A 144,179-nucleotide genomic window follows, 5' to 3' on the forward strand; every position below is an offset into this window, starting at 1 on the left:
CGAGCGCCAAGGGTTAACTGTCATTTACATATGACTGACACCATTTTCTTTTACTAGATTTCGGCGTTAATTAATTCGTTTTTAATTCGGTGGTAGGTAGACTAAAGATAAATTCTGTTAAGACCCAGGGTAGACCCAATCACTGTGTCTATATTAATTATACTTATTTTCAAAGCATAATGGATATTAAAAGAGAGATATTAAATTTCTTCATTAAAATCAGCAATCATATATATCTCTTTTTAAATATTGCTTCAAGTGTAATTAATATAGGCACAGTAATTGGTACCCCCCTTGAGCCCCTAACCATACAATGTACAAGAAAGTTAAAATGGCAGTGACTATAAAATTTGACTTAGTTACGGGTTCAAATGAAACATTGATTAGATTTCCTGAAACTTGAACATGTTAAATGAACGATTTTTTAAATATAAATAGAATTACGTTAGATTTTTGTTTTTATAGCTTGTTGGAGATTGAACTTGGAGGATTTATCGATGCGAATTATAATACGTGCAGTAATGATACTGTATCGATACGAATGAGAATGGACGATTCCACTCTTGGCAATCTGGTCGATAAAAGTTTTACGACGGAAAATTACCGGCAACGATTTCCGCTTGTACATTATACAAATGAACGTGCGTTCTCCGCTTTCCACGGAACGATCAGTATAGCATAGACAACATTGTTTATAACCAAATTACAGAGATAGTAAATTCGAAAATCTTCACGTTCTTATTGTCAGCCCCGCTATGCTTAAGGCGCTGTGCAAAATGAAGAAATTCTAATTCTACAAATTGCAACCGTGCACAGTGACGATTTTTAGTGGAATAAACTGTCGCGTAATGATAATGATCAGCGCGTATGATTGCCGCGAGGAAGTGTAAGGACGATCCCGGCAGACTATTATCATTCCAGGACGGGAATGCCGATTTTTCAAACGATCCCGCGATCTACTCTCCAACACATTGTAGCGGCGATCTACGGACGTGACAAACAGAGGGACTCGATCACTAACACCGGGGGATATCGGTCTTTTCCAAGAATCGAAACCGCGGTCGAAGTTGCGTGCCGATCGAGATATCGAATTTCCGGAATTAGAAGCATCAAGTCGAGTATGCTCGCGGGAGCCGAACACCCGTTTCGTTTGATCGAATGCTCGAACGCCTAAACGAACGCCCTGATTCGCCCGATACCGATCCCGCGATAATCGTTTCAGAAAATGCGAATCAGTTATGAGCAGCGGCGATTAGTTTTAACTGCGAAAAACGCGGATACCGTAACTCGTTGACCGTGTCCGTATGTTTGTCGGTATTCGTCATTTTTAGATCGGTTAATGATATATCACGATGATATTATATACTTACTTTTTGCATTTATGACATTGCATTAATGTCGATCTTCTTTCAGTTCTGCTAAAACGATTGAACGAGGAAACACATTTTCGTTTAATTTCTGTACCTTACAATTACACTGATCTTTGTGCAAAATGAAAATTATCGATTGCAAGAAACGAGGGGCGAATAGAAATGTATCTTTTGGTATAATTTTACTGAATCGATAAAAATTCTTATACTCTTTTAGTCCTTCCACTGTTCACAGTTCCAGCTACTCGTTTTGTGTCACGAATGCATAAAATCCGCAGTCTGATTAGATTGAAATTATCACATGGATGGACTGGAAGGATTCCAGTGCGAATCTTAATAATCTAAGGAAGCAGGATACCCATTACAATGTTGAAATGATAAATAACAATTTCAATCACGTGCGACTTTATCACTATCTCACAGTTCTTTGGATCAGAAGCGTACGAACGTATTTTACTTTGCATTCAACAGTATCTCATTGAACGTTTTATATTGTTCGTGGATCAAGAGTAACAGTTATTCTAAAATGCTCTACGCTAAAGATCACTGATAAAAAGTTGATTATTATCGAAACTCAAGGTAATAACATTATATAAATACATTATAATCCTTATTTGTAACCAATACGATTTTAGTCGACGAAATACTTGTTATTCCATGACTTTTTTCTGTTCGGTTACAACAGTTATGGCCACCCTGATATTTTTCAGCCGCTGTAAGTAGAAGAGGACTGCTAGTCAGCCAAAAGGGAACCGCATAGATCAACATAGAAATTCATTGAAGGAACGAGTAACGATTACCAGGAAGAGAAATTAATGCGAGATAACGTACAAGTGTCAGCCCGTCGCGGACAAAGGGCCGAAGAAACCAAGTTAACGAGAAACCGTGGTGCTCCTCGCGTTTCGCACAATCGAAACGGAGGGGGGGAAAAAAGACGTCAAGTTCGAAAGGACGAGGAGCAGGCGCCTCCCCCGTCGGCTTTCTTCCCGTTCTTTCACCGTCGAGAAATTGATTCGTCTTTCGGAGGGTGATTCTGTTTGCCAGGGGGGGAGTAGGGAGCAGGGAGAAGGGAGCGGAAGGACGACGGGGCGAAGGTTGATTACCGAATAAAAGGAGCGAGTCGGAAGCAGAGAGGAGGCCTTTGACGTGAAGTGGATGCTGAAGAGAGGCCCACGGACGCCGTCGGTGGTTTGTCCACGTGCCGCCGTTTCTGTCGCTGCTCCTTGCACCCTTCGTGTGCCAGTAATACAGGTTGCCGTTTGATTTCGACGCGTTTCCGCTCTGTTATCGTTTAAGCCGGCGTGCATGTCCGTGACAAGGGAAAAGGGCCTCTCCTTCGTTCCCTTGTTCAGCTCCGAGTAATCGTTTAACGATCGCCGCCGTGACACGGCACGCAGCGCCTAATCACGTTAAGGGCCTGTCAACAGATAAGTGATTTTCGGCGATTTTTTTCTCTCGAACACCGTGAGACTTTGTTGGAAAAATGTTTTTGCGTTTGGAAGGACACATTTCAGAGAGCACCTCACAATTTTTCTGCTTCAAGATACAGTGCCTACTCGATAATTGTCCAAAGTGACAATTATCAAAGTGACAACTATCGGCTAGAAGTTCTAGAGATCTCTCGCGAGGTATATCCCGCAGTGGAGACAGTTCTAGGACAATTATAGGCTGGATATTCGGGACATTTATCGAGTAGAGACTGTACTTATTGATTACAGAGTTATGGCTTCGCCTTTTAGGCCCTGCTAAAAGATTTTGTGAATTTTCATCCTGTTCGAATGGTCTTTGTGAATTTTCTCCTGAAAAACCGTAAGATTCAATAAAAAGATACTCTCGTGTTTGAAATAGTATATTTTGGAGCAGTACATCAAAATTTTGTTTGTTTCAAAATATTTATTAGTTGCAGAGTTATGCCCCCGTTGTAAGATATTTTGTAAATGTTGTAAGATACTCTCGTGTTTGAAATAGTATATTTTGTTTGTTTCAAAATATTTATTAGTTGCAGAGTTATGCCCCCGTTGTAAGATATTTTGTAAATGTTCATCCTGTTAGTACCTTTCGGAATTTGTTTCTGAAAAGCCTTAAACTTGATACTTGGGACCAATCTGAATGCAGATTTGGCTAATATTTGCGAGCACACTTGATGTCATTGGGGCCGAGCACTTCCGTTTGGAGGACTCGAATGAAAACTTCTTTTTAATGTCGAACAGCATTTAACTTGCTTCGTGGGGGGAGTCGGTTCGCGTGGAAAGTTTTATTACGACGAGTCTCAAGGATGTTCTGTTTATCGAGGAAGAAAATATTTCATGATGCCGGCTGTTGACACGAGGAGAGGTATTAAAGCGCAAGGAAGGGAGCGCTAGGTTCTCCAGTTAGGCGAACGGCTCTGGTATATCAACCCCTGCTTCCGTCCCTTTTTCATACGAACTTTATTGTACGCCGTGGTTTGATGAAGAGCGAGGGGGTACTCCTGCTTTCATATTTTTGGAGTCATATTTCATTTATAATCTCATCGCTCCATGTCGATGAATAATACATTCGCAATATTAAAAGAAAAAAAAAAGAAAGAAAAACGAGGGAGAGGGAGAGAGAGAGAGAGAGAGAGAGAGAGAGAGAGAGAGAGAGAAATAAACATCGATCAAGCAAGGTGAACAGTGCTCCTGCGCGATAAATCACGGCATGATCGACAGCCAGTCATCGTGTAATTCCGATGGTGGTTCGACTTTATGGTAGGAGTGTAAAATGACGCGAAATTACCAGGAGTCCGGGCGTTAGCGGGAGTAATTTCCTCGTAAACGTCGGAATGAAATAGTTACACTTGGCCGAGCGGCCAAACTCAGCCCCGGGAACAGGTAAATACACCTAATTTCGCGCGTTCTCCATTCAGGAGAACCGGAGACGAACGCTGCTGGCCGTAATTTACGAGCCGAGTTCACGGCTCTAAGCTCGGAGGCGTTGAAACGGAAAACGCACGGTTTTTCGGTGCTTCGTTTAACCAGCTCAAGCATGATCCCCAGCGTCAATGACCAAGATCATCGAGTCACGGTGCCTGTGCAAGAACATAGGTACAACGAGCACCAAAAACTGACTGCCTTCAGAAAATCCACTGTGAACAATTGAAATCAGTGTCCGCGGAAACATTTAATTGGAACTTGTAAAAATTATAAACCATCTCAATTGGTTCTTGAATCTGAACCCTTCGGAGATGTATGTCTAATCTACACATGTAAAGTTACAAACATAATTTAATTATGCACACGATCGGTAAATTTTGTTCGTTTTTCCCTTTATTTAAGACGTTGATGCACAATTTAGTTCTGTGACGAAAATATTCGTTTAAAACAATCCTCGTCCACGAGGGTTTAAAGAAAGATTCTTCTTTTTTCTGAAAATTTTTCGGTAAAAGTACACTTGTCATGCGAAAAATATAATGATATAAATTCGATGTACTTTATTGGGTTTTTGATTTTGTTCAGTGTCTAGTGAAATGGTTGTTTTTAAACAAATATCTTTTCGCTTACAGTTTTCATGTATCCAGGACAAATATATGGAACAAAATATACACACGTCCATTTTGATACGCTCTTAGTATCAATATTTGACGTGTACTTCGTTATGTCTACAGTCATCCATTTTCAGAGGGTGGAAATATTGCCTACGGTGAGGGATGGAGACCATTTTTGTGATCAAATACATCGGAAACTGTCGTAGCAAAACAATTTCTAGTACAATATTAAACGCCTTCGAATAGAGAATTTATACAGGGTGTTCAAAATTGTGGCACGAAAACTTTAATCATTTCCGGACCTATGTTAATATAACTTTTTTCAGTCTATTCCTAAAATTTTGCCCACCATTTACGAAACACCCTGTATATCCAGATGTCACTCGACAACTAATTTCTTGATAACAACGGAACAATTACTGGGTGTATAAATTATTATAATGTGAAAAATATATTTATGTGATAAAGTGGTGGTTACAGCGTTGCCGAATGTATGTACGTTTTCGATCTGTAAACGTGAATCTTTCGTAACAGAAGAAAAAATATTGATCGAGTTTTTAACATGCCAGAAACCAATCCCAGAGGTTCTTACAAAATCAGTGTAATTTAATTAATGAATCCGCAACTAGACATTTTTTCTATTATAGGGCATTATAGGGGATACTGTCTTAACCCTTTTGAATTCTAAAGATCCTAATAAATTTCGGTTTATCTGGATATGTCACAATAAAAATGAATTTCTAAACCCAGTCAAAAATCACTGTTATATGTCATATGTCACTGACGTGACACATGACAGTCATATGTGACTGACGCGGCAGTTAACGTGTTAACATTTTTCGCTACCGATTTTGAATCCCGTATAAATAACGGATTGTTGCAGCAATGGACAGTTGCACATAATATCACCGACATAAATTGAACTTTCTGGCGCGAAGCTATTCCGGTACCTAATTCGTGACGTAGCAAGAAATATTAAAACAGGGGGGTCGATTTGTCCCCCGAGAAAGGGTTAAAAGCGGAGCGAAGTTTTATCAGTGGTACCGAATGGAGTGCGATCGGACACTTAGCCAGCTCAAAGGCTTCCGTTCGGCGGAGCCTAATTTCCAGGAGCGTGCGTTGCGTAATTTCTTGAATGGTCATACAAATCGAGCGAATCGAGCCGCGTGAATGCGCCTTTGCAACTGAAACGCTTTCATCCCTTCCCCCGTCGGCGTCGAATACGTTCCAGCCGGATGACCGTCGAGCCACCGCACAGACAGATACCGATCGATGGAATTAATGAGTATACCCGCGCAATTAACGCGTGACGGGTGTCCCCGTGCCGGGGCTTCCCCTAAAATCCTGACGAGGCACCGTTCGGGAAAAACTCGGCCGAGCCGCGACCGTTCTTTCTCCTGTTCCCTTGACGATTTTTGCCGATTGAATACCGCCCGGCCTGACGTCACCTTATTCTCCTCGCACATGTCACGGGGCCGGCCCACCCCCGCGCTTATTCGGGGAAGTCCTTTTGTGATCGAGTCGCTCACGGATTAATCGGGATCAATGAGCTGATGAGACAGCTGCGAGCTAAATGGGATCCGTCGTCGCGCTTTGCGGATCAGCCCGTGGATTTTCGGACGCGTGTACGTGCCAGTTGCCATCGACGAGAATACGACGAGAATTTTCCTGGGAATTAACGGCACCCGGGGCCATCGCAGATGGTCCAAACGAAATTTTCGCGCGGGGGACAGGGGACGGCAACCGGGATGGTCTGATTGTGCGGGCGGATTTACGTGACACGACTTTTGTTCGAGTCTTGATCGATCTGTTGCTCTGCGAACGATGGGAATCCCGCAGCCACAGCTCGGCTCCTCCTGCGACGAAACTATAAAACACACAATAAAAGATAACATAATACCCACATGATATAATACCCACCACGTATCCGCGCATACACAAAACACTTTTGTGACGAACAGACTGCTGATCTTTATCCAGTTATCGGTAAGTGTAGTTTAAAAACGTTAGAAACATTAAAAGAATATAATTATATTCAATCTATTAACCCCTTGCAGTACGATTTATTTTACGGTTTCAGTGATTGAAACTTTTTTTGTAATTCGGAATTTTCTACAAAATGGAGAAAATTTATATTGATTGTATATCTATATGTTCTTCGGTGGCTGCACATTAACAGCGCTAAAATAGAATTTGATTTCGGTTTAAAGGAAATTAATAACGTATATATTTATTGGACTCTGTTCAGAATCTTCATCACGAGTATGACACGATGTTGTAGGGCAAGGGGTTAAACATATCGAGAAAGGAAATAAACTTGTATTACAGTTTGTTATAATTAGGCTGCGGATTTTATTCATTCGTGACAAAAATGGGTGGGCGTATTTTGAATCAGTGAGAACAGAAAAATTTTCAAATGCTGTCACATTATTTCTAACCTAGTAAGCATATTAAGAAAGAAAATAAATTTTGTATTTCTCTCCAGTCTGTTGCGATTCAGATAGAACATTTTCATTTTGCATAAAGACCCGCAGTCGTCTAGTGATAATTCAGGTGGAACATTTTCGTTTTGCATGAAGACCCACTAGCGATGAATAATCCCATCGCAAAGAATATTTTTCCTAGTATTGGTTATAGAGCCATTGACTAAGTAATGGGATGAGAGGCCACCCTGCAGAATTTTTTTCCTTATTTCATCCCCCGAACATCCCCTTATAAAAACCAATAAAGACACAGCAATAACAGTGTAGACGCAAGCGACGATGAACGTTCCTATTCGAATAACTAACGAGCACAGTAGTCTCCGGTAGTTATTTTTTTTTCCTTTTCCAGCGTGCCATAAATCGGCAAAAATTTCGTACAGTGTTATTGTCACCGGAAATTCGAGGCCAGACTCCGCGGACCCTCTTGTTCACCCTCGCGAACACATGACACGCGAGAGCCACCCCTTGAAATCGACGGCTCAGGTTGAGATTAAAGTCGTTTTTCATTTCGAGGGTGTTGTTTTGGCTGGTGACACTTCAGAAATGGGAGACGTCATCGGGGGAGCGAGAGGCGTAGGAAAAGTCGAGGGTCGATTTTCCAATTACGCTGGCAATTAGGATACGGAATTTTGACTGGCCGCGCGACCATTAATCCCACTCGGCCAAAAAGGATCCATTTATTTCACCCTGTACTTTACCGTTCTCTTATAATCCACCCCTTTCGCGAGTCGAGTATTTTCGTCCAGTTTTGTTCAATTTAGAGCAGTTCGTCCGATGTTGTAAGAATTTTAAGAAACATTTTGAAATGCATACCGATTTATCACGCTATTTTAACGCTCGTACGTTTCTCAGAAATAGTCGCATAAAATATCGATGATTCTCCCATTTTTGCTGTGCCCTTTAAATGAACAAAGTACGTTTCATTTATAGCGTCGCGTTTTAAAATCACAACAGAAAGAGATCGATCATTTTACAGAGTATGTAATCCTAGTGGTAAATTTTCACCCTGACGAACGTGTGAGGGTTGAAAAATTATAATAGAAGGGTGACATTTTATGTATTATATTTTTCATAAATCATCCTGATTTCATTATGTACAAACGATTTTAAACATTTTTAATACATCGGTGTCTAGCACCTGTAAAAAGTGTTTCATAGGACACTTCTATACTACATAATGACAATTCATATTGTAAATAACCTTAATTTAGTAGAAAATATGAAACATTAGACAAAAATTTAACTTATAATACAGGCGTATACATAATAACATAATGGCTTTATTAAATTTTGTGTTTGTACAGATTCTTTCGTAAATTCGAACATCTGTTTCCAAAAAATTGTCATTAAAAATCATTAGCGACCCTTTCAGTCAAGATAGCCAAGCCTATTTACTGACATTTCCTGAAACGACACACAGGGTGTCCCAAAAATGTTATATTTCGTCGAAAAGGATGATACCTGAGGTCATTTGAAATAACTTTTTCCTTTACGAAAATGTCCTCCGCGGCTCCGTTACTAAGTTATTAACTAAAAACACGGACCAATCGGAGCGCGGCAACAGTAGGTCCCGGCTGAGCGTGGCGTCACCATTGGCCGAGCCGGAATCCGTCTGCTGCAGCCGCGCTCCGATTGGTCCACGTCTTTCGCTAATAACTCCTCAACGGAGCATCGGAGAACATTTTCGCAAAGGAAAAAGTTATTCGAAATGACCTTGGGAATCAGCCTTCTTCAGGAAATAAAACTTTTTTGGGACGCTCTGTCATCGGACAAATTCTGTCATCGTTTTAAAATCACCTGCAGGGAGACCCGTGTCCTTCACAATGATTGAAATTTTCACGCTCTATCGTCGTAATAAAATCCCGGGCCAGTAATGAAATTTACGGGGTCGGCACGAGAGGACACGCGTAATCCTGTGACAGACACAAAAAGGAATCCAAGCGAAACGGCCGCCGCTGTCCCCTGATTAATGCCGATTTTATGGAATTACATTTTCCCGGAGCAGAATATTTGAAAGGAAGGCTTCCCGCGATGCTGTGTGTTAAGAGCATTCTGCGTACACACAGAGAGCGAGAGAGAGCGAGAGAGAGAGAGAGAGAGAGATAGAGAGAGAGGGAGGGAGAGAGCTCCGGATGCTTGGGCTTTAAAAGCATCATCGTCCCATACTCTCCGGCCAGCCCTAGCAACGCTATTGATTTCCTTCGTCCCCCTTGCGAGAACTATCTCGCAGAATTTACCCTCTTTCGTGGAAAAGCGTCCCGAAAGTCCATGAAACTCCGTCACGTCAGGGGACAAGACATTTGCTGCGTCTCACGAGCCGCCGTGACCGGAAGAGCCCCACGCAGATTGAAAAAATAAATGGAGCCGAGGAATTGAAACGTGCGACAAGATGTTACACCGGGTTTCGAACGGCTCGAGTTACTCTACGGTCGACCGAGACGTCGAATTTATCTATTAACCCTCGGCCGACGGACCTTCTCTTACATCTGTACGATTCACGGCGCTTAGGGCCTTTCGCAGATTCATTATTAATTTTTTTAACACGGAAACGCTATCCTGGGGGCCCTCGTGACCCCAAAATTTCTGTGCACTTAGATCAGCACGATAATTGCAAATATTAAATTTCTCCAACTTCGGTAGAACATTTGGATCAGTTATCATCATCTTTAATCATTCGCTTAAAAGTATTTTAGAAAAATTTTGGGATCTTAGAAAGTTCCCATTATACTGATCAAATATTTGAATATACTAAGTATGAAAATTTTTCGGAGATACCTACCCCCATTACTCTTTCTGTTACACCTAAAAGTTATTCGTTGAAATTAAAACTAATGTGAGTAGATGTTTACGCAATTTGCAATTTTGTCAGGTGTATTTTGAGAAAGTCGAGTCAAATAGAATTTTATTTTCAGCGGTAGTGGCCTTTGGGAAATAAATAAAAATTGCACTAAATTCTGTGAAATATCTTGAAAATTTCCAGCAGCCATAAATGCAGAAAGATCCGCAGCCTACTAACGAGCATTCGCTAAAAGTGATTAGCGCGTGTTACCTTATAAAAATTGTATTATAATTCGTGTCTGGAGTGAGCAGAGTTCGCGTATGATGAATTGTCCCATAGAATTTACCAATTAACCCTATACACAATTGACGGTAATTCGGATCGTTGTTTCCGCCGAAAGGAAATTTTCAGAGAGCCGAAAGCATTGTTGTTCGACACTGAGAAATTGTTTTTCTTTCGTGTAAGAATAATTCATGATGCGCTTCTTTCGAATGCGGTTACATTGTATCTGGCATATCTCGAGGTACTAAACACCAGGTTTGTACCCGGAAGCTTACAATCGCGTACACGTACCTTGATTAACGAACACTCCCCAATCTCGGACGCATTGAATAGCGCTTTCCCAACGATAGTACCTTTCATAGTGTATTACCGGCAGTATGTTAATCGATTTCCGCGACACGGCTTTCAGAAGCACTCGACATTCAGTGAAGTTGCGCGACAAATTACGGGTCCTCCGTTCGCAGGAAATTGTTTTAATATCATTATCACAGAGTTACGATATTTGTTCTATTAAATTTGCTAGTGAGCAGTCCAATGTTTGAAACATGTTTGAAAAATGTTTAGCTCAATTTAGGCAATTGTTCATCAATCTTTTCGCACATAATTTTAATAATTTCTCACATAATTTTAACGAATAATTTTTAGCTCAATTTAGGCAATTGTTCATCAATCTTTTCACACATAATTTTAATCGTTCGTCTCGATCGAGCTTCTCTTAGTTAAACAACTTTCAATTAGATTTAATCGCCAGCTGAGTAATAATGAAATGAAATTATCGTAGTAAGAGTAATAGAATATGTTGGAGAATAATATAAAGTATAATGAAGAAGAAAATTATTTGTAAGATTAAAGACACTGGGCTCGAAAGGTCATTGCAACTGCTCATTGACACAGATAATAAAGATACTGTTACATCTGTGAACGATCACATTTGAATAAGGCAATCGTAGCACCTTGCTTTTCCCCGTTACCTTTACAAGTTCCTATTCAATGTAAAAAGAAGTTAATGAAAATTACAATACGTTTGCGTGGCTCTTCCCAGATTCATTAATACCTCTCTGATTAATACCGGCTGATCCTTCATTTGAATATGGCAGTTTACGGTAATGACTGAATACAGTTATTAATTGCCATTATTAGATCACCGTTTTTAAATTAATTGCTACCGGCAAGTGAGAAAGTTCTCAGAATTTAGCGGTGTTATTGATGTAATCAGCCAAGCGATTAGGTAGCCGAGCGTTCAAACAAACATTCTATGAAAAGCGGCAAAGAGATCCAGAAAAATCCCGAGAAGCCTAGTCTTGAGTAAACTGTGGTATTTGTAGATCGCCGGCGCACTGTGATCCAGATCGAGGAATTAGGCTGCTTATTTGATAAAAAAGCAACTTGCTCGTATCGATGTTTATCGAATGTACGTTGCTTCTTATATGTCTATGACGATGATTAATGAAAATACTAGTAATTCTACGTCGCATAAAAATTATAACATTCTCAAAATATCCTTTGTTAATTGACGATATTACTCTTCAGTCCAGCTTCCTGTTCTCAGAATAAGGACATTTCCTGTCACTAATCTGTGTCTGTAATCAAACGAGGTATATTTATCCTCGAACTGGAAATACCGCATACTATTGAATATCTCAAAATAAACACGCGACATTGCACAATCATTTGTCAGAACGATAATGCAATAATAAAATCAAAACCAATACCTGGTGTTCCCTTTTAACAACAATCCCCGTAACGTTGTAGTAATAATGCAAATCAAGTCTTTCAACCATTTCCCAGCGTATTAACAAAAATGACACTGTTAATGATAAAAAGCAATATTCATCAGTAAGAGTGATCATTTTCAATAAGAATATTAATATTATCTTATTTGAATCTTGTCGAACACAGCGTATATTCGGACAAGTTAGTAACACTATCCTTCAACCAGATAAATGCCATCGAAAAGCAACAATTTAAGAGTTATTTATAGATTGCGGATTTTTATGCAAAATAAAATTGGATGCATCAACTGCCAGACATAGGAACCTGTTTGGATTCCTGTTTGGAATTCATTTCTCCCTTTACCGGTTTCATGAAATCATGAGAAACGTGTAAACATTCTTAAATGATTTAATCTTTCCACCGTTTAAAAACGTACCTGCCGATCTCTACCATAAATGCATAAAATCCGCAGTCTGGTTATTTCTGAGGAAGTTATGTATTCCCACACAAGAGTGCTTTCAATAAAAATTTATGTCCTCGCAGCAATCAAGTTACTGCAGCTAAAACACCATTAAAAAAAAAAAGATTCAGAAGGCACTAAAAACTCGCGAAACAGCTTCCATAATTTCTTTTTCTAAAAAGTAGTTATCCTAAGTTGTTTATGCTTTCATCAAGATCTTAAGTGCCTTTATCCGAAAATGGAGAATCTATTATAACACTGCGACTTCTTCGGGGGTAATCGAAAATTCAGTTGATTACCGAGCGCGCAGCACCGAACAATAAATATTCCGCCGATCGTTCGGTGTCGACGAGATTTCGGATCGATAATATTCTCGGGCAACATAGTGAGCGACGTTCGGTCGCGGGGAATGCTGTTCGCAGACGCGTGAAACGTCGCGTCGCGTCGCAAGGTCGGTCGTCAACTCGCCGTGATCGCCGCCATGTCGGTGCACTTGGCGCGAAAAGTGGCGTGCTGGAGTGGTGCACTTGCACTTGTTTAAGTTGCATTCACGGTTGCTTAATGCGCCACCCACGCGTTTCGGTTAAATCACTCCTCGGGCCGCGTTACGTCACAGCTTTACGGGGGATTGCACTGCTAAACCTCGAGATCCCAGCGACCAGACGAGCTCTTAAACGCCTCTGTTTCCGGATTTTACCTTGGCTGACACATGCACCTACACGCGAGACACCTGCACCCTGCTGGAGAAAATAATACTGCTGGTTACACTATTTTTAATTGTTCCGTAATCAATCTATCCTGTCAGGACGTTGAACCGTCCTCCGACTCTTTAGAATTCGTTTAAACTAAGTCTCCTATTCATTCTTTAACTCCCTGCGGATTGAGTGCATTCACAACAAAAATAGGAAGGTGAAAAACGAAACACTATCAATGTCAAAAGATTTTAAAAAATTCGAAAATTGTTCCGTAATCAATCTATCCTGTCAGGACGTTGAACCGTTCTCTGACTCTTTAGAATTCGTCTAAACTATGTCTCCTATTCATTCTCCAAGTCCCTGCGGATTGACTGCATTCGCAACAAAAATAGGAAGGTGAAAAATGAAACAGTAACAATGTCAAAAGATTTTCAAAAATTCGAAAATAAAAAAAACCATCTCCTGTTCCTTGCCATCGATGCACAGCATTTCTATTTCGCGTAAATATCCGCAGTCTATTTATGTGAACAACCAAAATGTTCTATGATACTCAATGATCCACTTTATAGTTTCACTGCATATATGTATGCCTCGAATGTAAATTAATCAGTGTTCATAAAAAAAAAAGTAAATAATTTTGCTGTTTGTCAGCCGAAATGTTTAAAGAGCTATAAGAACAAATTGAAACTGGATACCCAGGGATTCTGCCTGATTATTGATATAAAATCTAAAGCGCTAGAGACGGTACATAACCTAAAAAATCTGCTATACACTCGATTATTCCGACTCGCTTCTGTCGTAACAATGAGACCTAGAGACGCCATAAACTTTCTCGAAAAAAGAAATCATCAAAACGATCGTGTGCTGTCCGTTCGAACGAACCTCAGAGACGCCCAGCGACTTCCGGTCGCCGGCGAAAGTCCCTCGGCCATCGTTCCACGGCGGAATCGTTCGTCCAAGGGTAAAGTCAAGCGAGTCCACGCGATCCGGTCCGAAAGTCGTCCGGTAAAACCGATCGATCGTGAACTTGCCGCAAGGCTGAGGTCATCGAAGGCCCGGCCTTGACCTGCGGAAGAGTCACGTAACGATGGACTTGGCCGCGAAAGAGGAAGAAGGAAGCGGCGTCGACGACCTCGACGAAGGCAGCAACGATGGGGAGAAAGTGTAACCGATCCCAAGAGCTCGAAATCGAAAGTAATTTCCTCCATCCCGCTCTTTCTCCTTTCTCCGTTCCGTGAGAAGGAGAGGCCGACGACGAACGATTCTTTCTCCCGTGCACGGTCTGCGGATCCAGGTCAAGTTCACCGAGTCTTGTCCAAGACCTCTCTTTCTAGCCTGTCTCCTCTCCTCTGATCTCTCGTTTTCCCTCCGGATCATTTTCCGCGAAACGATCTCCGGCCGCGAGGAGGCGTCCTCCTCAGGATCAGAGTTCCTAGTTTCTCTCCCGGGTTTCTGGGCTGGATTAGATCTGAACCAGATTTTTCACTAGATCCTGAGAAATTTCAAACTTCCCGAGAGCCTTAGCAGTGAGAACTGTCAAGGCTCTAGGGTGTAAACCGTGTCCTGGGGGATTTATTTACTCTCTCCCCGATTTTTTAATTATTCAGCTGACCAATTGGATCTCCGGTCGCAAGGAGGCGTCCTCCTCAGGATCAGGATTCCTAGTTTCTTTCCCGGGTTTCTGGACTGGGTTAGATCTGAACTAGATTTTTCACTAGATCCTGCCAGATTTCAAGCTCTCAAGCTTAACAGTGAGAACTGTCAAGGCTCTGGGGTGCAAACCGTGTCCTGGGGGATTTATTTACTCTCTCCCCGATTTTCTAATTATTCAGCTGACCAATTAAACATGTTCTTCGATTAATAAATAAGCGCGAGTAATAAAGTGAGGAATAAAGTGAGCGTGGGTGATAAGGTGAGTAATAAATATAGCTCGCATCAGTATTCGACCCCGCGGTGTAGCTAGGACACGACCCACACCCGAAAGCCCTAACAGTGAGATTCTTCCTCCACGGTGCTGAAGGTCAAGTTCACTGTCTTCTCTCTTCCCAGCTTGCGTTCTCTGGTCTCTCGTTTTCCCCGGTTGTTTGCCTGGGTTTTTCCTGGGGGCGTCGCGACGATTTCGCCGGTCGAGCAGTCGCGTGATTATGTCAGTGTGAACGGCAATGCGAGCAAACGAACAGGCCAGGTAAGAGTTACGTCGGCTCGCCGCGGTTCGCTGAACCGAATTCTCTTCTCCCCGCCCCATCTGCCCGGCGAACTAAACCGAACCAAGGTGAACCCAGGTGGAAACGACGTCTCGAATATCCGCAGGACACCGGCCCAGAAGAGATCCTACGCGACGTTGCTTTACGGCCGCAGGTACGAACCTCTTCTTCGCCAAGAACCACCAGCACCACCACCAACGGCCGATGGACTTGCTCGCGTCGCGAATATATTAGAAGACCTGCACGCAGCCTCCTCCTTTCGGATGTGCGTGGCCGCGACGCGTGGAATCGAGAAGATGGAGGTGTCAAGTGGCTTCCCCCGGGATCGTGAAAGCCGATTCATACAGGACGAGATTAACGATGAAATCGAAGCCGTCGAACCGGCGCGGCGCGGCGCGGCGTGCCGGCTACGCCTTGACATTTCGAAACGGGAATTTTCTGATTCGAAATCGTTTTTCTTCGGAAGATGATTCATCCGCCGCTACTTGGAATCGCGATGATTTGCGTGATTTTTAATGTAGAACGATAGCGAGAATTGTTTTCGTGTCGGCGATCTCGATTTGTTTGTTACCTGGTACGGAGATTACTGTTTAACAATGCTGCCTCTGATTTGCGTGATTCATTGTAGGACCATAAGCGAGAATTGTTTTTGCGTTGACGATACTGCTCTTGATTAGTTTGCGTGGTGCCATATGCAATCATAATCTCATTATTCGATTAACGTGTCGACTGTCGAATAACGATTTATCGCCACTGGCTGAAATTGCGAAGTGTGATTGTTCTAATCTATAGATTTCGAAGAATGTTAGATATGCAATTTGAATTTTTTGCGCTCGGAGACTCGTTTTGAGTCACGGTGTCAGCCCGTGTCAGGTGTGACCCTGATTTTATGAAAGAAAAATTTTAGATCGTGTAGATATCATGTTCCTCCTTTTTGGTATTAGAATTGTTAACAAGTCTGTTTGACCCCTTAGAGATTGCACTTCGAGTTTCTCGTGCAGCAGAATGCTTGTCAGTTAACCGATTCGATTTCTACAATATGTCGTTAGTGGCTTAAGTGAAAACTAATTTCAGTAATTTAATCCCCTTTTGTAGTGATAACGACAGTTCTATATTCACGAAGGCAGCCTAGATAACAGAATTCTATATTCATGAAGACGAGAAATATAGAATTTTGTAGAACTAAAGTACCATTAAACGTTACACAGGCATTCAGAATGCATAAATTATTTTAAACCTTCGGTATTTAAGATAGAGTATTCAGTATTTATAATTTAAAATATAAACGCACGTATCCAAGAAGTAGCCGTTGAAAGAGGTTTTGTGGTATTTCCAGGGAAATGTACAAAATTGTTAAAGAAAATCTAGTGAATGGGTGCCTTAATGAACTCATACAAGGATTTTCACAAAGAATAAACATGAAGTATTAATATTATAAAATGGTCATTGATTACTAGATATATCATACAAGCTAGCAAAAATGTCGAAGAAGCTCGACGGGAAATAATTAACCTAAAAATCGGATTTTTCTCAAATTATTGAGTCGTAACACAAATTCGCTCGGTTACGTTCAATGTATACAAAAATACAATATAAAATCGTCGACTATAAGCAGTTTTTATTCACTCACGCCCAATAAAATTGCCCAGCTCTCCCCTCGATAACGGTAAATTAAAATAGAAAGTACATTGAAACTAGCAAATTTGCGTATACGGCCATTTTCCTATCGCTGAAACGAAGGAGAAATGGTCCCAAATTCTCGGAACTCGAAAATTTCGCGGTATTCTAGAAAAGTCCCGCCAGCCATGTAGCGAAGGTTAAAACTAGGAAGCAAACAAGCAAATTCCCCTAACAGAGATCGATCCATCGGCGGTGGAAGGTTCGAGGAATGGACCCTGACCGGTGACATTCCAAGAAACCCCGAGCTCGTTTCGATCCGCCTGGAGATCCGATCCATGGAATCGGCGTGTCCCGCCGCGCGTCCATCGACGCGATAGTGAGTCAGCGAATTAGGCGACCAACGGCATTTCCCAATCCCGCGGACAAGCATCTCGAGCTGCCGGATAGACCTTAACATAATTTCGACATTGTCCCGGGGCAATGGTGTAGGACACGCCGCGAATGAATCATGCTCGAGAACGTGTACCTGGAGGCTACCCTGCGCAATGCACTTTCGTCTAAACGAGACGGACACCAGGATCCGAGGTTTCAACATCTAAAATTCGCGTTAACCCCTTGCACTGTAAAATTCTCGACGATAAATTCTAAGCGCCGAGATCGAACACGCTGCTCGTGCGGAGACGCCGTATATTCGCAAAAGAAATATCGATCGCATGTAGCGAGCAAGAATCTCCACAATTTCTTTCTCCTACACAATATTCCCCCGATTCGGAGTTAATCGTTTTTCTCGCAAAGAATTCTGTAAGGACAAAGAAGTTCTGATCACTGTAACCGTCGCGAGGGGTATCGAAGTCACCAGGGAGGATCGACCGAGGATCTCGGTGCCCGATCGGGACCGGTCGCGAACAGCTCGAGGTGTCCAGGATCCAGCGAGCCCGCTCTGAAAACGGATGCGCACGCACCGACGTACGGAGCGCGAATGCGCGCCTCCTGCTCGCTAGGGCCTCTCTCGGGGCTCCGGGGGTCTGCGGCGCACCGTCGATTGCGCATCGGATCGGTTGCTCTCGCACCGGCTCTCCACGGTGACTCTTCCTCGTCCTGATCCGAAGCGACCCTCGAACAACTCTCCGGACCGATATGCAACAACGGCAAAACCGAACGAATCCTCTTCGGAACGTATCGAACCGGAATACCTAAGACGCGTCCTACAAATTCCCGTCTGGGATTCCGGCGACGAAACAGTCCCGCAAAAATCAAACAAAAATAAGAACGGAACGAAGAAGAAGAAGAAGCCCGAGAGAGTCCTGCGGAGGGCCCGGTGGTTGAATTACCCGAGTTGTTAGCAGAGAGAAAGAGAGAGAGAGAGAGAGAAAGAGAGGGAGATGGAAAAGGGAGAAGAAACGCGCGGAAGGGAGGGAACAGGGGAGAGACAGAGAAGGGAGAAGGGCGCAGGGGAGGGGAAGAAGATGAGCGTAAGAGAGAGAGAGGGGGGAGAGAGGATGACAGGAGAGGAAGAGAGCATGGTCCGGCGTAGCCGGCGGGCACACATCGGCTCCTCTCCCTCGCCAATCGGCGCGCGCGGCGTGGGGCGGGTTTGAGGTAGGGGGCCGCACGACGCACAGCGGTGGTGGCGGTGGCGTGCTGCGGCGGCGGCGGCGGCGGTGGCGGCGGCGCGGCTGCCAAGGTATTTAAGGTACCGTGAACCGGCGGCGCACGAGTAGTTCACTTCTGTTCGGTGCGGTGTCGCGGTGAATTTTCAGGGGACGGGATCGAAAGAGAGACACAGCAAAGAAGGGACTCCGGGATACATACATATATATATACCGAACGGACGAGTAACGCACGCACACACGCTCTGAACCTCGCACCACCTATGAGGGTGCGAGAGAGGAGCCGGACAGACTAAACGAAAGATCGTTTTCGGTGCGCCGTGTCTCCGCCGATCTCGATCGCGACACTGTTTCTCGAAGTGTGAGACCGGAGAACGGATTCGCGACACGGGTGTCCGTTATCGGTATTTCCTCTTTTTTTTTCTTTTTCTGCCGTTTTGAAATATATATATATATACATATATATATATATATATCTCTCTCGACCGCGACCGATCGTGTGTAACCCGGCCGGAGAACACGTCGTTGGAGAAGAGAGAGGATCATCAGGGTCGTCCGTCGTCGACGACCGTCCTGGATAGGTAAGTCCTATAACCAAAAACAAAACAAAAAAAAACCGAAACCAAGTGAGGATACTCCGCTATGAACCCGGTGAATTCTTGAAAACGAGGGTGGACTAGTGACGCGCACGCACGTACGTACGCACGCACGCACGCACGCACGCACGCAAGCACCGCACGCACGCAGTCACGTATACTGGTGATACCAAGTGATCAAGATCAGTGATTCTGTTGCACGGTGCACGTTGCTGCCGCTCTTCTTCTTCCTCTGTTGCGGCTCCGCGCCGTTAGTCCCCGTGGATTTTATGGACTGTGATTATGTATGTGCCTCGCCGCGGGATATACACCTCGATCTGAAAAAGTGTTCTCTCATCGGAACTATGTGCAAGTAGAGAGAAAGAGAGAGAGAGAGAGAGAGAGAGACAGAGAGAGGAGATCTTTACGGATCCGTCGGTTAAACCCGCGTGCCATGTAGCCGTTCCCTCGGACTTACACCTGTTACGCGCGGTACTACCTCTTCGAGGCTTCGACCACGAAATGAAACGCGTTCAGTGGATCGCGAAGAACCTCGGGCGCTCCGTCTCGAACGCGGCGAGTATCGTTAGCTCGTCGGTCACGCGAACATGGACCCGGTCGGTCGGTCGGGCCCCGAGAAACCGAGTCAAAGAGGAGAGGGCCCGGGCCTAAATAATTCAAGGCGGCGTACAATAGGTATGCGTGTCGACTTGCGGCCCGCGAAGGCTAGTCGGCCGCCGCGGCACGAACGCTTCGTACAATTAAGAGACAGTGTCTGAATACCAACGAGAAAACTATCGGTAACGACCGTGTATTCGGAAATTGTTCGAAGAATAGGACCCGGTCGACTTCGTGGAGGGGGACACAAAAATTGTTCGGGAGTCTGGTGGATTATGCGAGGCGCTCGATCCCCCCTCGATCGTTCCAAACAAAAGGCGAACAGCCGAAATTGTATCGATTTTCCCGTGACTGGCCCCCCTGAGCCGGAATATAAAGCAGGGTCCACCGCGGCGGGACGCGCGCACGCCGACATAATGAGTCAGAAAGGCATTCCGAGGCACCGGGGAATAATGGATCGTTCCCGTGAGCGACCCGGGCCCCACGGAGAACACGGAGAAATGTGAGCCCACGGGGCCCGTTGTTGTTCGACCCCCTTTGTGTCCCGCAAGAACCCGCGAACCGTTCCTCCTCCGTCACGGGGACGGCTGACGCGCGGCGCCCGATCGAGCGTCGAACTCCCGCGGTGAATCGAATTCTTTCGCCGGGCCGAAACGACCATCGAACGATCGTGATCCATCCGGGGTGATGTTCGTCGCTCGGTCGTTCCCTTCGTCGCGCCGAGTCGCGGAGAGCCGCGGAGAGAACAGAATAGGAGAGGGAGAACGAATTTGTCACGGTCGAAGTACCGTGGAGAAGTCGCGATTGCATTACGATCTATGATCACGACGTCGGGACGAGCGTGTGTGCGGGAATCACCCTCGCCAGGAAACGCCGCGCTTTTCTAATCAACGGTGCGCCAGCACACCTACGGGCCCTCGCAGTCGCCACGACCAATTAATTATGCGACCGCTAATTATCCCGGCGAACCCGGTGTTTCTATTTCACGCGGCAAGGAATGCTCGCGAGGAGTCGATAACCCTGTCGGAACTCTTGCCGAGTGGCAGAAACCTGGCGCTCTCGTCGAGCTCTCGGAGATCGCTGGAGAATAGAGTGACCCACCTTCTTGATCATCGGAAGGGAAATTTTTGTCAATCGAACTTTCGAACTCGATCGTTTATCCAATTACGGGGATTTCCCTTCTGGTGATCCCTAAACGGGGGAGAAAGGGTTTCTCAAAGTTGCGGAGCTAGAGTTGAGCCAAGCAATTGATTCTTCAGGGGGGCAGCCGGTACTAACTATTGCACTAAATATTGTAGTAGTATTGACAATCGAACTCGGATCGTTTATCCAATTACGGAGATTTCCCTTCTGGTGATCCCTAAACGGGGGAGAAAGGGTTTCTCAAAGTTGCGGAGCTAGACTTGAGCCGAGCAATTGACTCTTCAGGGAGGTAGCCGGTACCAACTATTGTACTAAATATTGTAGTAGTATTGTCAATCGAACTCGGATCGTTTATCCAATTACGGAGATTTCCCTTCTGGTGGTCCCTAAACGGGGGAGAAAGGGTTTCTCAAAGTTGCGGAGCTAGAGTTGAGCCAAGCAATTGGCTCTTCAAGGGGGGTAGCCGGTACTAACTATTGTACTAAATATTGTAGTAGTATTGTTAATCGAACTTTCGAACTCGGATCGTTTATCCAATTAGGAAGATTTCTCTTCTGATGATCCCTAAACGGGGGAGAAAGGGTTTCTCAAAGTTGCGGAGCTAGAGTTGAGCCAAGCAATTGACTCTTCTTCAAGGGGGGGTAGCTAACTCTATCTACAGAAAGATGTATAGCAACCGTATTGTAGCGGTATTCTGATCTACGAGGCTTCGGAAATTGAGTTTGAAGAAAATGGCACTCGAGTCCTACAGCTCCGGGCACCGGCGGCTAGAAATCGGGTTCGAAGGTTCGCAGACACGATTCGCTCAAGGACATTCATTCTCGATTTGCTACGTAGAATTATCCGGGCGGCGCGGCGGTGTGTAATAAGCTTCGGTACGGTTTCGCGCGCCCTTTAGTCGCCGGTTGGCAGCGTGGAATGGTTTATCATTGGCAAGAAAACGTCTCGAAACGAGACGGGCTCTCTGCTCCGCGGCGGTTACCACCGGGCACCCATTTGCATGCGTGTTTCCTTCATCCTTGCGCACACAATACTTGCTGATTACCCGGCTTCTTGCATACGGTTCACCCGGCTAATTGCTAATTACTAAACGCTAATTACCGAGACCGTCTTCTGGCCGTGTGCTCCGACGGACAACACACACCGGGGGAGAAGGCTCTCCTCGGTGGCTCGTTAGACGCGCGGCGACGAAAATGAAATAAAGTAATGGAGTGTAAGTAAGAAGCGGAGACCCGCGAGCAATCACCGTGGAGAATCGATCCGACGCTCGATCGCGATCCATCGAGGAAGAAAGGGGACAGATTTTTACATAACCTCCACCGCTTTCGTTCGAACCGACGCGAGACACTCGAAAATCAAATACATACTTGAAAATAAGAAAAGCAAATGTGCAAACAGCAGCTCGCTGTCGTGCAAGCTTCTTTTCGAAAGAGACATTCGATCCTTTCAACTTCTTATTTTAACTGCTATAGTCTCGTCTCAGTGCGTGATTGACTATGAAAACTATTCTTGCCCAAGTACCTTCGTACGAGAGGATGCTATTAAAAATTCTTACATGGAATACAATTGCGTGCAGATCCGCAGTCTGCAAGCTTCTTTTCGAAAAAGACATTCGAAATGAACTTCGAATTTGAACTTCTTATTTTAGCTGCATCGACACGTCTCTGTGCACGGTTGACTATGAAAAATATTGTTGCCCAAGTTCATACGAATGGATACAATTAAAAATCCCTACATGGAATGCAATTCCGTATAGATGTCTACATTTCATAAAAATTAGTTGAGTTTCACATCACAGTGAGGGAAGAGTGTGCAATCATCGTAATACGATCTGTGGACATATTCGAACACGTAGGGATCTTCATAAACGTCTTCATCTTCGGAAGTACATCACGGATTTGATGCACTCAAGAAAGAATTTTTTAAATTATTTAGGGAAGAAGGACATTTCTAGGGCTTCTGTGCTTGCTTTGCAACAGGCGCAGACAATTTTATTTTTGCATAATGCTATAATAACGCTGCTGAAAGTGCACCGGAACTTGTTTAAAAATTGCTGTAAAGGCATATCGTGGTGAAAAACGATTCTAGAACACGTTCTTTGAATGTTTGAATCGAAAGTAGAACTTCTCCGCCATTACCGTCGGCTAATTGTATTTTTCGTCGGTCGATGAAATTTTTGTTGGAGCAAAGGGTTATCGCGGGTAGTTAGTTCGATTCCGCGAGGCCTGAAAACGGTGTCGCAGAACTTGTTGGCACGACACGCGATCGGCAATGGCGTGCAGGGGATTCCCCGCCGCGGATCTGCTCGTTCCTGCAAAAGTTGCTCGGCGAGCAAACGATGCATGCAGGAGCCGGCCGATTAGCGTCGACGATTTCGTGAATCAAGCGACCAAAAATATAAACCGGCGCCGCATTATCGCAGTGAAAGTATACTACAGGCCGCGAGGGGGATCTCGTTGGGCAAGAAATTATTCGTCGTCGTGGTGTTACAAATATGTATGTGCGTGTCCGCGGCTCTCCGCGTTCGGTTCCTTCGCTCGGCCGACCGTTTTGGATCACGTAGGCTCGCACGAAACGGTAAAAACCGAGAGATGACACGAATTCGAGTCGCGTGACCGCCTCTTTCTTCTTCGGCCCTAAACGGACCGACTTCGACGTCGCCGCCGTCGTGTCGAAAACACCTTGATCGTTTCCCGAAATTCCCCTTGTTTGTCTCATTTTTTAAAAAAATTCCCTGCAATTTGGATGTTCGACAGGTTTGAATGACAGGACGATTATGCTCTGCTCGATTCTGTTGCGAATTCTTTCGGGTGATTCTCCTGTTTGGTGTTCCCGAGTTCATTCAGAGATTTGTGAATCTTGTTCGCCGAAGTTGTGGCAGAAGTTCACAGCGGGACTCCGAGTTCTGGAATTCGTTATTAATCTTTGTTTAATGGGAGGGATTAATCTGGTGCGGTTCGCTCGGTCGCGTATCTGTCTTCGTCAGCGATAACGTCACGCCATCTTGCCGACGAGTTTTGAATACCTTCACGGAAGGACTCCAGTTTTATCGCGTTATTTGGATTCCCAGATCCGGAATCTCTGACAGAGATTTATGGATTTAATATATCCCACGTTCCATTTATTTCGTCTTTATCCCAGCGTTTCAGCCGGACATTCAAATTATGCGAGACGATAATGGAGTTCATACCGAACGAAGGCCAGTACTTACGTTGCGGAGATATTTTCGTAACGATATTCATAGACATTTTGTGCACTCTTAGCATAGATAATTCTTCGAAATTCCGTATAGGTAATAGTTCAGTGCACAGGGCTTGTTAGTTTATTTGACCAGTAAAATCCTTAACACCAAACCTACCAAGCGTTAACGGTATCCGGGTAAATATTGTCTTATAAAATTTATAGTACCTTATAGTAATTTTCAATATATTAAACGCTCGGGCAAGGAAATTCCACTATTTTCCATAAATGAATTTTTGTGGTTTCAGTAATTGTAAAATATAATACCGATAATTTTGACCGTGGTAGGTTCGGCGTTGAAGTCGTCAGCATTCCAGTTTACGCGGACTGCTTCGCAAAATTTGCATTTGCATGAATTCTATTGAGCATCAAGTTAGTCGAATAGTGCTAAATGTTGAATAGAATTTTCGTCGGAGCGTAGAATCCGAAGCGCGGCGATCATTGTGTCAGAAGGTGTCAACGAACGTGACCCGTTACACCTGTGTCGCGGTACGAAGGTGTACCCTTTTGAGCGTCGAACTATTTAAAACCCGTCGTGTATCAAAAGAGAGGGCTCTCGTTCCATCGACGTGCCACATAACGTTTCAAAAAGGAAGACTTCCTCGTCGGACACCGGCCCGGCCGCTATTGGAAAACAGCTATTAAAAATATCGAGCACGGAGTCTCGGCCCACCGACCCGTGAAATTCAGTATTCACCGTATACCGGGGAAGCTCGAAAAAAGCCAATCAATTATTCATTCCCGGTAAACGTTGACGGTCGACAATTCCAATGATCCTGACGGATTTCCCCTTGCGCTTCGGCGAATTCGCCGTCATTAGAAACGAGCATTTCTTCCCGGTCGTCTATATATTCTGATCCACTCCGTCCGCCATGTTGGATACAGTCCATTATTCAAAAGCAGCGAAACAAGTTAGCTAAAAGGAACCGTTCAACTATGATAACTCCAAATGAAAAATTTCCTTCAATCAAGCACAATCATCAAGGCCTATACCGTACTTTTAATAATAGTGAAATAGTTTTTATAATAAATGAAATAGTTTTAATAACAGTACAATTATTTAGGTTGATGAGCTGCATGACAGAATATTATTTTAGCAGTTTCTTAAAATACTGAAAACATTTTCCTGAGATTAGATTATGCATCGTAACTAGATTTTTATGCCGAAGAAGTTGTGAAACATGAAACGGTGTGAATAATTGGAAAAATCTAATAACACTGTTGCGTTGTTTCCAACGTATCAAGGTCATTGAGGGATTAAATTAAGTTTTAATTTAATTACTGCTTCCCACAATCGACGCAGAGTATTTTCAATTCGCATGTCTAATCGTACCGTTAAATAACGAACACAATGAACAATATGCACTGATATTTTATTATGTACATAATTAAATTCAGGAATTATATACGTACTTTTGATGATGTCGATATGGAGACAAATTTGACTACAGTTATTATTTAGTTTAAGAAAATTATAGAAACGATATGATACACTGGGGATTGTAGGCGTTTATAACAAAAGTAGTTAGACATAAAACAGTAACATTAGAGCATCCTAATATTCGTTTCAGTTTATTAAAACTATTAAGAGATAAAGTAGATTTGTGTCCAGCAGAAAATTTGCATTTCTCTTAATAATTTCAGTACAGTTCTTATTTAGTTGAATACAATTGTAGAAAAGGTATGATAGACTGAGGATTTTTGGCATTTATAACAAAAATGGTTGGATATAAAGCAGTAACAATAATATTTGCTTTAGTTTATTAAAATTATTGAGAGACGAGGTAGATTTGTATCTAACAGAAAATTTGCATTTCTCTTAATAATTTTAATGCAGTTCTCATTTACTTTAATACAATTCTAGAAAACGTATGATAGACTGGGCATTTTAGGCGTTTACAACAAAAATTAGATATAAAGCAGTAACAATAATGCTCGTTTAAGTTGATTAAAACGATTGAGAGACGAAGTAGATTAGTATCGAGCAGAAAATTTGCATTCCGCATGAAAATCTAGATGCGTCCGGTGCCGTCTAAGAATAGGACATAGACAGACGGCTGAATGATTGAATGGTACAATGATTTTTCCATCACGTAGCCCATCAACGGAAATCTAGCGTCGCGCACGGCTCCCGTGGGAAGATGTTCGGCCGCCAATCAACGTGTTAAATATTGATAAAAGCTTGCGTGACAGCTTAAGGTGGCATTTGCTATACAAGATGGCACCCGAATAGAATACCAATCGTTCGAAACTGGTTGCCTAGGCACCGGGGCGGTGCGATTCGCACGGAGTTTGCGGTACCGTCGCGATAACGTTTCTAATATTCCGGACACGGCGTTCCTCTGCGCCGAGTGCTAATTCAACGTCACTGGTCTCGGTGGCGACACGAACGCCGAATCTCCGAAATACAATTCGTCCACGTTCCTCCCACGATTATCTCGGAATTCGGATACGATTCGCGGGACGTGAATGAACGAGAACCGTACGTACAGAATTCGAAGAGTCCGGTCGTTGACTCGCTCGAAGGATGAACGCCGGAATAGAAACGTTCGATAATCTCGTCGTGGAGCCAAGCGCCACGAGTCGTCACGAAAAACGAAAGAATATCGATTTTACGTCCGGTTTTGCGCCGGATCACTCCGAGCGTGCCGGTGCAACTTCGAGGAACCAGTTCGATTGTAATCGTCGACGCGTGTCAGAGATTCTCATTGGAAATTACTGCCGACGTCCCAGTTGTTTGTTCGATCGCGAAATTATTTAATAGAGCGGCCACTGCATCCGAGTTTATTCTCGGTGACAGTTTTCATTTTTAAGCAGGTTGTAACTCACTTGTCCGGAAAGGCGTGGTCAGCGGTCAAAGTATTTTCGTACCATTTAAATCTCACGTATTTGTTCCCTTCATTTTCTTGGACAATTTAGTTGCAACATTTAATAATCAGATTCCCAACATTGGAGCTGTCTGGGGTACTTCGTGTCCTTAACACTAGGTTTACGGGGCATTAAAAGTAAGAGGAATGTGTCTATCCAAGTTTTTAGCCATTTTTTAAATAATATATGCCTAAGGAACTAAGTTTCTTGAGTAATTCCACATAGATGGATCTTCTCAAACACAATAATCGTAAATTAAAAATATTAGAATCCGTCATTTTGACGGGTCCCGTAAACCTAGTGTTAAGGTACCTGAAATTACCATTTTTAGTAGAATGGTACTTTAATGGTACTTTGGAAAATAGCGAGAATTTTTTTTTTTTAAATGGTACCATAACCCGGATGCACTTAGAAACGTTTCAAACTGGAATGTAACATAATTCAACAGTCAGTAAAAATAAAATTCAAATGATTAGAAATATAAATAAATGATTAGAATTGAATGGTTGAAGAAGAAGAGTTTTCAGAAAATTAGTCAGAGTTTGAACTTCCCGATTTTATATCGACTATGTATTGTTCGTATACTCGAAGGCGCGTTTTGATGAAGTGAGTGACGGTGGGGATATTGTTTTAAATAAACGCGGAGGGTTTTGAGGATGGACACGCGACGGTCGTCGAGGAACACACGCGGCACGGTTTTACAAGAGAGCCTCGGTTGCGTACGGTCCGAAGTCCGAACGGGTTTCGAACGGTTTCTGTCCGGGCGATTGAAATACCACGAATGGGTTTACCTTGTGATACTTCGTATTCCTTACGTGGCTGCCCGTGCCCCGATGTCGAATGGCGGTTTATGAGCTCTGCACGGTAACCAGTCGTGTTCTCGATAAAAATCGGCTACTCTGCCCGGCCGAGATCGGAGGGAATTTCAATGCGCGCACGAATCTCCACGGAGCAACGAGCTTTGGACTCGTCGCACGTATTGCACGAGCGCACGAACGGGTTCCAGAACGTTAATCGACCGACTCGATTTCGTTCGCATTACGATCGTCATCTATGTATTCATTAACAAACCCCTACGCGCTCGCAAAAAAATCTTTTTCCTTACCGAACGCCTACCCTTTGTGCTCCGAAAACACCTTTACGGGTTACACGGTACCTTGTCGATTCAGATTCGGCAGAGTTTGAAACACATAATTGTTCATATGTTATTAATAGACTGCGAAACTTAATGCAAAATTGTTCGCATTAATTATTGGACACAGGAGCCAAATATGAATTTAGTCCTCTCTTTTGTGGTTTTAATAAGTTGTGAAAAATGTGTTGACATTGTCCAATGTTTTTAATCTTTCTGCTGTTTCAAATTACATACATTTTTGTCATAAATGCATAAAATCCGCAGTCTAGTTATTAATAAAAATGGGCAACCACAATTTAAAGCAGTGGACAGATTAACCCTTTGCAGTCCGGTGGTGACTCTGAATCGCCACTAAAAATTTTTGTGGCATTATTTCGAAGAAATTACGTATTACACAATATTTGTTGCACTACAAAATTTGTATTTAATAGTGTACTAAACATTTAAATATTATACGTGGAAATCGGATCAGTTTCGTATGAATAACAATACTCTGAGACGGAAGAAAAATTTTAGAATTAAAATAGCGCCGAGTGCAAAGGGTCAAAGAGATTTAAGGACGTCAGCGTATTGGTTTCGGCTTGGTATAGTAATTAAAAGAAGAAAGAAATATTTTTGCTCCTGTGTCTTGCAATCGATGCAAACATTTTTTACTTTGCACAAAGATCCGCAGTCTAGTTATTAGTAGACCGCGGATTTTACGTATTTCTGACAAAAATGCGTGGAGGTAATTTTAAAGAAAGATTGGAAGATCGAAATTCGAAATCCAAAGAAAAATGAATAAAAATTGATTTTTAGTATTTTTGCTGGACCGCGTTACCATGTTGGAACAGTTTCCCGGCAGGAAAACCGCGATTATTATTCAGCAACATTCACAAAATGTTGTTCCTCCGAATTGTGCGGTCCTCGCTGAATCAGCTGGCTGATTCATCGGGTCCCGAAGGCGAACAAAGTCGAGAAAGGAAAGAAAGAAAAGCAAAGCACGCGACAAAGAGGACCCTTCGCGGACGAATAACAATAAGCGGGCACGGGGGACACGATTCTCGTGTAATTCGGTCAGAGCACTGGTGACCTGAAATATTTTCGGGGCCCGGTCCCGGAAGGAACGAAATTAAAGGTGTAATCCAGTCTACGGTGGTTTAGTGAACCTGCACTATTGGCCTAGTTCCCTCTAATAATGTAGGCATACCTGTCGCTCGACGGAATTGTCAGTGACAACCGGTCGGTCGGTGACCTATTCGTCTCTCTTTTCTCTCTCTCTCCCTCTCTCTCTCTCTCTCTCTCTCTCTCTCTCTCTCTCTCTCTGTCTCGATTCTCTCCTTCTCTGTTTCCTCGTCTCTCGGACATTCTTTCTGCGTCCAGCGGACAAAGAAAGGCGGGTCGTGCACGCGACGTTCGCCGTTTATTCACCGAAATAATCCGGTAACCGGTAACAGGTTGCCGTTTTATTAAGCCGTGTAATGGCCCCCGTCGTTCCCTCTTATAACACCGTCGCTATTCGGTAACTCTGCGAAAGCGCCAATAATCGGTCAAACGCGGAAACCGTATTCGGCAGAATTAATAATCTTTATGCAATATCTTTTTGCGAAATGAAAATTCTCCGTGCCGATTCTAAGAAATTGGAAATTTATTCGGTCCGACTAACAATTTTGAAAAGAATATTACCGTGTTCTAATGTTCGTGTGTCATCTACCCATTTTTGTTATAACCGCATAAAATCTGCAGCTAATCTGCATTAATTTTGCCGAAGCTCTGTCAGACTGCGAATTTTGGACTTTTATGAGAAAAATGGACAGCTGAAATGCGAAACATTAGATTAGGACACTATTTTACGACTTCAAATTTTCGTGTTCTTTTACCTCAAACTTCAGTTCTTTTTGCATAGAGATTGGCCGTTTAATTATCATATTTAACTGTGCAGAAGGTAATGGAAATTCTCTTCTACTCGGTACCATTTTATAGCGCATTTCAAGTATCGGATACTTGCCGAACCTTCCGATTAAGAAATTAATTTCGATCGAACTCGATCACTTTTCGCAATTGTTGCAGTAAATTTTGCTTTACATACAGGTCTCATTATCATGCTTAACTATGCACAAGGTGACCAAGTTAAGCTCTGTTATACTCGGCGCCATTTAACTGCGTCGAGTATTGGTGACATTTTCAATTTATGTATAGGACTGGCAGATTGAATAAAATTTTCTGTAACTTTTGTCTGCCTCGATTTATATAGATAATGTTTTTACACGAGGTGAAGTCATGCTTGGCGCCATTTTACAGCATCTTTCATACAGCATCTTACAGAAAGAATGAAATGACGACTTTTTTTCATACTTTACACGACTTCTATGCCCCTGCATATTTCGAAATTTAGAGCAATAAATTGTTTTTATCTTCCATGGACACTTGACAGGGATTTCAAAATGGCACTGTATTACGAGGCGTTAAAACGCAACACCGTCGCACGAAACAATTTAGGAATTAAAAATTTCTCTTATCAGTCAGGATTTCCATAGTCTTGGCATAACGTAAATTGTTATAGTAACGCGGAACAATAAATTGAATGTTCTCGATGCGCGCCGCCAAAGAAACGCTTCGAACGTGAATGTTGTTCGAATCTATGGTTGAATGACTCTCGAAGTTAAGAATTCCCGAAGCTATTTCGGCTGCTCCCGATCCAGATATCGCCTCCCGGAGGATCGAGGCGTTCCGCTAGGACGAGCGCGATTCAATTCCCGGCGAATCCTTCCATATTCGGCGTATCCTCGACCGCGGCCGCGCGGTTATTTATTATAGTTAGCAATAAAAGAATCGGCTGGCGCGCAGGGTGTTCCGGGGAAGCTGGTACCGTAACAGCCGGCGGAATTAAGTACAATAGCGCGTAACATTATACAGCGAATTAAAGGCGATCAGATCAACCGGGAGCCGTTCGTTCGTTCGTACTGTTCTTCGAGCTCATCGTGGGCACGCTCGAGGCCGTACGGTGTTCGGTTAATGAGAAATGAGATCGTGATTCGGACCTCGTGACTTTTTTCGCGGACACGCGAAACTGCTTGACGCAACAGCGATTCGGGGATTTCTCGTGACGTCAGTCGAGGTCGAACGCCGATTTAACGGAATATTAAGGAAGCTTCGGCGCGTACCTTCGGCACAAAAAGTTGACATAACTGTACGTCTGGACGATAACAGTTTTTGGCCATGCTGTTGCTTCGGCTGTACAGCGAACGACCAATAAATTGCTGAAATGTGCGTGTCGCTTAAACGTTTAACTGCACAGCCTTTTCCATCAATATTTCTCGTACATTTACCGCTGATTTACTGCCGCATAAAATGTGCATATATCAGCTGTTTCGAAAATTCGACTAAATTCAATCTTTTTATTCGCATAAAGTAGCACAGTAATTTTTATTGTTCTGTTTGGTGGCAAAGAGAATTAACGCTAAACGTACCGAGCTATAAGCGTAACAGTTGCCTTATTAAAATGACAAGATTTAATTTATTTAGACATAGCAATGCGTGCTCTACTAAAGATATTTATTGAATCGTTGCTCGTGAAAGCATCTTTGTAATTTCGAAAATTGTCAAATAAAAAATCTAGAACCGGTCATTTGACCGGTGGTGGTACGTTTAGTGTTGAAGCTAGAAACAAGGTAGAATCAAGTTTCAGCAAACGTTCTTCAGGTACATATGTAATTGTTTCGATGTCGTGCGATGAGTTGCGAAAATCGGTGAACACGCGGTAAATTTCGAATATAACTAAGAATTTAAACGTTCCACGAAAATATTTTTCAATTTTAAAGATGCAATACGACGCCACTTGCGGAGCAGTAGATCCAGGAATTTCAAAATTCTGCAAATAACACTTTGGGAGGCGTACCATTAACCCCTTGCCCTACAATATCGAGTCAGACTCATGATGAAGATTCTGAACAGAGTTTAATAAATATGTATGTTATTGATTTCCTTTGAACCGAAATAAAATTCGATTTTGTCGTAGTTGATATGTATCCTTTGGAGAAAACATAGGCACACGATAAATATAAACTATCTTTCCTTTTCCCATGAAATTCCGAACGATGAAGAGTTTCTAATCATTACAATCACAAAGTGAATAGTAGTGCAAGGGGTTCAGGATCGTGTTAACCCTTAGCACTCGAATGGTGACTCTGAAGCACCACTAGAAATTGTTGTGGCATCATCTCAACGAAATTACAAAAAATATCACAAGATATTTGTCACATTACAAAATTTGTATTTAATAGATCACTAAACATTTAAATATTATATATGGAAATCGGATCAGTTTCGTACGAATAAAATGAAAATATTCTAAGACGGAAGAGAAAAATTTAGTTTTACAATGAAAATAGCGCCGAGTGCAAAGGGTTAAATAACAGGACATTTCTTTTATTTCGCCGAAGGTGTGTCGCCGGTTAATGAATTCGTTCGACAAACGGCTCTCGGATTTTCTGGAAAAGGGGGCATGGCATAGTGCGCCCGGTAGTCCTGATAGTCCTGTCGCTCTTCCTGTTATCGCGTCCGGGAATTGCCGAAGGAGAGCCCGTGGCCGGCTAACGGGGCGTCATTTTAATTCCGACCGATTGCACAATTTATGGTTAATTCCTGGCGAAGGTGGATCGCCGTTTACACCGATTTACGAACTGGTCGAACAAGGGGAGGGGAGGGGGGGGGGAGTAGCACGATACGATATCGTGCGGCCGTGGCAGATACAAATTCCGGGCGAATTGATGGAACTTTACCGTTGATGAAACGCACGCGAGACCGGCCTGTTTTAATCTCGAACGCACGAGAATAAGGAGCGTGTAACATCTACGGGCACAGATATAGACGCGATCTCAGGCCCGCGAACTAATCTCGAATGGTAATCGGCCCCCTCGTAACGGTAAATTTTCTAACCGGTGCTTAGTTTCTGCTTTAACGCCATTAGACGATCTCGAGGAACGATCCTCCAGAGTGTAGCCCCCCTCCCTCTCTCTCTCTCTCTCTCTCTCTCTCTCTCTCTCTCTCTCTCTCTCTCTCTCGGTGTGGCGCGTTCGAATTACGCCTATACAGTGTGTTCAAAAGAAGCACTCAATATTTATACGGTATATAGGATACACTGTACTGAGTAAAAAAGCTTTAGTAAACATAGGACGAAAGGTCAACCGTTTCTGAGATATAGACATTTTTGCTTGCTAATTTCATGATTCATTTACTACTGGCCTTTTCGTACAGGGTGTAAAAGAACCATTCAATATTTCTAGGCTATATAGAACACACCGTGCTGAGTAAAAAAGCCCGAGTAAACATAGTTGAAAAGGTCAACCGTTTCTGAGATATGAATATTATTATATATATAATTTAATTGTTTAATGTTGCTTCAACATCAAAGGTCATTAGCAACACGGTACATTTTCTTACAATATATTATACATATTTGTATCCTTTGTTTGCTAGCATTATGATGAACCTACTTCCATCGCATGCGATGCTTACTTCGGTGTTTGCAAACCGCGTTCTGAATGTGTCAGGAATCAGTCGGTTCTGTAGCGGAAGATCATAACAGGTGGAAAATTTTCTATAAATATCAAAAAGCCAGTAGTGAATGAATCATGATCAAACAAAAATGTCTGTATCTCAGAAACGGTTGACCTTTCGACCTACGTTTACTAAAGCTTTTTTCCTCGGTACAGTGTATCCTATATACCATATAAATATTGAATGCTTTATTGGAACACCCTGTAGATCTTCCGCGGTGTTTTCTTACACGGAACAATTATACTCGGAACCATCGATACAATGGAATGCGAATGTAATAGAAAATGGTAAACAGTTCGCGGCGAACCGGTCGAACCGTTCAAAGACAGGTTGGTTTATTTTGTCGGCGGAGTTCCACGGTTCGCCGGAAAACAGAGCGGAACCGTTGACACATAGGAAATCCCTGCGATCATTGGTACATGCCCGTGGATCTTGGTACCCGCGCCTGACCATACCCTACCCATCACTTCCTACGATTGTTGTCGGGATTCTCTCACGATTATTCGCGCGAGAGAATCGAGGAATAAAATCGCCGAGCTAATTGAAAATTATGTAACGGCCGCGCGGCGCACGGTCGCCCGATCACGTTCCATTTTCTATAAATCCAATCGAGTCGCTCGACGGGATAAATATCCCGTGATCGCGACGGCCATTGTTGCATTTCATTCGCTTGCCTTGCCAGTCGCTGCCTCTGGAACCCATCTTCCTCGCTTCGAGAGAGGTCGATCAAGGTGAACTCAACCATAAGTCGAGGATTTCGAGAAATTATTTGCTGTGCGCAACAATGCTGTGCTCGGAGAATTTTGTCCTCCGTGCGGAGACGACTCGGAAGCTAATCAGTGGACTGTAGATCATTATAGCAAGTAAAGATTTTCTATATTAATCGCAGGAAGCAGGAGCCAAAATATACGTATGTAATGTATTCAACGAAATAGGTGTGTTGAGTAATTTTCCACGATTGCATCTCTGCGGTTTTAATTATTGCGAATTAATAAATTCACTGGAACTTTTCACTGGAATTTTTAATTTAGAGTTTTTTGGATATAGCAGTAGATTCAACCTGATTTACAAATCGTAGTTGACCAGTATCACTTATAATACCGTTTGTCAGGGCCGGCGTCAATTTTTGCGGGCCCGGGTTCAACAATTCTGCGGACCAGAAAAAAAAGCTGTTACTAATAATAGTGATACACAATAATTTAGTACATATTATATAGAATGGTGGAGGACTATTATGTAATTTTTCTGGCCTTTTTCGTTGCAAAGTCTTCAATTACGTCATCAAAATTCAGTGTAAGTTGTATCCTGTTAGTGTTGTTCAAGATACATAGCTGAACTAGATTTGAAAATGAAGTTTATAATCAATCAATACTGTTAATAACACTGGTTATTTTTCTGCTATTGATAGACACATATAATCTACCAATAAATGTCGTCGAGTCTCAGAAAATTACAAATCTCCACTGTGGCCAAATGATTGGCTTCTGAGTTCTTCAACTGTACTAGAATAGATTAGAAAATTTGTTAAACTCGAGATGACTAATAAAGGAATCAAGACAGGAGATATTTATGCTCTTCGCGACACGAGGACTTTCGTCAAAGGTACTGCTCCACTTTCGTCTCTATTTATAACGATTACCCGAAGTTCCGCGTGTATATTGCCTAATGATTGCGCAAAGATCATTCGATTATTCGTACGGCCGCCATAAGTTGATACAGTTAGAGATGAAGCAATACACACAGATCCAACTTTCGCTGTCACCGGGCACGCCCACGAATCCCTCGAGTTTCGCAAGTCGTCGAATAAGGTGGATCCCGACCCGGCAACCGATCGATCCGGAATCGATACATGTATCGAGAGATCGCGTAGGACTAGGGGCGAAACGTTCGTCCTACGTGGTCCGGTCGTGATGGAAATCGGTTCCTGGGCAGCGCGAGTTATTATTAGTCGTACGACCTTGGCTCGAGGACCTCTTCCAGATCGCCATCGTCGTCACGGACTCTCGATCCACGATTCTACGAAAGTGTCGCCCGGTGCTCGTGCGCTGCAGCCTGTGCTCGCACACACGGGCGATAATGTATCCAGCTTCGGGTCCGGATCATTCGTCTTCGACCAAGGGGATGATCTCGGTGTGTACCAGTTTCATCTCCTCTCCTCCGGCTCTCTCCTCTTCATCGTTCAACTGGTGGTCACCTCTCGACTCTTCCCCCCCCCTCCACCCCCCGAAGGCTCTCGCTCATCTCGAAAAAGAAAAAGGGACTGTCGCTTAACGAGCGCGACGAAGGTACGATCGTTAATCGTCCGCCGGTTCGTACACATTGTATATACGCAAAAGTCGCTCGACCATGAAGAATCAACTCTGGAAGTGGTGGTACTATCTATCCATCCTGATGCGCCACGACCCGTCGCGTATTCCGAGATTAATAACGTCGAACCGACCTCTCTTTCGTTCGTTCTTCTTCGTCGCCCGGAGGCCTGTCCTCTGTTCTTCAGGGTCCTCCTATCTTCTCGTTCTTCGGAGAAATCTGGAAAAATTCGCTTAGAGCGCTATGTGCGAAAGGAATGGGACGGCCCGGGAGGGGAAGATAACGAGAGAGGAGAAGGAGAAGGAAGCGTCGGGGCTGCTGGAAACACGGTCTTACCTTGATGAAGACCATTTGCGGAGGCTTGTAATAAGATAGTAACAGACGGTGCTGCTCCACCTCGCTCGTTTCCAGCCGGGTCCACGAGAGAAGTTTCCTTTTCCCCCGACGTTCGATCCGACCAGACTGGTTCTCCCCTTTTCCATCGAGATCCTCCCTTCGCGGGCTTCCCCGTCGTCGTCGTTTTACCTTCGTTTCACCTTGCCGGGCCACGCGTTTCCTTACTTTTCCGAGATCGACGCCGGCCGACTGTCGTTTACTGTATTAAGGCGACGCGACGCACGGTCTCCCAGGGATATCGAGATGAAACTTCGGGTCTCGCAGATTGCTAGGGTTTCGATTCGCTTAGGGTCCGTGGGAAACCGTAAAATTTCATTTCCTCCGAACGACTACAGGGGGTTAACCGGAGGCCCAGGGTGCGCTGCCGAAAGTGGTTCGATTCGCAAGCTGTAGCTTAATTGTTTGATTAATGTTTGATTTCGTATACGGCAACGTTCAAGTAAACGATCGGAACGTCATATTGAATAGAGACTGATTGTTTTCCAAGCAATTTTCAACGCTCCCCAGCGCAAAGTACCCTATAAAACGCATACAATAAAGATTTATGATCTCCGGCGTCAATGGCACATAAACCGTGACCCGTTCAACAGTTACCAATCGTGACTCAGATATTAACCCCGAAAAGTGACTTGGCTGACTTGGTGTCCGATTCCTTTCCTGAACGATAGTAGCTGCTTGACCTGTCCGTTAGGATCAGCCTGTACAGAGGTCAAAGAACGAACTTATAGATCCTGAAGTTATAGACACTTATAGGCCAAGTGTCCGCCAACCATCTCGCATCGACAGCACACCGCCGTAAAGCTTAATTACTATTGCGACGGGACTATCCTGCGACATTCATATCGATTTTCCAACGCGAGACACCAGATCCATTCAAATCTTGCATAGATTATGCCAACAATTTAAGGATCAGACGTTACTAATGTGGTGATCACTTGGGAGCTGATTGACCAGTCCTTTGAACCCTTTAAAAAATCCACTGGGCGGATTTTTTGCATTTATGACGAAATTGGGTAGCTGCGATTTAAAAGAGAAGAACGACCAACAGAATTTGGGAATACATTATTTTCAACTCCTCAGGATGATTAAAAAAAAAGAAAGGCCTTTCTATTTAACACCTGCCTCGAATTCTCGATATATGTCATCAGCATGGGTCTTGGCGTCGTGTTATGTTTATACTCCTCGACCTTGGAGGCCTCTCGAGCTCCGTGGGCCCTCGCGGGGTATACCTCGCGGTAGTGGGGATAATTCCGCGACGTTTATCATCCAGGCCTTGGCGACATATATCAAAAAATGACTGTATATAGAAAATTTTTATTTTGCACATAGATTCGCTGACTCGAATAGACATTGTAACAAAGAGACCATAGTGATTTGATTTTTAACTCGGTATGTTTGAGAAAATCCCACTGGGAAATAAAATTAGGGAAAAAGTCCTGCTCGCATTCGCCCCCCGTGAAAGTATGTGAAACTTGGACAATTTCAGAGTAAAGTGGGTTGCTCGGGTCCAGGCAGTGAGCGTCCGGCGATTGTCTCAGGGCCGTAAAAGTTAATTACGATTGCGCTGGTGGCCGGCATAGCGCGATCGAGAGAGGGTTGACCGTGCGGGGGACGATACCATTTATAAGGTATCGATTACCAGCGGCGATTGTCTAACGACGCGTCGGTTTCGTGAGTGTCCTTACCGGCGATTATCATCCTTTCAAGGCTGGCGTGTCGGGAGCGTCGACAGGTTTTGTCGTCGCATGAACCTGTCCCGAAGGTGGGCCCCAATGGGCGGCAGAAGTCGATGGAGATCGTATCTGGTTGTTACACGGGGTAAGACAACCGCGCTGGGGTCCGTATACGTTCGCCTGGATACGGTCCCCACGTTCGTGGTTCGCAAAGCTCGCATCCGGTTCACCGTCGCCACATTATTTCCCGTGAGCCTTGTCCTCGGGGGCCAAGGAGTCGATCTTTACCGGTCCACCACCTCGACGAGTAACCTTTTGCTGCCCCCGTGGCTTCTGCTTCTTACCTTCTTACCTGTGAGAGGTAACACACACCCACACACACACACACTGGGGGTGGGGGTGGGGGGAGACACACGAAGGGGGACACGAGGGTGGCCCTGCACCTGGGCCACGGGGACAACAGTGTCCCGCTGTGTGGCTCGTGCACGAGCCGACCTTTCTTCTGCTTTTCTTTATAGTCCACTAACACCTCCGGTTGCCTCCTTCGGATACACCGACCGACATTATTCGGATCGTGAGCCTAACCGCCACGGTATGCCATTTCAACGGCTCTCTGTCCCTCTATCTCTCTCTCTCTCTCTCTCTCCATCCCCCCACTATTCTTTCTCATTCTCCCTCTCCGGGACCCAGTAACAATGAGATGCTGATAACGCTACTCTTTTTTCAAGGATTCCCCGGAGAGGCCCGTGTGAAGATATTAAAAAGATTCTTTATTGAGTTCGTGGGAACCTTTCGGGTCAGTAGAATAGATCCTGGTTATACTGTTATTTCCGCTACCGTGACTGGAAATGTTCAGTTTTGCGAATCTCTAAGACGTAACTGTACCTTCGTCTTGTCGGAGCACGAATGCTTACGTGCTTCGGAAAAATCGGAATCGGGAAAGATTTTTCTTGATCTGCGAGAAATTAAACATTTCGAACAACGTACTTCTGGACGAGTGCCGCTTTGTGAGAAATCAATTTCCGTTCGTCCACTGAAGCGAAATCATATTCGAGCACGTTAGCTGACATGTCAGTAACAGGTGACGCATCATTAGTCAAGATTAGAGGTTCACTTTTGTTGTGACACATGAGAATAAATTGAATTTGTCACGCTGGTCACGTGTAAGTGACACGTATTAGACCGGGATTACTAGTTCGTTTTTTTGTTTAATATATTCAATTTTATTAGCGTGTGTATAATGTAAAAGGGTTGAACCAGCATCCACTGTGATTAATTCCAACACTCTAGTTTTGGTTGTCACAGTGAATTCTCGATATATGTCAATAATACGGGTCTTGCCAGGGTCATGTATCGTCCAGGAGACATTTCCGAGCCGCTGTTATGTTTACCGAGGCCTTTCGAGCTTTGTGGGGATAATTCCGGGACGTTTATTCTCGAGGCCTTGGCGACATATACAGAGAAATCACTGTACACATTTACTACGATTTTGTGGGAGCTTCTGGTGTTGATATTGGACACTACGTGTTCAATAGGTATTCAAATTTTGATATGAATATTTGTTGCTATTATTCATGCAGTTTTTAACACTTTCCTGCATAAAAATTACTGCATGTACAAGAAAAAGGAATTTTAAGTACGTTACTTTTTAACACGTCGACTGCCATGGTACTTTTCAGAATTCCGGTGTAAAAATTCAATTTAATTTAATCATCATCGCCAAAGACTGTTCATATTATAGCAAGTAAACATACTACGGGATAACTCGTAGTTAGCAACTTGGTAAAAAGTCTATGAATTTTCTTCGAAAAGATTCCTAAAAATCACGCCTTCTAGCAAACCTAGTAAAATCTATTCAACATCTCCGTACATACTCGATTTGAAAAAATCAAAAATATCGTAAAGGTACATTGCCAAATTGGTTTTGAAAATCCTCGACTTTTCGGTTTCGCTGTTTCATTGACTCGTCCAAGTTCCACCCACGTTCACCGCGTCGCATTGAAAGCGTAGGTGGTACCGTCCATGGACGTATATCAAAATATTTACTTCTTATGAAATTCAATTAGGAATATCCCGTCGGATCGTTCGACCAACCGGACGTACGAATATTGATCATCAAGCTCGCCGCTTATTTATAGGGGGCCACCGGAACAACGATGTCTCGCCAGTTCGTGCATTCTCGTTTTCTTTGCGTCGTGTCGCCGATACCCCACAAGCCCACAGTGCTCTATCGCAGTGAAAATTATTCAAACTAGCCGGTATGCTCGGGTATTAATCATCTAGGATACCTGTCGCGTTCTTTCTCGAGACACCTGGTCCAGCAGGATAATGGTCCTCTTAGGTCTCACCTCTTTTGTCAGACTCATTCACGGTCGAAATGTCCGGCCAGTCCATTCTGATATATTGTTGGGATAGCAACAATATATTTCTTTATTATCACGCTGTCAGGATTAGGAGCATAGGTGACAAATTAACGTGTCAACGTTTAAACCGCGAGCCGCTTCTCTGTATGAAACGATACTTTTCAAAAATCCTTCTCCGAGTGAAGTGGCGCAGAAAGAACTCTTTGGAAAAGATACCAGGGCAATTCTTCATTAAATTGTGCTTTAAATTAATAAATTATTTTCCATTTATTATTCCATTATTTGGAGAAGTACATATTACCACAGGGAGAGATCAAGGATTTTACAGTGTCTAAAGCAGAGAATAAATGAATTTTTCAACTGGGGATCGGAACTATAATAATTCCATACCAAAAGAAAAATTCCATAATAAACTTTTCATGGTAAGATCAAGAGAATCTCGCTACTGTAAGAATAAGTAGATGGATTTTAAGACGGTGAGAGATTAAAAGAATTTAAACCGATAGTCTGTTCGATAGTTGTCCAAAGCGTGGGTCTGGCCACGGACATATATCGGCCAGGAGAAATTATTCTTTGATCCACGCGACCTCACACTCCTCGGCGACCGAGGTCACATAACTCTTAAAAAATGTTTCAGACAAAATTTACTTGTTTTTTCCTGTAGAATCTAAATATGTAACATTTTATAGGGGGTTCTATTTAAAACTATAAAGGTACCCCGGCCCCCTTTAAAGGGAAAGGGGGCGCCACTTCAGATTTATGTAATTAGAAAGGCCCTTCAGATCCATGCAATTTAACATCACCAAGAACTTTAAAATCGATGGCATAGTTTTCGAGATATTGAGCTGTTAAGAGTCACGTGGGCCACCCTGTATAGAATAAACACTGTACCCGAGGTAACCAACTATCGTTCCAGTATTTTCCAGCCATTTAGGGGTGTTTTCTTGAAATCGTTAAATATAGGAGACTGTTCGGCTCCCGTTTCTCGATACAGAAAATGTTTATTTAGCATAACGCAGTGAATCCAAAAAATCAAGTTAGACAGGGGAACGGTGGTGGTATGCTGATTCCCGCTGAACGGATTCGAACGGAGGAACATTTATGTAAAATGATTCCGGAGTTATTCGAGGAGGCAGGCGACGCGTACAGGGACAATAATGGTCCTGAGGGTTCCGATGACGGCGAAACTCGACGAGTCACGTTCGATTCCGCGAAATCTCATGTACATTCGTCGTAGCTACTTCCCAGGAGCGCAAGCTCTTCCAGCTATCGTCCGATACTTCCTTGTACTGGTTTCCTAGTCGGGATGTCGCGTCGATCTGAAAACCTTGTACAAGAAGACTGGCCATCGTGACTCGCTAAGGGATCGGGCACGTTACTTCGGTAAAGCTCGACACAGGTGCGCATAGCCTGTTCCAGGGAGGACAGGATCACCGTTTCTTTAACTCCACGTCTCTCCCTCTCCCTCTCTCTCTCTCTCTTTCTTTCTCGTCCTCTCGGTATATCCAGTCATTAAGGTTCCTTCACCCCGACCTTACGGGGAATCGCCAAGACGAAGGTGACGGGTTGTTCGAACGCGCGCGACTCGATCAACTGCCCCCGTCATTTCCTGATTCGTCACCGGGTGACACCATGCAGCCGGGGAATACGGTAGCACGTTCGATCATCCTTCCGGAGACTTGCTACGAAAACTTCATCGCACCCGAACCTCGAATTCTCAATCGCTCCGTTAGCCAGCGCCGGTAGACGAAATTCTTTGCCGAGATTTGATTCGTCGAAATTGACCAATCCCTTCGAGGACACCGGCACGTCATTTCAGTCTCCTGTCATGCGTTGCCTTTTTTAACGGGCTAGCAATTATTTCATTTTCGACTGCTCGATAGATGATTACCTAACCTTCGGAGGATACAGTGAATTCACGATACTTGTCTCGGGTCTTGCCAGCGTCTTGTATCGTCCAGGAGACATAACCGTGTTATGTTTAAGCTCCCGATGTATAGAGACATTTATAGAGTATATATAGAGAAATATATAAAGAAACCACTGTGTACGTAGTGGCCAGGGACAAACTTGGGAATTTTGTTTAACCCATTTGCATCGTTAGCGTATACATGCGCTCAACTTTGTCGGTCACTATCGTTATTCGTTAGCTAAAACATAGAAATGTTGTTGGAGATGAAAGTAGTAATTCTGATTTTGTCTCGTAATGCTGAAACATGAAGTTCTTTCACTTGTAGTCATTCTTGTACTTAACCCTTTTAGTACCGAGCGAAAGTTTGACGAATTTGCCAAGTTTTGTGGAAAAAAGCTCATAACAACCAAACTAAAAATGATATTTACAAAATTCAATTTCAAGAATTCTTTCAATTCTTTCGCAACGAAATTAGATTATTTATAACGTTTTAGAAATTTATTTTGAGACAGAGTTTTCTCGCAATGCGAATAGTAAGACGCCATCGGATACTCGACGATATATCGTCGTTGGCACTAAAAGGGTTAAATATAATGAAAGAAAAAGTTTGGTGATAAAGGACTTCTAGGACATACTGCACCCGAGAAAATGTAATATACATATAGAATAAATCTGTATTTGTGATACGAAAAATTTCTATGGTAAAAGTATTCTAGTTTTCGATGGAAAAATGCTCATAGAGTACAGCCGATTACCAAGAGATAAAATTTCTAGAAAAATTAAATTTCTATTCGTCCGAGAAGAGATCTGGTTGAGATTTCCGAGCGATGAGATCATTCGGATCTTTGCAACCTCATCCCTCCGATTTTTCCCCGTGGTGACGGTGCGCGTTCCAACAAAAGTCGAGGCACGAAGCTTGAAAAGGATTTTTTTCGTGTTTCCCACGCTGAAGGGAACCCCGACCAATCCGGCCGGCTGTTTACCCTCAACATTGTCCCGCTAAGTGGCACTGGTGCCTTGAACTTCGTGGTTCGAAGACGGTCATCGGCCACGAAACGCCGCGCCCAAAGCAAACTCGGTATTTCAAGCTTTCCGTGTAAACGTACGGCAAACACACTGCGGGGCCGATGCAGTAACTTCGAGGGTTTCCCGATGTGCAAACAGGACGAAGAACGAACCGAAGTCAGTCCGCTCCTTCCACCGACCAGGCTGAACCGCGCGAACGCCATGCTTCCATTATCATTCTAATTACTCCCTGTTTGTACACGCGATGCCTACCGTTCCCGTGTTTGCGTCAAATTCTGGCCTGTTGCTCGATACACTCGACCGTGATTAGCGACCAATCATGCCAGTGCGATCATTTCTGCTCTGAATCACGTCGTTTTTCCAAAAAAAGTCCCCGCTTGTCGTCATAAGTCTTCAGCATGTTCTATTGAGGGCGATCGCCTGATGAAGAAACAATTGATCTGCCAGCACCCCTGTTAGCCTTATTCACAAAAATATGCGTAGAGCACTAATGGTTGAAGTTGTTATGCTTGATCTTCCAAAAATATGAAAACAGTCCCAGCACGTTCTATAGAGGGCGATCGCTTGATCAAGAAACAATTGATCTGTCAGCACCCATGTTAGCCCTATCAACAAAAATATGCATAGAACACTAACGGTTGAAGTTATTATGCTTGATCTTCCAAAAATATGAAAACAGTCCCAGCACGTTCTATAGAGGGCGATCGCTTGGTCAAGAAACAATTGATCTGCCTGCACCCCTGTTAGCCCTATCAACAAAAATATGCATAGAACACTAATGATTGAAGTTATTATGTTATTATCTTCAAAAAATATGAAAAAAGTCCCACTACTTCGCTCTCGATGGTTTAACCTTCAAGCTGCAAGGACGTTGGTGTCGGCTGTCGAAAAATTTGAAAAATTCCGCTGGGGATCGAGATTGGAGAAGGAAAATCGCTCGGCTATTCGTGTTCTCGATGCGTTCATCTTCCCGTGCTGCCTTGCTGCACGCCCAACCTCGGAAAAGGCGTTAAGAGGCCCTCGAGACTCGACCGTAATCCACCTCGACCAATCGACATTCCGGAATCGCAGGATGCTACGCATTCCTGATGTATAACTCTCGGTGAGCTAGCTGGCTGGAGTTTGTCATCCTCTTAGGCTAGCAGCCACCGGCGTCCATCTTTGTCGTTGCCTCAGGGTACATTGATTTAACAACGAATAAAATCCGCAACGAATCCGAACCCGAAACGAAGTTGAATCGTTCCCTGAATGTTCGATTTGTTAAAAGAAACGCGGTTGTAGAACACCGTACACCGTAGTTTGTCGCTATCAATTTTCTTAGCTCCGTTGGGCATTACAACGAGTTTGGTTAACTATGATGTTACTTTCCGGTGGACGTTCTTCTTATCGGAGCTGGAATAGGGGTTCGATAACTCGTTTCTTCTACTTGATAGAAGTTGTACAAGTTTTGAGACAGTCGCCACGCCATTGACCTAAGTGGCCATTTACACGGGCAGCGCTCTAAACTGTTCAAGGAGACCGGTAATGGAGGACATCGACTGTCATTCCCGACTGTATCGTCTCCGATAGATCATCCCCGCTAGCATAGTGCCTTATTTCGGCCTCCTAATCAGTAGTCACTCTTCCTGATGGTACTCGAACGAGCATCATATCTTCATATAAAACGAAAATGGTATAATATTTCTAAATCGAATGGTTTCGGAAAATGGTACATAAATAGCAACAACGCTTAAGACGACCGGCTACTGGTTTTAGACGGTTCACTGCCGGAACGATTTGGATAAGGATCGATTGGGGGACGCGTCTGTTACCATTTTGTTTGTTCGAGCGCGATGGCGCGGCGAGACACGAAACGGACGGTCCGCGATTGACCAAGAAAGAGTTCTCGGAACGTTGAGCGCTCGCCCCCGGAGGAATGTCAGTCTGCGTCTGGGGCCATTTCTTTCGACCGTCCCGGCGCGGCGGCGCTCTAAAGACGTGCCATTAGGCCGCGGCGAGATGCGAGCCGGCATCTTCGACGCGGTTTAAAGGACGAGGAACGCGGATACCGCTAGTTTGCATAATAATTAATCACCGGTGCTCCCCGTAACGGACAATATCCGGCGCTCCTTAGATCGTAACTGACCACATGTGCCAATAATAACGCGCGCCGCGGCGAAAGAAGGGAAAAAGAAGGAAGCGCTGCGCGATAACGGAAGCCGGCTTCGGTTGAGAAAGAAAGAGAGACAGAGAGAGAAAGAGAGAGAGAGAGAGAGAGAGGGTATAGTGGTTCTGTAGGATCGCGAGCCGATGCGCTATAAAGCGGTCGAAGATAAATGATCGAGAAATAATCAGACGTACTTTCGCCGGTGCTGTTTCAGGAAGCAATTACGGGCTGTTTTATTTCGCCCCGGCGATCCGGGGCTGAATAGTTTCCCCGTTTATGCTCGGAGGGGTGGTGCCCCGTCGAAGGAAGTTGAGAAACATCCCAGCGGAAACGTAAAATATTACGTCATGTGGAAGGCGCATTAGCCTGTCCCGGCGACGTTACCTCTCTTCTTTACGTCCGATGAGCGCAAGGAAGAGCTTAAGCAGCCGTTATAAATCCGAACGTCGATGCCGTCGCGGCGCGGCGCGTCGCGGCGGGGGTAATGACACGGAATGGGCGGTGAATCCTCCACGCTCGAGATTCCTGAGAAATTTCGCGCTCGCTTTTCGCAGAGACCCCGATAAGCCAACCGTTGTCGCCCGTAAAACCAGTTCTTTTCCCTTTTCCCAAGACGCTGGGAAAAAGCCATTCTTCCAAAGCATAGCCTTCTACCCGCCGTAAAGGAACCCATCGAACCGCTAATACACTCCGAGCTCTTTCTACCTTGTAATACTCATCCCTCAGATTCCGAACTAGCTCTGGAAATTTTGCGGAAAGATTCCTCTACCCGGCTCTGATCGCTCTATTAACCATTAGACCGCGAACCTTTATTGTTCTCGATCAACAAACAGAAACCAAACGGGAAGATCTGTCTCTCTTTAATAATCTTAACAGATTGAAAATAGTGACTTCTTCTATTCTTTTAATCTTCCCACTACATTGATTTTTCAATATATGTCGCGAAGGCCTGGATGACAAACGTCGCGGAATTATCCCCACTACCGCGGAGTATACCCCGTGAGGGGCCACGTAGCTCGAGAAGCCTCGGACGCTGAGGAGTGTAAACATAACGCGGGGTATGTCTCCTGTACGATAATTGTCATCTGGCAAGACCCGTGTTGTTGACACGTATCGAGAATTCATTGCACTACAAAGATACAGTGTTTACTCGATATGTGTCCACAACACGGGTCTACCCAGGGACTTATATCGAAAAGGCTCGAGGTTCTAGAGGCTTCAGACGCCGAGGACTTTAAACATAACACGGGGTATGTCTCCTGGACGATAATTGTCATCTGGCAAGACCCGTGTTGTCTATCGAGAATTCACTGTATTTTGAATTTGATTGGCCGAAGTTTGTCTCAACAGCAAAATTCTATATTGATAATACTAGACGGTACTTTTCCAGGAATTTTTCGGCAAATTTATTCCTCCGGGTAGGTATATATTATAGGAAGAAAATGGCTGAGGTCAGACACGCGTTATTTTCACAAAATAAAATAGTCAATTTTAGTGTTCCGTAAGCTTAGTGTCGAAAAGATATGGAACGATAGTTTTTTTCAATTTTCCAAGTTGAAATACCTGCCGAGCAGGCGAATACCACCAACGAAGATCGAGCAGCGTGGATTTCGAAGCGTATCGGACAGGCTACGCGACGGCTGGATCTCTGACATTTCCGTTTAATTAATTTCCTGGAGATCGGGTCGACATAATAGAGGATCGGTTATACATCGTGGGTCCCGGCGGTCAGCAAAACGAGCACCAAATCCCGCATCTCCGAAACAGCGTGGCCAACAAAAAATTTTAATCGAGAACCGTGAACTAACGAACGCTTCGAGAAGGTTGGGGGGAGGGGAGGGGATAGGCGGCGAACCCTTAAATCACGGCAGAATCCCTTTCCAGGAACCTATCGATTCCAGTGGACCGTTCCCGGGTACCATTATCGCGAGACACGATCTGAATTATGCATAGCCCGAGCGAGATTCGCTGTTTCGATGGGCCCTCGTTGAGGGAAGGGCGCGACGTCGGTAATTGATGGGCTTTAATGGACTGAAGATTACAACATGGCGTGTTTTAATTACCGCGATCGCCGTACGGCTTTCCTGTTATTAGGCGATCTGATAGGGCGAGACCAAGCGATCGCAACGGCCCGACGACGCTTCGCGATCACCGGGGACCAGGTTCGGCTCGTCCGTGGATCGCGCGATCATCGCGACACTCTGGCTACACCTGTCGCAATCATCCGCCGGCCGATTACCTGGCCGAGGGAGCGAAACATCTCCCCGGGCTTCTTCGACGCTTCCCCTAGCGATCGGCCGGCCATTTTAATTCCGTGCAAATTGCCTCGACGATCGACCGGCTAATCCGAACTGGCTCTCTCGCGGTATCGGCGCGTCTCGAACGTTCCAGGATGGAAAGAACGCGTAATTGGATTAGCGCTCGTCTACGACGATCCCGCGTAGACCAAGATGGCGCCGCAGGCCAGCGGACAGAAACCTGTTCCGCGCCGGCAGCGCGATTCGCTTCTCGACTTTGTGGCAAAATTAATTTTCCAATTACCGCGTCTCGAATCGCAACCATCCGGGAAACGGTCCCGGGACTACAGATTACAGGGAGAGGCGCGATCGACCGAAGAATCCCTGAGATTACGACGAACAACGAGCAAACCGGAGCGCGCACATGATACCGGCCGCGGACGTTGCAGCATGCACTTAGCGCTGCGATACTCTCCGAACGTCTTCGCGATGCATTCTTGCTCTTTTAGAAAGTTCGAATTTAAATCGCATTCCAACTAAGTTCTAATTTTTTAGCCGGCCAGCTCAAATTGTTGACCCTTCGATGTCGAAGTCTGCAACAGTATCGAAATCGTCATTCGAATTCTGTAACTTCCGGCGATTAAACGATTACACTGTAAATCTTTATGCGAAGTAAAAGTTTTCAGGACCAAGGGCTAGTTAGGATTTTCTCTGCTTTGTCCGGGTTTTAAAATGAATTTTTACGTTAATATATTCATTGTACCATACAGTTAATTCGATAGTATCGTACACTTAATTTTTTTCAATTTTTATTTCATCAAATAACTCACTTTGATTTTACGGAATTTTTGAGGTTTCTAGCTCGGCAGTGAAAGTGTTAAAAATATTTTCAGTCATTTAGAAGCAATGCGTCGACATGATTCAATTCTTTCAATATTTTCATTGTTCAAGTTGCGGCTACTCATTTTTATTAGAAATGCACCAAATCCGGCAGTCTGAAAATAACTAATGACTAAATTGCGGATCTTTATACATTTCTGGTTTCTGAAAATTTAAAAGAAATGTTAGGTTATAAAATTTGATGAAATTCACATAAGACTTGAACATAAGATCAACGAAGATTGATTCCACTTTCTCAAAATTTGCCCACAAAAATGGGAAATTGCATAAACATCGACAGTCTATTGACGCTACAAGACCTCCAAAAAATTGATGAATAACGTAAATATATTTATCAGCATCGTCAATTGTTCCGAAAAAAGATGCTCCCTCCGAGGGTTAACCATTTGCATCGAGTCCGACAAGAGGATCAACCTTGATCTCGAAGAAGCAGATCCAAAGAAAACGGATCCGTCAGAGTTTGAATAGATCCATCTGCGGCTGCCGCGACGTCGTGAAAAGCTTTAAAATCCCATAGATCCCGAAGACGTCAGTGTCACCTCCGACTCGATCTTCCGCCAATTGCTTCTCGAAGTGTTTCAATGCTGCAGCGTGACTCGCGGCAATGTATGCGACTCTTGGAACTCCTGGTGGCAGAAGATACACTGTAAACTGGAAGTTGAAAACACATCAGAGAGTACGGTCCACATCATAAACCGCGGAGCGTTTTGTCCGGACGCTAATGCGTTCCTGGCCGGCGCGTACCTGAGGAACGCGGGCTCGCGAGTTGAATAGACACGACACGCCAGCCAGACACAAAACAGCCACTTACGGATTATCCGTGGAACGGCGACGCGTTGCATTCCCAGGGCCCCGGGTTCGTGTTTACACGGGCTAGGGCACTTCTCGCCGGAAACTCGGCAGCAAAGGCGAGTTTGCCCTGAGAGTCGGCCGGGGGAGCGCCAGAGGAGAGAGAGAGAGAGAGAGAGAGAGAGAGAGTGAGAGAGAGAGAGTCGAGGCTTGGGAACGTGAAAAGGTGGAAAAGGCTCTCGTCAAACAAAACAGAAAAAAAGAAAAAAGGGAGAAAGACCCGCGTTTATTGCGGCCTCTAACATTCTTATACCCTTTCTAGCCCTGCCGTAACGTTGATCGCGATCAACCACGAAATCTCTGACTGACGCGGCGAAAAGCGAGGACAAAAATCGGCAAAGGCGTTGATTATTAGGTTGGCAATAAAGTAATTTCGGTATTTTTAGGTGAAATAAAATCCAATTTTGTTATCAAAGCAATGAACTTTAATCAATCAAATATTTTCCATCTTGTTCTATGATCTTTTGCCATCTTTCTGGTAGCTTCATAAATCCGTGCTCATAAAACTTCTGATCCTTTTCGGTGACAAACTGATCCAAGTGCGATTTCAGACCATCATCATTAGTTTTACCATTCAAAGAGTTTTGTAAACTTCGGATTAAATGATAATCTGATGGTGCAATGTCGGGGCTATATGGTGGATGTGACATCGCTTCCCAACCAAGCTCCAATAACTTTTCACGAGTTACCAAAGATGTGTGTGGCCTAGCGTTATCATGGTGGAACACGATTCCTTTGCGATTTGCCAATTCTGACCGTTTTTCTTTGATTGCTATGTCCAGTTTTGATAGTTGTCGACAATAAACATCTGAATTGATGGTTTGGTTCCTTGGGAGCAACTCAAATTACACAATACCTTTGTAATCCCACCAAATTGACAACGTGATCTTCTTTTGGTGCAATTCAGCTTTCGGCGTGGTTTGGGCTGATTCATCACGCTTGGACCATGATCGTTTTCGAGTTGTGTTATTGCAAACAACCCATTTCTCATCACCAGTGATGATTCGCTTCAGAAAAGGGTCGATTTCATTTCGTTTGAGATGCATATCGCATATGTTGATGCGTTGCGTTAAGTGAATTTCTTTCAATTCGCGTGGAACCCAAATATCGAGCTTCTTAGCGATTCCGAGACTTTTTAAACGATATTCTATAGTTGTATGCGAGACATTTAACCTGTCTGCAGTCTCTCGGACAGTTATATGACGATCCGATTGAATAATGGCTTTCATTTGGTCATGATCAACTTCAGATGGTCGACCAGAACGTTGGTCGTCTTCAAGTGAGAAATTTCCAGAACGGAATTTTTTAAACCAATTCTGGCACGTGCGTTCTGTTAAGCAATCCACACCGTAAACTTCACATATATCTTTGTGAGCCTCGGCAGCTTTTTTACCTCTACGGAAATAAAAAAGCAATATGTGCCTATAATGTTCGTTTTTGCACTCCATGTTCAAATTGACACAGAACTAACAATTTTAACCGAAATAACGTGTAATTTGCTTCAAAAGTAACCTAAAAGATGCAGTTATGAAATGTCAGAAAGAAAACAAACGCAACGTTAACAGAAATCAGTGAAACAAAACATAAAGCCATCTATTAGTGAAAACCGAAATTACTTTCTCGCCAACCTAATGGATCGTGTAAACTCTGGGGGCCACCGGGAGGGTTCTCTCTGTCGGAGAGGGCACCGTGCGGCGCTGTCGAAATTAGATAAGAGGCGACTTCCGCCATAAAAACTTGCCCGGGAACGGAAAGGGAAAATAATAATATCGGGAGCCGAAGCGGAAACCGTTTCGTCGCGGAATTTTTCCACGGTATTCCCGGAGGGAAAACCTTTTCCACCGACGACACACGAAACCGGAGGAAATGGAGGCGGGAACCCGTGAGAGAAGGTGAACGACACCGGCCTGGAAGATGGAATTACGGTTTTATTACCTTTCGGGAGATGCATAAGGCAGATATGTACCGAGAGAGGCGAAGAATGCGAGTAACTTATGGCAGAGTTATATGCGCCAGGTAATAATATCGAGTTAATTGTACGATGAAAGGTTGTTTGGCAGCGGACTCCGCTCCTGGATAACGTTCATACCTCGCGGCGCCTTCCTAGATTGAACCTAACGAACCCCCAGGCGCAGCATCGTTCGTCTCTTCCGCTAATTTTCCATTAGCTTGATGCGGACATTTCAATTTTTCTGTCTCGGATCAATCGAGTTCAGGGCCCGTATACTTCGTTCGATAAACTCGCTGTTTTCATATTGACCCCTTGACGTACGAAGACGTCTCAGTCATTTGTTTCTCGTGATATAGCACACGTTCAAGTAAAGTATTGCTTAACGTTCGTAGCATGTACCGCCAGCAGCGTGTCTGTTATCAGCCTAGGAGTATATATGCTTCGAATTCGTACAGAAATTTATTGTCAAGCTTTCCCAAATAATATACTAACCCCTTGCACTCGAGCGGTGACTCTGAAGCGCCACTGGAAATTGTTGTGGCATTATTTCAAAGAAATTACAAAAAATATTACCAAATATTTATTACATTACAAAACACACATTACAAAACATTTATTGCGTTACATTATTTTTTCTATTTAATAGATTACTAAGCATACGAATATTACACGTGGAAATCGGATCAGTTTCGTATGAATAAAATGAAAATAAGACGGAAGAAAAATTTAGTTTTAGAATGAAAATAGCGCCGAGTGCTAAGGGTTGAAAAGTGAAGAGTACCTTTGACCACATCGAATTTTGTTTGGTAAATATGTATGTACAAATTTTATAATACACAAATATATTAGTAATCAGTTGCTATTATATGCTTCTTGTTAAAATTGTCGAATCTTCGGCCCCAAACTCATATTTTTACACGCGTTTAAACGAATTTCGCTCACTGTAGAGGTCGTTCCCGAAGAGCGACGGACACTCTTCTAATTAATTTTCGGGGGACAAGAAAAGTTGTCGAACCACCAGAGAATTATCGCAGACTGTTTGATATTAAAAATCGCAAAGCTCGTAACCGAAAAGGAATCTCGAACGCTTAGGCTGGAATTTCGCTCTCGCCCGAAGAAACCGAAACCGATTCCTCGCGGACCGTGAAACGAGCTTGCGCTCTTCAAAAAAACACTGATCGTGCCACGAGCAAATTGCTCGAATTTAATAATCGGCGTAATGAATGCGCCGGGGCCGCGCTCTAATGGCAGTGGCATTACGCGCAATAATTTTTGCACGCATGTACCCGCACTGGGGGGAAAAAACGAAAAACGTTTACCAGGAGGGAACGCGAGCAACAGAGGATCGGTGGGGCCCTAAAGGGCGGAGGAGGGGGGGTACACGGGAAGGGAAAAAGGTATGAGTATCTCTCATCTCGAGGCTGTTGGGCACCCGGCCCCGATGCGATCTTACAACGAGATATTATAATACCAGGGGAATCGCCGCATCTTGCGGTAATACTCGTTATTACGTGCTGCTGAGCGATCGAACGATCGATCGACACAGAGGGGACGTTTCAATCGGCGACGCACCACTCGAAGGATGGGCAAGATAAATGGGGGGGACTTTGAATACCCTGATGGACTCTCCTTCGGTCTACCTTCGCCGCGGCCCGAACGGTACCTCATCAGAAAAATCGGATGATGGTAGTCATTACGGGGGAAACGATTAACCTCGCCCGTGAATTGGGCCCTACCTGATTCGCATACTTGACGTAATATGTCATTGCCGCCCGGTCAACGAGTTCGGCCTTTTCCACCGCTTATGCGCCACGTAACGTTATTAATAACGACCGCAGCTCTCTCTCTCTCTCTCTCTCTCTCTCTTTCTTTCTTTCTTTCTCGTCATGAATATGATAATACCACGGGCCCGTCGCGATTCGTCGCGCCGCCGTTTCGATACTTTGGAATTTATCAACGTCGTCCCGCCTAACTAGGCTTGTCTCTTTAGAAGATGAATAGGTTGCTTAGCGTAACCTCACGATGGAAATTTAATTCTACGTCAACAAAAACTTCTTTCTGGTTGACTGAACTCGGCTGAACTACCGGCTAATGAGCGGACCGCGGATATTTATGCAAAACAGACGTCGTCTGCGTCGATCCTGTGACACAGGAGACAAGTGCTAATGGTGTTCCTCCCTTTAATCGTTTTGATAAGTTGGGGACAGTGTATACTGACATTTTTTAATTGGTTTAATCTTTTTCAGGAAGTGTAGAATAAATGTCCGGATCAATAACGACGCAGAGTATCGAAATCCTTATTCAACGATTCTGACGAATTCACACTAAACCTACCGAGCCCTAAAAGTAACTAATACATGATGTCTTATAAAAACGACGAGATTGAATTTATTTGGATTTTGTGCGGCTCTACTAAATATATTTAATTATTTCCACGAAATCGTCTTTAGAATTTCTGTAATTGTAAAATGAAAAATCTGGAATCGGTCATTTGGACCGGCGGCGGTAGGTTTAGTGTTAATTAACCATTGAAGGATCCGTTGGAAGGTGTAGCCACGGATCCTAGATTTTTCAGAATTGTGAAGAATGATATGAATTATGATATATTAACCCTTAGCGGTCCGGAAGTATTTCAAGTTTACTTGCCACCAGGTCCAAGCTATTTTTCATACGAAGTGGACTCAACATTCTAATATCGAGTATAGAAAGGAAACTATATATATTCTAGTGAAAATTTATTATTAATACATATTCAGAGTAATAGGATAAGATGAATAAATTTGACTTTTGCCGCCATATACGCGGCATTGGTCCGCTAACGCTAGAACTACCGAGTAATAAACACACCTGATGAATATTGCTTTGTAATCACGACAAGACTACATATCTATTCAAACCTAATACCATTTTTATTCTAACATGTGCTTCAATGAAAAAGTTCATTCAAAAAATTCTGATGAAAACATTTTTATAATTTCAGTAATTGTGAAAGAAAAAATTAGGAACCAGTCATTTCGATTGGTTCGGCAGTTCTAGTGTTAAGGGTTAGTTTTAGAGGACAGGAGAAATAATGCACGGAGCGGTTAGAGTGAAACGATCGGTAACCCTAGGCGCGCAGTCATCGGAGTTAGCGTAGCGAGGGCTTAGGCGGGGTGGTTCGGTGTAGCATGATCTGAAGAAAAATCGGTAACGCGGCAATAACATCGGGAATAGTCGGCATAACTCTGAGCCGCGCGCGGATACGTCGGATATTGCCGTCGAAATCATTAGCACGGGGCTCGGCGAAGAACCGAAGCGAGCGAGGCAAGTGAGGCAAGCGAGGCAAGCGAGGCGATGCGAGGCGATGCGAGGCGATTCGAACCCGTGGTCGTAGCGCTCCGGCCGTGTTTAGAACTGCTTGCGGTGATTATATTGCGGGTTAAGGGGCTATCGGGTATTCATTACGCCTAATGACCTCTCGAACAGTCGGCGAGTGCTTTTGGGCACGATGAAACGATGGAACGTGAGGCGGCGCGGCTCGCGGAGGATACTCGTCGGGAACAACGGGGTTCGATTACTCAGGGCCTCGGCGTTCACACGAGGGTGCTCGTGCAACAGGTCGGCATCATGTACACGGCCCTCTATTTATAGATCTACCTGAGCTAGAATTACGTGGGGTCGAGGATAAACCTCCCGACTCCTCGTCTTCACCTGAATCCACCAGGCCGAGGAGCCGAGGAGCCGAGGAGCCGAGCAGAGCTACCCTCTCCGCCATATTTGGTCGGCTCGCACCGGCAAATCGCGTTACACTCGGTGATTCCCTGGAATTCGCCCCGACCGAACCGATCGACCGGTTTTCTCGTTCCTCCTTTTCCCTTTTCTCTTTCTTTCTCTCTCTCTCTCTCTCGCTGAAACACGGCCGGCTTCGCGGGATTTCCGAAGACGCCGCGTATAAATTTCACGCGTTTCACTCCGTCATTGGCTAATACGTTCGCATAAACCACGTCGGCCGGCCGATAGAACGTTATCGACTCGATTAAGGGTTTCCTCCCCCGCTCCAGCCCTCGCCCTTCAGGACGCTCCGCACCAGACAGATAAATTGCTCAATCTCGTTCCCGGACGATAATCACCTATCCCCGCACGATTACAAGCGACGTCCCGCGAGCTGACTCTACTTTCTTGAATAATCGCGGCCCGCTAGATTAACTGGCCAATGGCACGCACGATTTCCACCCAATCTTGACCTAGGCTAAGTACCCGGGGAGATTGCGTCCGTTCCAAATGATTTCCACTCTGACGAATCATGCTGCTCGATCCTCTCGCCCCTGGAGACCGCTCGCGCTTCGCATGACCGGGGATGTTTGCAACAGTGTTCGCATCGGACGAACATTCTAGAATCAAACTACAGTGAATTCTCGGTTAATGTCAATGATACGGGCCTTGCCAGCGACATATATCGTCCAGGAGATACTTTCATCCACGCCGACCCGTATTGTGTTTACACTCCTCGGCGTCCGAGGACTCTCGAGATTCACGGGGTACACCCTGCGGTAGTGGGGACAATTCTGCGACGTTTATCGTCCTGGCCTCGGCGACATATATCGAGAATTCACGTTGACTACTCAGTAACCTCCGAAAACTCCAACAAAATCTAATTCAATCGAGGAAACCAAAACTAGGAAGATAATATTTATCCCAGCGGTTATTCCCTTAACCCTTCGAACGCAAGAAAAATTAATTTTCTCCGACATATTGCAGCGAAAATTAATTTCCAAACTCAGCTGGAAAAATGACCGTATCTAAAGAGCAATAAACTCAAGACTTGATAATTAGACTGTGGGTTTTATGCATTCACAATCGAAGTGAGCGAGTTTCGAAACAGCGAGAAGATTAAAAGAATTTAAGAATATGGATGTATTATCTCCAAATTTTTAAAATTTTTGAAAATCGGACGGATCATTCTACTCGGTCGTTGTTTGTTCGAATTACTAGAGACAATTTTGCGTAAACATCCGCAGTCTAGGTGACAGATCATCCCAATGCTAGTCAGTCCTATTTGCATATTCATCGTTCCTGCTATCGGGGAAGGTTTAACACTTTGACTGCCAAACTAGAAACCTCAAAAATTCCATAAAATCAAAGTAAGTTATTTAATGAAATAAAAATTGAAAATAATTAAATATATGATATTGAGTAGTCCTCCAACAGGCGAATTGTTGTAAAAACTTGTAACCCTGAGGGGATCAATAATAAACTACAGTTAGTTAGAGTAGTCCTCCAACTTTCTTGCATTTTACAGATCCTGACCAAATTTGGTACAATGAATATAGTAACGTAAAAATTCATTTTAAAACTTGGACGTGGCGGTCAACGTGTTAAGTAGAATAGCCGGGAAAGTAGAATGCAAGACCGATTGTCAGACGTGTCAACTCGAGCTTCGACTGGGCCCTGCTAGATAAGAACAACCGTGCCGTTGTACAATAGAAAATCCGGTTAATATTCGACCGGGCCTGGTACGTCCGGAAAGATCTCTCGAATGATCGAGAGCGTTTCTCTCCGAGCACAAAGATCGTCTTTCAGCTGGCCGGTAGGAGAGGCGATGGTAGCAGCTAATTTCCAACCGGAGAAGGTTCTCAGAGGCTCGGAACCCCGCGAAACGTATGAAACACGGTTCGCGAGGCGAGCAACGGCTCCTTTCGCGCGGAGATTACTCGCTGATGATCGCGTAACGAGCCGCTGGCCGTCAACCTGTCGTGTGGCCGCGGGGACTAGTCCTGAACAGTTCAGCACCCGGCACGCGGAAGTCCTCGTTCGAGGGCGAGACAAGTGCTTCTTCTCCTCGGAGGAGGACTCCAAACTCCTTCTCGGAGATTCAGAGCGCCGGACGACTGACAAGAGGAAACATCATAATGCTAATTCCCTGTATATAATAACGCGGTTCCCAGGCCAAGGCTGCCACGAATGTATCGGCTGCTGGGGCAGGCTAATGGTAGCCGGGGTCACGGGACATCGCAGTTTCCACACGGCGATTTGCATAACGTCATTTAACAGCCCCACCTCCTGCGAGTGTCCACCTTCGCGCTGATCCCGTGACCTCTGAACCCGTTCGCGCCCATAAACTGAAACGTGCGGATCACGATCCTCGACGAGGATTCCTCTGTCACGTGCACGAGCTTGTTGCGAATTTTTTGACCCTTCGACTACCAAATGATTTTCCTATCGCAAAGGTTAAAGTTCTTTATCTTGGCTCTTAATGAAAAAGATGGCTCCGAGAGCCTCCCAGGCAACTTCAGCGATTACGCGTTTGTATGAACGGTACTTCTTCTAGATAATTTACTGTATTTTTCGTGCCAGCCAAGGCTGAATCCATTCAATTGCGCAGGCGTCGATTTTTATTACCTGAACCTGTTACTTCAAGATTATCACATACAGTGATTTCTCTGTATATGTCGCCAAGGCCTGGATGATAAACGTCGCGAAATTATCCCCACTACCGTGGAGTATATCACAGGGGCCAAGGAGCTCGAGAGACCTCGGAAGCCGAGGAGTGTAAACATATCTTCTGGACGATACAAGACCTGTGCTGGTGACATATATCGCGAATTCATTGTAGATAGGTAGAGAGTTGAAGTGGCTCCTAGAAAATTAGAATTTAGATGCAATGTTTGAAAATGGTCCCAATGGTCCAGCCATCGGAGGGCTAAATTATTCTTCTCTTAGATAGTTTGACCCCAACATTCTTTCAACCCAGAATGTTCCTGTCTATTATGACCATGAAGTAGAACGTATTAATTCACGCAAATTTTTAGCAATTTATTAAACACAGTCATAGCACCGGAGAGGTTAAATCAGCAAAGAGCTGGTATTCCAAACAGGAAACATAAAATGGCCTAACTGTTTCTACCTTCAGAAAAAGAAAGATGAGCAGCACCGATCTTGCGTTCCTAATTTCTTGATAAAGGTGTTTCATGTTCCCGAACGGTCGGTCTGATCGATCGCCGTCATAATCCTTAGCCAAGGTTCAAACTATTAGAATTCCGAACCGGCTCCCCGGCCGCTGTTCGGAACGCGGCTTCCGTCTCATAATGATCGCGCCGTTAAGCACAAAACGGCTCCTCTTAAACTAACGACGCTTCTGAATGAAGATCCCATCGACGATCTTATCCGAAGACACTTTTGGAAGCAATTACGATCCGATCGGAGTGAATAATTATCCGCGGGGGCTATTCGCGGGGCTAATGTAGGAAGCGCGCGCGCGCGCGCGCGCCCGCCTCTGTCCGATCCGAGCAGGTTCCCAAGGACGCATTATGGGCATCGGCCGAAGCTGCCCATATCCCGGTTCGCTTCGGTCTGCCAGGATTTAAGATAGTCCTGGTTGTCAATTATCGAGTTGCTCGGCCGGCGGAATCTCGCCTTGTCCACCGCGCCGGGTAAGATGAAGCATCGCGTCGACGGGTCCGTTCTCTGCCTTTTAGGTGAGGCGGATGGGTCCGTTAGTGATTGGACGATCGGGAACGATACACCGGGTACGTTCCGGGGCATTACCAAGTCGGAAATGACCGCCACCAGTCCTGTCAACGGCCCAACACCGCTGTTAACCCCTTCCCGTACTTTAACGGGCCTGACTCGTGATGAACATTTTGGCAGAAACGTAAACATCACCAGTAAGACTCGTCGACTGAAAATCTGCCAATTGTAAACATCACCAGTACGACTCGTCGACTGAAGGTCTGCCAAATGTAAACATCACGAGTCAGAGTCGTAGACTGAAAATCTGCCAAATGTAAACATCACGAGTACGACTCATGGACTGAAGATCTGCCAAATGTAAACATCACCAGTACGACTCGTGGACTGAAAATCTGCCAAATGTAAACATCACGAGTCAGAGTAGTGGAATGATTTATACAAAGGACTGTATCACAGGTATTTACATTTCGGCCAGTATTGCAACTGTTTTCGAGCATCAGCCTGGTCTGTTTACCGCGCATTGACCCCTACCGTTTGGGCCCGGACTTCCTCGAACTAAATGGCACGGGAAGAGGTTAAACGGTTTACACGAACCACCAACCACTCCACTTCAAACTTCACGATTTTACAAGCTTTCGGGTGTGGGCCCTCTTTTGGAACAGTTTTTCAAGCATTAGCTAGCTCTATCAGGGGTCAAGGGACATACTCGTGTGTCCCTGATATACTAGAGCTAGCTCTCTTTATGAGTACAGCTCCGCTATACTCATCAGCAGACTGGGGATCTTGCAAAATTGTTTACAAAAATCGCAAGAAATAGGAGCCTACAGCTTCAACGTCTATAATAATTTAGGCGTTTCGCGTGACAAGAGGACGCAAACGTGTTTTTCTTTTATTTAGGAAATCTTAGTACAAAGTATTACAAAGTATATTGTATGGTATGATGAAAACGTTAGCAACAATATAAAGAGAAACAAAGATTCTTAGGCACGTGGGTTATATGTATTTAGAAAGGCTATTATATATACGCACGCATTAATATTAAGATCAGCTATTAACCCCTTAACTGTGCACACTCGAGATAATTCGAGCGGCGTTGTATTTTTCACTGCTTCAATTTTTCACACTCGAATATAATCGAGAATTGAAAATAACAATGTGGAAGCAAAGAAAAAAAATCGTTTTATGGATATTTATCATTTACATGGGATTGTAAGCTATAACACTTATTTATTCAAGAATAAAATATAGCCTTTCTTCCATGGTACAAAAGCGCAGTATATCAAAAATTGATTTTTTTGGCCGGTTTTTTCCAAAAAACTGTGTGTTATGGGGTTAAGCAACCTATGTCTAATGGCAATTGAAATCACGAAACGTGTTGACGAACCGAAGCTAATCAATATATTACGATGTCCTACATTCTCTTTTCGAGTTGAGGCGCGTGAAACGATTTTTCGCCCACTTTTGCCGGTAACCTGGTCACTCTGCCTTATCTACGCACTTGCTAATTTTCGCCGTGAACGCATAAAACCAGCAATTTGCGTTCTTCGTGGGGAACGCGATGTCCGGAAGACGCGTTTTACACCCTCGCGGGTAAAAACTAGAAATTGCCAGGCCGATAAAGACTGTCCTTGAAAAACGCGCATCCGGGGCGGAGTGCGGGCGAAGCGCGGCGGAATCTTCGATTAGCATAAAACGCGGACGGGAAGCGATAAAGAGTATAACCCTTCGGGATTGGCCGGTTGAATTATTGTCGGTGTTCCAATTAGTAGATACGAACGATCGAGGTGGTTTTATCGCGCAACATTTCCCGACCTGTTCCGCGGCCATCCTCCGCGAAGAAGAAGAGGAAGAGGACGCTGGTGTTGGCCAGAGGTGCACGCAACCGCGCCGAGCAAGTCGTCGCGTCGGATCATCGATTTGCATAACACGCAACGCGAAATCGAATTAGCTGCACGCGTAAATGGCCCCCATCGGTATTGGCTCGTTTGTCGTTAACGTAGAATCGGCGCCGGTCACGGGCCCGATCTCACGGCCCGCTGACACTGGGGACCATTCTCCCCCCTTTAGGTCCCACTCTCTTCAGGTCCGCCGGGATCAAGATTCAAAATCTATGACACACGGAGAAGAATTTAACTGTACCCTCCTGAAACGTTCTCTCAACCGATTCTCTATTTAAAATCCAATCCGTGAAATTTTTCAACCACATTTTGCAAGCTGAGAAATACGGGGATCAGTCTAATAGAAACCGGACTTTCTTTAATTTTCCATTCGAGTGGAATTTTTTGATAATACCGAGTTATTTTTCTACGTGTCTTCCGCTGCGACAATGTTTTAATTCCAATTTTATGGAAAGTACAGGAAAGGCCATTGAAACGATGTCCTCTTATCAAATGATAATAACAAGGTGATATTTTTGGACAGTAAAGGGGACGTTGAAGAATAATCGAATGTAATTTCGGGAATTTTTCTTGCGTTCAAATGCCTGCACAATCGGCTCCCAAAAATGGCTGGAATGGTTTCCCACCAACAAAGGATTTTCGTCGTCGGAAAAATTTCATTGTTAAATGGTCAATAATAACGTATGGGAGATTCCAATGGATGTTGCAGCTTCGATAGTTAAAAACGCGATAATAGTACGTAGAATCGGCGCCGGCAACGGTCCCGATCTCACGGCCCGCTGACACAGGCGACTGTTCCCCCCTTAAGGTCCCACTCTCCGCGAGGTCTTCCCGAGATAATCGTGGAACATCGTCGTAGGATCGACGACGAATCGGGACACCGGATCCACATGGAAGCTTCGCCCACGGTCTCCTCTCCTACACCGGAGGGGATACCGGGCTCACAGTCTGTTCCCAGGTGAAGGTAATCATATTCCGCGTTCCACGGTAATGGTGAACGAACGCAGCCTCCGGGCTCTAACGGAACCTCCGGCACCGGCACCCCATTTCACCGGACCTGTGGGTGCACCTACCTGTGTGTATGTGTGTGTGCACCTTCCACTACTCTTCGGCCAAACTATTCTCTCTCTCTCTCTCTCTCTCTCTCTCTCTCTCTCTCTCTCTCTTCCTCTATGTGGCCGCAATTATCGCGCGAACAGCTGTTATCCCCGATGGGAGAGGTTCGACGATCGTTATCGGACTGTTGTCTCGAACTGCGGTTTCTAACTGTCCTCTTATCCGATCGGCTAATAAATTCCGCCGGTTAGAATCCAATTTACCTGGCGATGCACCGGTAGTCCCGGGAAACCCTAAGCGATCCAAACGATAACGCCCCGACCGGCTATTATGCATTTCGCAATGGTAATCGGCTTGTTAGCCACTCGGAAAAGTTCACACGAGACTCGGAATAATGAGGATCATAACACGCCCTTCGTCGAGCATTTGTTAGCTAGGTTTATTAACACCCTCGGACATCCTACGAAATAAAATTTATTTCATCGATGTAATAGAAACAATAATGGAAACAGTAGTTTGCTAGGTTAAAGCTCGTCCATTGGGATTACTTATTGAACTCTTTCGATCGTACACGTTCCAATGAAGTTTGGTTCAAGCTACTGTACTGTGGACAAAGTTACAGTAAAGTCGAACGTACCTACACGATCTAAGTCAGCTCGCCTATCCCCTCCACCATACCCCGTATGCGGGACCATACCTCGCGAGAGACCATGAAGCTCGAGCTGCCTCGAGCAGTGTAGAGTGCCGCGTAATCCGATACCGAGTTGCGGGTATATCGGTGTGGACCACTACTAATGCAATTACGAAACTTCTTTATGTTTCATTATTTTTTTATGGGACTTTCATCGACTTGTTCCTGGCATTTTTCTGATTAAAATGACACTAAACACGATATAATTCGAACTGTCAGCCGCGCGGTTAGAAAAGGAAATAGTCCTACACGATCTATGTCACATCACGGACCCGAGGATTGGGCTTAGATTAAGACTTTGTTCTAGCTTTTAAAAATGAACGGTCCACTTTTCGACTCACTCCGTTCGACAGAAATGTTCTTTGCGATAAAATTATTAGTCACATTATTAAAGTGCATGTGATTAATATAATATACAGCACTACTAGATGGGTATTTGCAATTTGCGGACATGAATACTTCATTAGAAAGTAATAAAAATTTAGTATAGCTGGGCTATGTTATTTAAAACTTTGATAAAAATTTGATCACCCACTTTACACCGAGGCGAATACATCTAGTTTAAATTTGGAAACAGTCAGTTTACAGATAAGCAATGCTTATAAAAGAAACGCGGACGGATCAAAAAGCGTGTCAACGTCTCAATTCGTTTTGAGCTCGACATAATCAGGCCCAATCATTAAAAACTAACCCAAAGGTGGTATTAATGAAATACATTACACCTTTTTGTTGTGTGTGTGTGTCACATCAATAAATAGGTGTCTATAAGGTAGTTAATGCGCAGATATCAATCGAGAACAGCCGGCTGTGAACGGGCGTCAGCTTCGCGAGCCATTTACCTTATGCAAATGCCGGTCTCGGGTTTCTGATTCGTATCAATATTGATTTATCATAAAAGGTTTTAATGTCCGGCCGTGTCTGTAGCGTCACGGTGTTGCATTAGCGAGGATACATCGCGAGAAACGATCCGCGCGAAAAGATTTATGGACACGGATAACGAACAATAAACACGCTTTTTCATTCCGATGCGTTTCGGTGTTATCTTAACTTCTGCCCGTTACAAATATTAATAATCGTGATACTTACGACGGTCAGCCGTATATTACTTTCCGCTTGCGATCGTGTTGCAATTAAAGCGATCGCACGATTTTCCCGGCGCGATTGTTAAATCGGTTCGGATTTGTATTCCTGCCAGAAATTACCTCGTCGATATCTTCCAATTATTCCTGCCAATCTTAATGAAGCAAGCAGTTTGTCACTAATGAAGAAAACTCTGCGACAAATTAACGGGAGGAAACGCTTTTCAGAAACATTTAAACGCTTCGATCAATTTCACGACGTTCTACATGTTTGATCAGTTCTATAGGAAAATCAGTTACAGTTTATGTTATTGTTACTGGACTACCGATTAATGTCAATATATTCTGTTTCTTCAGTTTTTATCAGTTCTATAGGAAAAACAGTTATAATTTATATTACTATTAGTGGACTACCGATTAATGTTAATATTTACTGTTTCTTCAGTTTTGATCAGTTCTATAGGAAAAACAGTTATAATTTATGTTACTATTACTGGACTACCGATTAATGTCAATATTTTCTGTTTCTTCCTGATTACTGCGAATTATAATTTTCTTAAAGCTTCTTTGGCACATCCTGCAAACTAAACTCATCTTTTTAATTTTTTAATGATTTGAGGGTGCAGCTCGGGTTTACTTTGACCCCGAATTATAGTCTGCCGCACCCCGTTGCAGCCATGACCTACAGACAAAAAATCGGACCAATAAAACTCGCGAGTGGCATCGGTTTCATTGTCCCCGACGAATCTACAGACGGTTGATGACCGTCAGGCTCGTTGCCGATTGGAATCGGGTAATTAGAAGGGCCGGCGGGTATCGTCTGTTGTCTGTGCCCCTCGGAACCGAACGGATTCCACTACTATTATCGCATTCTCACGCGCGCGCGCGCGCGAGCGTGTTCGTTAACACCGGCTCGGACGCGCCGTTACGACAAGCCAGAAAACGACACGCCTGTACTACGCGTTGTGAATGAGAATGCGAGCGTCGTTTTTAGCGGAGGCGAACCGGGTATCGGTCACGCTTCAACCCGTTCCATTCTGGTCCCCACCCCTCTCTGTCATGTCGGCCGTGTTTCCCTTTCTTCGGGATCCTGCGCCGGGCATCCACCGTGCCACGATTTACCCTGATTCGTCGCGAGTCGCGTTACTTTCGTTCGTTGCAGGACCCGGTTGTGGCCGCGGCTCGTCGAACCGCGACTAATTTCACTTACGCTCTCGATACGGCTCTCCCGCAACCTAATACTACCGATTTCGCGTGCCGATACTGCGGGCCGACCGGTTGCCAACGCTGTCCACCGTCAAATCGAAATTTCGCGCCGCAGATCGCCGATTATCCGCGCTTCTGCGAGTCAGAGTCGAGTATGGTTGCTCGTTTCTTCCGGGATCTCTTCTGAATATTTATTGGGTTGTTCGGTAAGTAGTTTCGTGTTTTTCCCAAACAGAGGACGTAATTTTGTATTATTTATTGTATCGTCTCTTCGTGCAATTTTGCGGTTTTAACGAAAAGAAATGCACAAAGTCGCAGAGGAATTCGAAGTCGAGCCGGCCGACACAGATATTCCAGATAATTCAGATTTGCACCAAGCTTCCGTGCAATTTATTCCCTACACTACACGGAACCGTCGCAACTAGGAATTCAAAGTCGAGCCCCGCCTTGCAGTCATAAATACCCGAAATAATTCAGATTTGCAACTTCCGTGCAATTTATCGCCGTCGGGCGCGCCGAACCCTCCCGAAGTGAACGACTTCAAAAAATCGCAGGCATTCGAAGTCACAGCTCGAATATTCGAGCGATGCAGCGAAGATTTGCAGCCTCGTGTTTCTGCAAGCATTTCCGATCGGCTCGGTGCCGGTCATTTTCTAACTTGAAAGCAAAAGCATCCCCGATCGCGGCGAGGTACACTCCTGGACAAAACGATGACACTTATCTATTGACTCCTCGAAGACTACATAAAATACCAAAAGACACCGTGTCGTAATTGTCACTATCCAGAGGGAGAAGGAGCCTAAATAAGGTTGTATATAAAGTTGACCTCGCTGGCTTTCTGCGCGGGGAGAAGACAAATTTTTTAGGAAGTATAAAACAATATATCTCGAGGTGACGATTATTAACCCTTTGCACTCGGCGCTATTTTCATTCTAAAACTAAATTTTCCTTCCGTCTTAGAATATTTTCATTTTATTCGTACGAAACTGATCCGATTTCCACATATAATATTTAAATGTTTAGTAATTTATTAAATACAAATTTTGTAATGTAACAAATATTTTGTAATATTTTTTGAAATAATGCCACAACGGTTTCTAGTGGTGCTTCAGAGTCACCACTCGAGGGCAAAGGGTTAAAAAATTCAAGCAGCCCGACAAAGCATTAGAACACTCTTTAACACTAAACCTTCCACGGTCAAAATGACTGGTTTTCTGTTCCACAATTATTGAAATTATAAAAACGTTTTCACAGTAAATTACTGAATTAACTTCTCCATTTAAGCACATATTGTAATGAAAATCGTACAAAGTTTAAATAAATCCAATCTTCTCCCTTCCATAAGAAGTTTCACTTTTGCATGTTTTGTGCTGAGTAAATTTAATGTTAATAACGATCCAAAAAATGTTGCGAATGCGCGTGGATGATCACACCCTCCCTTAAATCAGTGTATAATTTTCCGATTCTATCACACAAAATAGTTTACCAAATTAAATTGTAAGACACGGGGTTGATGACGATTGAACCCGATGTGGCCTTAAATCGGACGTACAAATATTGACTTGCACCACTTTTCCCACTAAACGGCCCATACGACGAGTTTGATCATTGCCTGTACCGTTAACGGAACTATTTTCGATCGAATAATTTTTTCGATCGAAACGACGTGCCATCATTTTGTCCAGGAGTGTAGCAAGAAGTATCCTGGCTCGAGTATCGAATTCCAGAAGGCTGACCTTCATATCCCGCGAATTCTGCCGCCTCCGCTGTTCGTCGAGTGGCGGCTGTACATACGTTCCTCTCGGCCGGCGAATACTTGAGCGGGTCGAGCGGAGCCGAGCCGAGCCGAGCCGAGGCGTGCGCACTTGTCAATGCGCGTTCATACCCATTCACCGAATTCCTCGGTTCAATGGTCCGTATCCTGAATACGCAATGACACGGTAGGTTTTTCGCCGGGTTCGAGGGCCCGGGATAGAGAGATTCTATCCTCTCGATTCCCGGCCGAGCGAAAACACTGGAGGAGACTCATCCGGCCGCGAATCCATTACCGATCGCGTATCTGCAAAGTGGCGTTTACAACGGGCGTTCGATCCCTGAACGAAGGGATCCGCTGGTCTACACACGCACGCGGCAGCGCGCACATACGCGCGCAGCCAAAGACCGGCTTAGGTGTCACGAGCCGCGTTCCTTCCACTCGATCACAATGAGACGCAGCTGGGAAGGAAGCACCGGACGACGCACGGGGAGAGATGAAGTCGACGGGTAGAAGAGAAACTGCCCACGCTCTTTTATCTCGGTGGCCCTTTGTATTAAGCCGCTGTCGCGACTGGTATGCCGCCGGCTTCACCAAAGTCCACCTTCTCTTCCTGTCGATTCCTCTTTTTGCTCCCCCGGAACCCGCCGACCTTCCTCCTGTCCTCCTCCTCCTTCTTCTCCTCCTCCTCCCGCCCCGAGATAGATCTATGAAGCTTCGTTTCTAACATACGTAATTCGTTTCCCGAGCCAGGGGTTCCTCCTTCCTTCGATTCACCCTTTCACGAATTCCTGACTGCCGATTCGACCGGCTTATCCATTACACGCACACTACGCTCAGACTCTGAGAAACTTTTCGGGCCTGTAATGGACCGTGGAACTCGATAAGAAACTTCTACAACTGTCTTTTTATCAGGCTGCCATCGCGATAAACCGGAATGCCCTGTGCGAGCAAACCTTGGGAAAATCCGAGCAGAAAACGCAGTTTTTAACTAGGAATCTTTTACTCGAAACGCCGAAAAGACGCACATCAAACTGTAGCAAGTTCTGCTAACTGCGCGTTTAATTGGAATAGTTGCACTTAGAGTTTCCGAATTTAAGTCAAATTGGAAAGATAAAACTTATTGGAATAAGTGCTACTGGAACCCTTTTTGCATTCTAAGAATCTTAACGCAATCTTCTTCGAAGTTTAACCTCTTATGATATAAGGATTAATTTTTAAACCTGGCCAAAAATCGTTGGACCTGTCACCCCCATACGGCCAATTTATGGGGTTTAAATGAAAAGAAAAATATTTAAATATAAAATTCATGAGTAAATTAAATTTGTCAGAAAATTGTGTTGAAATCGTGACAATTTATTTGAATATGAAATTTATGAATAAATTAAATTTGTAAGAAATTTCTTTGAATATGAAATGTATGAGTAAATTAAATTTGTCAGAAGATTTATTTGAACATGAAATTTATGAGTAAATTAAATTTGTCAGAAAATTTATTTGAATATGAAATTTATGAGTAAATTAAATTTGTAAGAAATTTCTTTGAACATGAAATTTATGAGTAAATTAAATTTGTCAGAAAATTGTATTGAAATCGTGAGAATTTATTTGAACGTGAAATTTATGAGTAAATTAAATTTGTCAGAAAATTGTACTGAAATCGTGAGAATTTATTTGAACGTGAAATCTATGAGTAAATTAAATTTGTAATAAAATTTTATCGAAACCGTGAAAATTGATTTCAACATGAAATTTTCTCCTTTTTTGTAGGAAATTGCGTATTACAATAAAGCTCTAATCACCGAAACCGTAAAATAAAGCGCAAGGGGTTAAAGGAATCGGTTATCTCGTGTGATCGACCGGAAATACGGCAAGTAATAATTTTAGTACAAGGGAGGGCATGGTGTAAGAGGGTTTCAACACTTTCACAATTTCACTTGACGCCGAATTACACGTGCTCGCTCGCCAGTCACGAGGACCTGCATACCCCGAAGAAATATCACGAGAATTCGCCGGTCAAAGTGCGAAGGTATGCGACTGGCTCGCGGCCAAATCGCAGTTGCCGCACGTCCAACTGTCAGCAGGACTGTTACACTAGAATGCCACGTGACAGGATAAACGTTACCTTAATATTCAGCGGAGGGCGCGCAATGGCTTGTTACACTTCGCAGGTTCACAGACGCGACGGTAATAATAGAAAACGCGATCGAACGATGACCAATATCCTCGGCTACCGTTCGGAATTCTATTCCGATTACTCTCATTGATCCAACCGAGATTTCCCTTGTGAATGATCCTTGGATCACATTAATTCTCCGTTTTGTTTCGTAGCACAATTAAGATGAGAGAAAAGAGAAAAAATGAGAGAAAATTTACAAAAATTGAATATTACTTCCGACCTCCAGAAATTATTGAAACAAAAACGGAAACTCCTGGATTTGCAACGGACGCATACAATCTTTACTTTGCGCAAAGATCTGAATTATTAAGAAGCTCTATTTTTGATAGAAGAAATGAAGCTAATATTTTATGATACAGTTCAAGGATATGATTCCGTGTCTTCAGCGCTCGGTTTCAATTATTTCTGCTAAAAGTATCGTATTCAAAGGACGCCGAACTTACCGTTTGAAAGTCCCGGTGCCATTTTAAGCGACGAAGAACTAAGAATAGTGCGTGACAAACGGATTTGCCCAAAGCTGGTCGTCCGAAACTCGTTCCGCCGCGAACGTTTGTCCGAAGAGGAGGTTATTTTTAGCGGTCGTTATCGCTATCAAAAATAGAGCGGTCTCGGGCCTTGTTCGGTCTCGAACTTCGCACGGTACAGTTAAGTGAAATTGGCTAACGGCAGATTTTTCTGGTTTCAGGAAACGGAAGAAGTGTGCCGACATGTCGGCCTTGAGCGCCGGGCCTCATCGACCCGGGATTATACTCTTTCTGACTGTTCTACTGGCATCGCAATCTAATTCTGGTGAGTCCCCACAGCGAATCCGTCCATGTTACTTTTCTCAGGATAGCAACCTGTTCCCATGCCGCGACGCGACGGTTTTATCTTTTTCCTGTTACTCGCCTCGCGGACGATCCAACACGCCCAACGCGTCGAAACGTAACTCATTTGGCAGCGAACAGGTGTACGTGAGATAGCATGAAAAAGTAGTCTCGATGAGGAAGAACGTTCCTCTCGGATAGACTTCCCATTCTCCGTACGCTTCTCTTCGGGAAAAAAAAACAACCATTCTACGTGATCCCGCCGGCATCACAATGCCTGCCCTTCGCCGGATTTCGATTCCTAATCCGAGCAATGCCCTTCTGGGACCGATACAGTCGCACGCGAACATCTGATCTTCTAAAATACCGTTCCGACCATTTTACGAACATTTATTTGATCTTCAACACGTTGACTGCCTGTCACCCATAGGTGGGCGACGGAATTATTTGTCCAGGTTTTAAAATGAATTTTTACGTTAACACTAGGTTTGCGGAGCACTAAAAATGACTATTTTAAATGTATATATCATAGTTTGTAGCCATTTCTGTAATAACATATACCCTAAGAAATCAATTTGTTAAATAATTGCTCACGGATGCACTTTTACAATCTCAATATTCGCAATTTAAAAATATTAGAATCCGTCATTTTGATTTCGTAAATCTAGTGTTAATATATTCATTCTACCAAATTTGATTAGGATCTGTAAAATGCAAGAAAGTTCGTGGATTACTCAATATCATACATCTAATTTTTTCAATTTTTATTTCACTAAATAACTTAATTCGATTTTATGGAATTTTTGAGGTTCCTAGTTTGCCAGTCAAAGTGTTAAGAGAAACTTTTATATATCGAAGTACATGATGTTCGTTAACATAGAATAGACACAATCATTGCAGCAACCATTATAATTTGTATCGCTCAGTTATTAATAATTTTTGACGAATTAATATCTATGGAACGTCGAGAACTCTTGTTTTTCGAAGTATTCAAAATTACACAATTATAGAAAACACTTGCAACTTATACGTACATTAAATTGATATTATTTCGACTTTGCTAATGTTCAAAAATATTGTTCTGGAACGCCAATATTACTATTCAATAACTCGGAAAAATATCGAAGTACGTCCATGACTAAAAGAATTTGAAATGCGTAGAAGTACCACATAAATGGTTATAAAGAACAAATTAATTGTCTCTTTCGTCCATAAGAAAGAGAACAGATTATTTGAGTAAAAGTTTCAATGTGTGGAACATCCTACATTTATTAGTAGTTTTAGGTAACTAGATACGACGTGATTTTTGCAGGCATCGAAGTCTCCAAGCGATCGATTAAATTCAAACGAAAAATTTCAATTTCAATTTCACTAATAATCGACTCGTTATTAATAATTTGTATCGTAGAAAATTTTAGAATAGCTGTTGCTTTTGGAGCCCGGTTAGAACAATGGCTCGACCGATATCTGAATGAGCTGGCCTAGGTCCCGTCAGGACATCGAACCTATCTTTGTCCTTCCTGCTCCCCGAGCGGAATAGTAGTCTTACCTCATAATGTTCACCTTTGGCATCCTCCCGGGGGCCCAAGGTGCTTTCCCATGGACCTGGCACACCATATTCGTTCTTCGACGGCTCTAGGCTCGTTCCAGAACGGCGGTCTCCTCTCCATCACGAGCCACGCTCTTCAAGGTGGATGCCTCTTCTTCCGTTCGCGTCGAGCCGGTTTCGGATTACGTGTATCCCCGATCCCCCGTCGGTTTCGATCGATCGTTCGACGATCGACACCGATTAGTCGCCACCGCGTGAGCCCGATGCGACGAGTCGCGTCGGAAATCGTTCGGAAAGGTTTGTGGCTACTTTCACCTGCATCGCGATTGCGTCACACGGATCCCCGAGGTCAGGTTCATGGGAAACGACCGGTAAATCACTGCATACGGAAACTGGCTCCTGTAACCGAATATCCACAGGAGCCGCGTCAGTTATCCTCGAGTTCTAGATAACCGGAGGTCCGATTGCGGAACGGTACAATACAATTAACATGCCACGACCGGTTCAAATCTACCGATTCGCGTTTAATGACGTTATTAGCGGCTCGTTGCGAATCCCAATCGGTGGAACTAATGCGAAATACATGTACGATACAGGGTACGATATTAACCCTTTGCACTCGAAGCTATTTTAACTCCAAAACGAAATATTTCTAAATAGTCTATATATTCTGTATATTTTTCTTTACTCTAAATATGTCTGTATATTTTTTTTTTCTTTTCATGTTATACGTACGAAAATGGTGCAATTTACTCGTACAACAGTGAAATGTTTATCAATTTATTAAATTCAAACAAATTTAACAAAAATATTTTGAATAATGATACAGCAATTTTTAATGGCGCCATTCGAGTGCTAATGGTTAATTAATTCGAGACAGACGGTTTTTGGAATTACCGTTTACAAATTTCTCCATTACGTTCTCATTACGAGGTCGAGTCCGCTGTTCTTCTCCATTTCCGACACATTTTTCGGTTTTTGATGAATCCAGGCACGAAAATGCGAAATTGTCAGAATTCGATAATTTTGTGAGAATTATTATGAGTAAGAAAAGTGTAATTTATTTGTTGAATACGACACTTCCTGTTACACTCACATTGTCAGTTCCATCTCTTCGGTCGTGTAATAATGTTTTTAGTGTCAAGATACAGGATGTCTTGTGGATTTCAATTAATTTATTCAACGGAATCGGACACGTTCTGAGAGGATGATTACTAGACTGCGGATTTTGTGCATTTATGATAAAACGGGTACGCATAATTGCAAGCAGTGGTCGTATTAAGCAGATTTAAAGAGATCAGTTTCAGCTTAATAAGATAATTAAGAGAAGAAAAAATCTTGTATTTGGCTCCTGTGTCCTGCAATCAATGCAAACACTTTTTCCATAAAGATCTTTACTTTCTTATCAGAATGTGTAAATGAAGCTTGCAGTGTACTGTACAATTGCCACAGAATAAACCAAATACAGTGCCTTCTCGATGCATGTCAACAACACGGGTCTTGCCAGCGTCATGTATCGTCCAGGAGACATACTCTTATGTTCACACTCCTCGGCGTCACGGTATATACTCTGCGCGGTAGCGGGGATAATTTCGCGACCTTTATCATCCAGGCCTCGGCGACATATACAGAAAAATCACTGTACATCAAATGAATTAATAGCGTATAACGCGAGAGGGTTAGGCTCGCAATTGGCGAAAAAATCGTCCGCCACCGATTTCAGTGATCGTTTCCCGAATCCAGCGGATCCCGATCGCGATCCATCAGAGCCAATTTGAGATCGATCCCGTTCGGCGTGCGGGTCGCGGAATGGTTCGCGGAACTGCCGGCTACCTCGAAAAGCGTGGACGTGCAAAAACGTTGCATCGGCAATGAGCGTCGATCGGGGATGCGCCATTTTTTCGTCCCCCACCGCCGTCAATTCGCCGCTGCTAATTCACCGAACAACAGGTGCGGATAAACGTCGACGGGGGCACGGTTGAATTCTTCTGGGTTCTCGCGGCTGTCTTTCTTTCGCGGACGTCGCGGGGCGAGTCTCTTCGTGGTTCTTCTTGCCGCGAGTTTCCCTTTCGAGCGAGACTCGGTTTTCTTCGAGAGGTTCGACAAACGGTTTGCATTCGGAGAACGGACGATCGGTGTTGTTCCTCGCCGTTGCAGAAACAACCTCGAGAAAAACCGCGAGCATCGGACACGAACGTTTCTTGCCCGCGGAACGATTCGCTCGAAATTATTCCCCGGCCGTTGTTGCTGAAGACTCGGGGGACCGTGAAACGAGATCGGAATAACTTCTGCAGCCGGAAGAGGCCGTTGCGCGAAAGGAAAAGTCCATTTGTTTAACGCGGGAAGCGCAATTTTGCTTGGCTCTGCGCTGATGTTACCTCGCCACCTTTTTGTCAAATCAATCATCGCAACATCCCAACCCAACAAATAATACAGAACCATCTTGCCGATTAACGTACACGTGTTACAGCCGGGGCACTTCGTGTTCTCAGCTTGGTGGAAAAATGTCTAATATTATTTCAAGTGCAGACATTTTCCGCCGTGCTGAGTATTTCAGCTGCACGTGTATAATTTCATAAATACGATGTTGCTGGACTAACATTTTATTAGACATTCTTTTCGAATTTCGATCGAGAAGACACTTGAATTTACAGTGTTTTCTCGATATATGTCAACGACACGGGTCATGCCAGCGTCAAGAATCGTGCAGGAGAGATTCTTCGATCCGCGCTGAACGTTGTACCCGACCCGTATTGTATTTACGCGGGGATAGTTCCGCGACATTTATCAGCCAGGTATTTGCGACAAATATCGAGGAAAAAAGGCTGTATTTGCATTTTCGCAAGCAGAATAAATTCCACGAGTTTGTCAGGATCTCTCGAAGGAAAACTCCGTTTCATCTTGCACGTCCAAGTTTCTGGGGTTCCGGCGTCTAATAAAGCTTTCTATTAAGCAATTACCGAGGAACAAAAGCTGAAAGTGGCCTCGCGTCTGCACGCCCGTGAAATCAGTAGAACAGGCTCCAGTGGTCAGACCAGTGAACTCCGGAGGAACGTTAACACTAGATTTACGGGACCCGTCAAAATGACGGATTCTAATATTTGTAATTTAATATTATTAAGATTCTAAGGATGCACACGTAAGAAATTATTTAGCAAATTTATTTCTTTGGGAATATATTATTTTAAAAATATTGCTAAAAATGTGGGTAGCAGGTTCTTGTTGTTTTTATGAAGTAATGCAAAATAGTCGCTTTTAGTGCTCCGTAAACCGTTAAATTCGAAACGGATCCGTGTCGAGCGTGAATTCAACGGCCGTTCTTCAAATTGTCGAGGATTCCGGATCGAGACACGGAAGGCGTGCACGTCGAAGGCAAAAAAAGTCGTCGGACAATCGATTTCTTTCCAGAACCAGATTTCGAAATTCTCGCGGAAGACTACGGATCGGCGACGAGAGAGAAAAAAATCCCGCGTCACACAGCTGCGCGAATAGCGGTTCCCTGTACTTGCCTGCATCCACGTGATGCTGTGAATTCTGGTCAAACCTGTAAGCCCTGAAGAGGTGGCCTGCCCATCGGGATGTCACTGACCGCGTACCTCACCGTTGTCCACTTACGGTCCATGTCGTCGCACCTGACACACCGGGACGTTCCATATTTATGCCTTAATGCCGGCCAAAGTGTCGTTATCTTCGAGTGTCGCTCGAACCGAGCCGTGTTCTTGGCCCTTGTCGATACCACGCCGACACTTCCCGACACTGTCGCATAACTTAGTGGGACCAATCCAAGTCCCGGTATCTCGCTTCGCGGAATTTCCCTCTTGATCTCAACTGTCTCCTAAAAATTCCTCGTCTCCGTTCGAAAACACATCTTGACTCATCATTCGACGCCAGATACCGTAAGCAGCAACACTGATCACACACTATTTGAAACAGCATAACTTCTTTGAAATTGCTCCAAATAACTTCAGTGGTTTTCAGAAGTTAGAAGGATTAGTTTATTAGACGAGGTGTAAACAATTTTTGACAAAAATTTGAATTGTTCGGAATCGTGAGAGAAATAGTAAAAGTTGGATTTTTCAGCTTTCTTATCTGAGCCTGTATTGTGCAAATTTCAAGAATGTGTTTGATTGAAAATTTCACCGATATTGGTGACTTCGTTTAAGAGTTATACACGATTAACCTTTAGGACTCGAATGGCGACTGTAAGGCGCCACTAAAAATTGTAGTATCATTATTAAAAATATTTTTTACATTATCAAGTTTGTTTGTCTTTCATAAATTACTAAACACTTCGGTATCGTACGAGTAAATTGCACCGTTTTCGTATGTACAGCATGAAAACAAATTTATAGAATTTTTTTGTTAAATCAACATAAAATATATTAAATTTTGGAGGTAAAATAGCTTCGAGTGCGAAGGGTTAAAAGTGAGAAAATTGCCATTGATCAAAAACACTAAGGTTATTTGGATCAATTTGAAAAAAGTTATGCTGTTTCAAATAGTGTGTAATCAGTTTTGCTCCTTACTCCCTAACCTTATACAATATCGGGATCGCTCTGAAAAGTAACTGTTTCACATCGCTTCATAAAAGCAACAAGAACTTGTTTCTTCAGATTATCAATTTTGTGACAGTAAAATTCATCGAATAAGTTCCTATGAGTGAACGATAGATTTTGGTTGTGGGACGTTGACTATATAATATATTAGAATTTAGATGAGCTCACAGTTTAAATGTGGGTGACGGAATTATTTGTGCAGGTTTGAAAATGCATCTTTACGTTAATATATTCATTCTACCGGATCTGTAAAATGCAAGAAGGTTGGGTGACTACTCAATATCATACATTTCATTCTTTCAATTTTGATTTCATTAAATACCTTACTGTGATTTTACGGAATTTTTGAGGTTTCTAGTTCGGCAGTCAAAGTGTTAAATAATTTTTCACTACATTAACGCGGAAAAACAGTCGCCGCCGTCTGTCGCGCGTCAACAAACTCCTCCCAAAAGTAGGAAAACCGTTTCAATCGTCGGTAAACTGAAGCTAATAGCAGCGTTTCATTCTCCAGGAATTAATTACAGTTCACCGATCCGGCGTAATTAAAATCGAGTTAATTTTGCTGTTGCGCCCGCACTGCTCGCTCATCAAACGGCAGTGCAAGCCGTGCAGCGTTTATTTGCTGGCTGTGAGTGTCTCGGCCGGTGTTTGCGGACGTTCATCGTCCCTGGTTATAGTAATAATTGATTGATCTAACGTCGGCTGTGAATTTGTAGAGGATCGTTGTTGGTTGCGTCGCGTCGGCAAGCACGTGGTCGCCAAATTCGGACGGTGCTTAAAATTCGAGACGTGTAAAGGAGCGGTAAAGTAAACGTAGCGGTCCGAGGCCCATTAGCGAGGGTACACGGGCACGCCATGCTCGTGCAAACACTCCGGCATAATTAGTTGGTTTTCCTAACGCCTTATTTTCCTTTTTTTTTTCTCCCGTCCCTTACGTAACCCTGCTCGAGCCCACGCTCGAAACTGCCAAAATCGGAGGACATTGTTCTCTTCGGTCGGAAGAGTAATTTATTCTGTATACCTGGCGAGTTAATGTTAATTTTTAGCCTGCTAGCGCACACTAACCCGTGGTGTTAGACGATTGCGAAAGCTCGAGCCCGATTTCGAAATAAAATGACTGCTTCGTTAAACTATTATCATCACCAGCAACAAAGTTTCTGTGATTTTTCTGTTTCGTAAAAACTACCTGGTTTTTATTAAAAGAGGGACTTAAGGTCTCTGAAAATCGGGCATGAACTAAATTAAATTTTTGCAATATAAAATTTACCAGATGCAACGAATTCTCTGGTAAGTTCTCGTAAATTCTCTTTAACTACAATAATATACGGTATGATTAGACTGCGGATCATCATGTAAAATAAAAATTGTTTTCATCGATTCTGAGAGATAGAGGTCCAAAGTTTCCTCTGTTAATAATTTTAATATCTTGTAAACAGTGGAAACAGTGTTCGTAAGTTGCTCTAAAATTTTCAATCTTGCATCTCACCCCCCCCCCCCTGTTTTTGCTATAAATAAATGAAATCCGCAGTTTAGTTGTAATTCAAAGTAACGATAAGCACGAAATTAGTTTGATTAACTTCACCTTGACTAGAAAATCGTGATCGTCTCGAATGTGTGACGCTGGCAGCGGACATGTTATATAAAATATTCAAGAATGAATTGTCCTATGCGTGCACAGGACTGACATTATTTCCTTTCCACCTCAGGACATTCGAGTCCTTATATTATTCTCCGTCACCGTGGAGACCTTGAAATAACATGGAAAATTCCAGCGTCGTGTTCTCCCCTCGGTCACGCTCAAGAATCACTCTAACAGGCGACATTATCGAAGTGTCCTTATATCGTTTCTTATGGACTTTCTATTGTGCGTGAAAATACCAATATGAAATATCGAAGTGGCGAATGAAATATAAAAATTGCCCATCGCCACTTCGAACGAAACAGACAGATTCAGAAAAAGCAGCATATTCGAAGTTGGTCCGATTTGACCTCAAACGACAATGGCAATTCGAGGGCAATTCGATCATCGAGATAAATTTCTCTCATTGGTAACTGTTATAAGTAGACTGCGGATTTTATGCATTATGAAAATGGGTACGCACAATTTAAAGCACTGGTCACAGTAAAAAGATTTAAGCACATTAGTGTGTCAGCTTCAGTTTAATAACATAATTAAGAGAAGAAAAAATTTTTTATTTCGCTCCTGTGTCTTGCAATCGACGCAAACTGTTTTTATTTCGCATAAAGACGAATTTTTCTCAACGATAACATTTCCCAACAAGAGGAAGAAGTTTCGGTTACTTGTAATCCTAACTTGTAACCAATACGATTTAATGATGGTCCTTGGTGAAAATAGCTTCGAGGTCAAGGGCTATAGAATTGTTAAAACAAGGGAGCAAGATGATGAGGAAAGCTTCTAAAGATTCGCAGTGTAGTTGCAATGAATGGCGGTTCGCTGGATTAAAAAAGGGTTCTAGAGGACGATATTTTATGGCCGGTCGCTGAAAGATAGAAGGTAGCTCGAAGAGGGAATTATATAGTAACAAGCTTTTTCCGTATTCTATTTTGCGAAACGCATGGGAAAATCCGTTTAACGAAGGAAACGAGGATAAATGGGCGAAGTAGGATAGGGAGGCCGCAGAAAGGACCCGTTGCGACCGGTGCTGTGTACCCGTCGAGAGAACCCGCGTGTTCCTCTTCCCGTTCTTTCCTCTCTTACCTCCTGCCGTCCTTCTCTTCGCTTTCTAGACTACTTTGCAGAGGTGGCGAGGTCAGCGGCGGTCAACCGACGAAGGGTATAACGGAACGCGTGGGTGCAACTCCGCCGTGACACGGTTTAAATAATCGTGTTAATTCCTGGCAGCCGTTGCGCAACCACGGAATCCCGGCATCCCTTTCCTGAGAAACACCTCTTCGGGTTCTCAGGCTGCGCGCAGAATCCTCTGACAAAAGCGCCGGTTATCATTCGCGCAATCCTTGTCCCCTGGAAAGTGTAAATGCGTGTAACCTAATGCCTGATAAGATAGGCGGCTGCGAAACTCGCGGCAGCGACTCGCAAAATCTGCGCGAATATGCATCGTTGTGCCGACCATATTATTATTATTTATGCGAAACAAAAATGATTCTCATTAACCGCAAGATACAATAGTTACATGGACGTTTATTCTGACACAGTAGCACCTATCAATTCTAACGCTGAACCTAACAAACACAAAATGTGGAAAACTGAAGTATACAGAAGATTGAGTTTTCTTAAACTTAGTATGGCTTTCATTGTAACACTAAATTCATTGTAATATTAAATTATATTAAATTAATATTATCGTTACTAAGAAATAATTGTTTTGAGGATATATGGACACTTCAGTGTCTTTATGGTCCTCTGTATTCCTGATTTATTGTTACGGATAGAAGTTGAGTTTGTAAATTAGATCGTAAAGCTTAGTACAGTCTTACGTTTTATGTGCTCTAACGTCAGGATATCGTTCCGAACACGAACGATCAAGTTCTCACGGTGGAATATCGATCGCAGGTGCATTAACATGTTTTATCACGTTCAATAACCTCTGGCTGTCTATCGTTTCTATTTTCATCGTTTTAAAATGCATTTCTGTAATGAGATGTGATTGAGAAGCGAGCACTCGTTCGAACGATTTTTTCTCGTTTTCTTCTTTTCATGAACATGGCAGGATGTAGAACCGTAGATTGATAATGTTCTATTAATTGCGATCAGATAGTCGTAGATTCATCATGCTCTGCATCGCGTGTTTCATTAATTATCGTACGATGGCTACAGGTGAATAATCTTTTTTTTTTCATAGGTTTTTATCGGTTATAATGAAGTGACACACCGACGAGCCAACTGGCTGAACAGACCATTATTGATTATGACAGGATGATATATCTGTACTTAGGTCATATCGATGCGTAAGAGTATGATAGAGTGTTTCATTGATGCGTCAGGTTCAGCTGGAAAAAAATGGTACTGTGTTGCGAAGACGGATCATGCATAAATTATACAATCTAAAAAAAAAATGATGATAAATAACCCGTGGAAAACCAAATATATCTTATTAGATATTTCAAAAAATGGCACAGACAAAAAATAGACGAACTGTTGTTAGAAAATGTTAAAAAAAAGTGCATATTTAACATTCTGTGTCCAATGACGAAGTGTTCGTAACTTCGCATTATAATGTCCAGGATAATGTAAGATCGGTTAAATGCAAATTGCCATTACACGTATCGCCTTTTCCACGAAGCGTCCACACTCTACCAGAGCCATAAAAGCTCCGCCATTTCACCACCCGATAAGGATTTCCAGCTGTCATTCGATCCTGAAGAGTGACTTCAGCGGTTGATTGATCAACGCTAGAAAGTATCCCGTAACGCCGCGCCGGAGCGGGCGGCAATGAACTCGATTGAAAATAGAAATTAATTTACGATTGTCCTCGAAATAGTGGCCGGCGTTGCAACTACACGCAGACACACGCACACGCACACACAGACGCATACGTTTGCGCGTTACGCCAGAACCGGTCGGTCAACTTCTTCTCTCCACGTAACATGCCTCGATAGCAATGACACTGACATTGACTGCTGTGTAGTCCATGAACGGCGATACTTGCCGATCCTCGACGAGCAGTTCAGTTTTCTACGCTGCTCCCGACGATAACCGTTTATCATTCGCGCAATCGTTGTCCCATAGGTAGCGCGAACACGCCTCGGAATGACACCGTGTATTGACAATGGCAGATAAGACGGTTAGACATTGCCCGTGAAATGTTCGGTAGTGACGCTCGAAATGAGTCTTCATTACGTGTACTGTTATCCGGCAGAGCTTCATCCAAGCTGTTTGCACGCCTTTTACAGCCGACGAGGGCTGCTGCGTTATTGTCCGCTATTAAAGTTATTAAGGTAAAAACCCTAGCACTCGAATGGCGACTGCAAGGCGCCACCAAAGATTGCTGTAGCATTATTCGACATATCTTTCACATTATTAAATTTGTCTGTATTTAACACTAGGTTTACGGAGCACTAAAAATTACTATTTTACATTTCCTTATAAAGATAACTGCAGCTATTTTTTTTAAATAATATGTACCTAGAGAAATCAATTTGTTAAATAATTCCTCATGGATCCGTGTTTGCAATCTCAATGTTCGTGAATTAAAAATATTAGAATCCGTCATTTTGACGGGTCCCGTAAATCTAGTGTTAATAAACTGCCAAACACTTCAGTATTGTACGATTAAATTGCACCATTTGTACAACATGAAAAATATATATATATACATATATATATATATATATATATATATTAAAAGGGATAACATCTTTCTTTCGATTTCTGGTTGATTTTCCTAAATAGACAGCGTGCAGTACCCATTAAGCGAAATAAAAATTGTTCGTATGGATTGCGACGAACGGGAGCTAAATAAACATTTCTTTTTCATTTCAATGAAAATATGCTTGAATAAAAATTGTTGCTGTCGATATAGAGACATTGGAGATGTCTAACGAGATTATGCAGATATTTGGTAACATAAGCGAGGCTGAGCCGCCTAGGTACTCTGCAAACTGGTCGTTTCTAAAACCGTAGATTCGCGATAAGGTAGAGTGACTAGGTTACCGACAGAAATAGGCGAAAAATGGTTTCACGTGCCTCAACTTTTCGTCCTCATATGAGAATATTTTTCGCCGGGAAAGGGCTCGATCGAAAGAGGAAGGTTCGATCTAGCGTGCGCTGGACATGAGCTGACGAGATTATGCGGATATTTGGTAACATAAGCGTTAGAAGTAGGCCAAAGATTGACGATGCGCGTGCCGTGGAATCCAATCATTTTTCTGCCACTGGATGAGTTTTCTGGATGAAATCGAGAGCAGCGCGCGCTAGAAAATATCTCCGGCTACAAATTGAGCTATATTTTGTCTTGATTCTCTGCGAAATAAAACTTGAAGCACGTTTCTGGGGTCAGAATTCATGATATCGATAATACACAGGAAAAAATGTGACAAGTTTAGTCAGACCCGTCGGATCAAGACCAAGACGGATCTTAAGTCAGTGGCTGAAGGCTGTGAACGGAAGTGGTACAGCAGTTACCGACCTGATGACTTTGCAAAGGTCACGTGACTACCCTTGGCTGTTAAGGGTTGGCAATCCCGCGACCCCCGGTGGTAACGAGCCTTTTCATCGGGCTCAACGAGAAACAAAATTATCCCATCAAAGTTTTTCATGGTGGCGGATTCCACGACCGGTGGTTGCGGTGCCGGGTAACCGCGACCTTGGAGGACTCGCAGTGCAGAATTTCGTGCACGCGATACGCGTCGCGAAGCCGGGAGCCAGCTGCTCATCGGAGCGTGTGCGGTTGATGGTAATGAACTTTCGCGAGGCAAGGCCGCCGGGAATGATTTCATAACGCGATGCCTTTGCTCTCGCTCTCGTCCGTCTCGTTCTCCCTCTTCAACATCTCTCGGATCCAGTCTCCCGCTCTCTCTCTCTCTCTCTCTCTCTCTCTCTTTCTCTCTCTTTCTCTCTGGTTGCCTCGCGAGAGCGAGACAAAGACACGAACGAACGAAGGCCGGAGCGAGGAGGAAAGGGCACCGGTAATCGAAGAACATTGACTTACATAATCAGTGCTCCCCGGCGAGAATGCAACAGCGACTTGACCTCGATTACCGTTCATGCAAATTGCACCGGCATTTTTACCCTCGAGGCGAGATCTCGTTTATTGTTGCCGGCGATAAGCCCCTCCGGCTCTGTCTGGTTACTCGCGCGGCTGATTAATTATCGCCGCTGGGAATTCAATGATCGAGCACAGCAACATGATTCTACGCGATACTCGCTCACATCGCAGCATGCCAACGGAGCGAAGCATCCTCGTCTCAACACGATACCGTTACACCTGTCAATTTCTTCCGATTTGCTCATCGATCGAGAAAAAAGCGGTTTAACTGTTCGCAACAGCGGACGTTCGACAACAAAACGACCGGCAGGAGAAAAATTACGTTTCTTCGCACCTGTTGCGCCCGGCGTGTGTCTCCCGACGACTTAAGGTAACGGGCTCTCGGGAGAAAAAAGTGGACGAGCGATTATAATCACGCGCTGCTCACCGACGCCTCGACCAAGCCCGGCCCGACCCGGCCCGGCCCGCTGCAATAATTTAGCACAGGCACCGCGGCAAGACAAGAATCGTCTCGGTGGAGGAGCCGAGTTACACGTACGTACGTGCCTAGGCCCGTGTAACGTGGAGGCACGCGGCTCCGGGGCCTCTCTTCGTGGGACCCTCTCTCCTCAAGGGAGACGCGATGGGCCCTTCCATTCACTGGCCCCGCTCTAAGCCTTCCCAGTACAATTCAATTCGCTGGAAACTACCGCCCGCCACCGCCACCGCCACCGGCTGCGTGCTCCGCGCCGTGGAATGCTGATTCGAGGATATATATGTGCACATACACCTGAATATACATGCATATATGTATAAACTTTGCGCCTGTATATACCTTTCAAATTTTCATTAACCCTCCGTCGGGCGCAACCGATCTAACAGGCACAGCCAATGCTTGTTATTTTCTCTTTTTATTGTAATAAATGCTCAGAAATTGCTTTCGCCAATGTTGCAAGTAAATAGAATAATAAACATGTTTTTATTTGAGTAAAGTATGTGTTCTTGTAAAAGTGGCCCATCGCGCACAATGTTCTTACTCATGTTGCGCCTGACTGAGGGTTAAAGACACAGATAAGAAACATAGAAATCGTGACCTCTACCCTTTTCTTCGCAATCACGAGCAATTTTCCAAAGAAATTATTTCTGCATTCGTTACTGAATCAATTCTTCTGACATCTCCATAAAATTCAAGACGTTCGAAGCAGTTTTGAAACAGTTATTTCTTTTTGAAAGGTGTACGAATACTTTGTACACCGACTGTATACATGCGCACACGTATATGCACCTCTATGCACAGACCAGCTTTCCGGCTCGCTGCAACACACGCACGGAAACGAATGTCGGCAGAGCAGCTTGCGGAAACGCACGCGCCGTGCATTTCAACCTGGCTGCTGCGAGTCGCGGACCGATTTCCGATTGCCCGGCTAATCGGCTCCCCAGGGCCCGCCATTTTGATCCGGAGTGGCGTCCATTTCGTTGCGAGTTGATTTTAACGTTCCCCACGTTGACTGATTGGTGCAACTAGGCGGCACCGCTTTCAGCTTGAGGAAAAGCGATTAAACATTGAATATTTACTGACACGAATGTCGATTAACTGTAGCAGACCTACTTATAACTATACTGCAGGTTTTTATGCGAAATAAAAATTGTCTAAATTAATTCTAGCGGGTCGAAAAATGGTGCAACAGTATTTTTGTATCCTTTAAATGCACGTTTACTTGCATTGTATTTACTCATTTTTAATATAAATGCATAAATCTTGCAATCTACTAATTACTATAGTTCAAAACTAAGAACGGCACAGAAATGAATAGATCATGATTAGACAAAAATAGGCAGGTGTAATTCAAAACGGTGAGAAGATTAAAAGAGTTTGACAATGTCGATGTACCATTTTTAACGTATACAAAATTATTAACGAGTAGAATAAATTTTTACTTAGCTCCTAGAGATTGCAATCGATGTGTAAAAATTTTATTTTGCTTTACTATTCTCGGAAATCGCAAAATAGAATTGGTTCTGAACGAACACAGTTCTAATGATCTGAAATCGATTCACTCGATGGATTTGTTCTCTATAATTCGTATCTCACAATATTTCGTTTTCGACATTATCCATTGTCGAAAAGGAAGGCTAGAGTCACTCCGGAAAACCACGGAATAAAATCCACGACAAAAATTTGCTACGCATCTTCGCTGTCTCGTAATAAATCTGCCGGGTCTGTCCATTCAATGAAAGTATTACATCGGACATTCGAACCCTTCGCCTCGCAATGCACGTATCCGTGCACCGGTACGTTTTGTGCATTTCAAGGAGTTCCTGGTCGGTTTTCGAAGAAAAAAGTCCGAGCAAAAAGTTTCCGAATGAAGACGACCGACGTACCCTTTCCGAAATTTGTACGGCCTGGACATCCTGTGCACACTTGCCGCGTCGTTATTATTCGCTTCATTCTTCAAAAGCGAATCATTCGGAACAAGAAGCCGCCAGGCGAAACCGTTAACACGCTATCATCGATGAATATTCCGTATAATAAACGGCATCACATATTATCAATCTTCGAAGAAGTAACGCAAAACTAAAACAGACTTTTTAAAAATTCTTGGACGCAAGTATCAATTGGATCCACTTTTCAATTATTTCTTATTTTTCTATTTCTTTTTTAATTATTTCGTTTGTGACTATGTTGATTCCTACACGGGACCAGCGTGACATTATTGTTAAATTGTAATAGAAAATTGCTGGGATATGCACTATTTGAGGATCTCAGGTTTGGATTTTCTGCAATTTCTTATAATTTATTAATAATTTCATTAGGTCAAAAATAGTGAAAAAATATTCTTAAATTCTTCTAACGTTTTTACTGTTTTTCAAGTTACTTATTCATTCGTACAATTAGAGTGGGGTGTTCATGGAATTTTCTATTTTCGTAGACAAGTTTTAAGAAAGTGGAATCACGTGAAATTTTATTTCCAGTGGCAGTAGCCATTGTGGGTCAAAAATACGTAAAAATCGTGCTAAATTTTCTGTCTATTTTATGTTCTCGGATTTTTTCAATATTTTTGTAAGCCATAGATGCATAAAGTTCCGCAGTCTACCTATAATAAATGCATAAAATCTGCAAGTTTGGTGGTCGTCGATGCGCTGATTCACCTTTCGGATTTTACGGTTCATACTTAACAGATTCGGGTTACAAAAAAGCAGCATAACGAAGTCGTTATCGCCGTCAGATAAAGTCGTCTCGGTCCCCCGGCGTAAAAGTTCGCTGCGTTGATGAAGAAAACGCGGGAAGAAGTTCTGGGCGACGCGACAGGAGGCGGAAAGTAGGGGCAGGATCCTATCGGCGAACAGAGGAGCGTTATTGTGCGTGTCGAGAGAATGGCTTCAGGAACAATCGAACTCTCTCCGGAGCACTTTCAATCCGAAAGAAATTGCGAAAAGGACTTGCGCAAGGAAAGGGGCTCCGGCAACGTTTTTCACGGGGCGTCGGCGTCGGCGTCGTCGGCGTCGGCGTCGGCGGAAACACGGGATATACAGACAAGGCACACACGAACCCAGGAGAGAATTCTGTATTCTGTATTCTGTATTCTGTGCGCACTCGGCATACAATTCGTTCGACCGGGGGCGAGGGTGTTAACGAGAATATTCGCCCACGCACGCTCGCGCCATATGACGCTTTGACTCACTCCGTTGTTAAGGCCTGGTTCACCCTCCGGACAAACGCATCCCGCCGGTAATTACTATGATAAACTGCATGTACCCGGAGAGAGTTCCCCGGATTAGTCTCGCGTCGCGCGGCCGACCTTCTCCTCGAATCGTTATGGTTTCGCTGACAATGAAACGCGGGAGACTCTGATTTATCAACTTCGCCTTATTTGTTAAGATCTTCGACGTTCGGCTAAATATTTAACACAAATTTTGAGGACAATTTCGTACTCGGGCAATCTGCAATGATTCCTTCTTCGTCCGATTGCCGTACGAATTGAACTTCTTTGTCCCTAATTTGTGGCTAAATATAATATTGCCCTGCATGCTATCTGCGATTAGGACTTGATTTATTTCAAAACCAGAATTAACTGTCTTGCTAAAATTTGGTGAAAATGACATGAGAATGTACCAAAAATTCTTGTATTATATTGAGAGTATCAATACATTATTTTCGACTTCATAGAAAAAAGGCCTTGCAGGAAACAGGCAGAATTTTTAATTTGCATAGAGATCCGCAGTCTAGTCGTGAACAATACAGCAATTAAATTTCGGTAAATGAAGTAGCAGTAGTTTCGAGCAGGATGTGAAGATTGAATTTGTAAATATTAGCGATAGAAGGCGCAACGATGAACGCGGTGTAATAATAAAATCAATTTACTTTCTGTTACAGCCCCACTGTACGACCACGATAGCACATTAATAGCGGAATACAATGGAGGTACGTATGCTGATGATATGCCAACTTTTATTGCGCCGAGTCGATCCGCGTCGCACGCTATTGGCGCGATGTTAATTGTATCGGACGGCACTAGTCGTCTACGACGATACTCCCGAGATAACCAATCAATTCTTTCGATGAATAGTAACAACGTCAGCGGGCAGCTGATTATCGTGCCATAAAGATTTCAATTGTAAAGCGCGTGTACACCGCACTGTGTCTCGCCTCCCGTTCAATCGTAAAACCTATCTCATTAACTTTCTTGCTTGTTGAAACAAATTAACGGATCCTATTATACTCCGGTACGCTATTTCCTGCGCTTCCTCTGTAGCGTGTTTCTTTCGTTGAAAATGTAGAAGAATCGTCTTGCTTTGGAAACGTGAAATTACAGTTGCTTCGTAACGATGATTCTACTGTAACAGGCTTCGCGATCAGATTGCATCGGATCGAATGAATTTCGAAAAATTCCATATCTATCTTTCCAATTAGTCATAAACGTCCGTATCAACGGTCCGAGCCATAAAATTGATCGAGACCCATTTGAAAAACATGAAATCGCACCGTGTGCTGCAATGCGAGTATAGCTTTTATGAAATCAGCAATTTAATCGCGAAGCGTTTCTTGCGCTTACGACCACCGGTAGAAAAAGATGATTAAAAGAAGCAGAGTTGTATCCACGCACTCTTAAGCTCTTAAATCATTCTAGAAGAGGAAGAACAAAATTCAAATCGGTTACACAAATAATCCATAAATTTAATGCGCCAGAAAACACGTTCTATTCGTATTTTATTAACCTCTTAGCTACGGCAAGCTACCGTAGCTGCTCGCTTGTTTAAACTATTCACTCTAGAGATATTTATTCCTATCGAATTATTAAACACTTTTTTAAATGAAATCAATTTTATTTTAACGTGTGATTTTTAAATAAAAAGTTTCCGAGTCAACGATAGACAGCAGAAATCGAACGGAAATGTGTGTCTTCGTTTGATCACTTTAATGAGCCGGAAAAGTGTACTTATGTTATTCGAATTCGTCTTCACAGTTTTGTGTTTCACTTATTCCATCGAATCCGTTCTATTCTCCGCGTTTAGTCTCGCCGTGGCCGAGAGGTTAATCGGCGCGATGTTATTTCGACGGTGCAATTAAAACCGTAGGGAAACCCGTATCTAATTATCGTTCGATCACGCAGCACCAGCCGGATGCTACTACAACTTCCAGCACTACGACGAGGGCGACAGAATCGTGACGAACGAGCCGTGCTTGAACTGCACGTGTCACAATCAGATGCTGATGTGTTACCTGAGGGTCTGCCCGTTCTCGAAAGCGATCGGCCAAGATTGCACCGTGGAGAAGCGTCCCGATCAGTGCTGTCCCGTGATCACCTGTCCAGAAGTGCCGGTGCAACTGTTGACCTCGACGACCACCGTGCCAGCGATTTCCGGTTCCGGATCGACGGCGATCGGCTTCCGCGATAACTATGGCTGCAACGTTGAGAATCGATTCTACGCGGACGGCGCACAATTGCCGACCGATCCACAGAATCCTTGCGAACTATGCTACTGCATCAGGAACAGGACCACCTGCGTGATGCAAGAGTGCACCCTGCGCGTGGCTGGGTGCAACCCGGTGTATCAACCCGGCGTGTGCTGTCCAGTCAAGTACAATTGCGGTAAGCACCTCCAGAAATCTCACGAATATATTACTACAAGTTTCATAAGCAATATTTTGTTTCTTTTTTATTGTTTCCTCACTGATCAAGTTCGTGAATATTATTTTAAGTAGTACACTGAACATGAAGCGATCGATTTTGTGTTTTCTCACTGATCAAGTTCGTGAATATTATTTTAAGTAGTACACTGAACATGAAGCGATCGATTTTGTGTTTCCTCACTGATCAAGTTCGTGAATATTATTTTAAGTAGTACACTGAACATGAAGCGATCGATTTTGTGTTTCCCCACTGATCAAGTTCGTGAATATTATGTTAAGTAGTGAACATGAAGCGATCGATGTTGTGTTCGAAGTGTTTGATGAATTTGTTGATGCGTCTGAACAGAATACGACGAGGAACTTGCAACGACGGTTGAACCAACGCCCGGCCTGATCATGACCACGACAATGGCACCTGGAGTGACGCCGCAATGCTACCACGAGGGCAAGGTCTACGAGGACGGTGACCTGATCTACTCGAAACAGCCTTGTCAGCATTGCTACTGCTTCCGAGGTGACATCGCTTGCGCCGTACAGAATTGTGGAACTCCCATGCAGACGCACGGAAAGAACTGCACCGCCCTGCCGCCGCCAGAAGGAAAATGTTGTCCGGACACTTACGAATGCGGTAACGAATTTTACCATTTTTCTAAACACCTAACAAAGTCGAACTTCTCTTGATCAACTTCTCATTTCTATCGATCTTTACCCTCCGCAGAAGAGGAAGGCCAAGAAGGTGAAATCATAACGCTGCCAAATATCGAAGAATCTACCGGGGTACCCGTTCCGGAGACAACAGTGCCAAGTGCAGAGGAAGAAGAAATTACGCCCGAGGCTCCCAAGATAACGGAGGATACATTCCCAGGTCATGATAACGCGATTCCACCGGTTCACAAAGAGGAAAGCACCGAAGCTGCGCCGACTACCGAAGCTGCGCCGAAATCTGCGCCGGAAGCTTCACCGTCTACCGAAGCTGCGCCGGAAGCTGCACCGACCACCGAAGCTGCGCCAGAAACTGCACCGACTACCCAAGCTGCGCCGGAAGTTTCACCGTCTACCGAAGCTGCGCCAGAAACTGCACCGACTACCCAAGCTGCGCCGGAAGCATCACCGTCTACCGAAGCTGAGCCGGAAGCTTCACCGTCTACCGAAGCTGCGCCAGAAACTGCACCGACTACCCAAGCTGCGCCGGAAGCATCACCGTCTACCGAAGCTGCGCCGGAAGCTGCATCGACTACCGTAGCTGCGCCGGAAGCTTCACCGTCTACCGAAGCTGCGCCGGAAGCTGCACCGACCACCGAAGCTGCGCCAGAAACTGCACCGACTACCCAAGCTGCGCCGGAAGCTTCACCGTCTACCGAAGCTGCGCCGGAAGTTGTACCGACCACCGAAGTTGCACCGGAAGCTGCACGGACCACCGAGGCTGCACCGGAAGCTTCACCGTCAACCGAAGCTGCGCCGGAAGTTGTACCGACCACCGAAGTTGCACCGGAAGCTGCACGGACCACCGAGGCTGCACCGGAAGCTTCACCGTCTACCGAAGCTGCGCCGGAAGTTGTACCGACCACCGAAGTTGCACCGGAAGCTGCACGGACCACCGAGGCTGCACCGGAAGCTGCACCGACCACCGTAGCTGCGCCGGAAGCTTCACCGTCTACCGAAGCTGCGCCAGAAACTGCACCGACTACCGAAGCTGCGCCGGAACCTGCACCGACCACTGAAGCTGCGCCAGAAACTGCACCGACTACCGAAGCTGCGCCGGAAGCTGCACCAACTACCGTAGCTGCGCCGGAAGCTGCACCGACCACCAAAACTGCACCGGAACCTGCACCAGAAGCAGCATCGACCACCGAAGCTGCGGCGGAAGCTGCACCGACTACCGATGCTGCGCCGGAAGCTTCACCATCTACCGAAGCAGCGCCGGAACCTGCATCGACAACCGAAGCAGTACCAGCTACCGAAGCACCGAAAGAAGCGCCTCAAGAGCCCACTCCACCCGCAGAAACTGCTCCAAGTTCTGAGGAAACGTTGAAGGAGGAAGTCACCACCGAAGCTGAAGGTCAAGCTACGGAAGCACCGATCTTGGAAGAACCAGGTGCAAAGACAACTGGTAAGCCGGAAGAGGAGGCTACCCCGGAAACCCTTCCAGGTCAACCGGAATCAACTACGCCAAAGGCGGAAGAGCAACCTGAAGCAACCGAAAAACCAGGAGAGGAAGTGAAACCATCGGAAGGATTAGAACCGAGTGTCACTGAAGAAGCTGCGAAACCAACGGAAGCACCGAAAACTCCGGGTGAAGAGGAGACAGGAGCTCCTGTAACTGTTCCTGAAGTGTCTACAGAGGGCAAAGAGCAAGTGACGGAAGGACCTAAAGAGACGGAGGGACCTAAAGAGACGGAAGAACCTAAAGAGACGGAGGGACCTAAAGAGACGGAAGAACCTAAAGAGACGGAAGAACCATTGACACCTGAACCAGAACAGAAAGTGACTACTGAGGCACCGCTCGAAGGTAAACCGGAAGAGGCGACTACACCAACGGCAGAAGCACCTTCCGAGAAGACTGAGCCTGGAACAGCAAGCACGGAAGCAGCACCTACCAAAGAAGGCCAAGAAACAGTGTCACCTTACGAACCGCAGCCCACCGAACCAAGCATCTCAACTGAACCATCTGAAGGACAAGTTACGGAAGGAGTGCCCGAAAAGAAACCAGAACTGGAAGTGTACGATCACAAGGCGCCTGAAACTCCTGGAGCAGTTCCTAAGAAGGAGGACATGATCCCGACTGAAGGTGTCGCGGTCGAAGAACCAGCCGTAACGCAGAAGATCTTGGAAGAGGAAGGAGCCCCTGAAATACCAACGCAAGGACCAACCGGCATTCCTGTCACGGAACGCGTGCCTGGAGGCAAGGCTGAGGACACCGAACCTGCCACTGCAGTTCACGTGACGGAATCTTATGACACGAAGCCTCCAGGACTCCACGTGCCTCAGAGTTTGGTTACCGAAGCACCAGAGAAGGTTCCGACCACGTACCTGCCACCTGCTAAGGAAGAAACAAGTGAAGCGCCAGAGACACCTACAGTTCCAGCGAGTCAAGAACCGGAGAAAGCAGAGACTCCATCGACCACCACAGAAGGATTAGGTGAAAGGCTGGGAGGAGTCGAAGAAGTTCCACAAGCCACCGAGGTGAGCCCAGGTCTAGAGGCGTCCACGCAACAGGTCCCGCAGGAACAGACTCAAGAACCAGCAAAACCAACTGCAACAGAGGAAATTAGCACCGAGGCTTCGTCCGAGGTTCCGCCATCGAAGGAGACTTCGATCGAGGAAGAACTGCCAACGAAGAAGCTTCCCTTCGAAGAATCTGGTGAAACGTCGTCTGAGGAAAGCAAGGAGTCCAGCGAGGAGCCGGATCGTACCATAGGCGAGTCGAGCGAGGAAGAGAAACCTGTTGAACACCCATCAGAAACACCAGCGCCAGTCGCTGAGGAACAGCCAACGGAACAACCAGCCACGCAGCCAGCAGTCACAGAGGGCAAGGGAGCCGCTGAAACCACTCTGGCTCAAACCACCGAGGCTCCAGAAGCTGTAGTACCTACGGAAGCTAGTAAAATTCCGGAAGAGAAGCCTGTGACCGAAGGAGAGCCATCTACTGAACAGGGTACAGCTGCACCTAGTGTGCCAAGTGAAGAGGACACCGAGACACCTGCAGGAGAAGCCACGGAGAAACCAGTTTCTGAAGAGAAGCTACCCGATCAAGCGACCGCGCAACCGGTTACTGGAGAAGCATCTACTGTCACGGCTGCGGAAGGTGAAGTGGAGAGTACCTCGCCAGTGTCTGTCAGCGAAGAAGCAAGCGAAAAACCTGTTGTTGAAGAGATTCCAAAGGAAACGACAGCTCCGGAAGCTGGGACTTCGCCAGCGCCCGAGGAAGCGAAGGAGGGTGAGAAGCCAACGGAAGGCACTCTGACGGTGGAAATTCATCCGACGGTAGCTTCGGTTGAGGAAACGAAACCGACGGAACAGGAATCTTCCGAGCAGCCGTCCGAGGAGAAGACCGAGGTGCCACTGATCAAAGAACCAACCACCATTGGCGTTGAGGAGGAACAGAAGACGGAGGAGCCATTGAAGGAAGAACCTGAGACTAAGGAGCCACCAGCCGAAGTGCCAGTGACCGAGGAGTCGGTTACCGAAGCAGGTCAACAGGAGACCCAAGCGCCGCTCGAGGAACAGAAACCAGTGAAACCACCAATTTCTGAACGAAAGGAGGACGAGGAGGGTGTGAAACCGCCTGAAGAATTGCCGGAAGAGGTACCGGAGGTATCTCAGAAGCCATCTCTTGAAGAAGAGAAGCCAACTGAGACACCTGCGGAAGGAGAACAAGTCAGTGCAGAGGCTCCGAAAGAAGAGACTCCGAGTGAAGAACCGAAGACCGAGATGCCCGAGGAAGAGAAGAAACCCTCAGAAGAGGAGAAACCAGTTGAGGTGCCCGCTGAGGAAGAAAAACCATCCGAAGGACCTTCAACAGAAAGACAGCCCACTGAAGAGGTTACCGAGGAAGAAAAACCGACGGAAGGACCTGTGTCAGAAGAGAAACCAACATCACCTGTACCAGAAGAGAAGCCAACATCACCTGTACCAGAAGAGAAACCAACTGAATCGGCTACCGAAGTACCAACCGAGACACCTGCTGTGAAGGAACACAAACCAGCTGAGGAGGAAACGCCAACCGAAGGACCCACAGAAGAAGTTCCTGTTGAGAAAGAGACGCCAACTGAAACGACTACCAAAGGAGCACCACTTGAAGAAGGCGCCACAGAAAAACAGAAACCTATTGAAGAGGGCGCGACAACTGAAACACCCGCGGCAGAAGAGCAAGTGACCGAGAAATCGACCGAGGTCAAAGCAGGACCAACTGAAAAGCCTGTAGAAGAGGAGAAACCAACTGAGGGTCCCATCGGAGAAAAAGAGTCTGGAAAGCCTGAAGAACCAACGGAGCCAACGGAACCATCGGCTGAGGAAGAGAAGCCGAGCGAGCAACCTCCATCGGAAGAAGCAACGCCCCCAGAAGAGAAACCAACCGAGAAATCAGTTGAGGCAGGACCCACTGAGCAACCTGCGGAACAAGAGAAACCAACTGAAATTACACCTCCGCAAGAAGCCGAGACCGAAGTTACAGCTCATGCAAAACCTTCCACGGAAGGTCCATCTGAAGAACCACCATCTGCGGAACCCACGGCACCGACGGAAGCTCCTATCGCGGAAGAAACGGCCAGCCCTGCTGGACCTAAAGAACCTGAAACGTCGACTGAAATCTCGAAGGGAGCACCTGAATCTTCCACGACCATTGCTGGAGAAACAGTTCCACCTGCTGAAGAAGCGAAGACCGCTGCCCCAGAAGAGAAATTCACCGAAGCTCCTCTCGAAGTGTCCACTGAACCTGCCAAAGTAACTCCGGAAGAGGAAGCAACAGAACTTCCGAAAGCGGGTACTCAGAAACCGGAAATACCAGGGGAAGCAACAACGGCAGCTGCCGTACCAGAAGCGTCCACGCAAGCAGCCACGTTGCCGGAGGAAGCGTCCAAGGCTCCTCTTCCTGAAGAAGCTACGACAGAAGGACCTCGGCAAGAAGCTAGCACAACCGAACTCCCAGCCGAGAAGGAAACGCAAGCGCCAGGTCAAGAGAAGGTTCCGGAGGTACCTACCTTGGAGCCAGGTAAGCCAGAAGGAGAAACCACAGCACAACCCGAAGCGACACCGAAGGCAACCACCGAACAGGTTGAACAATCTACGATAGCTACCGAGTTGCCTCAAGAAGAATCGACTCAGGAATACCCGTCGCCTAGACCACCAACGATCCCAGGAGAAGGCAACTGTCTCGTGGAAGGACAGTCCTACAGCAACAACTCTGCCGTTCCTCCCGCAAATCCCTGCCAGCTGAAGTGCCGTTGCGTCAGCAGCATTATCCAGTGCGACCTTGTCGACTGTCCTCCGCCGCCGAGTCATCTGTCCAACTGCATGCCGATGCACGCCGGCAAAGACACTTGCTGTCCAATGTACACTTGCGATTCGACGCCTACCGCGGTTCTGGAGTCCGATAACCACAGGATCGAACCTGATGAAACACCGAAAGAGCAGGTGACTGTGTCACCTACAGAAGCCCCGGCCCAAGAGGTCACGAAGACACCTGTCGAGGGAGCGAAGGAACAGGAGGAACCTACAGAAGCCCCGGCTCAAGAGGTCACGAAGACACCTGTCGAGGGAGCGAAGGAACAGGAGGAACCTACAGAAGCCCCGGCTCAAGAGGTCACGAAGACACCTGTCGAGGGAGCGAAGGAACAGCAGGAACCAACTGAACCTGGACTGAAGGAGGAACCTCAAACTACGCCCACGCCTGTCGAAGCTGAGCCCGCACAACCGACTACCGAACCTGCAGAAGCACCGGTAGAACCTGCTAAAGTAACGGAAGAACCTGCTAAAGTGACGGAAGAACAACCTGCTGTCACCGAGGCCCCTCAAACAGAGGCTTCTAGTCAGGCTCCTTCAGAACTGCCGAAAGAAACGTCAGCGACGCCTAACATCGAAGAACAGCAAACAACCAAGGTACCGTCCACTGAGCAAGCAACGGAAGCACAAGGTCCGGAAGAAAATATCCCGAGCGAAGAACCAGTAGCTGTTACAACCGAGGCAGTTCAGGAAGAACAAACACCCGCAGGAGCCGTGAAAGGGGCTGAGCCCACCACTGTGAAACCAGTCGATGAAGAAACGTCAGAAGAAGAGCAGAAGCCAGTGACAGATCAGGAAGTCACTGTTACTCCGGCAGTTCCCGAGGAAGGTGCGAGCAAAGAACCTGAGGAGCCAAGTGCAACGGAAGCGGCTCAACCGCCGGTGACCGAAGGCCAGACGACGGAGGAAGTGGAAAGAGTTACTCCTGAAATAACTGCACAAACTGAGACACCTGCTGAGGGAGAAGGTAAGCCAGCTGAAGAAGGCAAGCCAGCTGAAGAGGGCAGGCCAGCTGAAGAAGGCAAGCCAGCTGAAGAAGCTAAGCCAGCTGAAGAACCTAAGCCAGCTGAAGAAGGCAAACCAGTTGAAGAAGGCAAGCCAGCTGAAGAGGGCAAGCCAGCCGAAGAAGTCAAACCAGCTGAAGAAGCTAAACCAACTGAAGAAGCCAAGCCAACTGAAGAAGCGAAGCCAACTGAACAAACTACACCAGCTGAAGAAGCTAAACCAACTGAAGCAGCCAAGCCAACTGAACAAACTACACCAGCTGAAGAAGTTACGCCAGCCGAAGAAGCTCAACCGAGACCAGAATTGCAGACTACTCAACCAGGCGAGGCTGAAACTGAAGGACCATCTCCTGCTGATGAAAAATATACACCAGGTCTGAAACCAGAAGAAGCGCAAACGACTGAACCTGCAGTTAAACCCGAAGAAGCAGCAACCACGAAAGCCCCCGAGTCCGAAGCAGCCACTACCCCTGGTGTAGTCAAGGCAGAGTCACTCGGTACCGAAGCGCCTGCAGAAGCAACGACACCATCTGCTGAAGCTGAAGCTACCACGAAACCAGTTCCTTCCGTAGAAGAGCAAACGGTACCAGTGGAAGTCACACAGCCTACGGTGTCTTCCGAGGAGGAACAAACCAAAGAACCATCTGTGACAACAAGCGAAGTTAAGGGAACTACGGAAGGTGTCGAAGAGCCGACGGAAGCGTCCACGCAACGAGCAGAGAAGCTACCCGAGGAACAGGAGCCGAGTACTACCGTGGCCGCTACAGCTGAAACCGAACAGCCCGCTGAACCTCAGGAGACGACAGAGAAGGAAGGAGTTACGAAAATAAAGCCTGAAGAACCACAACCTGGACCCGAAGAACAAACCGAGAAGACTCCGTCCGCTGAGGAACAAACTCCAGAGTCGGTCTCGCCTGCCGAAGAGGAAGTGACACCACCAGCGATCGGACCTCAAGAAACAACTGCTGCTCCCGAAGCTGCCACCACGAAAGAAGTCCCTGCACCTAGTCTACCTGAAGAAGGAACCAAACAACCTACCGAGGAATCGACTGTGCCCACTGAAGGTGTCAAGGAGCAACCAACCACTGAAGTAACTGCTGGTCCGATTGAGGAGCAAACACCATCCGAGTATGAAGCCACGGAAACACCACCTCCGGCACATGCACCTGGCCTCGAAGAAGGAACCGAACCACCACTTAAACAAGAAACCGTTGCACCAGTTGAAGTAACAACTATCGAGCCAACCAAGGCTGCTCCCGCAGTAGAACCTGTTACCGAAGCTGGACCTAAGCAAGCTAGCGAAGCTACATCTCTTCCCGAAGAAGCTGGTTCAACGCCGGCGCCTGAAGGTCCCTCGATATCGTCCGAACCGGAAGCGGAAGGACAAAAACCTGTCACCGAGGCTGAAGGTGTGACTGAAGAGAAGGCTACAGCTGCTCCAGGTGAAGTAGGTCCAACTGAAGAAGCTACGAAACCATCGGAAGAAGGCGTGTCTGAAGTACCTCAACCTACGGAAGCTGCCACGATATCATCAGTGGAAACAGAAACAAGCAAACCTTCAGAGGAACAGACTACTCCGGCTGTTAAGGCTCCAGAAGTAACTGAAGCTGCTCCAGAGGGACCCGTGGTTAGTGCAACTGAGACACCAGGACTTCCCGAAGAACCAGCGAAGCCAACCGAAGAACCTGCAGCTGGAACACCAGCTCCCGAACTGCCAGAGAAACAGGCAACGGAAGCTCCTGAAGAAGAGACACCATCGACTGAACTTTCGGTAAAGATTGCTCCAACGGAAGGAGTTCCTGACAAGATACTTCCAACGGAAGAAGAGGCAACTACGACTGCAACGCCGCAGAAAGAACTTCCTAGCGAGAGTCCTGAAGTTGACCAGCCTACCGAAACACCTGAGAAGGTTGAACCGACCGAGAAGACAGAACTCGAGAAATCGACTGGAGCACCGCAAGAAGGCGTTCCTGAACAGAAACCTGCGGAACCGGAGATTATTCCAGAACCAGAGATCCATCCTGAAGAACCAGAGACACCGCGACCGGAAGAAGAGGCTCCACAGACCACGCAAACTCCTCCGATCAAAGAAGGGTTGCCTAGTGCGACTGAACCGTCTCCAGAAGAAGAGCAACCATCCAAAGCTCCAGTTACCGAAGAAGAGTTACCACAACCAAGCACGCCCTCAGCTTTACCCGAAGAAACACCATCTCCTGGAGAAAAAGTACTTCCGGCCGAAGGTACGGAAGCTCCGATAACATCTGAAGAGCCGGAACGACCAACGGAAGAAGCGACGTCAAGCCAGGCACCAGAGGAAGTTCAAACCGTCACAGAACCCGGAGCAGAAGCATCAACGGAAGCAGGAAAGGCTCCAGGGGCTGAGGAAACACCGGAACTGCCAGCTCAAGGGTCAACGGAAGCTCCTAAGGAGGCGAGTACCGCAGAACCAGTGGCAACGAGTGCTCCAGAGTACACTGAGAAACCAGAAGAAACTCAGCCGTCGAGCGAAGCACCTATCGAACAGCATGTCACCAAGCCTGAAGAACTTCCAGCGGAGCCAACAGAGGATGAGGACAAACACCAGCCCTACGAACCTACCGAGCTGCCTGTTCATACTAGCCTTCCTAGCCTACTAACGACTTCCCCGCTTCCGGAGTACACCGACCAAACAACCACGCCGCGCGGCCTGAATGTCACCCCTGACGAGTACATCGAAGACGATGACCAGGACATTTACGGACCAGGCACCTGCCGATACGGCGGCAAGGTTTACGTATCGGCGCAACAGATACCCAGAGACGACCCGTGCGACTTCTGCTTCTGCTTCAGAAGCGACATTATCTGCCTCCAGCAAAGTTGTCCGCCACCGATCCGCGGCTGCCACGAGGAACCCATCAGCGGCTTCTGTTGCCCAAGATACGAGTGTCCTGTCTCGATGGCCACGTCGCTGAACATCACCACGACCACGACCACCACCACCACCACGTTACCTCCACACTTCCTCGCTCACGCGTACAAGGGAGCCGCGAAACGAAGCGGCTGTCAAATCCGCGGACAGGCGTACCGCGTTGGAGAAGTCATCAGGTCCGCATCCGGACCTTGCCTTCAGTGCACGTAAGTTGCCCGGATTTTTCATTATAGACACCATCAGAGTTGACGATCCAGTTCTCAGACTGATCTTTAGCAAGCTTTCGTCGCTTGTGCTCCATCTAACTGCACCTGTCAATACCTCAGAGGTTCCTCTGTAATCTGAATTTACTTGTACATACCTTAGAGATTCCTGAGACTGATTTTTATTGAGCCTTAGTCCACTAGTATCAATTCTACTTGTTCCGAAAACAGTGATTTCTCTATATATGTCGCCAAGGCCTGGACGATAAACGTCACGGAATTATCCCCACTACCGCGCAGGGTATATCCCGTGAGGGTCCGCGGACACCGAGGAGTCTAGGACATACGAATCCGACGAACATTCGAACTGAATTTTCTCGAAAAAGAAGCGTTAACTGAGAAAATGTTATTCGCTGTTTGTTGCTTATTTATTGTGTATTTATGTGTATGTTGCGCGCGTATAAGGCCGAAAAGTAGAGGAACGTGAAACCATGTTTCTCCTATTTCTGTCGGTAACCTAGTCCCTCTACCTTATCGCGAATCTACGGTTTTAGAAACGACGAGTTTACAGTGTTCCTAGGCGCCTCGCTTATGTTACCAAATATCTGCATAATCTCGTCAGCTCATGGCCAGCGCGCGCTAGATTGAACCTTCCTCTTTCGAACGAGCCCTTTCCCGGCGAAAAATATTCTCGTATAAGGACGAAAAGTTGAGGCTGGTGAAACTATTTTTCGCCCTTTTCTGTCGGTAACCTAGTCACTCTACCTTATCGCGAATCTACGGTTTTAGAAACGACGAGTTTACAGTGTACCTAGGCGGCTCGCTTATGTTACCAAATATCTGCATAATCTCGTCAGCTCATGACCAGCGCGCGCTAGATTGAACCTTCCTCTTTCGAACGAGCCCTTTCCCGGCGAAAAATATTCTCGTATAAGGACGAAAAGTTGAGGCTGGTGAAACCATTTTTCGCCCATTTCTGTCGGTAACCTAGTCACTCTACCTTATCGCGAATCTACGGTTTTAGAAACGACGAGTTTACAGTGTACCTAGGCGGCTCGCTTATGTTACCAAATATCTGCATAATCTCGTCAGCTCATGACCAGCGCGCGCTAGATTGAACCTTCCTCTTTCGAACGAGCCCTTTCCCGGCGAAAAATATTCTCGTATAAGGACGAAAAGTTGAGGCTGGTGAAACCATTTTTCGCCCATTTCTGTCGGTAACCTAGTCACTCTACCTTATCGCGAATCTACGGTTTTAGAAACGACGAGTTTACAGTGTACCTAGGCGGCTCGCTTATGTTACCAAATATCTGCATAATCTCGTCAGCTCATGACCAGCGCGCGCTAGATTGAACCTTCCTCTTTCGAACGAGCCCTTTCCCGGCGAAAAATATTCTCGTATAAGGACGAAAAGTTGAGGCTGGTGAAACCATTTTTCGCCCATTTCTGTCGGTAACCTAGTCACTCTACCTTATCGCGAATCTACGGTTTTAGAAACGACGAGTTTACAGTGTACCTAGACGGCTCAGCCACGAAATTTGATAGTGAAACTGAATGTTATCGCTGCGATATGATATTGTTCTCGTTATTGAATTCTTCCGATGGTGGGACAGGTGGATAATTAATTGACCTTTGATTTTCAGTTGCGGTGGCGATGGAAAGATGAAGTGCGAGCCACGAGTGTGCAGCGCGGAGCCGATGCTGAGGCAGATGATCGCAGCGGCCACAGCCAGAAGGAGGAGATGAGCCGGCGAACACGATCCCGGGGATCTGCCGACGAAGAGTAGACACGAGGAAGAAGCCTAGAGGAGGAGCAGTGTTGTATAAAAGTGAATTTAAACGAATATTCTAAACTATCGAAATGTCGCAGAACCACAGACAATAATTGTGCTTCGGCGAACACGAACTGAGTGGCCAAAACGTAAACGTTTATATTATAATATTATATTATGTTATATAAAGGGAGAAACAAGCAGGAGGGAGGAAAGAGAGATAGGAAATAAGGATAGAGCACGCGAGAGAGAGAGAGCGAGCGAGCGAGCGAGTGAGAGAGAGAGGTATGTCGATCGGGACGGTGAAACGGAAGAAAGGGACTTTGTAAAAAATACAAAACGAGAAAAACGGAAAAAGAAAATGGAATTTAGCTGCGAGGCTCGTTTCTGGTGCCAAACGTGTGACGGAACGAAAAGGAAACCGGTGGAACGGGAGACGGGATAGTTAAGAATATTTCGTGATAGTTCCACGTCCCACGCCATTTTTTTGTACGAGTAAAAACGACGGTCGCGGGGGGGGGGAGGAGAGGAAAATGAATGGGAAAATTGTTGCCGAACGTACGAGACTTATGACTGTGCCTTCGTCAGTGCTGAAAGAAACAGCGGCACTACTTTCGTTTCGTGGCAGCCGAATGGGCGCTGATTTCGGCCACGATCATCGTCGTTCCAGAGTTTCGTTAACCCCGGTGAAATCGTCATTAGGATTTAACGCGTAGACGAAAAACAAAAAAAAAAAATGGAAAAAAAACATAAATCGGTGAAGGGTAAAACAAACGATACGGTTTCGGCGAGACCAAAAGGGTAAAACCATGGTGGGAAAAAAAAACGGAGAAAAAATATATGCGATCGGTACACGACGATTTCCTGTACGCGTAGTGGACGTTGTAACAGCGACCCACGATCGTGCGAGGGAGAATCGGCGGAGCGGTCTCTCTTTTTAAATCACGAGAAAAGAAAGAAGAAAAAAGAATTTCGAAAGAGCAAGACTCGCTGGACTCCCTCGTACGATCGAGCGCGCCGAAGCGTCTGGATAAATTTTCTGTTGCTCTTATAACACCGCTGCACGGAAACTCGGAACAACGATGATCCACGGCGATCCGTCGCGCGATCGACGCGGATCCAGACCGTTCTCTGGCCGTCGGTCGTTTTACTCGCGTGTTTCACTTCACCTTGCTTCCTCGAGCTGGCTATATATTTTCTTCCAGCGATCGTCTTCCTGCGTTGCTCGCGCAACGAACGGAATCGGTCTTATCGCGACCGATAATTATCCCCGTGCAATAAACTTGATCGCGTTCGGGTGCGCGTGCGTGCGTGTGTGTGCATGATATACATTTACATGTTGATACAGTTGAGAAGAAGAATAAGCGAAAAGCGGTGAACACAGCAAAAAAGAAAGAAAAAGAAAAGAAGAAAATAATAATAATAGAAGCACAGAGAAGGAAAGAAAGATGAAAGAAAGTTAGGAAAGAAAGAAAGACACGACGAAAGGTACGCGTATCTCAAAGCTCAAACAGCGGCTCGCGCGGAGGACCGATCGCGAAATTGCTTCTCCGGCGAGCTGGCGTCATTATATATATATATATATACACAAATATATATATAAATATAAATATATACATTTATACGATTCTTTATATGCACTGTACCCTCCTAACAATTAATTACTTGAAACGACGATGTTCGACGCGTTTGTACGAAAGTTGTAAACTGTACACGATCATCGTGGGCCCTGCTGCCCCCGCCCCCAACCCCACACCCCCTCGTTCCTCCAGTCTCGAAGTGTCACGTGCCGAGTTCCGATCGGATTATCATAATTGATCCGGTGTACTCGCCGTTAGCGGATGCACAACCCCGGAGTTATCAGTGAAACAGTCAATTAATCTGATATTACTATCCGCCATGTCGAGTACACGCACACACACACTTCTCCGGGGGGGAATGGGCGAATCCGTGAAATAGGCGGGTGCGCGAAATGGCGTCACGCTTCGAGACTTCGGGACAATCGACACGCAAAACCCGGGGCCCCCGTACGCGTTTTTATTTTTCTAGGTGTAATTGAATCGAAACCGTATTATCGTCGCACGAAATACTGCGCATACTGTCTGTATTTATGATTCGGATGACGACGATGACGACGACGACGAGCCCAACCGCTGTCTTCCAAGATAGCACCGAGAGGAGAGAGCCTCCTCACCTTTTCTCACCTTCTCTTTTCTTTTCTTCTTTTTTTTTTTCGTACGCGTTCGTTGTTGACACAACCAACCGTGTGTCTCTCTCTCTCTCTCTCTCTTTGCGGACGAGACTTTACGACGGACGCGATAAAACGCGATAAATCGCGCGGAGAAACGATAACGAAAAACCGTGTCAATTGATTGCGAAACACGACCGGCGACTCGATCGTGATACAAGCGGCCATATTGTTACCCGTCACTGTCTCGAGGATCCATTTGTTTCTTCTCTTTTCTTTTTTTCGACGTAGACGCACGTCGACAATAAACAACCGATGAAACGTTTCTCGAAAACACTGTTCGATCCCGTTCTCGTACGTGTCTTTTTTTTTTTACACTAGAGGAGAAGCTTTAACTTTTCGATTTTCGATCGATCCTCACTTGCCAAATCGGTTGGTGGCCTCCGAGACCGTTCGATCGAGAGACAGACTTTTTCGAAGGATGATTTTACAACGCATTTGTAGTCGATTTTTTACCGTTGATACAGAGTTATCTTCTCTGTGCCCCCCAGCCCCCACCCCCCGGTCCCTACGCCCCTGAACGCCTTTGTATATTTACAACCCTCTACCCGCGAGATAACTCAGATATGCTCAGAACCGTCGGAGATGTTGCAATTTTTTTTTGTAAAACAGTTTTTCTCTTTTTTTTTCCTCGAAATGATATATTCTTGGCAAATCCACGCTGTTACGTTCTAGTTACCAACACACGAAAAGGGCTTCCCCGATTCGCGAATCACAAAACCACGAACAACCAACCCGTTAATCGCGCACTTCCATTCGATCGACTGGATCGTGATTAGGTACTTACTTAATCGAATCGGTTCTTCCCAGGCTAACGATGCTGGCAATTTAGTCGAGAGCCTATAAATATTTATATATCGTAATAATCCGCAAAAACCACTCATAGCGATAGTGTACTGAAAGTAATCGAGTAATCGGAATGTTACGCCGGCTACGTTTCTATGATATACATACATGTAACACTAGCGTAAGATGTATTAATTATGGTGAACACATAGGATGCATGTAATTAATAACGAGGATCGCGCAACTGGGTCCTGTGTCGACGAAAACCCATCCCACTTTGTCAACACGGCGATCCATACGCGACTTTATACGAGATATAATATTTATATAAAGATATAATATACTTTATATAAATATAATATATTAATATAAATATACATGAACTTAATGTAATATTTATGCACAGAATGACCAATTTTCATCCGATGCCCCCCCATAGTCTTCGGGCGAACAGTGTCCACCGACGAATAATTTAATAACGAGACGGGAGAACTGAACGGATTAAGATTGATCATGCTGTGAATAGCGAATCCAATATGGCGCTCAGTACGCGAATATACTCGATGCTCGTGATGGACTTTTTTTCTTTTCAGACGATTATTCTGTTCCGTTCTCTTTCTTCTTTTTCTTTCCTTTATCCTTAACGTTCGATCTACAATCACAGTAAGAGTTATCCTCCTTTTTTTTTTGTTCTCAACATAATCCGTTATCGTTTGACGCGTATAATAATAATATGTGATACACGAAGAAACAAGCGAGCCGGGAATATTCTCGGTGGTACCGACTGTATGGAAGTAGGCTAGTTTTTTGACAGTACGTGCTAGTATAAAGTGTCCTTTTATATGAATAAACGATTTTGTATGTCAAGCCTGCATATCTCTTCGAATTCCTGCTTTCCCTTCACGGCGGAAACTACCAGTATTTTTCTATATCGAATAAATTTATTAACCACTACTAAATAATATACACGAGTCAAAGGTTCCTGTTTTATTTACGTATTTTAATTTTTAGTATTAACTGTAATTTCTTATGCGACAGTAACGAATTTCAGCATAATTCCTGATAAGCAGATTTAATTAATTCATGTGCAGTTTGCACACGAAAGGATTAAGGTATTTATACTGTCTGGTAACAAAAGATTGAAGTATGCAATCAACGATGATAACCGGAATAACTGAAATGAAAATATAAATAATTACATGCGTAAAACAATTTATAAATAAAATGTCTATAAAAGATCGGTAATGTAGGATGTGACTATAAGATGATATAGAGAGTCCCACGAAATTAAAAAATGGAGTAATATGATGTACAGGTGTTGTTTCGTAAACCGACGAATATTAATTTCTCAAAAATGCAAGTCTTTTATTTCTTCTTTAAATCAGATCAAGAATTTACAATCTTGGATCAAGAATATTATAGTTAGTTCTCCTGAAAATCAATAGTATCCCAGAAACTCTTTTCTGCAAAGTCGCTGCTCGAAGCCATACGTATATTCACTGCTAGCGGGCCCTTTATATTCAAATAACTGAATGTTTCGCTACTAGCGTCCAGCTGCGTCCATTTAGAAAGTCCAACTTTCGGTGTGCTAAAAGGTTTTAATGAAAAAAGAAATTGAATGTTCAAATGGATCGTGGAAAAAATTGTACATCAGCATTAAAGAACTAGTATCACATTTTTTAACACTAAACCTACCAAGCACAAAACATATAAAAGTGAAACGTCTTATAGAAGGGAGAAGATTGAATTTGTTTAAACTTTGTACGATTTTCATTACAATATGTGCTTAAATGAAGAAGTTAATTTAACAATTTCCTATGAAAACGTTTTTATAATTTCAATAATTGTGAAATAGAAAACCGGTCATTTTGATCGTGGTAGGTTTAGTGTTAAATGATTCTTCGTCTTCAAGTTTTCACTACTAGTTATTGTCCAATTGAGAATTAAACGGATTAATATTACAAGAATTTGACTAAAATATTTTGCACCTCCTGATTGTTAAATCTAAATAATTCTTGTAGCGCAAAGAATCATTTAATAGCTTTGTAAAGTCTTACTAGACGTAATTACAACAAAAAAAACCTTGGCAACCTTGAAAAAGGAATAGACTGTTTCAAGTTTCACGTACCCCTTAATTGCAAACGAAGTATACAAATCAATCAGCTTGTTCTGCATCGTTTTATCCAGCAACTTTTTAGTGTCCGACAATATCGGGTCAAGAACAAGGCCAATGTCGTCACCCTGAGAAACACCTAATCAAGAAATAAGCTCACTGAAATTATTCTGGAAATAGTGATGTCTAAGTTCACGCATCTACGGGATATTAAAAAAAGAGTGTATATTAAAGATTGATCTAAAACTGTATAGACAAAAATTGAGGACCTCGGTGCAACAACCAGGCAACTCCCACCACTCGGTAAAATTAGTTAAGAATAGTTTAAATTCCACTAAAAAAATTGAGGAACGAAATAAACTGGAAGGAAATTGGTAAAATAAATACCGAAATTTTTAGTCGACTGACTAATCGACTCGCTCACACTGCGCGTGCCTCTGTGCGAGTAATAATAAGTCCACACCGGACTTTTGTTAACTTTGGCCTGCAGTTTGGCAGCTTTCTCGAAGTTGGCCGCGAACAACCTGTCGCCGATCATGTGAATCAAAGGCTCCACACTGTCGCTGGAGATCCGTCTCGATCCCAGATAATGTTCCCGAGCTTTTTGCGCTACCTCTTTTTGCTGACTAAGCGGTATCGTATCGTTGTAATTCAGTAAATACGGTGCGATATCTAGCCAATTGTCATTCAACTGCTCCAACAAATCGTTATTCGCCACGAATTCTGCGAAAACAAGACATCATTTTTATGTTCAGAATCAGATAAGATTATGAGTTTCGTCGCGGAGATAAAATTACCTGCTGCAGAATACAGGCCCTCCTCGGAAACGACGCCGGAGATCCATGGGACATCCAGCAGGTCGCCTCTCTTCATGATTTCTATGGGGGTTGCATTGATGAAGGGATGCGGACACTTTTGTTTCTCGACTACCGGGCCGAAGGGTGTTCTGGGATTGTACAACCAACCCTGCAATTAAAAACACATTTTTACTTTGTCAATTACGGTTGTTTCAACTCCACGTTGACCTTTATTCAGACTAATTGCAACCACTCCTGTCATTAAAAAAAAATATTTTCACCTTGCCGAATTCCGATGAAATGTCCCCATTTATTTACCAATTGTCTGTTAAAGTTACTCCAGTTCTACGTTAATTTTTATCGAAACTGTTTGCATTAGAATTTGTTCTATATTTCCCTCGCCCTTAAATTATTCTAGCATTTTTCAAAAACAAACAATAAAAATCAATGACATTCGCGCAAGTTTGCTTCGATGTTCGTTCTTCAATGGTCACGCTAATTCGTGAGGGAGGTCGCACAGAAAAATTGCAGAATGATCCACTATGTAGGAGATAAAGTGAAGAGTAGATTTGAATGAACTTTACCAAAAAGTCGACAACAGATTGTGCTATAAGTCGTGCCGGTCGATCGCGCAAGCAGGCCACTAATTTAGCTGATGGGCTCGTGGGACAATTTAGTAGGGCACCTAATTGTTTAGCCTTCTCTGGTGCACGTTTGGTTTGTGGCCAGGGATCGAGTGCGACACCGCTTATCGATATTCCTCCTACGCAATAAAAACACGAATAAAAGTATATTTGGAAGTTAGTATGAAGCTTGTATGAATGTTACAGCAACGTACTGTGGAAGAGTCCAGCACTGAGGGGAGACATGTAATGATAGTGGACGCTTGCAGCACCAGCGTTCACGCCAAAGATAGTGACACTTCTGGGATCTCCACCGAAAAATCCAATATTGTCTGACACCCATCGCAGAGCCATGCTTTGATCCTTCAGTCCCATATTTCCCGGAACATTTCGATCACCGGTACTGAGAAATCCTTAACAAAATTTCTTTTATCATTTCTAGACACACCTTCCAATATTGGAAACGTTATTTGTAGACTGCGAATTATAGTATGCACTTTTTATTAGGAACAGTAGAAAGATTGAAAGAATTAAAAAATATCGACACATCATACACAACTCGTGAAACTACTCAAGTGAGAAATAAATTCACGTGTGTTGCAATTGATGCAAGCAATGTTTACTTTGCATACAGATCCGCAATTGTTATTCTAGATACTAAGCTTACCAAATGGGCCCAAACGGTAGTTGATAGTGACCAAAACAATTTCATTGTTCATTAATCGCGACTCCACCACCTCGTTACCACTAGAGTACTGGAAGGCACCACCATGAATCCATACCATCACCGGCAATGTCGGCTTCGTAACCAATTGATGTCGCACGTAAACATTTAAATATAAACAATCTTCGTCGCCCACAACTTTATTGCCATCTTCCGTCCACCGGTATTGCATGCAAACGGAACTCTTTTGCGTAGCGTTGAATTCCTGTTGCCATCTTCTTGGCGATTTAGGAGGCTACGGGATAATAATAGCATAAATAATAATGAAAGCATAAGATTATTAGAACGAGACACGGAAAAACTACATGACGATAAAACGAAATAAAATAGGAAGAAGAATGTAAAATGATACTGTAAGAAGTAGATGAAAATAAAAGAAAACTGAACACCAAACAATATCTTAAAGCCACAGGTGTAACTCCTCAACATTCACATTCTTAAAATGCTTGAATTGCATAAGCACTAGAATTTGTTTTACACTCCTCGAAAAAATTAAAGGGTCACCTCTACGAACCTTGAGAAATAGAATCAATTTCAACGTAGCTGAAAATTTGGAAAAGCATCTGAAAGTAGAGACTTCAAGCTTTCAAATGATTTTTTAACGATATCGATACAACAATTTTTGCCGGATTTACGATCACTTGAAACTGACCCTATTTCTTTCCAATTGAATTTTCCAATTGAAATTTATGTTGTTCACGATTGCTAATGAGTAATAAATGTTTGATTTACGTACTCGAAACCGCAGTTTTTTGACAGGTGGTCGCGCATAAGGGATGCCTTCGAATGCATCGTACTTGAGGCCCAAATGGGACTTACGATATACGCCGACTACTGGCCCCAATAGTGTGCTAACTCTTGGTGGTTGCACAATTTCGAGAGACCAATCTACGAAGCCAAGTAGCAATAATATAATTGATAACTTCATCGTGGCTACGTTAGCACTAAAGAAGTTTGTAATTTACCGTCTACCTTTTATAGTCTCCGAAGCAATTGTCTGTCTGTACATGCACAAAGATTTGCGGTACACAATCTTTCAGAATTACGTGCTAAATCATCGAACACAGAAAAATGCGACGAGAAAAATGAACGAACGAATTACCGTTTGTCTCGTCAGCACAATGTACTACTCAGTACACGATCTTATCTTTTAATTTATTATCGAGCAAATAACAGCGAAATGCAACAGAATTTAGGATATTAAGGTATCAAATTCGGTAAAGCGTTCTGCATAATACTTGCAACTTTGCTTATGCAAGCTCACAATCAACGAAAACGAGAGAGAGAGAGAGAGAGAGAGAGAGAGAGAGAGAGAGAGAGAGAGAGAGAGAGATATATTAATAACTAGACAAAAGTGGGTAGCTGTAATTGGAAAGAGCAAAAAGATTGGAAGAATTGAAGGTTATCGATATATTATTTTCAAACCACTCGATGTGCAAAGGGAAGAAAAACATATCTAAGTGGTTCCTATTTCTTGCAACAGATGCAGACAATTCTTATTTTGAATAAAAATCCGCAGTCTAGTAATGACGTTTCGCTACGCTATTCGAAGATTCAGCAACAATTATCATGATAATAGAAATGTTTGCGGACTTTATGAGTCGCATCGATGATAACAATTTGATCCACTTAAATCTAGGAAATTTCACAATAACTTCTATTGTACGTAAACAGGAACTATAATTAGTCATATTTATACCGAGAACTCTGGATTAGCAGAATAGAATAGTTTGTTCAAATTTAAAAAATTTAAATAAAATTTGAAAAAAAAGTAGTTTATCGAACGTATACAAATTTGTAGTGCCTATTATAAGACCTGTTTGGTCTAATATTTGGTTAAAAAAAAAGAATAAAAAATTATGGACGTGAATGTGTATTTTAAATTTGAAATTGTTACCCTTCCACGAAAATATCCGCCGAGAAAAAAATACAATAAATACAGCGTTAATTTTAATTCTATAAGGTTATTTATTGTAATATCCTTAAATAATTTGATATTATAATAATTTGCTATTATAATTAGATATGTCCATACTTTTTTAGCCTGGAACAGAATCTGCATTATTTTCAGCTCGGATCAGAATCAGTTTAATTTTTATTTAGCCTGTGGCGTGAATCGGAACTACCTGCAACCAAACCTTCATGCAACATTACCATGCATCAGAAACTGCTTCGTGCGACATTACCACCGACGAGATATCTCGTCTGTGCCAGTTGGTTGTCCTATTTGATTACAGTCGGTATTTTAGATTTTGGCGACATTAAACAGCATAAGGCCTGCTCCTACATTTCGTCTGCGATATTAGTTCCACTATATTAGTTCCAATCGATACGGTAGTATGTGATTCAAAAATGGTAAGGGGGCTCTAGAGCCCCGCGGACATGAGGCAAAAAGAAATATATTCGGAGATTGGCGTACTCCTATACCTTGTATTCTTCCTCTCCTTCTCTGTGGTTTCTATACCAATCTTATATCTATGACCAGAGAGGAAATGAGAGTGCTTACGCTCGGGGTTTTAGTATCCCCACTTTTCCTGCATCAACTCTTTAGCCTGGACCAGAACCTGCATCATATTTTTAGCCTGTATTAGAACCTGCATCATCTTTTAGGTTGGATCAGAGCCTACATAGAAGAGCCTGGCATTATTTGGAATCCGCTGCTAATGATGCAGGTAAGATGATGCAGGTTCTGGTCCAGGCTAAAAATTAGACTAGGGGGCACTCTCATTTCCCCTCTGGTTACAACTTGAACATTCCGAGGCAGGTGTCGCCACGTGTGCATCTAACCGCATCTTTCGTGAAGCTCATAAAGCAATTAAATATTTACAACAAACGAGTTTCAACGAAGGAGTTCAACGAATATCGTAAGACCACCGAGAAAAACTTTTAACAATTCCACTCTCGGTTTTTCTATGTTCGTTATTACATACATGTGCTAACTGTAACAATCTATATCGATATGACCAAACTCGTAAGGAACTCTCCCGGTTTCCGTCAAATTGGTAATTCTCAGTTTCACAAAATTCCTCGGTGTACAATTTTGCTAACAATAAGTACCCGCACTGACACGATCGAATCTCACAAAACTCTCGCGGTTTCCGTGAAATTGCACTGCAATTCCAACACCGTTTAATTAATCAAAGGCCTTTCGCGGTTTGAAATCTCTCTCCGCGATGCGGTGCGGTCGTCCGACCAATGATCGCGCAGTGCATTCGAGTTCCCGCCCTTCCTGCAGCGCATTAGTTGGCGCGCGTGCCGCCTGCGTGCAGCAGCGCTGCGATAGTAGCAGCTGATCCGTAGTGCGGCGAGGAGCAGTCGTGTTCGTGACGCGTTTCCCAGTGTGTTCGTGCCGGTAACGGGTGCCACCGCTCAGGTTTTGCTCCTCGTAGCTGGTGCTTCTTGGTGCTGCACGCCAACACTCGTGACAAGTGACTGTCCCGGGACCTGGTGCTCCGTCGATTCGTCCGCGGACACGTTGCGAAACAGTGAAAGGAGCGAAGAGGAGTGACCGGGGTCTCTGCGAAGCGACCGAACAAGAAGTGGAGAGGATCGTGCACGACGCGCATCTTTCGCGAAAAAACACGGTAAGTTTTCCCTGTGCTGATTCCGGTCGCATGCAACGCTCTCTCGGACCGTGTCAGCGTGAAACTGGCGATCGGTGGCACGTGCCCCGAGAGCTCGATCGCCGAGGATCGACCGTACAAGGCGCACACGTGAGACCCTTTCGAGGTGACTGACACCTGATGCGTCAATGACCACACCACGCGTACCAGCCGCGTGTTCTTCGGCGACGAGCGTGTGCGTCCCTCGCACAATCCCGATTGTCGCGCTTTACGAGAATCGTAAACGGGATTGCACGGGAAATTACACACGCCGGTTGACGCAACGGGGGAGCCGCCGCGTTCTAATCGCGATTCGAAATCTCGCGTTACGCGACCGAACAGTAAACGGAGCGCAACGCGAGGTTATGTCACGCAGATGCCAGCCAGCGGTTTTTCATTTTTGCTCGTGGGACTTGCAGGAGTGGCGAGTCTCATCCCACGATAGACATTCTCCTAATGCGTACCATACGCGTACGCGTTTAACGGGACAGGGATTAAATCATCGGGACAGTGGTACTCATCCCGATCCGCAAGATCGAGTTTTATCCTTTTCACGTGCATACGTATTCCGTTCTCGTATGCCGCGGATGTACACTCGAGCGTGCAGGCCACATTCAAGGTCACCGCACAGGCTGTCGCATAAGTCGCTTTAGACGTGATAGACGGTATTGACTCGTTCGCCACGGAACCGGGTCGTTCCCGACCCATTTCGAACTCCTTCGCTTAACCCTTCTGTGGAAATGTCAAAAGTGTCAATCTCTTCGTAGACATTCCTTCTTTTTTTTTTAGATGATGCTGTTGTTACTATGTCGCATAAAACCACCACTGGCGAATCAAGAATTCGTCGAGGAATTCCGAGATTATTTAACAGAAACTGAAACAATACAAATCCAATTCGTGGATCTCGCAAACCCAATCCGTGCGCTGGAGGGTTAAATGTCAGTGAATGAACTTTGTCAGTGAATGACCTTCTCTGGAATTCGTTGCGGTATATATATTTATGAAAAATTAATGTACGATTTATGTACAGGGTAGTAACGTTTGTTTACTGACCCTTTGTGGACGATTTTTTAAAAAATATTATATAGATCTGTCTCAGGGAACTATGCATGAAACGAAAGCTCGTAGCTCGTTTTTAAATTAAAATTTAAAGGTAGAATTAAGATATTTATTCACAGATGTTTTCGATAACGTATTTTTCAGTCTGCTCTATTAGTTTTTGCCATCTTTAATTAACTCAAAAATGTTACGAACTTTTCGCAGCAGGAATTTCATCAGATATTTGTATCTATTTACGTATTGTTCTTATTAAGATCTATTATACATACGTGTTTTATTTCAATTAGTTAAACTCCAAATAGCCCGAATTTTTCAAACTTTCGAACGATTCGCAGGACTAATGAGTATAAGTTGTTTGACGCTGATATCGCAGTAAGGGTCAAAATTGACCCACCTGCCTCGGCGAACTGCTAGGAGCCATCGCGCACGTTACAAGGCTGTTGCCCTCATAACCTTTTAAACGAGTAAAACGAGTTAACTTGTTCGCGTTTGACTCCTTCTTTCAGTAACCTTTTCCGATTTTTCTCTTATTCAATTAACCTTGAGTTCATTTGACCCACGCTACATTTTGCTCTGCTACCTTTCTCACAATTTTTATTTCTCTTCAACACGTCGTCTTCGAAGAAGAGTCTACTTAAAGTGTCGGCATTTATATCCTCACAATTATAAAAAGATATATTTATGTTTAGCATACTTGTACATTAGTTGAACAACCCTGAAGTACCTTCGGCACAGTCACAAAACTGACATATGTGCATAAGTCACAAGACTCAAAGTCGACGTATAAAAATGTTAATAAGTTTTCCTGGTATCGAAAACAGAAATGGCACCGTAAAATCTGTCAGGTCATGGGCAAATTAATGAGCAGAACCAAATTAACGCAAGGTTACGACTCCCTGTATCTTGACAGCTGCAATTAGCGAGACAATTCATCTCGGTTATGGCAGAACTCTAGGCACATTAATTTCCTTCGTCTAACCGCTTAAAGGATTCTCGGGATCGAAAACTCAATCGGTTAAAAGATTTAACCGACTCTCGCAAAGGTCACGAGTGCATTGTCTATGCTGCGGTCCGATGCGCATAGGGCAAAACAGAATGTCAGTCGATGTTTTAGCGGGTCTCGTTGTTGGCAAACACGACCAGGTGTTCTGGATTATCGAGGATAATTCTGCGTGCCAAATATTTGTCCGACGCGTGTTTACTTTTTTTCGGCGTGCACGCGAATGCAGTTTCAGTATCCTGCTACGCATTGCATATTTGCGGAAGATCATATTTTTGAAATCGGAACACAAGATAGTCTTCATGCAAGGGAATTAATTGTTGAAACGTTAACCAGTTAGCACAATTTTCGGAGTGCAAGCACCATCAACTAAATCTTAAAGCAGTAGGGTAATTGGCAAATGCTGTGGGGGTTGCCAATTACTGTGTCTATATTAATTATACTTATTCTTAAAGAATAATGAATATTAGAGAAGAGACATTACATTTTTTCATTAAAACCAGATAATATATATTTGTTATATATCGCTTTTTTAATATTCACTATGCTTTGAAAGTAAGTAAAAAGTAAGTAAGCTTTAAAAATAATTAATACAGGCACATTAATTAATTAATACAGGCACCCCCACAGTAATTGAATCACTTTCAGATTATTAACTTCTCAAATATTAATTTTTATGCAAATTGAAATATTGTGCATTAATTTACGAACACGGGGATTAAATCAGTATATCGGTAAACTGTATTCAATATTCTATCATGTTTGAGATTATTCATGCTATAATAAATGCATAAAATCTACAGGCTAGTAATTTCTTATTTTCCCATCGTTATACCCATTTGTTAATAATGAAAACCACATCTGACAAAGAAAAGTCAGATTATTAGCAAAAGTAGGAAAAATAATTTGAACGCATAAATGTTCAATTTGGTAAAGCAGAACAAAGAGATATGCAGTTGAATGGCACGATGAATGTGTTAAGATAAAAACGGTATTTTTTTCACACAATCTAATTTATGCAGTTCCCGCTTTGACATAGTTCGTTCAAGATATTTTCTCAACATTCGAAGCTAAACGGTCGAATAACAAGGACTCCGCGTTTCAAAATAGCAAAGTTGCGCGATACGAGTTGGTCGGTATAGTAAACACCGAATACCTAATTAGCAGTGTCGCGATAACATCTAAATATTAATAATCGCGTTGCAAGTGTGGTGGCGTTAAACATTCGAGTGATGCAACGAACGTATCAGTAACATTTTCTGCAGTGTCGACCTCGCCAATTAAACGGGCAGCAGTATCGTAGGATGCATGCATAAATTACTCGGTCGAATTAACTCGTTTCGAATGCATACCGAATCGAGCATGATATCTAAAAAGATATCGACCACAACAACAAACATAGATAGCAACGAATTCTTAAACACCACGTAATCACTCGTTGTGTAATCTTTATCGCTGTGACTGCGATAACGGATCAAGGTGATTAAACCTTCCCGCGTTTTCTGTTTGTTTTGCGAAACAATTCGACACGGTGTCAGCATTACTATCAATTAGGGTGACCCAAAAGTTTCTCTCGCGTTGCGTGCGTTTGCTGTTGCTAAACGATCCGAGCGTATGCAAATAACGCGGTCGCCTAATGTTTTATTATTAGACTGCGGATTTTATGCATTTATGCCAAAACATTTTATCGAGCTCGTGTGTTGTACAATTTGATGCGGAAAGCTTTCATTTTGCACAAAGATCCACGGTCTATTTATCATTTCAAACTATAAACATTATAAAAAAAAAAAATTAGACGATTTCAATGTCTCTGTAATTGGCTAATTAACTGTACTCCATAGAGGTAAACAGGTATCGATTGAAAAGGACCGAAATGAAAATAATTGTAAACGTGTTGAATGAAAGATAAGGTACACGCGCGCGACCATTAAATATTGCATAAAAATAAAATTAAATGTACCGGTTCAATTTGCATTTCGCGTATCAACCGAAAACAAGGCCAACTTTTGGGGACGACTTGATATATTTGTTTTTTAATAATGACACGCGGACGTCACCGAGTCCATATATGGTCTTGCATATTATCGACGTTTTAACGATTATGCGAGCGTGTAGAGATGGGCGGCTAGAGCGCGCTGTTTATCGAGCGAAACGGGAGCACAGGAATGCCTGCGAACGGGAAAAATGAAAAAGAGGAAAAAATGGAACAAGAGTCGACGTCGAACTCGCGAATCCGCAATTATTTCCGGCGACAACTTTTTTCACGGGTCGTTTGCACCGCGCGTTTCCACCGCCTCGCGGTGAAAATTCCGTCAGCGGAATTTTGGAGCGGAGCTTCGCTTCCGTGCGCGCGCGCGCACGCGCGAGAAGTCTTGAAACCGTTTTTCTTTTTAGAAAAAGTAACGCCCGTGACGCGACCTCGTTTCGATTTACGAACCTAACGAACAGAGCGTATTCTTTCGAAGAAAAATTTAACGAGCGTCGTGAAAAGCGCTCTCTTCAACTATCCAACAACATTCGAATACTTACCGATAAAGTTGAATTTAAATTTGTTTGCCCTGGATGTATATACAATGAACGTGGAAGATGAAAACCGAGGTACAGTGAATTCTCGATATATGTCGCCAAGTCCTGGATGATAAACATCGCGGAATTATCCCCACTACCGCTGGCAATCGAAGCCTCGAGAGCTTCGCTGTCCTTTTCTACGTTCGAAGAATAATATCTCCTGGCCGATTTACACTAATTATTAAAAGTGCGATTTTAAGTCGAAAATCGTGAAAAATGACAATTTTTCCACTTTTAAGCGTTTATAACTGCTAAACGAATTAACCAATATCGGTGAAATTTTCAGCATGGATAGAAAGCTGAAAAAACCAACTTTTACTATTTCTTTTGCGATTCCGACCAATTCAAACTTTTTTCAAAAATTTTTTACACCTCGTCTAATAAACTAATCCTTCTAACTTCTCAATAAAATTCAAGTCATTCGATCTAATTTTTAAAGAGTTATGTTGCTTCAAATAGTGTAGACTCAGTTTTGCTCGTTAGCGTATGTCGCTGGCTAGACTCGAATTTTGGACATATATCGAGTAGACGTTGTATTTATCTGTTCCCTGACGGGTTGCAAAGGACAAAAATAGTTTTTCTAATTGAATTGAGGACGAATCGTCCGGGATGTGCACCCCAAGTGAAAAGTCGAAATTCGCCGTAACTCGGATGCACTGCTTCCTATCGGTCCCGCAGATAAAGTGAAGGACGTTCGGCCAAATAAGCCGGCACTCGATCCCCGCCGCTGTCGAAACCGATACAAGTTTACTCGGAGAATACTTCCGGTTGTACGGCGAAACTAGTACGCGAGTCACATTTTCGAAAAGTTTCAGCTCTCGATCGAGGTCCAGACGTCGCGGTGTGAAGGAAATGCATTAAAGAATTTGTTTCTTCGGTCGAAGCATAAACACACCCGAGGTCAGCGGCCGAGAATAAATGCATACTCTTGAAACTTCGAACCGAAGTGCTGCGAATCGGCGACTTTTGTTTTTCTGCTTCGCGATCACAGGTGTAACCAATGGAATCTGCATGCATTTCAATACCACGTTGGCGCAATTAACACTTCGACTGCCAATTTTTACTGGATCTACAGAACGCCTATTTTCAATTTTCTTCACGGGCTCAAATAGAAAATGTTTGCAGAGCGCCCTTTTCAGTTTCTCGTGTAATTAGCAATTTTTCCGAAATCTTTTTCTCGCGTCGTTTGGCAAACCAATTTTTCCAATTGCTCAAAAAACGTCTGCTCGTTTGGTCCGATTTTGAAGAAGTTGTTATACCGTTTTTGAAGGGCGTTCGAATACTTTCGTGGACCGGTGTACACTGAACGAAATTCGTTTAAACGCACGTCAGAAAATAAGGAATTTGGGGATAAAGGTTCAAGATTTTATTTCGATTATATTTCGAAAGGTTCGAATTTTATTTCAATTAGAAATATGGGACAATAATACCTTTGTGATCGCTCTTTAAATCAAACACCCTCTTATAATTCCTCTCAATATTTGAGAAAGAAGAGCATTGCGTTTAAACAATTTCCGTACGGAAAATATGGTTCTGTTTGTACAAACTTTTGCATAAATGTTTAGGCAAATATACATGTACAAATTTCACAATATATAAATATAATCCACAGTTATTATTATATGCTTCTTGTTAAAATTTTGAACCTTCTGCCCCAAAATCCTTATTTTCTTACAACTTAACTTCTTTTCTTTTCTTTTCCTTCTTATTTTCTTTCTTTCTTTTGTACAAATCTTACAGTATATAAATATAATCCTCAGTTATTATTATATGCTTCTCGTTAAAATTTTGAACCTTCAGCCCCAAAATCCTTATTTTCTTACGACTTAACTTCTTTTCTTTCAACGTATCAACGATACAATTTGTACCTTCGGCTTCTTATACAGCCATTACCTGAGAATCCAATACGGCAAGGGCCATACCCCTAACGTGAAATTCATTTTTTTCATTTTCGCCACGTTTTGCCGCTTTCGGACCACTGTGCGACGCGTCGAATTAGCCGGCCGCGTAATGGCCGTTTCGCCGTATATCAGCAGCATCGCCGCGGTCGCGTTTGTCCCTGGGAAATCGGCCGTTCTTCCTAAATAATTATATCGTAAATAATGTCCGGGAGGGGGGAGGGTGCCACGGGGTGGACGGCGTCGAGACGTCAACGCGTATCCGACTGCGCGTGCAATGAACCGGTTTCCGATATTTGAACGCGATGCACCATCGCGGTCGACCAGCCTGTCCATAAATCAGGGCCGTGCGCACACGGAAAAACGCGCACACGGAAGCGCCACCCTCGACCGCGAAACCTGAAAAATCGTGGTACCACCCTCCACCCTTCTGCTCGCGAAACGCTGCCACGATGACGAGTGGCCCGAAGAACGGCGGCCCTATTGTCTCCGTAACTGTCCCAACCATCTCCACCGTAACTGTGAAAATCGTAGCACTGCCAGAGTTTGCAAGGTTCTCAAAGTCAAGGATCAAATGATCAGGCTTCCGAAGATTTTGGAAAGGTGGAAATTAGGGGGCCATGTTGTTAACGCAGTTAACCCTCTATGTGCCAAATTTTGTTCCGTTGTTATCTATTCGCATCCGTGTAAGTTTTGTATACAACATTTTTCCATATTATTACAAATAACGGCAATATTCAAAGTGGACATAGTTGTAGGGGGCACGGGGGAAACTTACACGGTATAGGGGGGGGGGAATATTGTGACACGATCATTCTCTGCGTGGGTGGAGGCATAGAGGAGATTTCAAGGTGACCTTGATTTTTTTAAACGGAAAGACCTACTTTCTGTATCATGAATCGATAGACTATCGAATTCTGAGTAAAACTGTATTGACCTCCATATGTCCTAAATCTAATAGTTAACGAGATACTATCGAAATAATTTCCTTTCTTCTTTGGATAGTATCTCGTTGACTATTAGGTTTTGGACATATGAAGGTCAACGCTTTTATACTCGGATTTTGATACTCTATCGATCTATGGTATGAAAAATGGGACATTCCATTTAAGAAAACGAAGTCGACCTTCGAATGACCTTGAAAACACCACCCAAATGAAAAACTGATACCGCCCCCCTGTTTTTTAATATCTTTCATACTTTTCGAGATATTCGCCTGGGAAGTTTATCAAATGAACACTCTGTATGTATAATTAAGACGTATACGTAATCTTGTGGAAAAACTAAAATTGTTTGGTAAAATGTCGGTACATTAGCATGCGACCTGAAAGTTACACGGGCCCATGGAGGGTTAACAATCGAGTAGCACGTAGTTATTGTGTGTGCCTAATGTCGTTGTTGCGACGAGTAACCTGCTGGTATGCAGATATCGAATAACGTTGGTACGACCGCCTGTTTGTCTTTTATGCGATATCCAGTTTTCGGAAAGAAATTTATGATCGCCGATACTGCAATGGAAATGTGCACTTGTTTTATCGCGGCGGATGCAAGATAGATGTGCGCACATAGAATTCGAACAGTTTGAAAATAACGTAGTACAGTTCCGAATAGATTGCGGCTTTACGCGTTTATTCTCGCATGCAGGTGCGCGAGACGCAACGAAATATAATAATTAGGTTAATAAAGCGTTCATGTCAATGTTGGTTTGCCAGACACGAGTTATCGTAGGTTTATTTGCATAATTATCGTAAATTGATTCAGGACAATTGATATATACGGTAACTATGCGTACTGCCGACTATAATAAATATCGCTTTAGCTCGTATCGCATCGCCTGTATAGTCGGATGTAAACGCAGGGATATCCGGAAGATACCGTGCGTTATGTTTACAATATTTATAGCACAAATAGCGTACAATGAGGTGTATACCTGTATTGTTTCCTAGGTATTAATACTTGGGTTCAACATTCTTTCAGGTGAAATTGTTTGCATCAATTGCAAGAAATGGGAGGTGGACACTTCACTTTTCAATGATTTTGATTTTTCTGGTATCTTAAATTCTCAGTTTCGTGAATGCATATTTAATGCAGTCTATCCGACACATTATTATTATTATTATTATTATTGTTTAGAGTGCTACGTATAGCTCAAAACACAAAATTCGCAGTCTACTTGCAGGAACTGTTTCCAATTTTATTTTATAGTACCGCACTGATAACAAATTTATTTCAAGAGCTTTTATCGGCACTCCTCCTCGAAAACGGCACCGATTGATAATTCATAAGTACACACTGGACTGTTTTGTATCTGCCGGCATAATTGATAATCCTTTGCTTTGAAATGTCATCTGGGAGGCGTGATGGGTTTCGGACGCAAAACTAAATCATTTTCAACTTCTCCTCATAAACTAACATACGTAACAGCCAACCTAACTTTCTGTACACGTACACCATCTTATAAATAATTGCTGAATCTGTGACTTGACGACCAGAAGATTTGGATTTAGAAAAAAAGTTGCTACTGATCGATTGCAAGGACAACGAATCAATTTGTTTCTCTTAATGTGTTCTGACAAAAATGAACTTTCAAGAACGGATAAAGAATTGTGGTTATTTATAAGTAGACTGGGGATCTTTATGCAAAATATATGCATCGATTGCAAGACACAGGAGCGAAATAAAAATTTTGTTCTCCTCTTAATTATTATAGTAAGCTGAAATCAGTACGCTGCCCTTAAATCGTTTTAATACGTACACTACTTTAAATGGTGCTTACCCATTTTTGTCATAAATGCATAAAATCCGCAGTCTATTGATAAGGGTCGCATTGACAGCAGGGTGATTAGCGTCCAAATGAATTTCAACAGAGACAATTAAGTGTCCGATCACTGGACACAGGTCACCGTTTAATGCGAAGCTTTGGGATTAAATTGCGAGGGCAAGGGGTGTTTATAGTGTGACGCTCGATTTGAATATTTGATGGTAAGATTCCAGCGTGCTAGCCTAATTCAGATCCAGATGTGACCGCAGCATTTTGCCGTGTGTGTCCAGCCACGTGTGCGTACACAGCAGTCCCGGGACGTCTACAGGATATTATTCGGCGAGCATGACGCAGGATTCAGAGGGTTCTAACGCACGGGTATCTGATTACCAGCAACCCCTGCTCGTACACGCCGCTTTGTGTTATCCGCGACTCCGGACCTAAGCCAGGGCGCTAACGTTGCCGATATTTCAGCACGATATGACCCGTTATTCGTCGAGGTCGGGGCATAAATCACAGGACACCTGCGTGCTCGCCAAAGACGACCCGTGACTGTCCGACCACGGCTGAGGAACCCTAAGTCGCTAACGATCAACCCCTACGAATCACAGAATTATTCGAAATGTTCGAGGTGTAAGAGTCTTCACTCGAAACGAGCGTTCTTTACCGTTTTATTCATTGGCGAATAAAATGCCGGTTCACAGCTTCTTCGCAAACTCGAGATCTCTCTCGCTTCGGACGATCTTGAATCATGCGGTCAAGGTTGCCACGTTTCAAAGGGGATCCTTTTTCCCTTTAACCCTCACTCTCATGTGCTCCTCAGAAACAGTTACGTGTGAGAGCCTAGGGTAATGTTTCATCCATTTGAAGCAACAAATTAGGTTCCATTTATAGCTCGATGTTCGATTCAACCCTCAATCCAACGCCCTGAAATGACGTCTCAGAAACGTCATGGATTTCGAACAATTTTCACTTTCCAATCGTAAACTGACATACAACGTGACACGTAACATAATCACTTTACATTGACTTCAAAGCAATACAAATTGGTCGAAATTGGTTCAAATTGGACTTACACGGTCGGGGACAAAAATGAATGAACAGTTAGCGGAAACAGGCAAAAATGAAGTTCAGTCAATTTAACGCGGCTGTTAGAAATTAAAGTTTTATTTATAATATACTCTTACAGCGTACAGATTATTTAGCGAATAAAGTTCATATTTACATCTTTTTGTAAACATGTCGTAACGAAAACGACAGCTGCTTGTCAGGAGACAAAAATAAGTGGACGCTCAAATGGAACACGCAACAAAATTAGTATCGCCGCCTTTTTCTTGCTTTTTTGGATGTAACAAGTTATGGTCCCCGGAATATAGGTTCCTGCATAGGGGATTTCCCTTTCGACCGCTCGATTATGTCAGCCGTTATCGCGAAAGCTCTCGATTAAAACCGGAATGCAGTCGCGCGGCGGTCGTGTTGCGTCAAGGTTGTTTACGATCTGTCCAAGGCGAGCAGAACCGATTCTCCTAAGCGATTTAGGCCGGCGATCGGGAGCCACTCGAAAACCCGTCCGACACTTTCCCCGTCGGAAACCAACCGAGCGCGAAAACAGCCGGGACTGGTTTCGATGCATCGTGCAATTCGAGGCACGCGGCCGCGAGCGTGAAACTTGATTCGAGGACGCGAACCGGGGAATATTAAGCGCGTTCGCGGTTTTTCGTTTGACGAATCGACGATCGAAACGCGCCCATGCTGGGCGACATTTGTCGTCGGCCTGGCGAGCGCTATACATCGACGGGAGAATTGTAGGGAACGAACTGGGACTCTAAATGAAGTTCGAACTGTTCGAATTTCACCGCCGACCGCTCGAACTTTCGACAGTCGCCATGTTTTTTCACGGCAAATCCTTACGATTATTCCGTATCCAGGAAAAATTTGTTTGCGAAATCGACCCTGTTTATATTTGTCCTTGACGCTAGGTTTACGGGACTCGTCGAAATGTTCTAATATTTTTAATTTACAATTATTAAGATTCTAAAGATACCTCCGTGAGGAATTATTCAACAAATTTATTTCTTTGGGTATGTTATTTAACACTAGAACTGACGAGCCCTAAACGTGACTTAGACAGCAAGATTGAATTTGCTCAGGTTTCATACGATTTTCATGGTAACATGTACCGTGAAAACGTTTTCATAGTTTCACTAATCGTGAAAGAAATCATTTTGACTGGTTCGGTAGTTCTAGAGTTTAAAAAATGGCTAAAAATTCGGGCAGCACATGTTCTTGTTATTTTTATAAAGTAATGTAAAATAGTCACTTTCAGTGCTCCGTAAACCTAGTGTTAAGGGCTGGTATTTGTTTGTTGCACTCGTTGTTGTTGACAGCAACAATTCGGCTTAAAGTTGAGCTGCTAGTTCCCTTTCTTTAGCCGTATTTTAACGTTAGAATTTTTAACGAAAATCGATTGAGACCGCAAAGATGCGTTAAAGGGTCATTATTCAGAATGATCGGCACAGGTGGTACAACGGAATAGCGTGTGATTGTACATAGAAAAATAAGTCGAAATAGGTTTGAAACAGTGTTAACACTAAACCTAGCGAGCCTTAAAAGTAACTGGTACATGTTCCGTTATAAAAATTACAAAATTGATTTTGCTCAGACTTTTTGCGGCTCCGGCTGTAATACATGCTCTACTAAAGATATCTATAGAATCAATTCGTATGAAATAATTTTTACTATTTCACACAAGTGGTGGTTTAGTGTTAAAGAAACAGGGTTAAACTGACCTTGAACCTATCGAGACCTCGAGCATCCCCCGGGTTAACGAACAGCTAAAGATCTCTGTATCCAGGTGGCATAAATATCCCGTGTATAATTTCCTCGGAGCGCATTCGCAGAATCCGAGATTACCCGAGGACTGTAATTTCGGCTGGTAATCTATTCGGTAAACTAGTATCTTCCGGCGACGTTCGATTTCTGTCTCTCGCTTCCGCCTCGAACGACGACGCTTCGATACGATCTCTCGACCGGAATTGGAGGAGGGCCGGGCGGCGCGCAAAACAAGCCAGCCGTTGTTAACCTCGTTAACGAATCGTCGGCTCGCGCGATTATTAAATGGGTCGCGCTTGTAAAACGTGGCTCGCGCGCTTGCTTGCTTGCTTGCTTGCGTGTGGAATACTCGTGGGAAGGCAAATTGCGAGAGAGGAGCTCCTCTCCGCGATTACGGACGTTAATAGCCTCGTTTGACGCGGTACCGCGCGTAAAACCGGCGATCGATCGGTCAACGATTCCGTTTATAGGCCTCTTCTTGTCCAGATTTTTACGTTTCCGAACATACGACCGATCTCCGAGTCCTTCGCGAGTCCTTGTCGTTCTCTTCACTCAGATATTTTTCTTTTTTATTGTAAGAGTTGTAACCTCCGATAAGAGGTTATTCTGCACTCTGTATTGCATACATAATATTACAATAATAACCTTATACTAACGTGAAGGTAACATAATAGATACATATCAGTTGGAGTCGCTTAATCAGTTAGCTGTTGCGACCTCTTTGAAAAATATGTACCTAAGTTGCATCGCAAAAATTAACCGCTGTTTGAATTATAGCTGTTTTGACGAGTATACTCGTCATGACACAAAATATTGCCATTTCTTCGTGACGAGTATACTCGTCAAACACAGTTCACTGGTTAATTGGTAATGGACGTAATCGTGACATTATATACACAATCCACATTCTTTCAGGAAGGAACATAAGATCTTGCATAGAGTGTTAAGATTATAATGACCAGATCTGATTCTGTTAATGGTCACAATGATTTCTCGAGATAAATTTTTCCCCGTGTACCTTATTTTTTCGTCGTGAAAATGTTCAAAGTAGTTTCTGGCCTTGAATCGGCCTTCAGCAACTATATATTCATTGGAGCACATATTGGCCTAGACTTCTCGCGCATGCGCGGCGATTTTAGCCTCGGTTAAGTCAAATCCTTGTTGAAATTGGGTACCTTGACTGGCCTGGAAAATTGAAAAAAATTGGTATAACACGTGTATTTGTGTACACATCTGTAAATACGTATGAAATATTTCAATTTAACCCTTTGCACTCGAATGGCGGCTGCAAGGCGACACTAAAAATTGCTGTATCATTATTCAAAATATTTTGAACGCGCAATCATTGCTGAAACACGTAAGTTTTAAACTTCCACATTTCATCCGCTTCAACATGATTATTCTTGCTCAAGGTCATTTCAAGGTCAAAAAGGTGGTATCCACTAAATTCAGTTTTTTATTGTCTATCATGCTATCGTAAAAAATATACTATTCCATTTAAAAAAACCTCGGTGATCTTGAAATTTCATTAAAAAACAAGACATAAAAAATTTGTTTCTTCACCATTATATTGCCCCCTGCAATAGTGTCACTTTGTCCTCTGAAGTTTTCCGATAGGACTGTAAATACGAAAGATATTTAGGTGTTCCCATTTATGTGGGACACCCTGTATATTTGACTTTATTAAATTTGTTTGCATTTAATAAATTACTAAACACTTCAGTACTGTACGAGTATAACCTGAAAGAAAATCTACAGAAGGGAAATATTCTAGGTCGGAAGAAACGTTTCGGAGTTAAAATGGCTTCGAGTGCAAAGGGTTAATATATTCGTGTATAGAAAGTGTACTATATTTTGCAAACCCAAGGGGGCCTAAGATGGGTAGGGTATTGCAGAGCTGAAAACGTAACCGGTACAACGAATTCTAACATTTCTCAATACTGACTTGATTAACGGTATCGCGTGCTTTGGTTCTACGGATTGTTTGGCAACAATCGTTCGTGTTATACCTATTCGATACCGTGGCCGAGCACTATACGGAATTGACACGGCATTAAAATGAGGCCGTGATCGAGCCGGTCCGCCCACCAGTTAAATAATTTAACCTCCGCAGCTTGCCTCAGCAGCCAACATGGCCGATAAAGGATCCGTTGAAAAGGATCCGAACGAATCGCAGGAGGGTCAGATCGGAAGCATATCCGGCCGGTTGAAGCGGTATTGTTCTCGACGAGGAACGGGATCATTCAATAGGTAGAACGGCTCCAGGTAATCGGTGAATGGAAGGGAGGGGAGGGGTAGGGGGTGGGTGGAAAACGGCCGATGATTTTAATTGAAATTTCGTCAGTCGAATGAACATTCCCCTGGATTGAAAAGGCAATTAATCTCCGAAGCGACGATATACAGGGTGTCCCGTGGACAATGAATTGAAAAGTCGTACTACACGCAAAAGTGAGTGAAAAAGGAAGAACAAAATGTTTTCATCTCACGCTTCGTTTTTGAGTGAATCGAGTTTGACAATTCAGCGAGCTGTTAGGAATCGGCTGTTGCGTCTGACCATGACCTACCGATTCTACTTCCACTTGAAACTTGTTCTTTGTCGGAAACGAGGCGTCAAACAAACAAACGTTATCCTTTCTTCTCGACTCGCTTTTGCGTGTTACTTCCCGATCGGTTGTACGAGGGACACCCTGTATATCGGAGGCTCCGTGACAAAGATTCGTAATTGAACTCTGTTTTGCAGAGGTGCTCGCGCAAAGGAAACAAAGCGTCGACGACATCGTCGTTCAGGACGCAGCTTCTTATTCGTTAATCGAAATTGTTAAAGAGCTAATAACGCTTGAAATCGCCGTCAGGCTCGAGACAAATTGCTAATGGTTCTCGCCTTCTTGAGATAGAATTGCGTCCACGAGGATCGAAGGCGGACACTCGTACATGACGGGGCAGTTAACGTGTTAATGCGGTTTTACATTTTTCTACATCGGAATCATTAGCGACCACGTTGATTCACATGAAATGAATCAGGTACAATTACATTAATATTAATACAGCAGGTTTAGTTTTTACGTACATTTTATCAATTTTGCAATCGAGTGACTCATTCAGTACAATATCTTTAAAAATTTGTTATTACTAGACTGCGGATTTTATGCATTTACGACAAGAATGGGTCACTTTTTGAAACAGTAAGAACATTGGAAAAATTTTAAAACGCTGTTACATTATTCTCGACCTATTAAACGTATCGACCAGTTAGCTGTTTTTGACGAGTATGCTCGTCATTTTTCAAAGAGGTGAAAACAGTTAACTGGTTAAGAAAGAAAATAAATGTCTATTTCACTCGAGTTGGTTGCAATTCAGGCAGAAAATTTTTATTTTGCATAAAGATCCGCAGTCCAGTTATTGCGTTTAGTGTATGTGCTTTTCTGGGGCCGTTTGCTGCTTGTTAAGCTGAATTCAATTTCGAAGAATCGGAGCTGGTGGCTGGTTTACAGAGGAAGTAGAATGAAAATAGAAGTTTAAAGTACCGTTTGCACATAAAAGGTTATTATTGAGCCACGGCCGAGCGGAAGTTGGCGAAACGCGTAGTTATTGCAGGGACCTTTCCTCTTCAGAAATATTTCATGCCGTTACTAGATGCTCGAACTTTCCGCCGGTCAATGTTTAATAATTCCTATGGAAATCGTATAGGATCGAACTGTGAACTTGGCTTTCCAGAGATTTTCGTCGATGAGTTTATGGAGTATCGTATAGCTGCGATGGCCGCTCGTAATCGTAAAATGAAACTTCTGTTATCTTTTAATCTCATCCAGAGAGAGAGAGAGAGAGAGAGAGACTATCCGCGTTTCATTCGGAATGCGGCGCAGAGAACAAATGAAACTCTTTTGATGTCTCTTAAAACTGCCTGACGGAACATTGTTCTCCATGGGAGGTAATGCATTGTCGGCAGAACGCGATTCCAGCTATTAAAATTCCCCGGTCGCGAGATCAGCGAGGAGATACACACCGCGTTTTGCCGGGGGAATGTTAACGGGGCCCCTCTTCAATTTATATTAATATATCATAAACTCGATAACTGATCTCTCTATGATGCATACTGATTCGCTCGACACTCTTCGGCCGGTTGCGGTCCGCTTCAACACCCTCCGCCGAAGCTGCGGGCAACTTTGAGCAAGTTTCAGCTGTTCCGAACTGTTTCGGGCAACTCTCAATTATTTTGCGCAACTGCGGCCTGCTCGACTCCGGTTTGTCCTGGTTGGACTCGGTTTGCTTTAATTTTCTTTGCTTTGCCTCGGTTTCCTACGGTTTCTTTCCATAGTTCCTACTGATTCCCGTTTAATGACAAATATCCTTTTCGGTCCATTTACCGTTCCGCCACTGTGCAATCGGTTCACATCAAACCAGTCCAATCCACGTCAAACCTTTCATTTAAGTACACATAACGATTTTTGATACTAGTGAGAATAGAGAAGAGTTACTCGGAAGTACTCTACTTTTCAATTAAGTTCGCTGTGGTTTGTGGTAGGTTTGCGCGTGTTTGTTTCGGTATTTCACGAGGACTAATTGAGACGTCCGGATCGTCGGTTGATTTTGTTTGTCATCATTTTGATTTCATAAAGCCGTGTTGCATCTTACGCGCGAATTGCTTGGCAAACGTTAACAAAATCGGGAAAGAAGAGGGAGCCGCGCGCGCGTGGTGGTGTGTTTGCGAATCTTCTTGGTCGCTCGCAAGCGTATTTACCTTGGGTGGCCAGTCGAACAATAGCCGAAACAGCTTGTTGGATGGATTAGTACGCGCGAGATAATTCGAAGAGGTATCCGCGCGGAATCCGGCCGAGACTGACTGCGGAAGCTGAAGCGAGTTTTGACCGTTGCCGCGGGCGGGCAAACGCCGGGAACGAGGTAATTGGATCGCGGTCCCTTTCCAGAGGAGTCCGGGTTGCCCGCTTTTAACTCGGTTTGTTCGCCGTCGTTTCTTCGTCCCGGCACGTTTCATCTGCGCGCAACATCCGTGCCCGAAGCTGGTTGACGATGTTACCGGACCGATCGTGTTCGTCCTCGGACGTTTTACCTTCCCGATTCGATCATTCTCCCGCTTTCTGTACACCGACGCATCGATCTCTCGATACGTGTGAAAATTTCACTTAATGTCGCTTAAGAGACAAGACTCCGTAAATTTGTCGATAAGATAGAGCGACCAGGTTACCGACACAAATAGGCCAAAAATGGTTTCACGTGCCTCAACTTTTCGTCCTTATACGAGAATATTTTTCGCCGGGAAAGGGCTCGTTCGAAAGAGGAAGGTTCAATCCGACTAATGGTTTTTCTATGAAACATTTACCGGCACATTCGTGACTATACTTTTCTGATTAAAATGACACCAAACACGACACAATTTGGGTCGTATTTACTGGTTTAATCCACGATATGGTAGAACCTCCATTATCCGGACTCGAGGAATGTTAGATTAAATCATTACTGATTTCTATAATGAATTGAGTGGTATACGATTCGCATTAGATAATGAAGATTTCATCGGTTCGGATAATCGCCATGCTTGGACTCATTTTAGTCAGAAAAATATCACAGACTCAACCGTAGTGGTGTGACAACAAATTGATGGACTGAATTGCCAGTTAGAAAGATGCACCGCGATCATGCTGTCCGCGTATTCTGTAAAAAAAGTGGCGGCGCCTCGGGCCACGATTTTCAATTAACGCCGGGTGCGAATTCTATAATAACACGTTCTTGCGTAGGATGTAACTAACATAGACGCGTCACTTGACGATGGCCGAACAGGTTTTTGCGAAACGGTTTACTCCGCACTGTATAATACGTTCTAAACTGCATGGTACACCAGTGCGGACACGAGCAATAAGTGCACTTTGCATTGGAAACACTCTGGATCGCCTCGGGGGACAATAGTTTAATCCCTTCCCACCGGAGGGCGAAATATCTCGCCGTGCAGTGTCGTTTGTGATACGCTTTTGAACGAGGTATCTTGCAACGCAGTGTCATTCATGCGACGGCACCGGATATCTGCGCGACTTATCTCTCGATTCGATCGAACGCGGTACTGCTGGCCTAACCATTCCTGTAAAAAGAAATCAACTGTAGTTACAAATGCGGATTACGCGAGATATCTCGTCCACGATCATACTGTCAATATTGCGTCGAGCGTGAAATAATATTATTATGAATAGATTGTAGATTTTTAAGGAAAATTAAAATTTTCTGCAGCAACTAGCTTTTCTTCCAACAATTTTAAGAATTCATAATTTATTAAGTGTTCTTCACACTGGAACAACCAAGGGGGGTCAAAATGACTTCTTTGGCATTTCCTATAATCATTACTCAGTTTCAGTAGATTTTGTTTTCCAAAATTTTGTATGCCTTTTTTAAAAATATGTGAATAATTAATTCAGTAAATCAGTTTTCTCTTGTTTTTGTCTTTTTGTTGTAAAATTTGATGTAGTATACCTACATATACCGAGTCATTTTGACCCCAAGAAACGTAGGTAGGTTCTCCATATTGTCGCATGGCCGTAACAATGTCTTCGCTTGTGTATAAAAGCAGGTAACGGACAGTTCACCGAGAAACAGTGTAAAGGTACCTGGCAGGTGTGCTGGTGACGAGTTCCGAGATCATTTTTAAAAATCGGATTTCATATCGGTTGGAAGTCGTGGGCTCGCAAGGCATCGGAGGATCGCTTCGCTGGACGGCCATTGTCGAGCAACAGAAAACGCGTGCATTCCGATGGAAATAGCGGGCATATCGAATCCCGGTCCCGAATTGGCCCGAGTTTTCCTGGGCCGGGCATGTCCTTCCGATTCCAACGTTCGATGTTTTCGTGCCGTTGCACGTCCCCGCGAGTCGCTCGATTTCCCCGCGACCGAATTTGATCGCGGCGCTGCTGATGGCCCTGCCCCACTGAAATCGAGTCGCGACTCGAAAATATAACGCTCCCACCGTTCGATATCCTATTATCCGATCCGAAACGCGGTTCCCCGGATTCAATCTTCGCTTCTCGCTATTCCGGAGCCGTGCGGTCTCCTCTCCGCTTTGTTTAGCCCGGGGAAATTGTTTCGACGTATCCGCAAAGTTCGCGAGAACAGCCGCCGCTCGGAATCGGCTTTCTTCCGGCAAGAGAGAGAGAGAGAGAGAGAGAGAGAGAGAGAGAGAGAGAGAGAGAGATGCTCGGGCTGGAAAGTCCTCGAGCACACGGTGACAAAGTGGCTGCGATGACGTTCTGAAATGCTGTTCGAGCGAGATGCGAGCTTGTGTTAGCCGCGCGAGGGAAATCTCGCGAAAGAACGACCCGCCGAGTTCGCACGACGGTTTTCCCTCTCTTCGGTCGCGTTTCTACGTTCGGTGAACGATGTTTCGCTTTCGCGTTCCCCCAACAACGAGCTGCTGCACTCTCGCACCCTTTTCCTGCCCCTCGACGATCATTCCCGCACCAACCTCCTCTCCTCTTCAACGCTTCTTCACGTCTTCTTGTCGTTGGCGCAACGCGAGCCACTCCGCGGACCACGCGGCCTAGTCTGTTAATTGTTGCGGTCCGATGCATTTGCAATTCGTTATTTTAACACGTTCGGCGCCGCCATATTTGGGCGACGGAATTATTTGTGCAGGTTTTAAAATGAATTTTTAATATATTCATTGTACCAAAGATTAGGATCTGTAACATGCAAGAAAGTCGGAGGATTACTCAGTATCATACATTTAATTTCTTGCAATTTTTATTTCATTAACTTACTTTGATTTTATGGAATTTTTCGGGTTTCTAGTTGGGCGTTCAAAGTGTTGAATCTTGACACCTTCCTGACGAAATTTTGAATTGCGGTCTTTTCGATATTTAGTTTCTCTCATTGATGCTTCAAACGTGTTTCAACGTTTATACATTGAAATATGGACTTCAGTACGTATTCCAGAATTTTTTCAGATTTTTTGAAAGCCCAGAATAGCGAACGAATTAGTCGTGAACATGAACGGACCAGGTTTCAAACGAGCAAAAAATATATCTGTCCACGGTGGATTAATATGAACCCTTTGCACTCGGCGCTATTTTCATTCTAAAACTAAATTTTTCCTCCGTCTTTCCATATATAATATTTAAATGTGTAGTAGTCTATTAAATGCAAATTTTGTAATGGAACAAATACTTTGTAATATATTTTGCAATATCTTTGAAATAATGCCACAACAATTTCTAGTGGTGCTTCAGAGTCGCCAGTCGAGTGCTAAGGGTCAACACTAGAACTACCGAGCCCTAAACTTTATTTCTAATAACAGCAAGATTGAATTTGCTCAGGTTTCATACGATTTTTATGGTAACATGTACTCCAACGAAGAGATATATTAAAAAATTTCTCGTGAAAACGTTTTCATAGTTTCAGTAATCGTGGAAGAAGAAATCATCCACCAGTCATTTCGACTGGTTCGGTAGTTCTAGTGTTAACGATGGCCTCTTCGAACTAGATATTGAAGCCACAACCTTCTTCCAACAATCCTCTCATTAACACTCCTTACCATCATCTTTGGGAATAGCGAGTAGCTGAAAGGATAAAAGTGAATAGGGTAATTTGCCAATACATTATTGCTCGTTAAAACTATCAAAAGAAGAAATAAACTTGTACTTGGTTCCAGGTACCCTGTCATTAACACAGAAATATTCACCTCGAAAGAAGGATCCAATTACCAGTTATTTAGCAAAATGTTAAAAATACTGAGAATAGTTGTGCGACTTTGTGCAGCGTCAGAGAAGATTAAAACGCCTCGAAACCTTTGGGAACCTTCAGTGTTCAGCCCCGTCGAGATCGATGGCGCTGAAATCTATAGAAATTTAAGTGTCGGCGAGGCGACGCTGTCGAAAATAAAGACCAACCTGTCGCGTGCACCTAAGTCGTGATAGGGGTGCGGGAAAACCGCTGGATCGCGTCCAATTTTCGGTAAAATTCCTTACTCGATTCCTTTTGTCCTGCGGGACGAGAAATGGTCGCACTTTGTGCGCGACGTTCCGCGTAATTTCCACCGCTTATTAGCTGGCCGACTAGCGTGGAAATGCGAGGCTCGGTCAAGCATAAAACGGTCTTTTTAATTTTGTATTCGCGTTGAACTTCCCAAAAATACAAATGTCTACTTCCTACGTACGTTGCACCACACATTTTTCCTACCCGATTGGTAATTTCTTAATTCCAGTTTCATAGCAAGTAGAATATAGCGCCCAACGTCAACTGCGCTCAAAGTACTCGCACTTTTGCATTATTATTAAAACAATAATGTCCGTTCAACTGCGCTCAGCAAATGGTAATCACAAGGCAATAGGACAGTGAAGAGGATGTGCAAGAGTAGTCCAGTACACTTCCATAATTTTTTCTTCTGCTCGAACCGCTGCTCAATCGGCTTTTAAATGCCTGGAATGATTTCTGGCGCGACGATTGACGTCTGGTAGCAAATTACGTATGCAAAGTACCTGTATCCTGTGCAACAGCTCACATTTAAAGTGTAAAAACGAATTATGCAAGGTTCTAGATTTAAACAACTCGATAATAATGCCTTGCGGGGTGGGAGTCGGTGCTTTTTGCTCATTCGTCGTTCCTGATTTGTCTTTTGAAAACGTATATGTAACACACAGGTCGAGTGCACGACACGCCCACTTGATCTCGACTCGGTCTCATGCGAGTAAAAACGACTGTGCAGTTCCAGAATGGAAAATCTGGTGATCGTGATGATCCATAGACTGACCTTGATGGTTTACAGCTCGAAACCGATTTCGTACATTTCATTTCGTTCTCGTTCTTCTTAGTTGTTACCCCGTAGACAACGATGTTCACAGACAATGGAATCCGTTCTCGAGCAAAAGTCGACACAGTTCGCGGCGCGAAACACTAAGATCCCCGAGACACCGGGGAGCCAACGAGTTTAACATATTCATTATATACCCCCCACCTCCTCTGCACTCACGCTAATGCTCCGGTATCTCTGGCCCGGCTAAAAGCAGACTGGGAGAAACTCCATTGAATTTTCGGGGGCGACCAGGACTCGGCTTTATGGAAACGAAACGAATGGCGGGGGGTGACTTGAAGGGGTGCGCGGGTTTTCGGAAAACGAATGGGCAATGACCCCCGGCGGGAAGGGACGCCGGAAATGCTTTAGGCGGTGTTTAATACTTCGCGCCGTGCTCGTTCGCATTTCGAACCGTTAGCAAATTACTTACAAGAAACGTTACTCGTCGCCCTCTCGCGAACGCCGTGAAATTCCGCAGGTTACTATACGACAAACATTATGCTCGCTGGCCTTCCAACGGCTGAAAAATGGGAGGAATCCAACCATTTTTACTTTCTAGGGAAAATGCTGTTTCGGTGAAAAATCAACCGTATCGTGCACAGACGATATGTTTCCTCAAGAAATCAACGTGTACATTATATAATGTTTACATATTATTTGGTAGAGAATTGAGTTAAATATTTTAAAGCAAACGAATGTGGCAGCCATTTTTAGAAAACACCCTACGTGGTACGAGATATATCCACTTGGGGTTTTATTTGGTATGCATTTGTTTCTAATTCTAGCTTTTCGTGCACTTCAAAAATTTGTAATATTAGGGGAGGTCTTGTGAATTAATTTCAGATAAGAGACGCTGCTTCGTATCTTGTTCATCTGTTGAGGGGACTAAACGGTTCCGTTTTCGTTGTTATAAAATATCCATTTGAGCTTCTCTCCGCCGCATTTTCACTTGCATGCACCGCGCTTTTCAACGAGTCAGTTATTTTTGCTTGTTTACGCTTTCTCTAGAGACCTTCATAAATTTCATATTAAAACGCGCATTTCCCGCGGAATCTTCTGCCCTCCCTTCTAACCGTATTCAAGTAAAACCATGTCCCAGAAATGCTGTGCTATACCTAAACTGTTTGCGTCAGGCTCCATTCTATAATCTTTTTGTGCTGTTTTACCAGCAATTTGCTTCATTAATCAACCAATGAACCGACGTTTCGAACATACAAAAGCTAGGATGAACTATACCGTTTTGCGGTGTACGGTGTCTTCGAATTCGATCCGTAAGGAGATTCGCAACGCGCAATTACCGTTCCCGATGGCCGTCCAGGTGCGTATTAGGACTCGGCAACACGAGACGGCCTTTAACAGGATGTCACAGGATTACGGTACACGGAATGGAAGGTGTTCGGGGCACCGTGGAGCAATGGGGTGTGTAACGCTCATTATGCGCGGCCCGTCGTCGTTTCTGCTCGCGAGTTAAGGGTTGAAACGTATCTCGCGTATTCAGCGTGTACAGCACAGCAGAAATATGCTCGTGGCGCTCGGAGTTTCTACAGTACTTTGTATCTTCAATTTCCCGCCCCCCGTGCTTCCCTTTTCGATGCTTCTTTTCCCCGTATTATACATTCAACGATGATTAGACCGAGTTTTCACTGAAACTCCGCGTACCCTTTCCGCTAATTAAAATTATTTCGTCGTACCATCCGTCGTGGATTTTATCTTGGATCAGATGAAATTGAGAAATTGTATCGATACCTCTGTTTTTGCCCATTTCTTGTTATCTTTTCTGACCAAGGAGCCTGTCGATTCTCGCTATTAATTGATAAAATTATTATACATATTTATATTAAGAATCTTTGTTTCTTTTCATTACAGTTGATCCGAGGTGCGGTTGATCCTCCAACTAGGGGCAGTTGCACATTTCAGAGTAAGTTCTTTTTATAAAAGTTTGAATTCATTGTCGACGCTTTCACCTGCAACTCAGCAATTTAAAAGGTTCATGCGAAATTTCCTGGTTCGCCTGGCGAATCAGGGAAACGATACGTCAAGAGAGAGAGAGAGAGAAAGAGAAAAAAAGGAGAGGGCGAGAATTCTTCGATATTCCTCTCACGAGCGAACGAGTTTCCTTCTATTTTCGGGGGACGAATTACGTAATTCGCAAACCGCTGCCGTCTCCATTTTCCAATAGGGTATTGGTAATAGGGGAAGCCATGCATCAACGTATCGCGGTTGCATCTGAGCGCACGTTGCACGAAGGAAATCGACTTGCACGCCTGTCTTACCAAATTGGAGCCGCGAGTTACGTCAAGCACAGACAACCGCGACATACATCGTGGTATTACCAGCCGGATCTGGGTCTAACAGATGTAGAGAGGTATCTCTGATTCGCCGGGGAAAGCTATTCTTTCTACCTGTTCTTGTTCAGCCTCCTCTCTCCCTTTGAGCCCTACCGGTTAAGAAGAGTTACTTTATTCTAGTACCTTTCTATAATTACATAAAAATAAAAATTCAAATTTTTATTATTATATTATCCAAGGTTAACAGTCCATCGGAAAGACGTTTTTCATTTCCACGTGAAAGTACGGTGTTTCTTCCTCGGGATTCACTTGTTTGTCCACTTTTTCCTCGGATTCGGTCACTAATTGTATTTTTTGGTATTTTACAGTGCTTACTAGCTCTATAAACAGTCATTCGGCCAGCTTTAATTTCTGCCAATGCTTCAGCCAACATTTCCTTTGTATAGTGCGGTGTTGTTTTCTTTACATAATTTCGGACCATCGTGGGGTTGCAAAAGTATTGTCAGTCTAAAAAATTCAAAATTAAATGCCTACCAAGAAGGGAATTTAATGAAACAGTTGAGTAAGTAAGAATTAAAATGTAACACTGGGTAAATTCGTACTATAGTGCGGTTTTGCCCCGATGGATAGTCCGAATTTGCCCCGTGCTCAAATATTTCCCGAGTGAGGTTAGACTATTATTTTATCAAAAAATATAAAAGAACTGATATATTGTATTACTATAAAGGAAACTGACCTTACCATACGTTGTGCCTATCGAAGATAAACACATAGATTTCTAAACTATTGCTTAAATTATCGTTTCATAATGCTTAACTCAATCTGTGCTCTGCGCCTGGAAACACCATGCACTTTGTCGAACGAGTTAAACGCGGGAATCGCAGAATACATGGCAGCTATCTTGATCATTGAATACTAACCGAAGGAAGATTTCTACCTTACGGTTGGTACAATGCAACGTATATTCGAATAAATAAGGGCCTAGTGCGGATTTACCCTACTGCACCTTACCTTGTTTCTTCGGGTCACGCGTTTTTATTTTCCACGAAAGGCTGCACTAATGATAAGAATCACAGCGCCTCGTGACAGAGAAATTTCCATGAAACGACAGCAAGTAATTTTCGGAGAGATGCGACCGAAGTTTTCCCGGGAATTTCCTACGTCGACCTCGTTAGTCGCATTCAGGGGAAGACGTTGTCTCGAACAGAGGCGTATGAGAAACGAAACGGGACGATACCGAGTCGGCTCCTTTCAACCGACAGATAGAAGATCAATTTTCGAGGGTGGCGGGGCACGATCAAAGGCGACCGACAGAAAAAAAAAAAAATAACAAGGACCGGCAGTCGTGCGCGAACATTCGTAAATCGGCGTTCGAGGATTCTCGATCCGTCGTTATTCGCAGAACTGGCATGATTTCGCGCTGTAACCTCGCGAGACGAGTATTCCTCGTGGAATCGATCGACGGCCTTTGTACTCCTGTCACGGGCTCGCGTCTACTCGAGAAATTCCAGTTATCTCGCAATTCCCGCGAAAGATACCGCGCGCGGCCGCCGCGCCGCCATAATCCGCGATACTCGACGATACAGCCGCGCGACGACGAATCTGCTCGTTGGGGACTCGCGAAAACAGCACGAGAGTCGATCCCATAAAAATGTTGAAAACCGAGAGACGCTCGCTCGCGACGACAATGATTTCCTGCCGTAAAAATGGCGGTGTTCGGAGAGGATCTACACTGTCCGAACACTATACCAACTCGGGCCTCGCAGGATTCAACATAAAATGTTTATGGGCATAACCAACGTGATCTTTTCGAATTACCCGTTTGTTTGCGGGTCGTTCACGATTTCTTTTGTGTCGTGCGCGGTTTATAGCGGCGTTAAAGATATTTATAATACTCTTGGAACGAGTGTGAAATCGATCGTAAAAATATTGGTACGAGAACTAGCTATTGCAAGAAGCTGTTTGGACCATGTTCTGCGAAACAATTAAAATTTCAAAAAATCGAACCTCTCAGTTTGATTGATCATGCTTACAAGGACCAGTTGATACCACTTCTGTCAGTTTAAAAAAGCCGGTATTTGTTTGTCAGAACAGAAAGCAGTCGTTCCAGCATGTGAACAAAAATTTAATGGCGACTATAGACTTCGTTTACGGGAATGTGAAAGTAGTTATTACCAAAACAAAAATCGCAGGATGTCGGAATGAATTAATTCTTGTCATTACCATAAAACAATGCACAGTTTAGTGCCGAGTAACAAAGAATTAAGTCAGTCTCACTAACGAACAGTGAGACACTACGGTGGGGACCTGGAAAATCCCGGAAGCCCTCGTCCAGTGACCCGAAGTGCTCGTTATCACCTCGTTATCAAAAAAATTTCGCGAAAAGTGCCGACAGACTGAGGCTCGCATGAAGTGGAGGAGCAACGTTTTTGCCGATAGAATTTTCCGTTCGGCGGCCGGTTTTGGGATTGAACGACGTTGTTTGAAACAATCGAACGCGGTATCGTTAAAAATTTACATGACGTCGATTATTAAACGCGTATAAAAGCTGACGGGCAGGCGGGCTCGTGTAAACGAGCGATAAAACAGCCCGCGCAAGTGGAACGATGCGACAGCGATAAAAAGGCCGCAAGCAAACGAAGCGGGAGTAATTTGACGCTGTTTTTAATTACTTGAGCCGGGAACGAGTTATTAAACTGCGGCGGAGCCAGCCAACTGGCTGACGGGTGTATTATATACTTCGACCTCCGAGCGAACTTAAGGGTGATTAATCTCCGAAAACGTTATCGGAACCCTGAAAATAACACGTTCGCCCATTGTGCTCGTTAGCTCGATCGACCGGATCTTCTTCCGATCATCCAATAACCTTGCAAAAACTCCGTTCCCTTTATTCGACGAAAATTTCCTTGCCGACACGTGTCGTTCGAATACACTATAGCCAAGCCAAACGAGCATTATGCCCAAACACAACAGCACGGAAAGAGGATATTTTTTAATGGGTTTTCTGCGAAAATTAGAGGCAAAGCGAACCTTTCTCTATTCACTCAGAGGGTTTGTAAAATTAGTTCTTTGTGCGCGAAACCATTTTACCCAACGTAACGTGCCCGACGATGCGGGCCGAGTTATGGACAAGGAAAACACGAAGGAAATTTATTAATCCAACTAAATTTAATGTGATGTTTGCCGGGAATGTCATTCGAGCGCAAAGGGTGGAAATTAAAAGCGATTACTCTTGGAATCGTGTTTCTCTTCGCAGTTAATTGTCTGCGCGAACTTCAAGAAATGAAATTTTGCGAAAGCTGCAGATTCTGTTGTGTTTAACATTAGGTTCGCGGAGCATTAAAAGTGAGTATTTCACATTACTTTATAAAAATAAGAAGAATGTGTCTATCCACGTTATCAGCCATTTTTTAAATAATATATACCTAAGGAAGTAAGTTTGTTGAGTAATTCCACGTAGATGGATCTTCACAATCTTAATAATCGTATCTTCATAATCTTAATAATAACCTAGTGTTAACGAGACCTAAGTCGAAATACTTGTTAGGGACAGGCGAGGTTCGCATTATTTACAAATTCCGTTTCGTGAAACGATTACGTTATAAATAGTAAAATAATATGAGAATACTGTTTTCGAATAGTTCCTTTAAATAGTTCCTTAACAGTCCGAGTCGTTGGAAGGCTCAGCCAAGAAAATGGTACAGGTAGGGAGAACGCAGATGATTAATATTTCTCTGCATAGAACAACTCCTCTTTGCCAAAAAGACCATTCTCAGAAGTTCCGAATCCGTTGTAAAATACGCTCGGCAAAGTTTAAAATTCTTCGCGTACGTTCAGTAGGATACCTACCAAAAGTAGATGCAGTAAGTCACGAACAGACGCGTTAGCCTATGCTTATTCTATAGCACGCTTACGCTATGAATCTTCCGACTCGATTTTCTTGAAATCGAAGTCTCAAATGAGAAATTGTTATCCTACGTTCCTGACGTTTGCATGAGAAATCGGTCCAACGATTTCACTGCACATCTCGCTCTATACCACACGTTATCACAACATAAAATTGACGCCGGTCATTTTTTTCAATGCTATCGTCGCGTCTCGATATACTACTCTTTAACTCCTTAACCTATTACCCTACAATATCGAGGCAGACCCGTGACTATGATTTTGAACAGACTCTAACAAATATGTTTAGTATTAATCTCCTTTAAATCGAAATAAAATTCTATTTTGTTCGTTTTTTTCGTAAAACGCTGGTACAAATTATCGCGACCACCCTGTATATCCTTTGGAGGAAACGTAGGCATTCAATAAATATATCTTTTTATTTCTATAAAATCCTGAACGACGAGGAATTTCTAATCATTATAATCACGAAATAAATAGTAGTGCAAGGGATTAAAATAGTATTTTCCTCTAGATTGTAACAATGTTTATTGATCAATGCGCTACGTAACATTGGCATTCTAAATACGTGATATTAGACTCCGGACCTTTATGGATTTATGGTTTCCGAAAATTTGCAGAAAATGCTACAATCTAAAGTTCGACAGAACTTAGTACGATTTTGATTCATTTTAGATCTGCGAAGCCTACTACCACTGAAAATAAGATTTCATTTGATCTCTTCAAGTTTGAATAAAAGAATCGAAAATTGCATAAACGTCCGTGGTGTCGTATTAATCCAATAATTTTCCTCTAGATTGTAACAACATTTACTGACCAATGCGCTACATAGCACTGGCATTCTAAATACTTAATATTAGACTACGGACCTTTATGCATTTATTTCTAAAAATTTTCAAAAAATGCTACAATCTAAATTTCAACAGAATTTAGTACGATTTTGATTCATTTTAGATCTGCGAAGCCTACTACCACTGAAAATAAGATCTCACTTGATCCCTAAAAATTTGAATAAAAGAATCGAAAATTGCATAAACGTCGTATTAATCCAATAATTGCCCAGCGAGCAAAAATTGCCTATGAAGAATTTTCGTCGCCGTTCGAAATGGCACAGTTGCTAGGGGATGATACCTCCCCGTCGTACGCAGGGTTCGCAAGCCCTGCCGTCGAGGATCACGCGCGAGCGAGGGTCGCGTGATGCGTTAGGGGTTGCGTCGAGTGGCAAGATCACGTTCAAGAACGGATGTCGGCCGTGTAACGTGGCTCGGTGTCGAGACCCGTCGCGAAGGCGGGTACAACGTCGCGGGTACAAGCAAGCCCGACTCCGTCACGCGGGTCGAACGGCGGGCCGTGTAGCGTTGTGTGCTCGGATGAAGGACGCCAAAGAAGTTGCCGGCTCGTTACAACGAGCTCTTCGTGCGCGGAATTCGCGAGTACACGAAGATTCGAGGGTTCCTAACGTTCGAACGTTCGGCCCGATTTTGCCCGGTGAAAACCGGGAAACTTCCCTGGCAGACCACCGTCTCGCGTTTCATAAGTGTAGCGGCCATCTTGGGACATCTGGTTATGGCATGGGTATTGCTTTACGCTCTTGGAACGTGACTTTTGGGATTTTTAGCTAATTAATTTAGCTAATTTCCCAATCGTGTCCGTTCCCAAGGCGTAGAGTTAGCAGTTGTATTTAGGTTTCCAGGCCCGTGGCATGAATCGGCCAGAGGTCCCATCCTGCCCTTCTCTAGCTTTGTGTTCCGTCGTAAAAACCCTCTAGGATCCTAGGAGGATCTACGTTTACGTGGGTTTTTCGCTCGATCCTCCAAGTCGATTCGGTTCCAAACGCGCTAGGGAAAAGATCTTCCTCTAGCCGTTCACTTGTGCACTGCTTCTCGATTGTACTTTATTACGGCTCGCTATCTATCGTAAATACAGTCCACTGTTTTAGTTTGTTATATTTAGTTTCCTTTTTTTTTTGTACGAGAGGAAAACTCCTTACACAAATCAGTCGACACTTTACGTGCAAATCTACATAGAAGGCTCGAACATCCTTGAGATAACCACGAGCAATCAACAATAAGTTCTCGCGGAAAGTTTGCACAGCAAGGCTCCTCTTAACCATGGATTCCGGCGTGATACAGTCTTCGATGGGCTCTCGTGTCATTGTTATGCATTGCACGAGACGTCAGACAAAATGTGGATCAGCGTTCCGAACCAGACGCCTGCCGAAACTCGATTATGAGGACAAGCGATGCGGAAACTTGCGAGAAATTGGCAGGATCTTTGCTCTGGCGACTTTTTATGGAAATCTGGGGATGACGCGGGCAGAGCCGTGTTCGTCGTGCTGAAACTGCTTACCATGATTCGATTGAAATGACTTGTTCGAGCAATTTTCTATTTGTTTCTTCAGTTACTCGTTGAAACATTGGGTTGTCCGGAAAGTTCGTGCCGATTTTCTGTAGGTTAGGATAGGTCTGAATATGTCAGAATAATTGATACATTAATTTTTGTTAGTTTTGTACGCTCTTAACGCTAGGTTTACGGAGCACTACAAGTGACTATTTTACATTACTTTATAAAAATAACGAGAATGTGCAGCCCAAATTTTTAGAAAATAAATTCGTTGAATAATTCCTCACGGATGTATCTTTAGAATTTTAAGAATTGTGTAAACCTAGTGTTAAATAAGGAAGGAAACAGAGTGAATTATAGGCATTCGATCCTTGCTTCTTCCAGAAGCTGTTGGAGCTTGATTGGGATGTGCTACTCCATTCACCCTATTAACCAGACATTACACCCTCAGATTTTCATCTCTTTAGGTCAATACAACGTTCCCATGAAAACTTTCTTTGGTCGACATAAGAAATCATATTTAAAAATTTTTCGCCGAGAAATGCAATTTGCGTGAAAGATGGGGAAAGATTGTGGACCAAAATGGCGCGTATAATAATTCAATAAATGTACATCGAAATTTCATTGTACTGCGTTTGAGTTTCCGGACCACGCAATAGAATCGTCGAAGGAAATCGAACGGAAGGTGGTCTGTGAATTTTTGGTCTTCCCGTGAACTTTTTCGGGTTTCGAGCGACCGCGCATCCCTTTTGTTTCCCGTAATCGCAAACGCAGGAAATTCAATTCGGTCGGAGAGATTATTTATCGGGGAGCCGACGCGGCACGTGATCGCGGGGCTATCGTTGAAATCGCGGAAGAACACGCGAGACCGAACCCAACCCTTCGAGTGGTAACCGTTCGAATTAGTGGTCCTCCGTGGAGGAACGATCGATGGTAATTACGTAAGTCGAGCACGGTAGTTTGGACACGATCGACTTCGGGTTCGCGCCGCGTAAATCTTCGGAGGAGAACCCCTCGACGAGATCCTCCTCGGGGTTCGTCCGCGCCGATCGGGTCGGCCGAGATTGGGCTTCCGAATTAGCTTCGCGCCGGATGGACTCGCCTTTAATCACGGAATGCTCGAATTATTACTTTTAACGGGGCTTTCAGCGCTGATTGTGCTAGTTGGACATCCTTCTTATCGATGGGAAAAAGCTTTCAAAACTTTCCGTAATGGAAAGCTGTCGTAATTCTAGAGGTTGAGCAATTTAACTGCGTCTCCTAAAACTTGTTAATCATTTCTTTCATACCTATCACCAAGGTATGCGAGGTTAAAACTTAATACAGTACTCTCTCGATATTTGTCAAAAATACGTCCAGGAGATACTATTCTTTTATCCACGCTGAACGTCGTACCTAACCCGTATTATGTTTACTCTCGGTACACCCCGCGGTAGTGGAGATAGTCCTACGTCTTTTATCAGCCAAGTATTCGCGACGCATATCGAGAAAAGATTGTAATCAAGACGAAACTACCGACCGAAGGTTTGCAAAGTTGAGAGTTATCACACCTGATCGGGAACGGATCTCATTAGCACTTTCTTCCGAGGGAATTGCATCGGTCGTTTGGTTTTTCGGTCGGTCTCGTAAATCGTGGCCGCGGTTTCCGGCGAAACGACCCGTACACAACGTTTCTTACGCCGCGCGACGATTTCGATAATGCGCCGCACGAAACTCCGGAATTGCTCTAGCCCATTAGCCTCTCCGTAATTCATAGAACCATGAATTATTCCACGTGTTGCTCGAAATACGTTCAGTTAACTCGCTCGGAATAGTTGAGCCAAATTAATCGAGCGCAATTGTCCGAGTCTGTCCGGAACTGTCCGGCGCGAACGGAATCGCCGCCGGTCCACCGACGCGGAGATCCCAATACGCACTAGTTTGCCCCAAAAGTTTATTTCAAACTTTGTTTTTTACGTTAATTTTTTTTTTATACAGCGTAGTCATTGGGAATCACACTAACAGGGCGTTCCAATAAGAGCGATGCATCTTACAATTGTCACAGCCCCCATGTTTGTTGTTCAACTGTCAGAATCGCGTAACATTGCTGTTCTTCCTTTGCAAGCCATGGTAGTTGCTGAACGATTCGAAATTATTGAAATTTATTATGAAGGTTCGACGACAGGATTACAGTGTTTACTCTCTCTATGTATGTCCGAAATGCCTAGAAGATAAGAGTCCCAGAACTATCTCCACTGCGGCGCGGTATACCCCGTGAGGGGCCAAAAAGCTCGAGAGTCTTCTGTTGTCTCTAGAGCGTGGATAGAATAGTAGTGATTCCTCTATATATGTCGCCAAGG

General features: G+C 44.0%; 2 protein-coding genes across 2 annotated transcripts; one reads left to right on the plus strand and one right to left on the minus strand.

Annotated features, from left to right (window-relative positions):
- The first annotated feature begins 18,964 nt into the window (after positions 1-18,964).
- LOC143359483 (uncharacterized) lies at positions 18,965-101,153 on the plus strand. The gene is made up of 7 exons (XM_076797423.1): positions 18,965-19,302; positions 69,595-69,698; positions 86,861-86,908; positions 88,098-88,577; positions 88,965-89,246; positions 89,337-98,736; positions 100,377-101,153. Exons 2-7 carry the CDS (start codon positions 69,617-69,619, stop codon positions 100,477-100,479), a joined length of 10,395 nt encoding a protein of 3,464 aa, XP_076653538.1. The 5' UTR covers positions 18,965-19,302; positions 69,595-69,616; the 3' UTR covers positions 100,480-101,153.
- A 3,716-nt stretch (positions 101,154-104,869) lies between these two features.
- Positions 104,870-108,756, minus strand: Est-6 (venom carboxylesterase-6). Its single transcript, XM_076798132.1, has 8 exons — positions 108,533-108,756; positions 107,740-108,031; positions 107,288-107,485; positions 107,034-107,212; positions 106,450-106,618; positions 106,040-106,375; positions 105,668-105,791; positions 104,870-105,127 (listed from the first exon to the last, which is right to left on the minus strand). Exons 1-8 carry the CDS (start codon positions 108,722-108,724, stop codon positions 104,962-104,964), a joined length of 1,656 nt encoding a protein of 551 aa, XP_076654247.1. The 5' UTR covers positions 108,725-108,756; the 3' UTR covers positions 104,870-104,961.
- Between the last annotated feature and the right edge of the window lie 35,423 nt (positions 108,757-144,179).

Source organism: Halictus rubicundus, chromosome 12 (genome assembly GCF_050948215.1).
Source record: "Halictus rubicundus isolate RS-2024b chromosome 12, iyHalRubi1_principal, whole genome shotgun sequence".
NCBI classification, from domain to species: Eukaryota; Metazoa; Arthropoda; class Insecta; order Hymenoptera; family Halictidae; genus Halictus; species Halictus rubicundus.

Bases quoted from the DNA above. Each gene is read 5' to 3' on its own strand.
- LOC143359483 (XM_076797423.1), top strand. From the start codon at position 69,617: ATGTCGGCCTTGAGCGCCGGGCCTCATCGACCCGGGATTATACTCTTT. The intron at 89,247-89,336 runs GTAACGAATTTT...TACCCTCCGCAG, and splicing joins TCCGGACACTTACGAATGCG to AAGAGGAAGGCCAAGAAGGT. The intron at 98,737-100,376 runs GTAAGTTGCCCG...TTTGATTTTCAG, and splicing joins GGACCTTGCCTTCAGTGCAC to TTGCGGTGGCGATGGAAAGA.
- Est-6 (XM_076798132.1), bottom strand. From the start codon at position 108,724: ATGAAGTTATCAATTATATTATTGCTACTTGGCTTCGTAGATTGGTCT. The intron at 107,486-107,739 runs GTAAGCTTAGTA...AATTTTGTTAAG, and splicing joins CTACCGTTTGGGCCCATTTG to GATTTCTCAGTACCGGTGAT. The intron at 106,619-107,033 runs GTAAAGTTCATT...TTTTAATTGCAG, and splicing joins AATCTGTTGTCGACTTTTTG to GGTTGGTTGTACAATCCCAG.